Genomic DNA, 143,078 nt, shown 5'->3' with positions numbered 1-143,078 from the left:
TCTAAAAGGGAGAATCGCTTACAGAAGTCTGTAAAACAACACTAAATAAACTACCTCACTGAAACAAACCTTGGCTTCGGTTTTCTTCCCTTTGCCAAATTAGTGATATATTTATTTAGATCAAGAATGATAAAAAGCACCTTTCTAAGAGCTCTGCTGCCCTTATGGTTTATATAAACAGTTTGTGTTCTTACATTCCCATGTCCGTACTCATTTTGACACTGACTCTGTAATCAATATGAGCGACACCAAGGGACTGTTTGTAGAAGACAGTTTTGAGTATCTGAGAATCTAAATAGCCAACTTGTTTATGCAGCATAGATAGCAGAGAAGGAAAATATCTCTTGAGAGGGGATAGAGTGATTTGGGGGGGGGGGGGATGCAGCTGATGTAGTATTCTTAAACATAGATAAGCATTTTTGACTTTGGAATAGCTACCTTAATTCTGATTGTGACCTCATTAGTCACTGGTGTTTTTGTGTTTATTACACTGGATAGTTTGAATGCATGGCCTAGGTTACTTCAGTTTGCTGAAATATTTCCACAGGATTTAGCATGCAAAGCCAACAGACTCCTGCTGGTTTCCTTCAACCTTCCCTTGGTCGAGAGAAAGTTCAGATTCCCCAGACATGACCGACCTCTCAGGAGGGGCTTCTGAAACTCCTTCAGTTGCTTAGTCTGCTCTCTTTCTGCAGACTATACCACTGATCCATGCTTCATTTAACCCCTTAAAGTCAGATAGCAATCACATCTGTGTGCCTGTAGTATGTATGATGCCACTGACATCCTCGCATGCTGCATCAGATGGGCACGGTGACCTCCTACCAAATCCAGTCAATGCTCATCACACTGCTAATGCATTGCACAGACCTAGAATCCATCCCTCCTGACAGCAGAGGGTATTAACTGTGATTTCCAGCAGGCTGACACTGGCCTCCATACAGATTGCTGTAATCCAATGTGATTATTGTTGTCGTGAGAAATTCTGCACTACAGAAGTTGAATGTACGTGGAACAGGTCTTTTCTTTCACTTAGCTCTGGTTTCCTGCCACCATAAAAATATGCAGATCCATCATTATTCAAAATTAACCCATCAGAATCAGGAGCTTTTGCAAGCAAGATTGATCACATACACCTAGCACTGGTGCTGGAACTTGTGCTGGCGTGAGTTTTGGTACATATTTTGAGCAGGATCAGAGCCATTGATCATAATGATCCATTTTTAGCTTCATTATACAGATAGAAAACTGCTGGAAAGCTTGATTTCCAGCATGCCTCATAAAACCAGCTGACTTTGTGAGCTGCTGTTTGATATCCAGCTGCCCTCTACCTCAGTCAAACAGAGTTAATTTCATTTTCAGGTAGTCACTCTTAGCTCTGACATCCACATCCCAGGGATTCTGATCATACAGTTCCCCTCTTCTGAACGTCAAAAATAATTATTTCCTCTTGTCTCAGTTTTCTCAAAGCACTGTTGGCTCTATATTGTTGCCAGGCTTGTTATGCTGTAACAGAAGTGTCAACTGATGCTAATATGTTACGGTTAGATTGATACTTTCAGGCACAAGTGGGTGTCTGGGACTCGTTTTCCAGCCTGGTAAACAGCCTGCAAGTTACAGCACGTAATTGACTTATTTTGTTCAAAACCTCTTTCGTAGACAGGCCACCTTTTGTGCAATTCCACAAAAGAAATTTGGGCCAAACCAAATTCTTGAATCTCTATGCCATTTTTATAATTGCATTCTTCCAGAAAAATATCACCTATGCTAATTGTTACCAATGCTTAACCCCTCCCATAAAAAAAAATCTTTAATCACTTTGAATTTTTTAAGATAAAAATACTTTTTTTCTAAAAGAAAGGGTATTTTTTTTTTCTATTGCAAATCTTGAAAATTAAAAATTGCACTTTTTAGCCTGGATTATGAAGTCCCTTATGCAGATAATGGATGCTGTGATTAAGAACATGACAAAGTTGGTACAATCATAATTAACCTGTAGAGAAGAGAAAACACTGACCTCCAGTGCAACGCATTTCAAAGCCTCCTCCTTCAAAATAAAAGCCAGCTAATGCATTTCAAAACATACTTCACTTAAATAAAAGATAAATGCTGTTTTGAATTATAGAATTGGTAGCAAAACTGCTGCAATGTGATGCAGAGACGTCAGGAAACATCAGTGCTTATCTCCCAGCAGCATGGAAGAAGCATGCTCTAAAATAAGACCGAAGCACACAGAACAGGAGCACTGATCTGCCTCTGATGTCAGCCCTGAGCATCACCTGATTCAGGCTGTGTGTTAAGCATCACAGTTGATTTTCTTCTGATATTCTTCTGGCCTCCTGCACGACTGCTTTTTTAATGTCAAGTGGATGGGGGAAAGTTCTGAGTTATTGTGCAAATGAAGTATTAAACCTAAGAGTTATGTTTTATATCACGAAGCCAGAGGATTCAAAATTATGTCCCACGATGATCCGCTCAGAGATTCCTCGTAGCTGGTGGAAAGCTTGGTGAATAGTCACGCAACAACTCATATTTCTTATTTTTAGTTATTAAATCCCATAGCTTCCACAATGTTAATTTTCCATGTAAGCAATAGCTACAGTTGCCAGAGGGATTTTATATAATTGCAGATGGTAGGAGACAGAGTCAGTAATTGCAGAAATGCAAAGGGAGATGTCCAGGAGATGATCTTCTATTAAGATGTGGCTGTTGCTATGGAATACTTTACTAACTGCTCCTCTGTGTGAGAGCTCTATGATGCATCACTTCACATAACAGGTTATTTTTAAAACGAACCAATTCTCATTTCTTTGCCTCCAAAAGCAAAATCAGATCACGTCTCTGAGGAACATTAATTGAAAAAGCTCCTGTGCTGGACAAGAGACATTATCTAGAATATGGTTCATGGAGGATTTGAGAGGCTGCTATAACACCATTCAGGCAGCACTGCAGTCAAGGACTTGCAAAGTCATCTCATGAGATTAACCCTACTCATTAAATTAAGATCTGCAGTTGTGAAGATCATTGTCATAGCAAACAAAAGATCACTAGAGGCTGACACACTCAATTCAAGCAACTTCATAAATTTGTTTACATCAGAGCAACCGTTGCAACTTGTGTTTATTTTGAAATAAGTTACTGAAACACAACAGAAAGTACAGCAACAACAACAATGCAGCGAGGTCCTAGGATGCAGCAAGTGAGGATTTTAACATGCACGGACTTCAGCAAGAGAGGATTTGCTCAAATGCAACAGCTGTGAGCACAGAAATAAAGGAAAGAAGCTTCTTATCTTCAGAAGGCCTCAGGTAAGTAGGGATCTCCACCAAGATCCCCTCACTGCCACTGCCAACCCTTAAATAGGTCTGGGAAGGGGTGAATCCTGGCTCCAGCCCTTCAGGTCACTCATCTGCATTGCATGCACCTGAGTCCCCTGGGCTGGCCCTGCCTTCCCACCAGGTGCTCCATCACTGCTTCAGACCCTGACTTAGCATTTCTGCTTCACTTCTCTGTGCAGATAAAGGAGCATAAAGCAACAAATGGTAGTATTTGATACCAGTTTGCAATTGAGACTGAGCTGAGAATTGTCCCTGTGTGTTTGTGGCAAAAGTGGCTGAAAGACCCAAGGAAGTGCTGGGGGAGCAACAGCCACTCCACTGCTTTGCTGGGCTGGGTGCTCCATCCCTGTCTGTGGAATGTAATCGGGATGGGCTAAGAAAACAGGCATGGGCTGTCATAAATGCTGGCTCAAAAACGTCTGCCAAGTCGCTTTGTAACAGTCCACCTTCAGCTCTTTGTGGAGCAGAAGAGCTATACATGAGGACAGTAGAAAAAACACCATTCAGGAATATCCATGAATATGAAGTTCAATTGTCTGTGTAATGACTGGAACACATGGAAGTTTTCCCATGGCTAGATGGAAAAAAAAACTTAAGGAATAAAGAAAGCAACATCTCCCTCTGTGGGAATCACCTGTACTGCACCCCAGCCTCTGGCTCCCAAACCTTCACAGAGCTGACCACACATCTCCAGCTGCTTCTGCTGCTTGCAGATGGGTGTAATGCTGACACTGAGCAGATGCTGAGGGGATGAACCATAACCAATTATTCCTAACTGAAGTCTTGGTTTCCTGACAACTATTCAGAACTTGTGCATTTAAAGAGTTTACACATGTTAAGGAGAAACCCAATGATTATTGCTGAGTTTTGCTCTTTTTTTCCTTTTTTTTCCCCATGTGCTTTGCAATATGATTGTGCTCCCACGTCCTGCTTTTGATGGGGTAGCCAGCATGCAACTAAGTGTGCATCCCTAAGACCATATTTCTACATGATTCCTGGAAGAAGGAACTCATTATACAAAGGCAGAAAACTCAAGCACAGGTCTAGAGATGTTTAGAGAGGTCTAGAGATGTTAGAGGCAGGTTTCTTTGTCATTTTCACATTGTCACAGAACTCAAGAAGAAGCAGATATCTGTAATGCACAAATAGAAAAGATTTATTTTTCTTTCTTTCTTCTTTATTTCTTCTTTCCTTCCTTGCAGAAAAATATCCTCTGTTGCTGTCTTTACATAAAGCCCTACAGATGATTTTGGGTTATGCTATTCCCTTCTACTCCTTCCTTGCTAATTCATCTGATTACATTTTTGTCATAAAAAGTGGCTTATGGAAAGCATTGGGCTGAATATCCGTGAGAGATCTGCCAGGATACTGGTTTGGTGGTGCCTTGAGGGTCATGGAGAGGCTCCTGGATGAACCAGGCAAGCAGGGTTAGTCTCGTGTGCTGGTTGATCTGTCCCTCATCTCAAACCTTGAAAATCAAAGCATTCTCCAGGTGATAGTTGTGGTGAATACTTTCCAAACACATCATACAATAGAAATACAGTCACATTTATGGTTTATTGGAAAATTAATGAATGTGAAATACAAATACGAGAGAAAATGAAAATCTGAATACTTCTATGCATACTTTGAAAAGGAAATAATATTTGGTGACTTACAGAGCACTGATTGTTGTGGACAAGCCCCATGCCTTGGGAATATGCTTCCCAAATTAGTTTTTGATTTCTCTATGAACTGAATTCTCAGAGGTTTCCATCTCATTAATATGATAACATTTTTCTAAGGCCTGGCCAGTTTTTAGAAAGGAAGAGATGTGCAGTTTGATGCTAAATTGCCCTTATCACAGGTGGAAATATTTAGTAGTGCACAATACTTGAACACACCTCACATTCTTATGCTTCTTATGCCCCTCATATTCATCTGCTTTATATGTTTTTTTTCCACTGAAGTTGCTTTTTAGGTACTAAGATAAAAAAAAAAACCAAAATCCAAACTTTCTTTCAGAGCATGGTTTTATAAAAACATAGGCGTGCAGGGACTTTCAATGAAATTAATGTCCTCTGTCTGCACCAACCTCGCTGCCTGCATTATCACCCATATGCATCACGCTCTGCATGTGTATGTACAGTTCAGTGCACTGTTATGTAATTATTTGACAGTTGTGGAAGCTGGATTTGGCAAATGAAGCACCATCTGGTTACACAACCACTACCTCAAGCCTGCTTCATAAAACATAATCTCTCTCTCTCTCTCTTATTTGTTTATTTTTTTGGACTGGTGCAGACATTTTTTACTCCTCCATAGTCCAATATGCATTCCAGTATTTCTATACTGTTCTGGCCAACATTTTCAAAGGTGATCAGTGATCTTGCAAACCAGAGCTATGTCTATTAAATAGAGGTTTCAAAATCAGTAATCCCCTTGGAATGTCTCACCTAGTCTTTTTCTTAGTTGGATGTATCACCAGATTAATCTTAAGCCCGTAACCACTGAAAAGGGATGAAGCTTAAGCAGCCTTGGTGAGAGGACATGATGCCATTAAGGAGCTCAGCCAGCAGGTGGAGTTTAAATTGCGTTTAAGCAGCAGAATTCGGTCTCGGGTTTAGGCTTAGTCGGAGATGTGCTGCTGGAAGTGCCTCTTACCGACAGCTCTGGCAGAGCTTTGGGTCGTTAAAGCTTCCATGAGCTGTCAGGCCATTTAGCTGTGTGCCACATCACTGGTGCAGTGTTGGCACATATTAACTCACTCACACTGACTTTGAAGTGTGGAGGAGTACTGAATAATTGCTACTATATGTAAATTAATTTTAAAGTCATCTGTCAATTTTAAACATACCTGAATCAACAAGAAGGGAAAAGGGACACTCAGCTGACCTGAATTCCCAATTTAGCTCTTTTATTTTTTGCCTTGGTTCCTAAAAGGGAAAAAAATCGGACAAGATTTGATGACAACATTTCACTGCAAGCTGCAGTAAGAGATGAGAGGGTCAAGAAGTAGCTGACAAAAATCATAATGTTCCTTTGGTAGCAATGGGAGGCAGATGAGAGAGGGGTTTATTACATCTGTCGCTAAGCTGTATTATGAATCCAGAGCTGAACAGCAGCCAAAGCAAGAGAAGCCAGAGCTGGCCGGCCCTTGGAGCAGCATGTCTGGGGCTGGCATCTGCCTGGGAATGGAGCCAGGCTCCAGGGCTTATACCTCCAGCCCCGAGATGAACTGTGTGGTCTGGCACCGCTTTATCTTACACAGAGATCTCTGGATAAGGTTAAAGGCAAGACCTGATTTATGAGTGTTTCTGTGATAAGCTGCTCTGTTCTGGACACAGCCTCTGCTCTTATACCAAAGACAGCACGGGAAGCATGCAAGGCTGCAAAGAAAAACAATCACAGGCTGTGCTTTGGCTAGTGAAGATATAAGCACTGCTGGCACCCAGAGAAATCCTCATGCTGCACTTTACAGCAAAAAAAATTATAAATAAATAAGTAACTGCATTGTGTTGTAGGGATTTGAGGGGTGAAATTTTGTAGCTTTCCAACACGAATGGCTTGCAGAGCCTCACAGAGAGGGAGACTACAAAATCCAGGCTACTACTGGACACAAGAATGAGCAGGAGCATGCAAAAAGTAAAGAGAAAGCCAACAAGCCAGTCAGCTCAGGGCCTGCCAGGTTACCCTGACTTCCTCTGAGCTATGTGGTAAAGAAAGGAAATTGGCAGCCATTAAAAGCAGATGATGACACAACCCTATTGCTGCTGAGACAATGCGAATTACAGGCAGAGCAATGATGAAAAATGTGCAGGCTGATATTTCAGTTTGTAGAGGCTACAGAAAAGCTACTGCTTTAATCTAAACTAGATCCATTCTTGAACTGGTGGCACTGAACCACTGACAAAGGGCTCAGAGATTAAATACAAAGCAAAACCAAAAGCGTGTTCAGAGATATTGACACAGGCTGCTGAAAAACTACTGAAAAATGCCCAGGCTTTGGAGGAATTGAAATATCTTCCAGGTCCTGGCATCTGCATCTGAGCTCATATGCTGAAATCAGCAAGGCACCTGCTCAGCAGAGTGCCTGGGAAGACAGAAGGAAATAGTGGAAGCTGTAAAACTGAAGAGTGAATTGCTGTTAATGTCTCAGCACCCATCAGAGGCACAGCAGCCAATGAGCAGATGGACAAATGGTGCTATGTCCAAGTAACAATAAACAGAGCTCCAGAAAGAATTTACTACCAAGTACCCTCACTTCAGTGAATGTATTCCACCTGGCAAAAAGGAAAAAATTCTCCATACTGAGAACCAGGAATTGAAAGTTGGCAAACGCTGCTGGGCAAGGCAAGCAAAAGCTGGGCAGCGTCTCAGGAGCAGCCCACCCTGGCATCCCAGGCAGCACATCCCATTTTCTCTTACATCAACCTTTTGATTATCACCTCAGAACTCAGCTGTGCGATAACAGTCTGCCCTGGAGGTTGGCTTTGCTGATGGAAGGACTTGCTCCATGCCCGATGTTCCGGCTTCACGCTATCCTGCAGCTCACTGTCAGGCAGTGCTGAGTCAGCAGCTCACACCATGGTGACTCCTTAAGGAAAGCTGCAAAAAGAAAAAAAACCCAAACATCTGGCGTTTCACACTTGAAAGGATACGCTCTGAAATGCCTTCCCGGTCTCTCTATGCAATGCTATAAACCTTCCTAAACTAGATGAAGGATACTCAGCCAAGATCAGGCTGTTTCTTTAATTTAGCCCTTTCTCGTGTTATTTTCTTTAGACTCCAAGCAAAATCTAGCAGGCAATCAGTGGAGAATGAGACCCTGAAGACAGATTGGATCCCAACAGTAAAGCAAGACTTTGATTCCCACATATCAACTGCAATATTTCCAACACGCTGATTTCTATTTCAGACACCAAAAGAAGTGAATGGGCATTGAATAAAGAGCAGAGAGAAAGAATTCCAAGTTGCTGTATAAGATAAAAGGAGGGAGGATGAGGAAGCATAGGATTTTACCTTCTGAGATGTGTTTGTATCTTAGTCCACCAATCCCCCGATGAACTCCAGATTCACTCGGGTTTGCTGCTCATTCAGCGTGACCTTGGCCTTCTCAGACACTGGGGAGGTGGAAACAATTTCCTATGAGAGCATTGCAACTCTGGCTCTGCTGCAATGTCTCTGTGCAGGGGCTGAACTAAATTTGGGCATTTCACATTTCCCATGGATGAGCAGTGCTTGGATAGTCATCATTAGGGCTGAAGCACCATAATCCCCCTGTGTGCTTTGGCACCCAGAAACACTGAGAAGAGGCCAGTGGCATTTTAGGGATGTGCCAGAACAATGGCAAATGGCACGCAGGCGGGGGAGAGCCAGGCTTCACTTCATTATTCAGTAAATTACAACAGATGGTTTTAAAATTACATCATCTGCTGTAACCTCTTGTTTTCAGCCATCACCTCAGCCTGAAGACAAAGCAGACAGTGGATGTTTTATTATTACCACATCTTTGCCCATTTTTACCAGTCTGAGGGCACAAGGAAGGAGAAATACAAAATGAGGAGAGAACACTACAGAAAATTGTCCCCTTAAGTTTCTAGAAAACTGGTGTTTCTTTCATTCAATACCTTGCTCCAGTGCTTTATCCTGTACTGCATAGCTGTATGTGTGCAGAAGACCTATGACAGGCTACTGCTTTATTTAGGCTGTTCCCCACCATGTATGTTCATGAAATAGCTGCCTCCTGCTGCAGTGAGAGCTGGTTGTGGCAGTGGCTGCTGTGTGCATGCGTGCTGCTCCTCTGCAGATGGCTGCTCTGGAGTTGCTGAGATACAAACACAGTGTTGATTTGCAGTGCTCCCTTCTTTAAATTCAGGAAATAGATCAACAGGCTGTGAAAAGCAGCTCTTTAATGGGCAAGTGCAACCCCTAATTTTTGCTATCTGGCTGGATTAGCTACTGAGGTTATAATAATGAGGTTGTGATCAGTTAGCAATGTATAAGAATTGCCATTGACTGTTTATAAGAGAGGATTATAGAGTGAGAAGTAAATGGATTTAACACTGCAGCTGGAATGAGCAGATATGAGCTATTGAGGCTGCAGGAGAATCAATCAGAAGAAAATTTGCTGATTTGATCTAATAAAGACCTCTGTCAGGCATACATTGTGAAGATGAGTGTTTTCTCGTTAGGCAGCCCTTGCAGTGTATTTCATAAGGTAGTTTTGCTTTCCTTTATGGTGTTATTCATCAGTGCTCTGGACTGTGTAAAACACGAGTACAGCACTCTCCCATTATCCAGACAGCATTAGCTGAATTGCATCTGTTCCTCTGGAAGGTACACAAGAGACCTGGATCTGTATTAAAGCACTGAAAAGTACGACCCCAGCAACAATATTTTGTTTATCAGAAATACAAACACTTATAAAGCCAGATTTAATCTAATTAAATGATTAAAAAAAACCCCCACAACAACATAGGAATGCACAGAGAGTATAGCAGCATGTGGCAAAGACAGCTTCTTTACAGAGAGGTGATGGAGTGTAATTGTATCCAGGATTTAGTCTGTACTTTCAAGAAGGAATAAATCCTGAGTGTGGCTGCAGCACAGCCAGGGAAAAGGGAAAGGTGATAAGTAGTTTGGTAATCACTAAATTTGGTAATAAGTAGTTGGAGGGTCAGAGAAATTGGGTGTAATTAGTTCAACATTTCATTGTCAGTGTAACGGTACAGGAGGGGGACAGCGGTGTGACATCAGGTCGTGTCCCATGCACAGCTGGACTGACAGGAGGTCCCTGGTTTGCTAGGAAGATAAAAGTTGCCAACAACATAAAAGAGTTCCGTTCTGCTCAGTGATCTTTCTATTTTTCCTCATGAGCACCAAATACACAGAGACCACTCTGCAGGGGGTATTGCCTTTCATCCATTTCATAGTTTGTCTACGTGAATATTGTCAGGAATATGAGCTGGTGCTGTCTACATGCAGCTGTGAGTACCAGAGGTGGGATTTTCATTCCTGGAAGTATCAACCTTTCCTCCTGAGTCAACTCAATTCCAGCCTGCACATCTCACGTTGTCATCAGAGAGGTTTAGGTATGAGATGGAGATGGAGTGCCTTTGGCGTTCCAGAAATTCTCTTCATGGCTTTAGGCAGCTCATAGCAGGAAAAAGCGTGCGCAGCAAAGATTCTATACAGGTGTCAGGCAAATACAGGGACAAACTGACTTCTTAAAGAAGATTCAGTCTAAGTCTTCACTTTGTGAGCTTCCCAGCAGGGCTGTCATTCTGAATGAACATTTAAAGCAAGTATTTCGCTGATGCCAGGAGGGATACCAACCTGCATTTTCCTAAGGAGTGAGTCATAACTTTCGTAAATGTGTGAGGACATGTTGCAGCTCCACCTTTCAGGAAGAAATTCTTTCAATACACAGCCTTCTTCTGTTGTGGTTTGCGTGTTTGCTATGGATTTGGACTTATGAAGACTAAAGTAAACCAAAATAAATCTGGAGTACACGGACATCGTTTTTCCTTTGCTTTGTCTCATTCCTTCCTAGAGACATTTATCGTGTTCTGTGGAAAATTAAGATACAGCTCATGTTGCTTTAACTAAAAAAAAAAACGAAAGGCCTTTTTGTGCATGTCTGTACTGCTGTGCTGAGCGCTCAGACCCAGCAGGCTGCTGCCTGTGATGACATTGCAGCATTAGCAGGAGAGTTACTTTATCATATATTTCTTCAGATCAAATTTGATCTCCCAAAGAGATTATTACAAACCTTAAACCCAAAACATGCTGTGGTTGAAGAGAAAGAACAGAAACAACTGAAAAACAAAACTGAACAATGGCAGGATTCCCTATAATTTATAAGTGAACGCTCCAGAATCCAGACAACTGACCAAGTGTGCTGTCCAAGAGGTGAATCTCTGCAGTTCAACTCCAAATTTGGATCCCATCAGAATCTAAAGCTGCTGTGCAAATGGCAATGAAGACAGCTCACTTTGTTTGGTGTAGTCTCGCATTCAGGCCAACAGCAAATACAACAATGAGAAATAAAGGACAACTTCCAAACTGTCTTTGGTTAATCTAAGCTGGCTTCAAAAATTCAAGCAAGCAACTACACTAGTAGAAAATATATGGCACCAAGCTGTCAACTGGGGTAAACTGGCACAGCTGTACTGAAATAATGCAGTGGCACTGTTTGATACCAGAGGATGATGTGCTCACGGTGTTTTACTCCAGTGACACCTTGAAGATTTGAAGCCAGCCACATTGCGGAGGTGCTCATGGCTTAACACGGAATAGATGGCATCTCTGCCTACCTTCATTGCCTGCGTGTGACCTATCAGTGCCTCAGGTTTGGTCTCGGGTTGGTTGGCTTTATGATTCCATTGCTGTGTGTGGGGCACTGGCAGTGCTGTCCATCACCAATAGGCTTCGGTTCAGTGAAAAGAAAATTGCAGCTGTGATTTTTTATTATTGCTTTTCCACAACCTCTTTTCCTATGATTCATATTGCCTTAAGAGATTAGTTTTCTTTACCATTTAACCTCTCTCAATATTGCTGCCTGAACCAAATTTATGTCTCGGATAAAGCTCTGTCCTCCTTTTATTGAATCCAGGTACTTTTCATAATGAAACTAAGGTCACGTGATCTTTGATTGTGGTACTTTGAATTCTTTATTGAAAATGTATATTATATATTTTTATGACATTAATTAAATGTCTCAAAATACACGACAACATAAAAAATAATTAACATCCCTATTTGGCTCATTATCTCTTTGGATTTGATTTGTGTTCGAAGAGCTGGAAACTCATCTGACCCATATAGGTTTGGATGTTTAGGAGCACTGCCTCATGGCAAAGCTTGGGACTGAACAGAGGGGGGTTGTATCATGAGTATGGTACTGTATTTTTTTTTATTTGCTTGCAAGCTCCCTGGATTGCATTCTTATCTGTACAGGATGCTATTCCACCTTCATCACCACAGAGTATCTGAGTGCCTTCCAGCTAAGCATTCTGTGATCCAGCTAACATCTGCCACATTCATTCTCTCTTTCATCCTTACCCAAGCCTGTGCATGTTTTGTTGTTGGTTTTAGATCTACATGCTGCCATGTGTCAGTGTTACAGAAAGTCATATGTGCATCAAACACTCTTCTAAATAACCTGCATATTGATCCTGCAGTACCCCTCTGGTTTATGGCCTGAGATTCGGAAAGCTGAAATAGGGGGTTGAAGTTATTGCAATTTCACAAGACAGAAATAATTATAAAAACCATCAGGATTTCATTATCTTTATGTATATTTTTATATTATTCCAGAACCTCGGAGATCTTTACCATGAATTAGACCATTTGTACTAGAAGCTGTACAGATTGTACTTTCAGATCATTTACAATGTAATTATAAGACAACGGATCTTGTCTTTTGATACATCAAACCATCTTATCACAGAAAAAAGGACGCAATTTCCTATTAAATCTCACAGAGAAGTTCAGAATGCCTGAAGAATTACCTTTCTCTTTAGTCCTAGAAAGAATTTCCAAGTAGGTATTACCAACATTGTTGTTATTATTAATCATAATAACAATATGCTGCACAAACACAGCTAGCTATGCCCAAAAGGTGTTTTAAACTTCCTTCTGGTGAGCAGCAGGCGAGTCAGGTGCTGTTCAGATTCCAGCTCAAGCTCTGCTTAGGGCTTCCTGAGAGGAACCGTCTGACGAGGCATTGCAGAGGAATATGGAAATGCTTGAAAGTCAAGATCAGTGTTAGAGGACGATTGACATTTATTGACTTCCTGCACCATCTAGTGGGGATTAAAATTAATTGCTCTTATTTTATGAGGATTCTAAGCCATTCAGGACGCCCACGCTTTCCTCTTTGGGGTGCTGGGTAAGGTGCTGTAGGACCAAGTTCTCGGTGTCCTTTGCACAGCAGGACCAGGCTTCCTTAGAACTATCAGTGCCACCTGAGACTGCATATAACCGCTATCAGAGCGCGTTGCAAAAAGCAGCTCTTAGCAGTCAGCCCACCTGATCTAAGGCCAAGAGGGCCATGGGGAGGGCAGGCTTTGTGGAGTGCTGCAAGTGAACCACAGTGAAGAACTTGACTGGTGGGCCATTGAGAAAGCCTCAGGGAGCACTAATTGTGGGCAGTGGAGCTGTGGGCATGCACAGGACCTTGGAGCCAGCCATGTCTCTGTGCTGCAGGAAGCAGAGAGGGCCATAACGACCTACAGAAGATATTTGATAGCAGTTCAGTCAGGCTTTTGTTGAATTTGGGGTGTTAGGATGAATTTCTAGAGGTCTGAATGTGATTCCCCTCTCTCTCACATGCCCTGGCTTGGGTTACATCTCTGAGGCTCTTCTCTGTTCCTAGGCTTTAGGAGTAATGTTCCTCATTAAGCATTAATTTTATTCAGGCTGCTTAGAGGAGGAGCCAAGATCTGAGCCTGCAGGTGGAAGAAAAATCACTGATGTGATTGTGATGTATCTTAATGTAAGGCATTTCCTTGAACATAATTTGCTTAATTATCAGTGAATGGGATGCCATTAGGTGATTACACTCCTAATTTTCTACTCAGGAAACAGCAGCTGCCTTTTTTTTTTCTGTTGCTGAGCAACAGCTATGCTTTGAAATTTGGTTAAGTGCTAAGTGAAAAACATTTTTAAACAGATATGATATCACTACAGAGGCAACCCTAATTGCTGTAAACAACCAGAAGGTTGAAAAATCCCACGTATGGAATACAATTTATGAGTAAAAGAGTTATCCAGGCTAATTGAAAGGGAAGAATGTGCAGAAATGTTTGAAGAAGGAGAAAGATCTCTCCCGAGGAAGAGCTCTAATTGTTTTCAAATGACTGTGTTTGCTACTCCTGCTGCAGCCCTTGTTTGGTTAACACATTAACCTCCCCTTCTTAAAGCTGTGCAGTGAACATAGTCAACCATACATGCATACACTAGCAAGCAATAACAAAAGGCACACTCTGTCTGAGAAATCTGCATGCCACAGGCTGGAAAATATTCTCCACTGCCGATTTTCTCCCATTCAAGATCAGTGCTTATCTTGACCTGCCATTTTGGCAGATTTGGTTTCAAGTAACAGGAACCAAGTGGATTTTAAATACTTCCCTTTGAGATTTGGTAGCTCTGCTTTGGGTTCTCTTGAACAAGGTCCCTAGAAATAAGAAGACCACAGTGGAATTGGACCCTACAGAGGCATCAGCATGAGACCTTCCTCCCTTTCCTTCAAATGATCCCAGCAGTACATATTAGATGTATGGTGATATTGACTTTTTTGGCTTTGGTCATTTTTGTAGCATAACAAATCAGAAAATATAAAGACCAGGTTGTATTGTGTTCTTTAATTTCTCCTTTTAAGCACAGGATTCCAGTTTTCCAACATGTATTTCCCTCTGGCAAGAACATCACTTGTTTGTTGCCATAACATCTTATTCTGTTTCCTACACTGCAGTGGCAGAATTTCCTATGCCTTTGCCTCAGGCTTTTTTTTCCCTTAATAAGCAGATTCCTGCTTCACTACTTTGTCTCAGTGCTTGGAAAGGTCTCCATTGCATTGCACTGATTTTGATGTGAGAGAGCCAACCAGCGTGTGGAGGTTGTTACTGTACCTCTCCTCACCCACAAGGCAAAGAGCCTTCCACCTTGGCAGTGTGTAGCTGTATTTCTCAATATTCAGAGTGCCAAGACTGCAATGCACGTTGTTGAAATGTCTGCCTCATTGGACCTGCCAATGATACTCAGCACAGGGGTCTTGCTTTACTTGGAACTGACAGCTGTCTGCTAACACACTTCTTAACACTGTTGTTCCATGCCCCAGCGAGGACAGCATGCTTCCTGGTTTTAAGCCTTCAAGTGCATTAGGAAGCTGCCTAGCAAAACTTCTCAACATAAAGAATCTACTTTTCACGAGTATTTCTGTACATCCGTATTTATATTAACTGAGAAGAAAAAAGGAATGTCAGCAGGTTTTTGGTGAATATTCTATTGCATTCACTTCTTCTCCTTTGTAGCTTTTTTTTTCTTTTTCCTTTTCAGTATTCCTTTTGTCAAACATCCTTTAATTGTGTCTCTTGTTTTGACGGGCCTGGCAGAATTGCAAACAGAGATGACAGCAGATTTTGTGCTGAGCACGTGAAAATAGAAGCTCCACGAATATCCCCCTTAAAAACCTGGCTGTAGGGACGCGCTTTAGGAAGTTTCTTGGCATTTTCGTTGCCCACTGATTTCCAAAATAATGGTCAGCCTTAGTATATCTGTCCCACCAACACCTACGATCCTTGCCTTCTTTGGCTCATGTTTTCATTCTGATCACAAATACAGCAAAAGCCAATCTGAAATTTGGATGGGTGCTAATAACTAATGGACCCCAACAAATCGTCTGAAATACAAAGGTGGGTCAGATGAATGGTTCGTATAAAAGAAACTCCCAGTGAACCATCAGGTGGGAATTAAAATTTAATTTAGAATGTACTATCACTGCTGCAGTGGTGGTGGTGGTGATTTACTTGATTGACTGCTGGTTTCTTTCACCTTTGCAAGCCTTAGGTTTTTACTATCTGAGGAAATTAAGGCTGAATTGCAGCAGGAAATTCCTTGTACCCAGGTGTTTCTGGTTATCCGATTAATAACTCGGCTAGTGGGGAGGCAAGGATTAGGATGGGATGGTTTGGAATCTAAATGATTCTCATTGCTCTGTACCACACATTGACATTCTGGCAGCTGCTTTGTTTGTTCTCAGTGAAAGATGGGAAAATCCTACTGAGCTAAGTAACAGGTCCAGCAAGCAGCGGTAATTCCATTGTTCTTTTTCCATGGGTCGGGTGAAAATCTAGTTTTATGGAGTTGTCCTGATTTAATGGACTGAATTAGAAAATAAAACACTGTTGAGTTCTGTTGGGTTGTGATTGGAGTTGCGTTAATAATCCAGCTGCATCTCCTACTGCTGCCACTCTCCAGCCTCGTGCTGACTTTTCCTCCTGGATGCACGCACTGAATGGCTGTGAGATGGGTCAGGCCTTGGTCAGCTGGAAGGCCCCCCAGAAACTGAGCTGCTCTTTTGTGAATGTACACAGCCAAAATCAGTGCTAATTCAGTGAGTAAGGACCCTGAGCTGGGGTTAGGTGGTGATGATACCTGTGATGCTAAGTGACGTTATTTCAGGTTAGAAACACAGGAGTAACTCTGTTCATTAGGGTCACATTCAGTAGATGGTTTGAGAGTGACTGAGACAAAAACAAATGCTCTGGTAATGGCAAACAAGGGCCTCAGGACCAGGGAAGTTTAGGGACAAGACACAGGGCTCTGTGTGCCCTTGTGGATGGCCTGGTAAGTGGGGTTTGCCTGTGCTCTGTGTGACCCATTCCTGGGTCCATTAATGTTACCCAAACACAGGCTTTTCCTTCTGACCAAGGCTCCATTGCCCTCAGTGGTGAGACCATGGTCCAGAAACAATTCCACAGGAGAGACAGGAAAATACCTCTCAGATGCTCCACACACTTAACAAAACATGAATTAAGCCCTTTTCTCACTTCAACTTTACATGAAGAATAAAGAGATTGAAAGAAAAAGAAAAGCCATTTTCTTTGCCCAAAGCTGTATTTCATTTACTATGAGTAAATCTAAACAGTTGGACCTACAAGACTGCTGGATGTGCAGGCTGGCAGCTTGGCTTGTAAAAGAAACAGAGAGCAAGCAAGCTGAAGAATTGTTTCCCCAAACCTTCAAAGCTCTAATTTCTACAGACCTCTGAGCTTGGTTGCATTGTCAGACCTAAGTGGATGAAAACAGGATCATTTCCCTTAAGCAGTCATTAAGGAAAATGACTTCAGATTATTATGGGTTTCAGGTACTGTTGCAGCTGCCTGATGGAGTGATAACCAGTCACATCTTCCTGCACTGTGCAAGCAGACACAGCCTGAGGTTTGTAAAACACCACCAGCCCTATAGCTCCCCAAAGGTATCAGCTCTCCTCCCTAGTGCTGCAGACTGCAAATGAAATAGCCCCAGAATGGAGTAGAAAAATGTCGTGTAAACCTCCCTGGGTGCCAAATGGAAATGTAATTTGCAGGCATGTGTCAGCAGAGAAAGTCCTTTCCTACAGGAGAAGAAATCCAAGCAGCCACATGGAAATACTTTAATTCAGCATTAGGCATCAGAGGAGATGGCTGTTGCAGAGCATAGCAGTCAAGCAATTTGGTTCTGAACTTTAAATTCATGTAACACCAAGAAATTCTAGGGGATGTGGAATCTGTAATGCTGCACTGGAGAGTCAGGAAGGGAACCGGGGCAAAGCTTTTGCTGAGCTGATTGATCCATTCATTAGGGCCACTGCAGACATTCAATCCGAGAGCAGGTTCAGGAAACCCGCTCACTCTACTCTTTATCTATGTCATGAGACATACACCAAGCCTGGGGGCTGTCACTCTCTCTGCCTGTTTCTGAGCTGCAGGATGCAGCTGATACCCATACCTGTGCCAATCCCGCGCTTTGGCGCTTCCTCCCTCTCTCCCTCCCTCCCTCCCATGTCTCTCTTAGAATCCAAATAGCTTCAGGGTAGGTGAATTTTTCCACTCTGTTCCAGGTCTAATTTCTCTTTCAAACTAGTACCGTATATCTTTCCCCACCTCCCACTTGTCACTTTATGGCTTGCTGGATCTGTTTCCTTTAATGCTTGAAAATATACAGTTAAAATCACCTTAAAATTACTAATATGCCTTTTTATTTGAAAGGCTTATTTCCCTGAAAGGCTTTCCCAGCCTTATATGAGGGCATGCTCTCTAATATTAAATATTTTTTTTAAAAAATGGGTGCACATCTGTTTGATATTTAACTCGAAACAAATGGTGAGAGTGGAGAACATGAGCAAAATTACGCTTTAGATAGCTATAAAAGGTCATTTTTACTTTAAACTACAAAGGATGAATAGGGGCATATGACACACATAATAAAGGCGGAGATAGGTTTAAAATGCCCTCCGGCTGTGCTGAGGTCAGCTGCTAGCTTACAAGAAAGGACATATTTTGCCCTTCTTGTTTTCTGCCACCCAAAAGTCCATAGGAGCAAGCTGGGTTCAGTGTGTGAAGAAGGTCATTCAGTCTCTGCTTTAAAACATGTATTTTCCTCCATCTTTTTCCACCTGGATATTGAACACTTCAACCTGATAACTGAATATCTGACCCTGAACCATCCAGTTCTCAGCTGGAAATTGGAGCGTTTCACTTGTCTTGCTGAAGGAACCATTGCCTGTGCCACGCCATACACTGAGAAATTCCTAACTTTCAGTCATTCCTTTGATTTGCCACAAGTATGTGTGTTGCCTTCTGGCTAGGACAGAAGGGATTGATGGAGACTGAAAGAAAGCACAGTGCTTTGGGGGTGCTTCTCCAGCCCCCAAGTGGTGCCATCAAACGGCTCCTGGCTGTGGGTTCAGCCTGTGCTGGGTTCTTTGGACAGGGCTTGGCTGGGAGCCATCAAGCTTCCCTGAGCTCTCCCCATGAAGTTGCTGAGGGAAATGAAGCGGGAAATGGGCCATTTCTCATTTAGGGCTGGCGCAGTCCCAAACCAATGGGAGCAGAGGAGATTTCCAATAAAACCCTCTTGAAAGGTGAAGGAGCAGAGAGACAAGATGCTGGCTGCAAACTGCCTTCAGCCATCTGCTCCAGAAGCTCTGTGAGCTGGAGCAGGGCATGGCTGGCACCCTGTCAATACATGCAGGGGGGGGGAAATGTAGGCTGGAATTTGGTCATCAGGTGGCTGTTGTATCTGCCAGAACATCTTTTCTACTATTAGAGAACAAGATTAAGAACGTGGAACAAGATGGTCAAAACCTTACATGGGAGCTCCATCCTTCCAAATATGCAGCCAGGGATATTTGGAGCCTTGTACTCGTTTCTGTGCTGAAGGGGCAAATTTTGAGTCTTCCTTTGTAAAATAATGCTTCTTTTGAGCTGGGTCCCCCAAATGCACCCACAGGTCATTTATCCTGGTGGGAGTTACTCAGGTCCTGTCAGGGGACCAACCTGCAAATAATGAGGTATTCCTACCTCTTAGACGTGAGATATGTGTGCACATTCAAAACATTTGGAGCAGAAACTCAATGTATTTTCAGAGCATTACTGAGCTTTGTACTCCAATCTGCAATCGCTAGGAAGCAAATTGTCCGTAGCTATATCTCATAACATGTAGGGTATTGATGGGAACCAGGTATCCTCCTTCAAAGGAACAGGAACATCAAGAATTGTATCTGTTCCTCATGTTCTAGAAAGCATTTCACAATTTTAATGATTATTCAAAGGGGAGGGAAAAAAAGAGCTGGACAATAAATTCAGGATCTAGCTCAGTTACAGAGAGTTACAAACACATCCTCTGGCTGAAATGTGCCTTAGGAAAGGCTGATGCGCCATGCTTTGTCATACCAGGCACACGAGCTGCCAGCTGCCAGCACCAGGGCACTCTGGCAAGGAGCCGATCCAGCTGCCTTGGTTACAGTGCCATTGTAAGCTTTATTTCTTATGCTCAGCGTGTACTGAGAGCGATCCCTTTGTTCCATATGGCTTCCATATAGTGACACTGCATCCTGTGTAGGAGAGGTCAAGGAGTGGATTATCAGCAAGTGTTTCAAGTCAAGAATGAAGGGAGCTGGCAGGGCAGATCTGCACAAAGCCTGCTCTGTGCTCCTCATTGGTTCAGTGACCTCAGGGTTTTGGTGCCTGTGCATCCCCCCCTTCTTCCTTCATGTGCCGAGCACAGCACGGGTGAACGTGTTAGCACAGCATTTCCCTGGCAGGTTTTTAGAGGCAGAAAGAGAACAAAAGCAATGCTGAAAGCCTGGCTGAAACGTGTAGTTGTGAGCAAGCAGTCTCATAAGCCAGGAAAGAAGCAGCATAAGGAAAGATTGCCTCCCATCCCCATCCCCATCCGCATCTCTATCTCCCATCATCTCCATCTCGTTCCCTCCACATATCTTTCTGCTCAGCCCTCTTGGGTCTGGGCACAGAGTCACGATTGCTGAATGTTCCCATGAACCTATTAACCTTGCTCTAATTAATGGTGAGAGAAGGAAAGGTTTGTGGTCCTCCAGGATGTTTTTCATCATCCTGCTCTCTGAGCACTCCTCATCCATGGGGTGGCGTTAGGAGAAATCTCTGCTTTGTAAGAAGAGCTTGATTTACCTAAGTCTCACAGAATCACTACTGTTGGAAGAGACCTCTCAGATCCCCAGGAAGCCCAACCTACCCCCACCATGCCCACTGACCATGTCCCCAGGTGCCACATCTCCGCTGTTCAGGTACATCTCTAGAGACAGCAACACCACCACCTTCCTGGGCAGCCTGTGCCAGTGCCTAACTGATCTTTTGGAGAAGAAATTTTTCCTAATACCCAATCTGCACCTTCACTGGCTCAACTTAAGGCTGTTATCTCTTGCAATGACTTTAAAGGAGTAGATCTTACTGCTGTGGTCCTGAAAACATGGCAGCACGTCCTGGTCCTACTCTGATTCTTCTCCTCACTGCAAATAGCTGTAAGTAGATTTGGATCAATTTCTCTCAGATTCATAACTGTTTAAAAATATATTTTATTGCAAGTTTCTCTTGTGTAAGGGAGGGGAAATGGCACAATCCCCACTGCCAACGGAGGGGTACCCTGAGCCTCAGCCCACTCTGCTCCCCCTGCCTGTCCCACTGCTGCCATCAGTGCCTCTTCTGACTCCTACAACAGCACTGATTTCTTTCCCAACCTCCAAAACGTTTCTTTTGTCTCTCAGAGCACTACGCCAGACATCAGTAGGTATGCAAAATTAATAACTACATTTTAATAACACATGACCTGCAGGACCTGAGCAATTACAAACCTCATAGGGTTATTACCAACCGAGTAAAAATTATATTCCAGTTAAACATTCCTCATATAATATCCCCACTGCAGTCAGCATTTCAAGAAAAACAGTGTTACAACTGCTGTTTCTCTGGTACCTAATGAGTTAGCTTTGGCTGCAGATCAGGAGCTTTTGACGGGTGTAGTTTACATTGACCACTCCAAGGCTTTCGATATTTTGGACCCGACCTTGTTGTTTAATGACAGAAAATCAAACCAGGGCTGGAGGAGCACGGTCAGCTGGCTGCAGTGCTGCTGAAGAAAGGGCTCTGAATTCCTATCCTCGATTCTTCACTGTGTGAGGGCACTGGGGTTGTGGAGGGAAAGGAGCAGGGCTGGAGCAAGGCTGTGTCCTCTGGCAGTGGTGGGGGACATCACTCCTGATTTAGCAGCTGCTGAAGGGCTTCAAGCTGAGGATGGTCTGGAGAACAAGAACCAGAAATGTGTGATTGCTGCCATAAAAAGAGAGGATAAGCAGAAGGATTTCTGTTTGGGAAGGAGGTGATTGAATGAGAATAGGGATCAGTGAAACTGTGTGGATAGAGGAATTAATAGGGATGATTAGTCCTTGCTGAAAGACAAAAGGAGGGAGCAGGCAGTGAAATTCAGGATGGTTGCTTTTAGACAAGCAGAGTATAATCAAATCCTCATCCTGCAGCTCAAGGTTCCAACCTCAGGCTGGGAGCCCTGCAGGCAGGTTGCAGCAGGGCAGGGTGAGAGGAAGCAGCACTCTGCATCCATCCACTGCCTCCTTCTTGTTCTCAAACCTGTGCTCCAGCCCCTGACTGCTATTTCATCTGAGTTGTCACCCTTTATTCACCTTAGGTGCTTCTGATTTTATTTTTGTTTTACCACTAGTTCTCTGTTCATCCATGAAAACAGCTGATCACTCTCTGTAATGCTGTGTGTCAGAAGGAACAAAAGTCAGAAACAAACCCAGAATGTTCCTTCCTTATGCTCTATTTACAACGGATCATCTTCTGATTCGTTTTCACCATTGGTACATTTCCACTTTACCACTGCACCATGCAAACAGTGCTGACACTAAAAGGGATGCATCATTATGCTCCTGTAAATCCTTAGCAGGTGGCGCTTGATTTCATTGTTAAAAGAAATGCAGTTGGACTTTGACATGCTGGCTCCTTTCCTGTGGACACAGTGCATGACGAGACTGAGGTCTCACAGGATGGGAATGAGCAGAACCCACTCCTCCTGGTCCTCTGAAAGGAAAATCTGGGATCCCTGTGCTGCAGTGAACTGGTGCCTTACCATACTGCAAATGCACAAAAACAAACACGGGAAACACAGTGCTTGCTGGGCACAGCAGCCTGCACAAAGCATTCGATTTGCTTTGTTTGAGCACAGCCTCCAGACATTTGATTTAGATTTCCTGTGTCTTTCTTTTTGCTCAGAGATTCATGGCATAGGAAGCAGGAAGAACATTAGATGAAGCACACCTTGGGTACACCTCATCTATCACGGCCCAATAAACATCGCCTGGCTCATTTCTGCTTGGCTTCTGCTTTACCAAAGCACATCTTCCAGAGCAACATCCTGCCTTGGTCTGAAGCCCTCAAGAGATAGAAAATTCAATTCTACCCTTTGTGATGTGTTAATCAGCCTCATCGCTCAGAGCTTGTGCTTTGTTTCTGGCTCAATTTGCTGACATGCAAACAGCTCTTATTGCTCATTAGTGCATTGGAGCTAATGGGGTTGTGTTCTGGGCTGGGGGCACAGCCTTCCCTTGGTTCATCCCCATTGCCATCAAACTGCTCCCAGTGTTTTGCATCTCAAGTGTGTGATTCTCTTCCATGTGACCCTGGGATACACACAGGCTTGCAAAGGATGATCACAATCTGGTGGCTTCTCCAGCAGTGCTTTGTTCAGACATTTTGCTCAGACAAACCACTTGCTTCTTAGTCACATCATAATCAAATCTTTCACATTTCTTCCTGCCTTGTGTCACTGTATTAAAGATCTGGAGCATTTCTTTATTATTATTTACATTTGTTTATTGCTTAGCCTAAAATAGCCACTTGGATGCTGACAATACTCTCGTTTGTTGATTCCCAAAGAATGTGATGCTTATTTGCCATCTAAACCTGAGATTATGCAACATCAGAATAAAATGGGAGCAATTTATTTTCCAGATCAGATTTTCTCTCAGCAGGATTAAAACTGCCACAGCAGTAAAGAGTTTACAAACTCACTAAAGAACTGTAATAACTTCCCTTCTCACTGTCGGGTCAAGGAAAGGTAATACATGTTTCCAATCAGCTTTGAATTGAACTCAAATTGTAGGTTTTATTTCACTTTAATCCATATGTGAGTTCAAGTTAAAGGTAAGAGAAATCACAGGGCTGCAAACATGGAGCAGAGTTAATTAAATTCTGCAGCTCCTTCTTGAAGAGCCCTGGCTCTGCTTATGTAAAGAGGTTTCAGGGTACTTCTGAACCATGAGATGGCCCTGATGGCACCAAGGACATCAGCGGATGCACTTAAATAGCCAAGTGAAGCACATTGAGAGAAATCTTGCAATGCTGGGAAATAGCTCTTTTGTGCTGAGCTATCCACAAAAAGCTCCAAAAAAAAAAAAAAAGAAAGAAAAATACCTGAAGCTAACCTGATGGCACAGCACAGCCTCGTCTTAGACCCAAACATGATATTCATTTGAGACAGCAAACACTGCTTTGAGAAATGATTAATTCTTCTTAGATCTCCTTTTCACTTCCTTATTTACTGTGGGAACTGGTCTTTTTCTTTTAATTTCTGTTTTCTTGTCCAGTCTTGTTTCCAATGAGCTCTGGAAAAGAGCTTCTGCTAAGCAGGAGGGACTCTTCATGTGCTAAGCACTGAGTCTGTGCTTCACTGCCTTGCAGGGCTGAGACCCGAGCTCTGGTCATTTCACAGAATAGAGTGCACTAAGCCCTTCCTTATCCTCTGGTAGACCTTGCCTGGAGGACAGTGGGCATGCACCAGGCTCCCCAGGGCAGTGGTCATGGTGCCAAGCCTAGCAGAGTTCAAAGAGTGCTTGGACAATGCTCTCAAATACAGGGTTTGAATTTTGGGTGATCCTATGTGGAGGCAGGAGTTGGACTTATGGGGTCCCTTCCAACATGGAATATTCAGTAATTCTGTGATTTCACATTTATTTTATCTTATTTTATTTTCTACAGATGAAAGATGCTCTACACATCACTGGAGTCCCAAATGGGGGACATGGTCTGTATGGGGTCTCTGAGAGTTGGCAGGTGTGTTTTGGGACCAAGGCTGCCTGCTCATGGTAGGGCAATGCACCTTGAATTCTGCATGCTGGCATCCAGGGAAACAAGTCTTTTGTTCTACATGAAGTGGCAGTGAAAGGGTTTTCTGTCTAAAAGAATGAGTTGTGTTCTGGAATGAATGACACACAATGTGAGAAGAACAGAAGAAGGAAACCTTCTTCACTAAAATGCGACGTTTTAAAACATCCAGATTTTGAAATAAAGCACACAACATCCATTTTGCCTCATGCAATAAAATGAAAGCCTCCCTTGGACATATTTATTATTCTCCAGCTTTCCACAGGGTATCGATGGCGTTGAGTCTCTCAAGCAGTGCATTTCAGATTCGGTGTGCTCTGAGATGTGCCTGGGGGCAGTGCTGGGGCTGCAATTGGGCTCCAGAGGATCACAGCCCTGGATGCTAATGCAGCTTCTCCTCCTGCAAACCCAACTACTCCACAGCAGAGCTCTGGGGAAGAGCCGAGCTCACGCCAATGAGTTCTTCAATTTGTCAGAAGCATTTTGATAGCAAATCTCATTCTCCTCAATTCTCCCGCTCTCATGCTTGCAAGAGTGCTTGAAAGTTATTTGTCCTCAAGGCCACAGATATATGAAGAGGCTTTTTCATGGCTGTGCCTCTCAGCCCTCCCCTGCTTCTCCTCCTGTCTGCTTCATTTTCCCTCTCCGCTGCTTCGTCCTTGGCTGCTCCGAGGTTCCATTCCCCGAAATTCTTCTCCCCTGGCAATCTCGGATGCTCAAGTGCTCTGTCCTCAGTGCTTAGAGGTGATTCCAAAGTGCTTCACCGCAATTCTAGTTTTTATATAAACACTTCAAAATTACTTCAGCAAACTGAGACACTTGTACATCAGCAAAACAGGTTCTGATGAGCCTGTGCTCCGTGCACCCAAGTGCCTTTGACTCAGACAGGCTACTTTTATGTAACTTTTATGCATCTTTATATTACAAGCTTTCTCCTCTCAATAATTTTTTTTGCCTGTAAATTCAAGCACTTCTTTTAGAAAAATCTTCAGAAACGGACGCAGTCCTCCGCTTTCTCTGTTTACACTCGAGTATGTTACAATAACACTCCTTTTCTCATACCGGAATTATTCTGCTGAATTTTTTATGTCATTTTGTTCCGTAGAATTTTCCACTCACCAAAGCAAAGCAGCTAACTCTTGCCAGTCCAACTTTGATTCACTTCTGTTTCACACATTTCTGTGGTTGCTCCGCTGGTTAATCTTCAGGGTTCGGGGAGAACAGGTCGACTCCGTCCCCTTCAGTCTGAATCTGTGTGTGCTCTGGCAATGAGCAGATCATTAACTTGGCAATGCAGCTGCTGAGCAATGTCTTGAAATAATTCTACTCTCCGGTCACGGTGATAGCAGCTCATTAGAGCAGAGGCTGAGCTCTCTGCACGTTGGGGGATCGCGGCCATTTCTTCCTTATGCTCCATCAGAACGAGGAAGGAAATGGTATTTTATGGCCCTGTGAATAATGCTGAAGCATTTGGGAAGACATCTCTGTCCTGCAGCCAAACAACCAGGACAGTGTTATCCAAAACATGAGCCTCAGTGCAGCTTGAGTTCAGCTAGAAATAAATTTCCTTTCTGGGAGCTGCTTTGGGGAGATAAGCGCATCATATACCTATAAGAGCTGTTTGATATTCTCTAGCAAACTGAGATTTAAATTAAAAAGTAGCAAAATTCACTCTTTTATTTCCTTCTTCCTCACAATTTCTGCAGTCTAATGTGGCTTGGAGCATAGGGAAGGATGACAGCAATCTACCGAACTCATCACTTCAGCCTCCCTGTCCATGGAAGCTGCATAAGCAGCTGATGAAAGTCCTCTTTATGAGCTGATTATAAGCATTCAACATTACCCGGGCTGCATATGTCCATATTTTTGGCACATGTTTGATTCAGGTTGGACCTGAGCTTTATAGATGAGAGCTATGTGCTGATGGCTGCAGTGCTTACTCCTGAGCTGCTGTTGGAAGATTTTCTCCCATCATTTGTTTGTGCATATGGGGGCTTATCCCCATCGCTGGCTGTGAGCAGCAGCAGGTAGTGGCTTTAGAGGAGATTTGCCTGATGGTCGTGCTGGGGTGCCTGCCAGAAAAAAAGCCTAAGAGGGAAAAAAAAGCACAAAGAAATACAGCAGATATTGTGGCAGTGCTCCCCGAGGCACCCTTAGAACAAGCAGGGACAGGCTGTGTACGTGTCCAACCAACAAGGGAAAGCTGGTGCATGTGTTTCCTCTGGGGCATCTGCGAAAGATAAATTCAGATACATTTATCAACAGCAAAATTAGATAACATTATCTGCCTCCTGAGCACATGAATTGTTTGGGACACGGCAGGGACATCTTGGACACAGCTTCCTGCTCGAGGAGGAGGGATTGTCCTTTGGCCCCACAGAGCAGGCACAGTTTTCCTTGGGACAAATTGCATCCCCATGGGGATCACATTGACATGTGTAGGGACCAGAAGAACACCCCGTGGGATCCCTCATTGCAGCCCCTCTTTCTGCAGTGTGCTCACTCTCCCTTGGCCCACCAGGCACCAGAATCATTAAGCTTGCAGGCGAGCTGCAGGCACCATCTGTTTTCCAGGGGCTGTAAGGATGAGTGGAGCAGGGAGGAGAAGGTGACTGAGGTGCAACTGAAAGCCGTGCAAGGATGTCTGGTTTTCTTTGAGGGAGAAGTGTTTCTAGGCCAACTTTTTGTCTGCAGCTCATGATTCTGTGCAATGTGGTATATTTTAACGTGTTCCTGGGAGACATGGTGAGGCCTGATGAACCTTATTTCAAAGATGACGTAAAGATGTGGTGCTGCTCCTGCAGCACTGCTCAGTCAGAATCAAGGGGACAAGCATCCAGGAGAATCCAAGCTCAAGGCTTGGTTGGGCACCAGCCTCACATTGGACTTCTGTATTCAGTGGGACTTCTTCCAGTTGCAGATCCCTTCCTTCTCTGAACCGCCACTGGCACATCGTTACAGGAAAGGAGGGGAAAAGAAACTTCAAAGAAAAAGTGTGACAATGAGCTGAACTGGAGGGGCCAGAGTGGACAGAGGGTACCTAAGGCTCAAATCTTCTCTTGTCTTTGGTCTGCAGCCCCCAGAGAAGACAGAGGAGCAGAAGCTGAGCTGTACTTTGCTGCATGATGAGATGACTGTCCTGTGGAAGGTAGACAACATACATTGTATTAATTTTCATTTCTTCATGTCTGAAATGACATGGAATACAATTTTGTAATCAAGCAAGCTCATTCTTTCCTCTCCCTGCTACACATTCGGTAAGAATTTATAGACAGTTGTAGTAGTATTCACATCCTTGCCCATTGTTCACACTGAAAGCCTCTCTCTAGAAAAAAACTCCTTCCTAGCAACCATCCCCAACACTGTAAACTAGGAGTGGAGGTGTATACACACTCATCCTTTCCTGTGCTGGCCTTAACATTCTGGGAATGTTCCCTTCTATGAATAATTACTACTTCTCTTATCCTGATCCCTTCATCATCTGGGGAGACACCTCTTGGCCCTTTGCTCTGATTCCCCCTGCAGTCTTGGGACATGAAACACAGCTGACTGTGATCAAAGATCATTGCCAATGAAGCAAACTTTGGGACAAGCAAGAAAAGGAAGACCCCTGCAAAGGGCCTCCAAGCTGTGTTCCCATCATTGTCCTTCACTTGTGCTGGGCAGAAAACGGGCAATGCTACTTCCAGAGAAAGTGGGTCAGCTCCACTGGAGTCAGCTTCTTTCAGAGTTACCTCGATGAATTTCAGAGCAGAAACTGGCCTGCAGTATGCATAAAAATTTATTAAAGCTTTGGGACAGATTGTGCTTTGCATGAGCGTGTGGTGGGGGAGGGAGCAAGAATTTCCCTCTTCCTTCCCACAGGAAAGTTCTGTAGTCTCTGGCATTAAAAAATGCAGGACTTAGTGCATTTATTTGCCCAACATTACATCACTGAATGGCTCAAAGAAGGTCAGCTTGAGAGGGCTGAATAAGGGAGAAGGCAATGTTCAACCTCCCATGCCCATCATATCTCCTGCATGCCCTGGCAGTGCTGCCATCCCAAGGAGCAGTTTGCCCCAACCAGAAGTGCAGAACCTCTGCCTCCACCCATGTGTGTATTGCATCACTCTCAAGGAAGACAGCAGATTGATGGCAAAACCACAGGTCCTTCTTTCTTAAAGGTGTTTCGGAACGTAAGGTTGTGGTGTACCAAAATGCTTGGTGCAGTAAGAAAAAGATACATAAAGACAAGAAAATGAGAGAGATGACTCCCCATCAATGGAGGTGTTCAAGAACCATGGAGATGTGGCACTTGGGGATCAGTGGGCATGGCGGGGATGGATTGGACTTGGGGATCTTAGACATCTTTTCCAACCTTAATGATTGCATGATTCTATGATCCTGTGATGAATATACCCCCTGGCAGAGCTCTGCCAGCTTGTACCAACCTCGCCAGAACTGAAAGGCCTGCATTTCTGCTGGCTCTCCTCCTTCCTTGGGATACTGCAGCTTCCCCGAGCCTGCTCCTTGCAGAGGTGATGAGTGTGGTTGACAGCGTGCAGCACCCATGGATGCTCAGGGGGTGTTGCAGTGGAGTGCACGTGGCTCTGCAGACACATCAGCAGGGTTTTCATTTCAATGCAATGGGTTTAGAAAGCCCTCAGGATAAGCTGAGGTGCAAGACTGAAAAAATATATTATCTGTCTGCAGAGGGAAGCCATCTGAACTCACCAGAGGGCCCTGTACACGCTGCCTTCTGCTGGGCCGTGCTGCCTGCTTCCAAACACTGACAGCGTTCATTTTGCTAGGAGATTTAACTTCTTCTCTACGTTGTTGATTTACTTCCTGAGGAGTAAGTAACATAACACATGCTATTCTCCTATTTCATGGTAATCCTCGCTCTTTGTTGTCAGAATACAAGCCAAAGGTGCACATTTCTCAAGGAATTGTTTGAATTACTTTCCTCATCCTGATTACTTTTCTTCACTTTTTCCTTCATCAACCATCCTTTGGGTATTAACCTCATATTTATACTCACATTAACCAGGGTCAGCATCAGAAAACGTTCTTGCGTTTGCTGCTGCTCAGCCACCTGGAGAAACAGAGAAAGGAGACAGTACCAGACACACACTAATTTCTAACATGTGTTTCCTGCCAGCACTGGCCTCAGCAGCTCAACCACATAAGTCACCGCAGGAGTAATTGCCATCTGAAGGGAGCCTTTGGATGTGCAGGAGGCTGAGAAAGCTCTGCCGTGTGGTTCGTGTCCTGCTGGATGTCAGCAGGCAGAGTGAGAAAGCAATGAGCCTTGGTTTGGGCAGCACCAATGGATGATGCTAGAAAGATTTGCAGTTCATCTTATTTTGGAATATTTACATTGAGGTTATAGGAAAATAAAAGGAAACAGCTGTAAGTTGTGACAAATGTTTGGGTTTTCTTTAATAAAAGCAACCTCTGTATACTAAGGGAAAAGCCCAGCCATGGCATAGAGCACTTCTGTGCCCAGTGAACTTGCTCTTCTCAAAGGATGAAGGCACACAGTGGCTGGCACGTAGTGGCAGTGGTTTGGAGAAGATGTTGTCAGACAATGAGAGAAATCTGCAGCTATTTCTTCAGCCTTTGTCTGCAAGCAGATAAATGGTAACACACTGCTCCCAGCAGAACAGTGCTCCTCGTGTCTGGAGAAAGTGCTGTGTGGCCACTGCTTTGCCATTTAGAAGGGAGAGAAGCCCTGAGCCTGACTTCTCCTGGGGCTCAGAACTAAAAGCTTAGAAGCTCAGAGGAGTGGAAGCGATGTATGTTTGTCCTGGCTGAGAAACATTATAGGCTGGCTGCAGAACCCCACGTGTGACAACTGCTCTCAGCAGCCCAACACCAGAAGACTGCTTGACCTTTAAAATCAATCACAAGAAGAAAAGCATGGAGAGACCCAGGCTTTATTAATTTCACTGTTCACAGTATAAATCTCTGTGTTACAATGCACAAAGAAGTTAATATTCTCGCATCTATTTTTTGGTTCTCTTTTTAGCAGGGGGAACCTTGTTTCTTTTAAAAATCTCTGCCAGGCTACTAGGGCTGCCAGGCCAGGAAAGTTCCCTGCTGTGCAGGATGTGCAGTGCCTGCCTGGAGCTGAGTGCTGCTGTGGAAACTCATTGCAAGCACCAGGAAAACCCTGTGCGGGGAAACAGCCCGGCCAGCTTTCCATTACGCCGTGTGCTACATCTTCTCCTATTTCAGGGGATATGAAGCCTTTTTTTCCAGAGGTGAAATGTTCCTGTTGGAAACACAGTGTTGGAGGGAAGCTGTTCCCCACGCAGCTCTCCCCAGCAGCAGGGATCACGAATTGCTTCTACTTCTTCCATGCTGTAATTCCTAAAGAAGTGACCCTTCTGGAAGCTCCCCTCCATTTGGATTTTGGATTTTTGCACCTCAGGGACGATGAGGGCATTTGATGGCTTTTCTTTTTCTGAATGTGAGCTCTGGCTGGTGCTGCTCAAGCAGTTTTCTGCTGGTGCTCTTCCCTCTTCTGGGAACGTGTGTTTGGATGATGGAAGGAATGAGGGATGGAGGCTAGGAGGGGACCTCAGGCCTGCCAGCTCTGCTCAGCATTTCCATTGCCTTGCTGGTCTTGCCCAGCCAAATTTATTTTCTCTGTTACAAAAATCTCGGAGCTGCAGCCACAGAAATCCTCCCTCACTCCTGTATTAAAACCCTCCTGAGGCTGCAACTGTGGGTGAGCACCAGCCACGGGGACTCCCAGGTGCGGAGTCCTCCGTAGATGAGAGGCATGGACATGTTGAAGCACATCCAGGGAAGGGGCACAAAAATGCTCCAAGGGATGGAATACCTTCCCTGCAGGACAGGCTGAGAGCTGGGGCTGTGCAGCCTGGGGAAGGGAAGGCTCTGGGGAGAGCTGAGAGCAGCCTGGCAGTGGCTAAGTGGGGATGTAAGGAAGAAGGAGACAGACTCTTTAGCAGAATCTGCTGTGATAAAATGAGGGAAAATGGTTTCAAACTAAAAGAGGGGAAATTTAGACTGGATATAAGGAAAAACATTTTCTACAGTAAGAGTGGTGAAGCACTGGAATAGAGGGAATAGAGGCGATAGATGCCAAGTCCCTGGAGACATTCAAAATCAAGCTGGATGGAGCTCTGAGAACCTGATTGGGCTGTAGATGGAGATGTAGATGTAGGTGTGGATGTAGAAAGGAATGTAGATGTAGGTGTGGACGTAGGTGTGGATGTAGATGTAGTTGCTCTATTCAGTGCAGGGGAGCTGGACCAGATGACCTTTGAAGGTAACTTCCAACTCATATGGTTCTGTGATTCTGTGGTTCTATGATCAAATCACACAGCTCTGCAGCTGCATGTTGCTGCCATGGGTTTCGGCACTGCTGGTCAGGGTTTTACAGCTCAACTTTTGAGTCACATTCAAACCTACTGCTCCTCTTTTATGTCCCAGCATCTGCCTGCAACATGGAAACATCACTTATTTTATACATATATATATATATATATATATATACATTCCTCAGTGTTTACCCAGGAGCAAGCAGTTTTCCACTGCTGGAAATCCAGCAAATGGGTTCCCACTGCAGCCATCCAACTCAGATCACAGAGGAGGTGGGAGAGGAATGAGTCTTCTAAAAATAAATGCTCGGGGGGTGGGCTGCCTCTCACTGCCAGACCAGGGGTCGCTCCATTGGCTGCAGATGCAGCATCCCATCAGGATCACTGCATCCCTCTGCGGCACCCAATTGCACACAGGGGCTTTGCTGGCTGCATTTTTGGGCTGAAAAGAAGCACAACACTGTCCATGTGCGTTTTTCTCTTCCATGTCTGAGAGATGAGGAGTGCTGAAGTGATGACACAAAACTGGCAGCTGCTCCCAAGGACCCAGGACCCTGGCGTGAGCTGTCTGTGCATCCGGGGGATTTTCCTTTCAATTTTCCTGTAACTACCTTCTATGGTCCATAAACTATATTGTTTTCATTTAATTCCGGGAACATAATGAATTTCTGTGGGCTTGTTTCCTGCTTACCATAATATCTTTGCTAGATGTGAGGCTTATTTCACAAGCTAGTTATAAATTCACTCCGACTCCCAGTTGTTTCATCTTGGGAGCAATCAATAAAAAGAAACATGGGGAAGATTTTTAGACCCTTCACATCCACTGAAATTCAGAGATGTAAATCCATCGTCTGCCTTTTTTTTTTTTCCCTGAGTGCTGAGTAACACTGGAAAAATGTGAAACCTCACACTGGTACCACGGTATGCCTATGTGATGGCCAAAGTGTGAAATTCTCTGTTTTTACCCCTGAAAGAGTGGTTGGCATATGAGAGCAATGACGAAGTGCCAACGCTGGAGGTTGTGTTGGTATCACCTGCACCAGCTGCTGGAGAACAAAACTGTAAGAATGAAGCATGAAAAGGAGAAACTGGTAGCAATGACTGGAATTGCAGAAACGAAAGCAAAGAAAGAAAGGTTTTGTGCAAATTCCTCATCTGAGTGCAACGGGGGGCGGATGGTTTTTGGTGTAACAAAGGCTTTTCCCTCTCTGCCTTGAGCTTTGCTTGGTGTGTTGTAGAAAACATCTGCATCATTGGAAAGGGGCTGATGTTCCCTACATCACCACCCTCCCTTCCATCCCCAGCCCAATTTACTTTGAATCATTCTGGCATCAAATGGGTGATATTACTTTTTCCCAAAGACTTGATGGAGGCATGGGATGAAAGCAAACCTCCCTGTACCTCATCCGGAGCTGCCCCTTCTGTGCCTCCCAGATGAAATGCTCGCACCGCAGCCAACATCTGGCTATCAGCAAATAGATTTAGAGCAGCATATCGTTTATTTTCTAGATTTATCCCCTTTATTTTTTTGCCAATAGCGAGAACCCATGGAGCTGCTGAGCTCTCTTTGAAAAGGCAGCCAACAGAACACCCGACTCTCTTCCCACTCATGCAGGCTGTTTGGGGATCACGCCGGTGTCATTCTGACACAAAGAGGACAAAAGCCAGCTCCCAGCTTACCAGGCTGGGATGCACTCAGCAGTGTCACACACAGCCTGGTGCTGCTGCTCTGCCCAAGGTGGGGAAAAACATCCTAACCCAGCCCTGTTCTCTTCTCCTGGGCATATTTCCTTTGTTTTCTTCTTCTTCTTATGCTTCTAAAGAAGCTCCCAGCCTTTTCCTAAGCACAAAGCATGTGCATGTACATGAGCACATAGGACCCACTGTTGTGCCACGAGCCAGCTGATTTCCACTTTCATTTTCTGTGCTGCTTTTCCCACTGCATCTACACAGAATTGCTAGAAAGCAAGAATTGCTTTGTGCCTGGGATAGATTACCTTTGCTTGAAGGCAGGACCCAACAAGCTTGTGCTTCTTTTTGCTGAGGATGTTTTCTCTGGCTGCTCTCTCCTCTGCTGACTTTGAGCACTTGTCCCCTCTTTGATCCTCCATGCTGAATGCAGGACCACAGAACATGCTTGTGAGGCATGAGGAAAGCACTGGCTCACAGAAGAGCAACATTAGCATTGCAATGCCTCTGCTCACACTCCCTTGAGAGTCTGTGATGGGCGCTCTTCATCCACCCCAGTGTGGAGTTAACCAAATTCACATGAATCACCATCAAAGCAAGCTACTGGGTGGGTGAAGAGAAACGTGCAGCAGGTAATTCTGCACCCAGATGCATTGCCAGCAGTGTGATACTTTGGTGACAAAACAGATACTGTCACTGAATTCAGGCATAATTTAGGACATGTAGGCTTTTCTTCTATCTCTATGCAGTAAACTAACCAGTTTTTAGTGTTTCTGTATGTTTTTCAGCCCACGTTCAATCTCTCACCCCATGTGTCATGGTGGGCAGGAGTGGGTGTTTGGGGCTCAGGCTCTGTTAAATTTCACAACACAATTCCACCAGCACCCTCAGGTGGTTCAGCAGGAACACAGAATGAAGGGGAGAGGACCTCCAGACCCAGTGATCAGCAGTGGCTGTTGACATCTTCAATCAAAGCCTCCTGCACACTGCTGGGATGGGATGAGGGATGTCCACAAGGCTGAGCCGCTCGTGTGCAAGGCTGAGCCCAGCATGGGGATTTGCACATCTCCCCAGACAGCTGGGAGCAGCCCAGCCCTGGCACTGTGGGTCTGAAATAATTGCTGAGCGCAGCATTTCGTTATTTCATTTTTTATTTTTTCAGATTTGGGAACATTTGTTGTCTCAGGAGGAAAAAATAACAAGCCGACAACACGCTCACTCCTGTTCTGTTGCGTTGAGGAAATGTCCCAGCGCGCAGCTGTCATGGAAACATGGAGCAGCGCAATGCTCCAGCAGCCACCAAATGCACAAACCAATTCCCCACAGCAAAGCCCAGTGGAACAAACAAACCCTCGAGGAATTGCATTGGGAGGAAGATCCAAACCCATCCGTTGTGCTCAGCTCTGACCGTGTCATGTCCTGCTGGATGGAAATGCGGCGTGGTTCCAGAGCTTTGTTCCTCCCAGCAGTGGGGAAGTGCCAAGAGAAAGAGCTTTGCCCGCTGTTTCGATGCTTCCATTTTCAGTTCTGCTCCAGACACTCAGAAGGGAAGATGAGAAAAATCTCTGTGGGAACAGAGTCGGGGCTGGATCAGCCGGTTGGATGCTTCATGGAAATTTGGAGCTGAGCATACTTCCTTAAGACCTTGTTTTCTGGCTGAGTTTCCTTCAGGATTTGTGTATTTCTTTTTAATTATTTTTGGCCATTGTTGGGGAAGATTCTTCGTAATCCCAGCCCGCTGCTCTGCGGAGATGCTCATGCTCCATTTTGCTCAGCGCCAGAGCTCCTGCCCAGATGGGCATTTGGAAGGAATTTGCTCATGGAGAAAGTTCCCCTTCACCTGTAATAATGAGAAGGCAGTTAATGCCCAGAACACGATGATGAACACCATCCTTTCCCATTCTGGAGTCAGATCCTTACCCTACTGATACCACCAGAAAACGCTCGTACTTTTGGTGGCTTCTTCCCAACTTTCATTTCTTATTATTCCTCACTCAATCCAGTCTTTTCTTCTCCCTCTTTATTGTCACTCAACCGCTTTTCCTTCTGACTCCTGGTGCGTTCACTCTGTGCGTTCAGCCCTTCTGCTTGCGGTGGGTCGGCGTAAATCAGTGCAGGAGCTCCCTCCCCTCAGATCTGCAAATCCGTGATGTTGCCTCGCAAGAATCTGCAGTGACTCATTGCCTCTCCCTGACCTCCTGCCAATAACACGGTTAGCTATAACCTGTTAATTAACTGGGAAGTCTAATTGCTTAAAATTCAGCCTTTTCCTGGGATTTTGCTGTTGCAGGAGAATGCCAAATAATAACCGTTCTTTTCAATATGCTCTCATTTTATTTTTCTTGGGAAACATACAAGGGTTATGTGTAAATATTTCTTTCTCCAGTGAGCACACTTTATTATCCCCTTTCCTTCAGCTTTCATTAAAAAACCGCTCCCACCCCTTCTCCACCTCCAACATATAAATAAATAACGCCCGACTCAAACAACCTCGGCCATAAAAACCTGCTTGAAAAGAATCTCAGGCAACTACCACATCTGGAATAATAGTCAACATATTTTAGAAAGAGACTTCATTTTTCTCACACAGGATACTAAATCACGATGGCTCCGTGTGCCAAAAATAACACAGTGGGATATGACTATGGGAGGACGTGAACCTATAATGAGGTTCAATAAAGTACTAATCTTATTGGGTAATGCAATCTGGTTTGCTTTTGCTTAAAAAAAGAAAAAAATGTGTGTGAGCGTGTGTGCAGGCATACATGCTGCTGTGCTTATAAGCAGCATTCTGGTATCTTCTTTCAGACTCTCTTTGCTGTTTTGCAATGCAAATAAATATTTCAAAACTCATTAGCTTGGTCCCAAATTAGCCTCGTTCTGGGAAGGATAGCAGATTCCACCTGCCCCATCTTTTCAGTGTAGGAAAATGTAACGAGACCATCAACTGCTCTGAACGAGGATGACTTTTAGCACTTACTGAGTGTCTCCAGGGATTCCTGGTGGTGCAACACAATTTCTTCGCATTTAACGTGATTTCTTCTGCTCCAGCTCCCCCCCCCCAGTTAGAAAATGAGCCCTAATTGCAGGACCAGGTATTAAAGCCATTTGTGAACTAAGAGAAATAAAGGATGAATTCCTTTCTGCAGTCACAATGTGGTGGAGAGAAAAGGGAAGAACAGGGATGAGAAATACAGGGCAAAACTAAACAAAGGGTAACTCCAAGTCACAAAAAGCTTTGTTCAGTGCCAAAATCCTGTCTTCTGGGCAAGAGCTTCTAGAGGGGAAGGCCAGCAGACTTGTTCCTGCGGATATTTTTCCCTCTGTACTGGAGAGGGTGGCTGTGTGACTGCTGAGGTCTACCAGAGCTTTCCCTGCTTCTCCTGGAAGCCCATCTCTATCAGATCCTCAGAGGGCACTGAGGCCCTGGCACTGCTGCCAGAGCTGTGCTGCCCCATCGCTAGAGGTGCCCACAGCCATGGATGGGCCCTGGGCAGCCTGAGCTGGGGGCAGCCAGCACATGCAGGGAGTGGAACTGGATGACCTTTAAGTTTCTTTCCAACCCAACCATTCTGAGATTCTGTGATTATGTGATCCCATCTGGACCCTCCGGGGTGCATGGGTTTGGCTGAGAAACATGGTGCTGATGTGGCCATGCATAAACCCAGGATGGAGGATCCCACCTTCCTCTTCCTCCCTTCAGCCCCAGATCTGCTGGAAGAGGACTTCTTCCAGACGATGTGAGGATGGTGAAATAGCTGCTCCAGGCCTGCTCCAGGAGCCACAGAATCACCGAGGTTGGAAAAGACCTCCAAGATCATCAAGTCCTACTGTCCACCTGCCACCAACATTTCCCCACTAAAACACATCCCTTAATACAACATCTGAATGTTTCTCAAACACCTCCAGGGACAGGGACTCTCCCATCTCTGTGGGCAGCTCATTCCAGCACCGATATTCAACCTCCACCTCCCCCGGTGCAACTCGAATCCATTCCTTCTAGTCCTGTCACTGCTCCCCTAGCCAGGGGAAGAAATGGGAATAAAACCCAAATCTCTGGAGCTCCATCTAATGCATTACATTTCTAACCCACAGCATTCTTCCTTCCCTTTTCTTTCCCCTTCCGGATCCTGAAGTGACATTACTCAGCACTGGGTTTGTTGTGAACCACGCAGACATGACAGCAGGCACTTGGGCTGGTGGCTTTTGTCAAACACATCTTGATGTTTCTCCAGTTATCTGGCTTGCCAGCACAGTGCCAGCCCTTCTGAGCAGCCAACTGACAGTGCTGTAAATAAATCGAGCTTCAACTGATATATTTTTTGCCATGTAATCAGTCTGGTTTCATAAAAATTCACCTTCATTGGCATTCATTCACGTATGCCTTACAAATGTGCACTCTGTATTTGAGTCGGATGTGTGGGAAATATATATATTTTCCATATGGATCCCAATATACTTTAAAAGGCTTTCCCCTGCCCCCTCTCCCCTCCTCACAGTCTCTTGAGGGTATATATCATAACAATTGAAATCTGATGAGAAAATGAAAAAATGCTCAGTGTTCATATCTTCCAAGTAGTTTTCCAGAATCCTGCTGCTGAAAGGGACATAAATCATGAGCAGCACTCAAACAGTGCTGTTACCTGAATACACAAAACAAACCATGCTGCTTTCCTCGCTACTGGAAAGAGGAAAGCACTGCTGCCATGTGAATTTCTTGTTGTTTAGCATTCAGGTTGCATTTAACTGGGGAAGAGACTACAGCCCAAAAATGGTAGCACCCCACAGCTGGCCCTGAACTGGCATGAGGAACCAGGAAGGAGCACTGCAACTTTGGGTTGCTTTTCTACCTGATCTGGTCTAAGCAGTCCTCTTGACAAAATAAAGCAAGTAAAACCAATAGAAGTACAGTTAGTAGTCTTTCATAAATATCCAGCTGTGTTGTTTGCAATGGATTTTGCTTATTATGTCTATTCTGTGCTTGAATTGAAGTGGCAGAGTGGTTGGTTCGAATGAGGAGGAAGAGGAGGAGAAAGGAGGAGGAGAGGAGAAGGTGGGGGCTGCAGCTTTCCCAGGCCGAATCGACTTCTCCTGGCTTTCTGGCTCCATCTTCTGGAAGAGACACAAAATAGAGATTTGTCAAAGCCTGGCCCTAAGATGATGACAATGCCGGCAGCTTCTTTTGACCCTGTAAAATATCTGGTATCAAAATATCTCTTTTGCAACGTAAGAAACCTCTAAGTGGCTCCTATAAAATGCCTATGCAAGAAGAAAAAGGCATGAGCACAAGGACAGTAGTTAATGAACCCAACAAAATGGTATTTTCAATCTCCTTTTTAAGATGACAGTATGGGAAAACAGGGAGATTCAACCCACAAAAGCCCTCTGAGCACTTAATGGCTTTTTAATGAGGGAAAAGAAGACCAGGAGTAGCTGAGAAAGGATTTCAGTGCCTGGCTGAGCAGGTTGCAGTGCTGGACTTGGTGCTGGGGATGCTGGAATAGGACCTGTCCACAGCCCATCTCTCCAAAGGAGCTGGTTCAGGAATCCTAGCTTTGCCCCAACACTTGTGATGTGAAGGCTGGGCTGTCCCAAATGCCCGTGTCATCAGTCCATGCTTTTTGGTGCCACTTCCCAGGCAGAACAGAGATGCAGATGGAGCAGGGATATAGGGATTACTCCTCTGCTCAGATGTGGTTTTATAGCACTAAACTTATGTTCCCATGCACCAGGATTCCTTTGGCCATGGTTGCTGCTGCTCCCATGTAACACTAAGCCCAGCCAAGCTTTGGCCCCAGGAGCAAACATTTACAATGTTCAGGTCAATCCTTTATTCTGGCATGCATTGTGCTTGCAATATCTAAGCCCTACAGATTCGTTTAGGTCTATTAATTAACTTCATATGGCCACTGTAATGCCACAAGAACATCCTTCCCCTTTCAGGGCTGCAGCGCCGTACAGACTTTGCCTGTCCTGGTGTCTTTGCATTCGAGGTACCTCGATACAGAACAAAAATCCCCTGCCTTTCTGCTCCAATTTAGCTCCAATTTAGCTCTGTGCCAGAGGGTGGTGCTCGATGCATGTCCTTGAGCTCGGTGCTGCTGCTATGAGCTGCTATAGGATGCTGCTGCTGCTGCGGGCTGCCGGGCAGAGAGGTGCATTTGGAGCAATCCAGGAGCACAAGCAGCAGCTTTGGATGCATCATTTGAGATCTATTTTGTTTCACCTATTTTCTGGAGAACTTAATTTGTCAAGTTGTTCTTCCAGCCTACATCAATCAACATTAAATTGAAGGCTGTGTCAGGTGAACAACCCAGTTAGGATGATTGTTTCGGGTTTGTAAACTCTCACATGGGTAAAAAGCTAAACCTTAAGTAGGACAGGGTATGAGGCCTGGGGAAGACCCCAGTAAACCTCAGCTGTGCTGCCCCAGCCCTTTGATTGCTCTCTTTGATTGCCAAAATCCACATCACCAGCTCAGGTGCACTCCCAGCTCCTCGCTCAGCACCACGTACTACTTCTGCAGCACAAAAACCTTGAGCAAAGCAGATGGAAACAGGAACTTTTCCAAATTTCAGCTGAGACAGATGAAGCTGGCCAGAGGGACTGACTTTTTGGGGCTAGGGCCCTTGTATTTGTCTCTCACCAGCAGCATTTCAGTGGCCCCAAGCACAACCCCATCACTCCTGAGCTGCAATGCAGATGCTGCCACATGGTCATGTTCCCTTATTATAGCCTTAGTTAGACAGATTATTAGCAATGATCCCATTTAAAATATGATACTTGTGGTGAAATGATCAATGTTCTGAGCAATGCCCTGAGCAGCAGACTTCCATTGCTGTGCCACCACTGCATTACCTACAGCTTGGTGATTGGGAAGAGCCTCATGGATGAAGTGAAGCACATGTGCTCTGCTGCTCACAGAAAAACTGCTGAATGAAATACTGAAATTCATAGGAATATCCCAAAAAATGCACAGGTTGAATTCCCGACTGGTTTAAATGGCTGTGGAAATCCAATCCTGCAGACATCTTGAGGGTTTTGCCTCCTTTTCCCCTGTCCTTGCCTCTCCATGTTTCTTTGTTTCTGAGTTTCTGCTGTGTGACTTAGGATTTTTCAGTGCTTATTTTGGCCATGTGCATTGGTAGGATGTTTCAACTTTGCCTGAAGGCCAGAGCAAGACTCTGTCCTAAGAGATAGGTTTAAATGTGAAGGACTTGGCCAAGAATTTCCCAATAGAAATAGTTATTCTCCAAAATAGGACTCTTAAGGAAAAATCCAGGAGGCCAATTTGGACATCTGTATAGCTTTTGACTGAGATAATTGTAAACCATGGGATAGTGACCTGAGCAAACAGCAAAGCAAACCGCAGATGATCTGATTAGTTTCTTTGGCTCTGCCACGGACATTTTATCTGTACGTTCAACATAGAGTGAAAGACCTTTCTTCAAAGCCCCGAGTGTCTTTGGGGAAATCTTCTGTTATTAGTACCCATGGTGATGTCAGTCAAGCCGTATTCTGGCTCCTGGCTAAGAAATCCATACCCAGGCCCAGTTCTTCTATAAAGGTGGGCATGCAACTTACTGGAGATTCGCAGCAGATGTGGCTATATTGCTGGAAAGCATTCCACTGGAAGGCACTCTGAAAGCCTCTTCTGCTCTCTGTCCTTCCACAGGGCTGGGATAACTTCAGCTTCCTATCTCTATGGCACTGCTAGGCAGGTCTGGGAGTCTTGTAGGATTGGAAGGAGAGGGTTTTTGCTGATACTAAAATGCGAGCGTATTTAAGCATTAATTCTGCTCATTGTGAATAATAAGGTGAAGCAGGGAAGAATGACTTTTGCATTTCTTTTCATTGCTTGACTGCAGCAAGCAGATTTTAGTGTCCCTTAGCTGTGACAATGCAGCCCAACCCAATGTTCCCCAGCAAAGTCTGGGCAGAGTGTGGGTGCTGGCATTGGTGGTTGGGCTCTTCAGGCTCATTGATGGATGGTAACGATTCCTGAGCAGTGCTGGAATTAAAATAAGTTTCCAAATGTATCAGTTTGCTTTCATTTAACATGGACAGCATTTGCAACATTAAAATATTTTCAGCATTCAGGGTCTGAAAATGGCTTGGGATCATTTTGCTCCATTCAGCTGCTTTGCTTTCATCTGCAAACCTGGTCTGAATGGGAGGGCAGCAGACAAGGAACAAGGTTAGTCTTTATGGATTGGAATAAACCATCTATTCCTCTTCCAGAGTGGGCAGAGCCTTCCCCAAAAGGTTTGCTCTCTCTTTTAGGGATTTATTTTGCTCTTTATCAGGACTAGTTTCATCTCTTTTTATGCAGTTTGTCTTTAGGGGCAATTTTTACCAAATATTCAAAATGGTGTGTGTAACAGGTTGCTGCAAGTGTTGTTTGAAATTATATTTGACTTCAAAACTCCTTTCTTTGTATCTAACTGGTTTCCATTACCTGTTGTGGCTGCAAATGCTGCTGGCAGCAGTTGTTTGCATGTTGATTCCCCAGTCCTAGTGGCAGGATAGGAGTAAGCCGAGTGAGTAATAAATACATGGACTCATATTTCCGGGGCTTGAGAAGTCATTTGGTTCAAATTCAGCTCCAAAACCACGCACCCATCTCCTTTGTATGAGCTCGAGTTTGGTGCAGCCCCAGGAAGATCCCATTCTGATGGGCGCCATGACAATAAGCCCGTTAATTAAACTAATTAATTTAAAGGGGCAAAGGTTCAGTGGGCGGGTGGTGCTTTTGTATTTCCAAACCAGTTAACTCAGCTCAAATTCAAACCTGACCAAGACAGATCTTCTTTGACTGGTGAAACCCAGAGGTTCAGTAGTGCTCTTTGTATGGAGCAGCCCCAGCCGAGCTCCGTGCCTGGGACGAGGCACGTCCCTGGGTTAACAGAAACTCAATGAGATATCAAATTAGTTGGCTCTCCCTTTTCATTTTGAAATCATTGGGAGAATTGTGATGCACCAGGGCACAGGGTGCCATTCTTCCTATCTCTCAGCTCCATTGTGCTGGGGGCGAACAAAGCCAAGAGGTGTAATTTAAAGGTGCTGTGACCTCCCATGAGCGGCTCTCCCCATTGTGTTGGCGGTTTTGTTTTCTCTATGTGTGTTTTTTTTTTCTTCTTCTTTTCCCTCGTCCGCTGAGATCTACTGATCATAAATATGCATGAATAAAAGAGCCAAGAGAGAGGAGGGCAGGGGGAGGGGGCTCATAACCAGCTTGGGTAAAGTCCTTTTCTGCGTTTTCCACTCTCAGCTTCCTGACGTCGAATGAAACAAGGACCACACGGCCGGATTAGCTCAGCCGGAGTTCCTATTTCCAATTGTGCAAGCAGAACCCTGGCACCATAACAATCATTATAATTATCGCTTGCAGAGGGGTCTTATCATATAACAGCTTCTTTCTGTACAGGAGGGAGGGGGACCAAGGAGGGCTGGAGGAGATAATTCCAACCGCGGGGGTTTGCGTCTTCATTCATCACTTTCCAAGCAAACTAGTGGAAAATTGAGTTCCCTGAGCAATTCACAGATTGCAGTTCACTCCTGGTACAGGGGCACACGCACACACACACACGGTCCCACCATCACACATCAAACAGGTACACATCAGGAGACAGGCAGAAAGAGAAAGAAAACACCCTGCACCCTGCTTTTCTGCTCAAAACTCAGGCAGAAACGTACGTAACCTTCCCTTTTAAGCCTAGCAACTCCAACCCGGCCGCACAGCTCCTCCTGGATTAATCTTTCTTTTTTTTTGGCTCAGTGAATTGTGGTCAAGGCCATTGTAACGTGAGTGCTGCTGGGGCGCGGATTGGCTGGAGGAGGCTCAGAGAGGCCCCTTTTCACAGGGGACTAATTGCTTTAGACCACCAGTATTTGGGAGCTACAGATGTCTTCCTTAATTTGCCTAGAGAGCACAATCGGCCCCATCTGTTGCATTTTTTTCCCCCCTCTGTCTCTCAAGTCGCCTTCTTCCCCCTGTCTGCAAAGGCCTAAATTGAAAACTCATCAAAAAGTAATACAAGAGCAGTTTGGCTGGGAAGCTGCTGCCATGGGGCTTTGCCTTTAATAAAGGCCCCCCTGCTACTTTTACACATGGGCTGGAGAGCAGAGAAAGGAGGAGGAGGAAAGCAGAAACAACTTAGAGGGGGCAAAAAAAAAAAAAAAAGCTAAAAACTAACAGCCAGATGGGATATTCGGAGGCAGGATAATTTGATGTGTCATGGATGGAGGAGGACAAGGGGCAGCCCCTTGTTTTCTGTGTGTACACACAACAAAATAACTGACTTCTGTGGAGGGGAAGGGAGAAGAGCTGGGGGCTGCTGGGGACTTGTCTTGGTGCTCTGTTTTGGGGGGTGGCCAGTGATGGCCCCCCTAGAGCACACCTCTGGAGTCAGAAGAAGGGATGAGGATGAGGAGATCCTGCAAGGCTGGCATGTTGTCTTGGTCCACAGGGTGGAACATCAGAAGATGCTGCTATGCACCTGCTGGTGCCCATAAATCAGAAGAGGTATTGGCTCTCCTTGCTGGATTAATGCACTGACTTCACAGCATCTTCCTCACCCATGAATTGTCCTCGTGCCAGCTCCAGGTGAGCAGCGCTGCTCCACATCTATCTCTGCTCTAGGAAGAGGGGATGAGCTCTGAAATATCTCCTGAAATGTGAACAGGGTTGCCTGTGGGGAAAGAAATGCCTTATCTTTGTTTGCAGTCCTCAGTCTGGATGGGAATTTGGGCAGCCTGATCTAAAGCCTGTTTTAGTGGTTGCCAACCCTACCCACCATGGCAGTGGGGTTGGAACTGAATGATCCTCAAGGTCCCTTTTGGCCCAACAGTTCTGTGATCCTATGATAGAATCCTACAATTCTATGACTTTGATTTTATCATTGCTGCTCAGCTTCAACACACACAGGGTCATAAAACCCCTCATGGCACAGTGGGATGGCATTTCTTTATGGTAAACCTAGCAGAGTGGGCACGGTGCTGGGGCTGCGTGTGAAGGCAGTGATGCAGTGGTTGTGCTCACGGTGCACTGAGTGTGCATCAGAGACATCACCCCAGAGCCAGGACGTGGCATCAGGGACATCTTCCAGCCACACCAACCCAGCAGAGCCAGAGCAAAGGGAACAGCCCTTTCCAACTCATCCATGATGCATTTAACTCCATACACTGGGGGATTGCCAAGGATGGGCGAGCTGCTCAGGTAGCACAAATGAGCGCGTTTCGTTAACCGGCTCAGCTCCGAAATCTGAGCCTGGTGCCAGCTCTGGGCCGCCGGCAGTGATGGATCGCTCCATTTCCTGGCTGTCCATCAGGCATCTCTCCCAGCGTCTCTGGAAAGGTTTTGTTCAGATGTTCGCTTATGGGGAAAAAAAAAAAAGAAAGAAAAAAGTCCATTCATCTCCAAGAGCCCTCTCAAAACAATGGGAAAGGAATCGCTACAGTGCTTCAGCTCTGCTGCTGGGAGTGGGGCAAGGACCAGCCTGGGGCTGGTGGGATTCAGAGCAGTGACTGCTGCATTCCCACAAACAATTCTACCTGCTTACTCCATCAGCAACTTCTTTTTGGCAGAGATATGCTACAATGTTTTTTAAATATTAGGGAAAGCAGCGTCAGGCCTGCACCTCTGCTGGCTCAGCTCGAAACACCAGGCAAGGGGCTTTCAGCCCACATCCCTTGGTTTGTTGGCAGGGTGGGTTCATGGGTGGGATGCTGAGGGATCAAACTGTGCCCTTGCAGAGCACGCTGCTGTTTGCTGTGCCCTCTGTGCAGGGCTGCAGGTTTTGTGCTTTCCCCCCAAACCACCCGACTGCCCTTTGCTCACGTGCTTATTACTTCTCGCTTTGCTTACTACTTTCTACTTTTCCTTGGACACTTGAAAAACCACGCACCTGTAACTCCTTCTGAAATAAAATAAATTAAAATAAACCCTCTGGCGAACTGCTCTGGCAGAAACCTTCCAACCCCCCTCCCACTCTGTGCCGGGGGCTTCCCAGGGCGGCCTCTCCTTAGGGACGAGGTGTCAATGACCCCCTTCAATAAGTCACTGGATAGCCCTCTCTGGGAGCAGGCTTCCTGCAGGTCTCACTGCTCAACAACTGGATACTCTGTTGTGACATCCGCTGTTGCCCCGGTGGGCTCCAGGTATGGACAGGGCTGTGCTGAATAAGTGCAGCGTGTGCAGGTGAGAGGAAGGAGGCACTGAGCTTTGAGTGCTCCTCTCTTCTGCGGGTGTTTTCTGTAAGGGTAAAGATCAATGCTTGAATAATTTGTGAAGCATGTGGCAAAAAGGCAGCTGTGGTTCTTGGTATTGAGGCTGCCATGAAACTGTTGCAGAGCCACTGGAAAAGCCATTGAGCTTTTGTCTAATAGCTCCTGTGATAATAATTAGCTCAGCAAAGGCAGATTTTAGAGAGGCTTTTAAGATGCTTGTTCAGTGCCTTGAAAGAGAGCAAGAAAGCAGAGGCTCCTCTCATCTGAGCATCAGTGTGAATCCCACAAAATCCCATTATTCCCCTTTGGATCAGCTGTTTGATCAGTGCAGCCTGTTCCCTCCCCAAGGCAACAACTTTCCCTCTTTGTGCACATTTCCCAGCTCACAAAGCTCACGTCCACACACTGTGCCCTAGAGTCTGACTGCCAGCAGCACCTTCTCCTCGAGCCCTTGCAGGTGGCAGCCACTTAACATCCTCTGCGAGCCAGCCAGTGTGACTGGGAACAGAAAACAGAGGTGGAGGATGGAGGTTTGCTGGAGCACCCACGTTCTGTGCGTTTTTCTGTTGTTTTTCATAATTTAAGAAAGAATTTGTTGCACTTAAGAGCCAGCTGAGGCTTTAACACCCGATGGTTGGAGGCAAAACTTAATGACATGAGGCTGAAGCTGTCATCTAGCAGAAGGCAAGGCCAACACTGTCATAAAGACCACTGGTTGGATACTATTTTGAGTGAGCCAACCACACAGCAGTGGAAGAACTGATGCTGCCATAGCTCAGATCAAGGACCTCACTGTGCTCTGGTCTTGCTGGAGACCTTCACCACGTCCCATTTCCAGACTGAGTGACTCCTAGAGCAGCTCATGGACAGCTCAAACTTGAGCTCACCAGATTGAATGGGGAGCCCTAAGCATGAGAAACCAACTTGCTGTTGGGAGCATCCCAGCTGGGATGTGCCTACAGACAGGGACAGATGTGGAGGGAGCTGTTGCTATTTTCACATCCCCAGGGGACACCAGGGGACCCATCAAAGGAACGTTCCATACGTATGCAACCATTCAAAACTCCATCAGTACCGCCAGGTGCTATGGGATACGTTTGCAATCCAGCAATGTCTGATGTCAGTAAAAACATGGGGCAAGGAGGCCATCAGTGACAACTGCAATGGGAGACACAATGGGTGGTGACCTCAAGCCACAGTGCTATGGTTCCTATGGATCTACACAGCCCTGGACAAACCACAGCCCTGCCCGGGCTGAGCTGAAATGCAAACAAACCCCATTTATCTCTGGATGGGACTAGAAGTGATGTCACACTGAAAGCAACTTTTGCTAATAAAACATACTAACAAGCCGCTTTGGAGTCCAATAAACTTTGTCTGCTTTACTTTATTTTTTTAGTGGCAAATAATAAGGAGTCCAATAAAGTGTTGGTTTTTTTTTTTAATGTTCATTTTTAAGTGGCTGGAGCAGAGATCAGGAGTTCAGCCTCTCTCCTTGTTCTGTTTGTGGTATATTTATCTTCATGGAGAGAATGGGAGCAGGGGGATTTATTTTTCTGAATGAATGTCTCTAAGCCCCCCGTACCTCCAGGGCTTGTAGTAGGGCTGGATCCAATGACAGCAGAGTCAACATTATAAGCCCTTAGAGAGGGCTGAGTGCCTTGTAGATGGTCTCAAGTGGATGCGCTTTCAGCTCGCCTCTCCCCAGCTTACATTAGTGCTGAAGGGACTTTGTCTGTCCCCAATGCCCTCGGGTGACCCGCGACCCCTGCGACTTCGCTCAGCCGAGATCTGACGCCCGCACCAACCCCGGCCGAGGAAATGGAGAGGAGCATTGTGCCGAGGAGAAAGAGCAACGCAAACACGGGGTGTTCTCAAAGGAAACAAAACCCAACCTGCTGGAAAAGTGCCCCCCCCCCCCCCCCCAAAAAAAAAAAAAAGCTGAAGGGTGGCTGGGAGCAAAGCACAGGCACACACGTGTTGCCCCCAAAAAGGGCCCAGGGCTGCTGTGTGGGCTCTGCTGCTTTGGGGTTGGTGAATCAGGCTGGGACGGTGGGAAGAGGGCTTCCCCACGGGGGCTGCTTTTCTCTATGTGGAAAGCAAATAGGCTTGCATTACTTTTGGAGACTGCGTCATGAATGCTGAGGCAGAGATACAGCATGGAGGTGGCGTGATGCCTCTGTGTGACCCAAACTGACAGAATGGTGCCGAACGCTTCTGTATTTTGGTCAGAAAGTGTTGAAATTCTGTTCGGCATTTGAATGTCAAAAAGGGGCTGGAGTGAGATGCCAAGCCCTGACCTGACTTACTGCAGGGCTACCATCACCAGTGAGCCATCTGGGCTGGCACTGTTCCTCGAGGTGGTTACTGCCATGGGGATGGCACTGTTGGTACTGTCTGCTGGTACTGTCACAAGAGCACAGCCCTGCAGGTAGGATGAGCAGCAGTCTGGTAAGCACTCAGGGCCTTACCGCTGTTGTCATGCAGTGCGTGGCTCTGAACTATGGGCTCCAAAGAGCAGGGATGGCTGCTGGCTCACACAGCCATCTCCCTGCTGGGGAAGTCGGGGCTTATTTTAGGATATTGAGTGTCACCATCCTGCTAGACCTTGGAACTCAAAGCCATGCCCAGCTGCTGCTGGTACCCTAACAGAGATAGCAACAGCTTCATGCAGCCCCCAGCCATTGTGCTGAGAGCTGCAGTGTGAGATTTGCTGTAAATCACAGGCTGGGAGCAATGGCACTGTGTTCTCACCTGTGCTTTTGAAACCTGGGTTTCCCCCATCTGTGTCCTTCATCCCTGCTTGGCTTCAGGAATCGCTGCTCAAATCCAGGCTCAGATCCCAGCACATCTAGGAGGGCACGTGATATTCCCTTCTTTAAAGAAGTACTGAAGTGGGGTGGATGCAACCACGGCAACAGGCAGGATGGGGAGGAGGTGACAGATTATCTCTACCTTCACCTTCTGGGGAGGACATGGCCTGGTGGTGGGGAGCATTGCTGCTTCCTGGCCACCCAGAGCAGCCAAGCCTGTCCTGCACATGGGAGCATTTTCCAGATGCCAGTGTGTATTTAAAAGTTAAAAAGATGAGTGGAAAAGCACATGTCATGGGTGCCTGAGCTAGCAGAAGAATTTCTCTGGCACTGGGGAGTGTATTGTCTCTGGAGCAGCAGAATGGATTTGCATCCTTAAATCCTGCTGTGCATTTTGTGGGAGTTATCTGATCAGACTTTTATCATACTGAGAGAACTGGGAGTCCCTTGTGAAAATACTGTGAGACTTTGAGCACCTGAAGGTACAGAACACAGAAGCTCAGTCCAAAGGGAAGAGATGCTCCTCCCCAAAGTGTGCTGGGGCCCAGGATGGGAGCCCGCATCCTGCTGGTGTGGTGGGAATGAGTGACGGTGGAGGACAAACGGGCAGAGGACAGATGGACAGAGGGCAGACGGATGGAGGAGAGCTCTCCAGCAGAAGATGACTTTTATCCTATTGTTTTTCCCTGTGATTAATCCATCTGAAGCGCTGCTCTGAGCGTAGCCAAGGGCAGAGGAAGAAAGAAGCAGTTCGAGCCTTGTGGGGCTTTATGTTCTTTTCCCCCCTTTCTAAGTGCGCTTTACAAACATCCTCTCCGCTCGCCCTCTGTGTTTGCAAAACCGTCTCCTTCTGCCCATGGCTCCTGATGAAGTCCTTGCAGAGTTCCTTGTCCACCTCCAGTCTTTTCAGCACGTATTCAAATTAACCCTTTTGTCCCATTCACACCCTCTTTCTTTGGCGGATATTGTGGCTCTGCCAGCAGCGATCCTGCCGCGGCTATTCTGATGTAATTGCATTCTGGCAATGCCTTGAGAACCTGATCAAGATCATCCGAAAGTTTAATCCTCCCAAATTACAAAATGTTTACTATCAATCACCTTTGCGCAGCTTTATTTTCCTGGGCTTTCTGCAAGGAGCGAGCGGGCCGTGTGTGCTTCCAGAGATGCCCCTTCCCGTCTCCAGCTGATCACCTGAATGGGCCCAGAGTCAAACGGTCAAGGCCATATGCGTATGAAAGCCCGGCCTGCGCTGCCCGCTATTCTCTCTAGCTCTGCATGGATTTCACACTTTCTATCCTGTTAGGGTGCCTACCATTTGCTTTAGCCTCGATTTTTGGGGGGTTTTTGTTTTGTTTCTGCGTCCTGTGTCATCTGAATTTAATCTAGTTAGCAGATTTTCTGCCTCAAATTGCATTGTTAAGGGCAATTGTTTAAACGGGGAGCAGCGGCGAGCTCCGAGCCCCCGGGCGCTGCAGGGTCCCCCCGGGGAGCGATGCCGTCCCCGGAGCCGTGCGGGTTCGGAGCGGCCCCGAGGCTCGGAGCTCGGGGCTCGGAGGTGGCTTGGCTTTCTTGAAAGCATCCAGCGCTATTTTCAGAAGCACAAACAGATGCAAATGTCTCTGCAAACATTGCACAATGAGATGCAGGGAGAGGACAGCCTTTCAAAACCTCTGAATAGCCCTTCAAAGCAAGTCTAATTAGGGTAAGTAGAGGTAATAGGCCCACTTGCGTTTTTACACTCGCATTTTCCCCCCTCGAAGCCCCCAAGGCTCCTTTTCGCCTATGGCCGGGCGGGGGGAGGCACGGACCCTCGCTCGTTTGTTTGCGCTGACAAATGCGGGGCTGGAAAGGAGGGGGAGAGGTGCGGAGTGGGGGGGAGAAAAAAAAAAAAATCAATCATCGGGAAAGTCTCCTCTGTTAGTTTTCTTCTTTTTTTGTGTGTGTGGCTTTTCCCGGCGAGATAGATAGCGGCGGAGACAGCAGCATCCCCGTTTGGGGCCGGGGTGCGGGGCCGGCCCCGGAGCAGGGGCTGCAGCTCGTGTCATGTGGAACTTCAGTAAGTGAAAAAGAAAAGCAGAAGGTATGGGCTGAATACTTGGGTAAATCAGTAATAGAGCTAAAGGGCATATGCCTGTAGGGAATATGTTGGCATAAAAGAGCTTTAAGAGGGGCCATTCATACTGACAAAGGGAGATTTGAATTGCTGCCTTCACAATAGCATGAAAGGATGGGCTCGGGGTGTTCTGAAACAAAGTGGAAATCATACTGCCCTGAACGGCTCTAATAAGCTTTTAACTATTTTACATTATGGCATTACCTCTTTTTTTTTTTTCTTCTTCTTCTTGTGAGCCGGGTGCCAGCCCCACTTAAAAGTGTGATTTATATTTTTTTCCTTCATGGTAACTTTGCGGGAAAATAGATGGGGACTGAAAGGCAGTAATTCAGCTTTTTCACAGCGAGGAGGGGGAAATGCCATCATTTTGCATGTCCCATAGAGCACTCCGTGCACAGGGACCTGTGCAAGCCTTGGCTGGGGCTGCTGCTGGCTCTCTGCACCCACCACCGATCCGACATCGCCTGCTTAATTGTTCTCATTAGCAGCAGTGCAATCAGGCAGATATCACCTTTCATTGCCACTTGGGTCGCTTCAATGTACGACTCAGGTGGGCTTTGGGTCGAACTCAAAAAACTTTTGGCAAACCCAACCGAACCCATGGGAACTGTTTGGCAAAACCAAACCGTGTTGGTTGGGTGCTGCCCGCAGAAGTTCAGGATCTCCATCGGAACTGGGGGGCTGCTGCCCCACGACAGGCTGGGAAGGAGGCAGTTGCACGGCCTGTGTGTCGGGAGGAGGCTTTGTGTGTGTGTGGGGCTCCCTCCTCACTCCCCCCAGATGGTGCGATCGCACGACTGCACTGTTAAAATAGAGCTCGTATAGACAATTAGCCAATTACTCACTCTGTCATTGCACTTTCTTCTTGTAACTGAGATGCAAACTGGACTATGTCTTCTTTGGTAGCTTCATTCATCGGCAGCATTATTTAATGACACTTTTGTCAGCTTTGGGTCTGCCCAAAGATTTCTGAACGTAGCTTTATGAACCTAGAAAAGGCGCCCTGCCGAGCAAAAGCAGACTTTGAACCTCCAGACCGTGCTGAAGACAATGAATTTGCCAAAATCAGGGAAAGAAATCCTGAGCGTGGCTACCGCAGGGCATGAGACCCAGCCCCACGTTGTCAGCAGCTATGGGCAGCATAGCCAAGTGGCCAACATGTGGATGCACGGGCAACTTTCTCTGCTTAAACAGAGAAATAACAGAACTGTTATTTGATTACAAATGCTTCTGAGTCTTTTTGATGTCAGGAAGGCTGCGTGGTTGGGGCAGATGTCCTGGAGAAGTATCTCACCCATGATTCTCCCTGATGGTGGCCAGCATGAAGCCCCTCTGCTTTGGTGGCTGTTTGTTGCCAGGACAGCTGTGCAGAGCCGGCCGGCAGGGCGCACGAGGAGAGAGGTTCGGTTTTGCTTCTGGCACTTTTCAGGGAAGAACAAAACCTCGCCTCCTGCCTAATGAAGGAAACTCCGTCCTTCTACATATGTTTCTTTTAAGAGGGCAAATGTTTTTATTATCCATAACTTTCGGCACCGAGCATCATTAGCATCTCTTATTCACTTCGAAAGTTCAGCCCTTTACAGGTGCAAAGATGTTTTCTGGTTATCATTAACACCACTAAAAAAAAAAAAGAAAAAGAGGGACAGAGTGAAAAAGAAACCCCATCTGTCTCTTCCAGGAGGGTAGAGTTTCTGCACGATGCACTGTGTGGCTCCTCAGAGCCTGGCAGTGTTCAGATGGACGAGCACACACACGTGCACACACACTCACCCCAGTCTGAGTGTGCACAGCTGCCTGTACCTTCCTTTGCCTGGTGGCTCCCAAATGCTCTGTGCATCTGCTGATGTGCCCAGGAAGGTGACAGAGGAGCCGTGCAGGTGACACCCACAGTGGGTCAGGTAGCCAAACCATGAGGGCCTCATTAGCTACCACTTGATTTATCAAGAGGGCATTATGGCTTTGGGAGCTGACATCTTTTTGGATTGCAAATAGGAGAGGAGGAAACTGTACCCTGTGAAAAGATTGATTAAATCCTAATTAACCTCTTTTCTCAGATAATGAAAGCACTTCAGTGAGCTGGATAAACACGATGCGCATCAGTTGCTCTCCTGGTGAAGCAAGGGGTAATTGAGAGAGCAATATCCATTACTGATGTTGTGACAGGAAAGGTTTTCCTTTCAGAGCAAAAGGCTTGGTGCAGGATGGATGGTACTGAAAGAGGAAGGAAAAAAAAAGGCCATATTCTTTTATCCCAGGAGTTAAATTCCTTAGGTTTGGATACCCAGACCAAAGAAATAGAGAAACAACCTGTGCTTTTGTATCTAGAGATGAGCAAGTAAAGAAATACAAAAATGTAAATTGAATTACATATGTTGGAGGGAGGGACACTCAGATGCTTGCAGCCACTGCTCTTTATTCTTCAGGCCAACTTTTATAGGTTCTGAGAAAAATAATCTATAAATGTTGCATATTTGCCATTAAATCCAGAGATGAAACTGGAAAACCACAGGGGAAGAAGACGTGTTTTTCTGGTCCGTGTTAAGATTTACAGGGACCTCCTGTGAGGCCAGGCCCCATTCTTTCACAAGGAGTTCAATCTCACCAAGAGGTTTGCTTTTCCAAAGCTAAGTGCTTCTGTAGAGGAAATCAGCTGAGAGGGCTGTTGAGCGGAGGCTGTTCAGCTTTTATTGCCATAGAGTGATTTCTACTCTTTCTGGCCATGCTTGTGAGACACAATTTATTTTTCAAGTTATTCTGAAGGTCAGCATGGGGAATTCGATGACTGTGCTTGCTGTTTTATCTTCCTCCCTTTGCTTTTGATGCTTGACTTCTTTTTGTTCGCCTTTTTTAACCAAACAAAAGTGTGCTTGGAGGACTTCTCCATCTGTTGGCCACGGGGTGTCCAGTGTCCACCTTCAAAAGTGAACAGACGCCGTCTTTGCCATCGGATTTTGTATCTGCAGCCTTTGTATTTGCAAAGTCTGTGTTTCTTCTGGTCTCTTAGATCAATGGCAACCTTCAGGTTGGAGATCCATGAAGGCCTGCTAGTTTTGGGCTGGGCTACCCACGTCAAATGGTGAGGCACAGTCCTGCTGGAGATACTTATGGGTATCCTTAAGAACATCTGCCATGCAGAGAGGCAGAACAAGTTGTTTTGTTTGCAGGAATCAGTCCGGTTAAGTCCTACAGATGGAATTTAATCCATTATTTGTGCAACAAATCATTATACTCTGTAATAGCCTTGGACTGCCATTAGGCAGCTTTAAAGCTTTAAAGGCAATGTTGTGAAATCTTTGAGTTGTTGGGTTTTTTTTTTGTTGTTAAAGAGGAGATGATTACTCTGGAATGTGCAAAATGTAATAATCCAAGAAAGAGATAGTGAAGTCCTGAGGATTCTGACAAATCCCTGTTTGGGAAATAGAGGTATCAGAACCCTCCCATGCTCTGATCTAAGTACAGCAGAGTTATGAGAACCAGAAGGGAAAGGAGGCAGTGTGAGGACAAGGGTTGGTTTTCCCCTGAAGCACAGTGGATGACTCAGGTGGAAAATTAGAGAGCAGGGGGCTGCGTAGTGCGAGACAGCAATGAGCTCAGAGTGGGGATGTTTGTGAGGCAGTGTCAGGGTGGATATCAGGAGAGATTTGGTCTCACGAGGAGTGGTGAGGCACTAGCACCGACTGCCCAGGGAAGTGGTGGAGATGAAACCACCCTGGAGATGAAAAGGGTGCATGTGGTACTTAGGTGCACTGTTACTGGGCATGGTGGGGTTGGGTTGATGCTTGGGCTTAATGATCTCAGAGGTCTTTTCCAACCTTAATAATTTTACGATTCAGTCTGTGATTTTCTTTTCCAGTTGCAGCATTAGAGAAGCCAACACTCTCTGAACTGAACAGTGACTTCCACTGGGACAGTGTTAAAAACCACATTGGTTAAACCTAAAGGTCTTCCTTCAGCAAGGTTTAACTCTACATACAATTACCCATTTCTACTATGCATGAAGCACACAAAAGCTACGTCTGAAACTGATGCACCCAGCTCTCTGAGGGGACAGATTGGAGGAAAGGACAGACTTTTACACCTGGGGAAAGGAAGAGGGGGGAATTGGTGAAGGGAACAGCTGGGCTGGCAAGATCACATCATGACATGACCTCTGTCCTACCAACCCTTGCCAAGGTCTTGCCAACAGTCATCAAGTCAGGGGTAGGAGCCAAGTGAGAACCATTCCTTATAACTGTAAATCCATGCATGTAGCACAGAAAAGACCACATCTCTGCCTCAGCCTTCCTAATATGATATATTTTTCTCTTTGTGCCACCTGTCTCATTAGATTTTCAAACAGAGAGATGGTATTAATCCATACTGCTGCAGAGATGGATAGAAGCAGAGAGGGAGACCTGAATAACAACTAGTGCTGTGCCATCAGCATCTCCACGCTGACAGAGAAGGGCATTGCCCATTGAGAAGTGCCATTTGATTTGTTAATCAAAATGAAGAAGGAATTCAGTAATGTCCTTTGCAGACTAAAATTGCAGCAAAGAATCATTGCTCGTGTCCTGCACTCCCTAAATCTGCTCAGTCCTTAGCAACTCCTTGCTACTCCGGATGATTCCTTTCAATTGCATATAGCACCAATGAAAAAGCTCCTGAAAATTAGTTCTCACCTGCTTCTGCTCTGATAATCTATACCTCCTATACAAATCAGTCTTAATGGAGCATGTGAGCCCCAGAGATCTATAATTATAGTATTAAGTTTCATGTGCTCACAGGCTGTGGTGCAGACTGTATTTTTCAGATCATATACGGAGTAAAATCAACATCTACAACAGATTGATGGATAATAATAATAATAATAATAATGAATATCTTTCTGAAGATGTTCTTGTTAAGAGCCAAACCCTGAGCATTGTTTGGGACCAACCCCAGCAGTGACAACAGTAAGCAGTGCACCACATGGCATCACAATCCCAGAGAACACCTTGTTATCTAAAACCTCTGCAGCCTTTTGGGCTCACAGCTGTTTGTTGCTTATCCTCCTCTGGTTTCTGATCACAGGTAATTCACAGAGACTCTCTTGAGATTCAAACCGATTGGAAAAATAGAAGGACAGAGGTCCCAAAGCACACGAGCACACTGGTAGGGGACAGTTCAACCACAGTGAATCTCAGCTGAGACAAAGTGGGATAATCTCAGCTGTGTTTTGGATAAGTCTGTGCTGGAAGCAGGATTCCCAGCCAGCAGGGTGCCCTATCGGTAGGGCCATCTCAGACTTTCTCCCTAATCCGAGGGGAATTAAGTGAGAGCCCCGAGGACTTGCAGAACTGCTGGCTGAGGGTCCCTAACACTTGCATACCCCGGAGGTGACGGCTTAGATCCAGCACGGAGAGGGGATTAGCAACGCCTTGCCCCACTCACCTGAAAAAAATGCACCTCCGTAGAGGCAAGATTCAAATTGGAGTGATTTCACTGACTGTGAAGGATGCAACCTGTGATTTCTGAAGTCAGCAAAGGTCTCCCCCCGGTTCCACTCAGACTGAGATCAGTGCCACTTCGTGGGCATATTTTTAAGCAGTATATGTGGGGGTCGGACTCGGTGATCTCTCGAGGTCCCTTCCAGCCCCTGCAATTCTGTCATTTCCAAACGATTTGCAGAGGATTTCATTACCCCCTAGCATTTAATTTACCTATTTATCCCCTCTCTTATTCGTGCAAAGAGGTGAAATTGGTGCAATTGTCAGCTGCCTGTTTGCCATCGGGGCAGCCTGTTCCAGCTCCCTGCCAGTTCTTTTCATCAAAACAAATACAAACCCCGTTGTTGTAAACCGGGGTGCAGTTGGGTCCTGCAGCCTCTGAATATAGGCATTCCATCTGTCCCAGCAGCAGATTTGTTCAACTATGTCTGAACCTATCACCGCTTGGGGGAAAAACTGTTCTCCGACTCATGTTAATGTATGAATCTAATTGTATCCTCACGCAGTATGCAGCTTTCATTGCCCATTAGGAACATTAACATCATAAACTGAGTCTTGCTAGATGTATGGTCTTTATACACTGCATAATGTCCACAGATCTCTGCTGGCAGCTAAGAAAACACAAAGGAATAGAGGATATTTTGAAGTTTTGTGGAGGTTTTTCTTTCTCTCTCTCTCTTTGAGATTGAAGTCCAGTGTCTTGGGACCCAGTGACTTTAGATGACCTTCCGTCTCCATAGACTGTACTAAATTTCAGCCCCTGGAGGCTACTCCATACAAAACCTCCTGGCTTTCAAGGGCAGGTGCAAGCAAAGCTTCACTGCGTCACAGATCAAGACCTGTTACTGCCAGAATTAGATTTCACAAATCTCTTTTATTTAATGGGACATCATTAAGGAACAGGACTACACTTGTTGCTGGCGTCTTTAATTAATACAAGTATTAAACCGCTATTAAAATTTCAAAACAACGGCGTTTCCTTCTCAGCATTTATCCTTACTGAAAAACGGAGCTGTGTGTGTGTGTGAATAGACAAGCACACCAAAGCTGCATTAAAGAAATACAGGGATTGCAGTCGCAGCCACTCAGAAAGGAGGAGATGCTGATACTGAGCATCTGTGAGCATTTACCCAAATCTGCACTGCTCCCCTCTTTCCAATTCCTATGGCAATTTTATTATCCCCTGTTATATTTCTGATACGATCCCTATATAAATAGGAGAGCTGATGTGAAGGGAAGGCACAGATTTTTGCTGTCTGTTGAATGGCTTTTTAGTGTTTTTCCCTTAGTTTACCTTCTGCCTTTTCCCTTGCTCAGGATAGATTTACATCCCCCAAAATTGATTTGTTTCTAGGGTTTTGCACATAATGCTCCAAAATCATCAAGTGCCCCAACAATATGAGGGGATGGTGGTATTCCAGCTTTACAGATGGGAAAGAGAGGCATGGGAAAATGAAGCCAATGAATTCCACTAGCCACAGGCTGTCTCATCTGAGATGTGTAGGACTTCTTTGCATACTCCAGCTTGCATAATTCCATATAGCCATGCATCCACCTCCTTTCCCTCTAAGCACTCTATTTACTGCTCTTTTACTTAAGATAGGTAGGAGTTTGGGAGATAAATGGGGGGCAAGGCTGAGCTGTCTCAACGCTCCCATATAACAAGGAGAAGAGGGTGGAAATGCTGCTGATCCATCGCTGTGCCAGGGCTGTGCCAAGGCTGTGCAATGTGCCTCACTCACCCTTTTGCCTCTCTCTGCTCTCCTTGAGTGAGAATAAGACTCATGCCAACCAGTTTTCCCTATGTAGAAGTCTTGGGCAAAGCTGCAAACCCCATATAAGGATGTAGAATCTATTCCTCGCCCTAAATCCCCCATCACCTTATAGCTCCCTATCTGAAAATTGGGAAGGATCGCTCTGAGTATCAGCACTGCTGGAAGCACTGCTCAGCTCCTGTCCGGGGATCCAAGTGGGTCTGTTAGCCCTTCCCTATGAGATTCAGGCAATGGTGAATGTTTTCAGGTGGCCAGGAAGGATTCTGTGTGAGCCAGTGCTGAGCACCTTGGGGTGAACCCTTCCCTTCCAACCTTTCAAACTGAAAAAACTCAAACTTAAGAAACGAAACTCCAGAGGCACTGCTGACATTCAGTAAAAAACGTTAAAAATTTTTATTTACAGGGTAAAGTACAATTATTTTTTTTTTTAAAAAAAAAGAACCCACTTTCATAAGAGGCATAATAATAGAATAAAGCTCTTTATGTACAAAAATACAATTTTCATATGAATGAACATCTTGAATAAATTAAACCGGCCCAATGGCTCAATACCCCGTGTGTGCTCCTGCTCTGAAGCAGGACCGCCTCGCCGGGGGTCAGCATCTATAATGTATGAGGCCTTCGGGTGAGGGTCCCATCGGGCGCGGTGCTGGGACCCCCGGGAGGGGCTGAGCCGCCCCGGGCGCGGGGGGGAGGGGGGGGAACTAAGGGACCGGGGGGGGGTCGGCAGAGCGCTGAGCCCCGTGCTGCGCCCCGGGCCGCATCGGCCCCCTAAGCCTTTTCATCGTATTGTCAGGGCGTTCAAACCAAATTTTCATGCTCGTTTTTCTTCGCCGGAGAGCTACAAATTGTAAAATTGACTTTTCACCTCGTCTGCGGCAGCAAATCTGTCGCTTTTCTTTGCCGGGTTTTCCAAGTCGTATGGAAAACGAGGCGGAGGGGCGAAGGGAAAGGGCACCCCGGAGAGAGGGGTTGGGGGACGGGAGGGGCTGAAAAGTGCAACGGGATACGGAGGGGGGGGGGGGAACGGAGACCCGCACGGGCTCGGCTAGCGGCAGGGAGCGCCCGGGGCGGCGGGGGGCAGCCCGCGGAAGGCTCGCAGGGCGTCCGAAGGGACGTAGCCGCAGTCCTCGGAGGTGGCCGGGCTGCTGGGACCGGAGGCGGAGGCGCAGAGAGAAGGGGCGGCCGGGGAACCGCTGGACAGCCACGAACCGGCGTCGCTGCCGGGGCTGGGGGGCGCGGGGGGCCCGCGGAAGGCGGGAGGAGGAGGGAGGCACTGCTCGGCCAAACGGAGGGTCTCGGAGAGGGCCCAGATGTAGTTGTAAGCGAAGCGCAGGGTTTCGATTTTGGTGAGTTTGGTGTCGTCGGGGAAGGTCGGCAAGACGCTGCGGAGTTCATCCAGCGCGGCGTTGAGGTGATGCATGCGGTTCCGCTCCCGATCGTTGGCTTTCACCCGACGGCTCCGTTTGAGGGTGTGAAGCAAAGCTTCGGTCCGCGCCCGCGCCCGGCCCCGTCTCCTCCGCCGCTCCCGCGGGGCTCCGGGCGGCTCCGAAACGCCGCCGCTGCTCGCCGCCTCCGCGGGCATCCTGCGGGAGAGAAGCCGGAGCCGTCAGTGGGCGGCAGGGGGAGCGGGGAGAAGGTGCTGAGAGGAGTGGGAAAGGGAGGGAAAAAAAATCTCCGCAAGTCACCCCAAGGAGATACGGAGGGAGGGTGGGAGCTCTTGGAGCGGCCGCACCGCCGCGCAGGTGCCTGCGTCCCCCGTACTCACATGGAAAGGCACTCCCGGGGCTGCGGTTAAGCAATAACGGTTTCGAAATAAATAGAGAGAGCGGAGCTCCTCGCTGTAAGGGAAGGCAAAGCGGCCGCGGCTCCGCGAGGAGAAGGGAAAAGAAAAAAAAATGGGAGAGAGAGGGGAAGAAAAAAAAAAAAAAAGGGCTCGCCGGCGAAAGGCGGGGCGGGGGGGGGAGCGGGGGGGGACACGCGACCGCTGTTGTCTTTGAAGTGCTGCGGGCAGCGATCCGCTCGTGTGAGCGGCAGCTTTGGCACACGACGGCGCGGCAGCCCGTACTTATAGCGGCGGGCGGACAATGGCCCCGTGGCCGCCCCGCGGGGCCGCGCCGAGGCGGCAGGTCGGCCCCGTGCGCCGCGCCCTCCGGAGCGTGCCCGCAATTACCGCGGGCAGCCGCGCATCTGCCGCGCACCAACCCCCCCCGCACACTCACACACACACACACACACACACGCATCTCGGGCTTTTGTCCCCCGAGGGCGGCCGGACAAAGCGGGCGGGGGCACGCGGGGGGGTGGTGGGGTCAGCCGTCCGATCTCACCGCTTCCCCCCTCGCCCCCCTCCTCGGGCTCTGGCCCTTCGCCTGTGGAGGTTGGAATCGCGGTGAGAAGGGGTTGGCAAGGAAGGGGTGAGTCGAGCTGCAGGATGAGCTCCGTGAGCTTCGATTGTTACTTTTTCCATCCACATCCCGACTGAGCGCTTCTCGGGGTTTTCCTTGCACCCTGTAGTTTCTCTACACGCCTCTATCAAAGTGAAAATATCCCGCAATTGGAAAGGTGTAACTCACGTTTAACTTCAAGAAATATTCTGAGGAATCATTCAAAGCAGTTCTTTTCCCTCTCCAAATACCTATGGGCACTTTGGCTTTTGCGTGTTTCGCTTTGAAAAGGTTTTTGCAGGTGCTTAGCGAGTTAAAAATTCTCAAGGACACTCATCTTGGAGCCTGATGGTGTTTAAGGTCCCTTCCAACCTAAGCCATTATAAAATTCAGCGTTTGTCGGTGTACAGACAACTCTGACAACTCTTTGTCTACGGATGCAAACAACCAACCGAGAAGAGCCGTGCTGCTCCCATTGAAAACAGCACATAATTGCTGCTAATCCCCACGAAGTGCCCACGGATCCCCACCTCAGACACTGCTGAGAAAGCAGCCAATGCGTTCCCCAGCTCCGACATCTGGCACAGTGCATCCCATGGATCAGCACTGCCCCATCGTCAGCACTCAGGTACTCTGATCCTTGGATGGCTTTCAGTTTCATCACCCACCAATAGTCATTTTTTAGGCTTCTGTGCCCAAACTCAGGCTTATTTAATTTGCCCATATGTAAAATGTAGCTTCCTTCCTTCTCCTGTGATTTTCTCCTTTGGTGAACAGGGAGAACTGACAGCGTAAGTCTTTATCTCAGCATTTTGACTTCACGGCCACCAACAATCTGCTCTGTGCTAAAAGGATCCCTTGCAGAAGTGAGCAATCCGCGAGTCCCTGGGTGATGAATATTAACGAGCCTCAAAACAGAAATAGTTTTCTAGTGTCTGAGCTTGGCGCTTTGTAACGTTTTATGGGTATACAGACCCGAAATGTGCAATATAACAGCAGAGAACCAGGCCTGGCTGTTCTTTGGGAGCCCTCTCCATCACCAGACCTGCAATCAGGCCGATGGTTTTAGGGCCCATGCACACCTAAATGACTCCCTGCTTAGTGCAGGGAGTACTTAGTGTAGCTCCACTTCATTGAGCCACTCATGTCCCACAGTGATGGCTTAGTGGGGTCAGCAGGCAGCAAGCTTCACTGCAAAGCAGGGGAAAGTCAAAGGGGCTCAAAACTAAAGGTTATGGAAACATATGGCCAAAAACTTCAACGTTAGCTAATGTGCACTTTGCACACAGAGATATAAACTCCAGTGCTGCCTGCAACACTTTTATTGTCTTTTGTTTAGGTGTCTTTGAGCAGTCAATAGTTTATTCATTAAAACGTTTATGATTCCCCAGAGTTTCACAGACTTTGGCACAACCCATCACTTGTCTGAGCGTTTTGCAGTGAAAGCGCATTATTCATCAGTCCTTATCCATCATTTGCAGTTTGTCATTTGTTATTCTCTTGTTTTAAAAGTTTGTGCTCCAATCAAGGAGGGGAGAGAGCACCATGTGTCTCCGTGATCAGTCACAGCCATGAATAGCCCGAGCTGCAGTGAATGTTTCACAAACAACCCATAGGCTGAAATTTGTTTGCATAATCTATTCACTGCCTACTTATGAATAACGAATGCATTCACAGAACCAGAATTGTTTCAGGAAGCCTTCGCAAACAGAAAGAAGTGCTAAATATCTCGGATAATTTATTCCCGATGAATAATTCAACCCGTTCTATCGCAGCCAGTCCACTAATTTTGCAGATAAATTATTCAGCCAATGCAGATAATGGCCCCTACACCTTATGTGCCTGCTCCTGGGGACGTCGGCTGCCAAACTTTCCCCAAGTTTTCTGAGGTTGGGGAAGGAAAAATCCCCAAATGAAGCAGGACGTTGGATTTTGCAGACCACGGTGTGTGTTCCCAGCATCTTGCTCATGGCCAGATACTGAGGGTCATTCTTTGACAAGATCTCCTCTGCCTTGACAAGAGGGCAGCTAGTCTCAGACAGGCTTGTCGATGCTGTTAGGTTCATTGTTAGAGCTCCAAGGAAGATAACCAGAAATACATCATCCGTTTGTTTTGGGACACTTTGCTCTTGAAAAGCTTGAAGAGGTATTTTTGAGTGTGGAACTCGCAGAAATAGAGCTGGATCAGAAGTGGAGTGGACCCATCCCCATACACTGCATTCCTCTGGAGATGGATGGCCTCAAGCATGAGGCCCTGGTGCTGGGTGGCATGGGCTGTGTTGGCTCTTGTTTGTGCCTGGACTCCGGAAGGATGGGGAATTTGGGAAGGTGAAGGAAAGGCTCCTGAGTGCAGCAGTACTCAGCTCTGCTCTTCAAATGCAGCATTTCCAGCATGGACATGGCTGGGCAGCCCATGCTTTGGTGCCAGCTGTGCCTGGTGAAGCTGAACAGGTCTCAGTGCCAGAAGTGAGCCTTGCATTCCAGCATGGACTGTGATGGTTAGAGTGGTGTTAGTGCTGCTCCATCCCAAGCAGAGAATTGCCTGGCTCACAGTAAAGCTGCTCCCATGGTTGGAAGATGTCTTTGACACATTAGAGGTTCTTTAAAAAAATTGTTTATTTTAACTTTATTATCATTTGTTTAGGTTTAGGAGGCCCATAGATGCAATAACTCACCAAACTAAGTGCTGTTACATCAGCACGTAAGGGCTTAAACTGATGTTGAGAGGAGCATCAAAGCAGCATATCAACCAGGAAAACACTGCTTTTGTGCTTATTTGAGAGTGCGACCGGAGCAAGAAGTCAGAGCTGCCTACAGAAGGTGCTCAATGTGAATTTGGGGGCACAACATGGCTGGTGGCTGAACCATCACCTTGGGAGCACAAATCTTAACTTGCAGGAGCCAGGAGAAGGTCGCACTGCCTCTCACCTGCAATGTCTGCACTGCAAGCCCAATGCTGGAGAGATACACCCCCAGTGTAGGAGAGATAGCCACCCAACACTGGAGAGATTTCTGCCCAGTGTTGAAGAGATACTCACCCAATAGCTGCAGAGATACTGGCTCAGTGTTGGAGATAAACCCACCCGATAGTCGGAGCTCACAGCCTGCAGGGAGGCAGTGGTTACCCCTCCAGCTCTCCCAGGTGGGATCCTGCAGCTCTTTAGGAAGGACCTGGCCCACCCCTTACCCACCCATAGCAGCCCAGGGGCTCAGGATGTGTGCTGAGAGCATGGCTGGGTGCTGGGTTCTGCTCTGGAACGGTGCACAAGGGGCTCAGTCCCTTCTGGAATCTGTGTGAAAATAATGGGGATGTTTTATTTTCAGGTTTTAAACATGTGATACGACTTTTTCTTTCTTCCTTTTTCTTTTCTTTTCTTTCTTTTTTTTTTTTTTGAAGGTGGGGGGAGTAGGTAAGCGATTGTTCCCTGCGAGCACAAATGTATTTTGTTTGTTGTAATTAAAATGTTTTAATGAGACAACCATAAAATCAACCATTAATTATTTTTTTTTCAAACACTTCTGCTTCCTTTTGAGCTAGGTCTATTTAGAAATAGTTTAGAGAGTAGCCTGCAGTTTTATTCTTTCTTCGGTATTATACACAGGAGTGGAGAAGTCATTTATAAATAATTACACAATGTTTTGGGTCTTTGGGTTTGTATAATATATCAAAGCGATTAGTACACGCATTGTTCCATTGTAAATGGTTTTTTTCCCTTCCTTTCAGTTTCACTTGCCTTGTCTTCTATCTAAACCTTTTTCGTGAAATCCTTTGTCTTCCTCATTCTTTTAGCTTGTTACAGTGCAGGGACATTCTTCTTATTCAAACACTCACAGCATGAGCAAAGAAAGCTACTTCTGTCGCATCTTAAGTTTTACCATAACTTTCTGGCATTTTCTTTTCTTCTAATTTTCCCAGACTACCGATAGGGTAATGAAGAATTATAACATACATCAATTATTGGTGCTCGCGGGGTATTATGCTCCTGAATTCAAGGGGAGATAAAGAAAAAAAAAAAAAAAGAAAGAAAGAAAGAAAGAAAAAAAGCGTCACTTTCTGTGGTTTTGAGGCACATGGGAGAGGACCATGCACGGATTATTTATAACATCGTTCCGAGCATCAATTATGTTCGACTCCTGCAGCCACTTCCTTGTCCCACTGGTTTTACTGCCAGAAGGAATCATTTTTGTGTGTGGTAGCTGCAGCGTTTAACTTGTTTCTTTTATGAGGAGCCCAAACAATGCACCTTCAGCCAAACAATCCATCTCCCCAAATAATAGCCCCAACGTCCGTCAAGTCGCTCGGCGCTGGGAAATAGACTCTCAACCTTAAAGGGAGATAGGAATAAAGCTTGGGGCTGGAGGGGCACTGTGGTGATGCCATCCCTGCTGTCCTCATGGGCACCCCAAGAGCTGGGCAGCACCCAGAACGTCCCCAAGGCTCCCACAGCCCAATCTGGGCCATGTACCGAAGCAGCCCCGCCACTGGGTCGCACTGCTGGTCGCGCTCCTCCAGCTCTTCCCAGCCTCCCCGTCTGCTGGGAGAAACGCGATTAGGATGTCACCTCCAAGAAATGAACCCTTTTCCCCCACAGTATTGTGTGAGAAGTCTTTCTTCTCTCTCTCTCTCTTTTTTTTTCTCTTCTATCCACCTTCTCCCGCCCACAGTTCCCCCTTCTGTTGATTTGTGTTTTGTCGATTGGAGCCTGAACATTTATCCGAAAAGAGAGGGATGAAATTCATTGACTGCAGTGCAAATGTGCAAAGCAGAAAGTTACGTGCAGTTTCCTTTTATAACTTTCATATCATTTCATTCTGTTCAGGAGCAGCTTTTCTTTATATCCTTTTTCCTTTTCCTTTCCCCCTTCTCTTTCCTATCCTTCCTTCCTTCCTTCCTTCCTTCCTTCCTTCCTTCCTTCCTTCCTTCCTTCCTTCCTTCCTTCCTTCCTTCCTTCCTTCCTTCCTTCCTTCCTTCCTTCCTTCCTTCCTTCCTTCCTGCCTTCCTTCCTGCCTTCCTTCCTATTTCTTTCCTCCTCTCCTCTCCTCTCCTCTCCCCTTTCCTATTACATCAAAGATACTGGTGAAGACCTCAAGCAATATAACAATTTTTATATATAACAATATAACAAGCAATAATTTGATGTACGAACACTTGAGCTCTTGGGGGTGTTTCAGGCCCCCCAGTTCTGGGCTGGGTTTGCAGGGCTGGCAGGGAGCTCTGGGACCACCAGCAGCCACGGGTCCGTGCTGCCCGCTGTGGGGCTGGGGATTTGCTGCCATTTGCATAGCAGGTGTTGGGTTCTGGGTCTTTCTTCCTTAAGGGAATTTTAATACGGGATAAATTACCCGGAATTAGGAGAAGGCAGGCGACAAGAAAAGCACTCGTGGGGTCATGGCAGGAGAAACAGAGAGAATGGCTGAAAGAAAAGGAGAAAACCCCAAAGCTGAGGATTTGGGATGGGGGGGGGGGGGGAGGGAGATGAGGCAGCTCTCATCCACTTCACCTGGAACTCAGGTTTGAATCTGGGATGTAACAGTTGCAGAGACAGTGGGACGATTGCTGGCCAGAGGATCTTCGGGTCGGAAGGTCTGGTGAGGGGCTTTAAGATGTTAATCCCTGGTATAATCCCTTCCCTGGCATTGTCTGTACAAGGGCTGCACTCGCCAAAGCATTGCCTGCTTCCTCCCAGGGCCAGGCTGGGGAGCAGCCCCATGCGTGTGCATCCACACACAGGCACGTGAGTGAACATGTGTACACTACACTCAAAGAATGCCTTATTGCTTATAAAAATAAATACAATTAATTCATCCTAGCCAAAAGCAAATGTTAAATAACCTGTAGGGCTGCTCTGCTTTCTGGAATTTGAAGAAGTGCTTTGCACTGACTTAAATGGCCTGTGGCTACCCATTTAACTGGATTGCTTTGCAGTCCATTACCTTAGCACTAGATATGCTGTGTATCTTTTTATGTCCCCATTCTTCAGGGACAAAAATACAGTTTTAACCATCCTCAGCTCTTGCTTGAATCCTCCCACTGTCAGGGTGAGGAGCTGCAGAGAGCTGGGGGGGCTCAGTGCTGCTCTCCATCACTGAAAGCTGGATTTCTTTCACTAATAACAACTCCAGGTATATATTAAAATAAAATAATAATAAAAAAATCCCAGAACAAAACAAACAAAAAAACCCCCTTCATGTTTAATTACAACAGTGAGGAGTTAGAAAGATGGTGTAGGAATATGGTCAAGGGAAAGGAAATGTCTCAGGTGAGTTTTTCTTCCAGGGGCTGCATGCACTTGCACAGCCCTTGGCTAATGAGGGGAGACGAGCTTGGCTGATGTATTTCCGTTGAGCCTCTGCTGCAGGGATGCTGTGTTTTTTCACAATGAAAGTGTGTATTAAATTGCAATAAATTCTATGCTCACAGAAAATTGCAAAATAAGTACAATTACTAATTGTTAAGTGAATGTACTTCTGGAGACTGTAGACTTCCCTCGGTTTTAACCCTCTTGGATGTAAGCCCGCAGGACTGATTCTTCTTTCAGAGCAGATTTAATGCACTGCTGGACTTGATCTTATTTCCACTTATTCTGCTGGGAATTAGAGATAATTTCTTCGGAGTCAGTGCAGCCAAACTCCTCCAAAGCAGCTGTCAGAACTAGGAAAGGCTCTGAACCTCTCACCCTGCTGTGCAAACCGAGGAAGGGAGCCAGACTGCAAGATCGCAGGGAAACATAATTCACAAGATCACTTTATTTATGTACTTATTTGTTACTTGTAGTAGGGCTTTAAACATGTATGCAAACGGGTCCCATTCCAGAGAGGTGTTTTTAGTTAAAAATAAGTAAATAAGTGATGTGTGATTTTTTTAAAAAAATGCATTTAATGTTATTTATCCTTGTTAACCTGCTATCTATCTATCTATCTATCTATCTATCTACCAACCCAACCCAACCCAACCCAACCCAACCCAACCCAACCCAACCGCACGTGTTGCACACCCGGTGCTGAGAGTTCAGCTCTTAATTTATGCACACCCCCCCCCCCCCCCCCACAACCTCCCCTAGAAAAGGGGCAGAGCCCGACCTTCCCCATTTGTAAGGGCCAGAAACAGCCACACGGTGTCAGTCTCTACTCAGCAGCCGCTCCTCGAGCAGCCGTGCTCTGCGCGCCGTGGATCTGGCGAAAGCCCCGCTGTTTCAGGTAAGTGTGGAAAATCCTTTAAGTTTTTTTTCGAAATGCGAGAAGTTGAAGGTTTTATGACTGCTGATAATTTATGAGCGTTTTAAAATTTTCCCTTTGATATCTACTGTGTGGTTCAGCCAAGTTCTTGTTGTTGCTTGCAGTGAATTGTTGCATGTAATGAATTCTACAAACAATTATCCAAAAGAAAAAAAAAAAAAGATAAGGTGGAAGGCAGATGGGAAGAAAAAAAAAAGCATCATCAGCTGTACATCTTATTTATGAGTGATGAGTCACTGCAGCAAGTTGCTACAGGGCTCAAGGTCCTGTCCAGCCCCTGGGGCTGTACACCCAGCTCTTCTCTCCTGTAGACTGTAATGCTGTAATTGCCTTTAAAGCAGAGCAGTTAGCATTTGGTCAGCTCTTTGGGTCCTCGTGATACAGGCTGATGCCTCTGGTAAAACAGGACAAATGTTTTCCTATGGGAAAGCAACAGCTTTCAATTTGTGTTTCAACTCTGTGCCCCTGAGCTTGCTCTCTAGCTCTGATTGTCGGTTTGTATAAAAGTAATCAAGGCTTTAAGCAGTGAGCCTTTTTGGCAGGTGTGGTTGTGCCCAGGTGCCATTAGGACTGGGAGGAGCTTTTGGGTTGGGACTGGGGCATCACATCAGCACATGGTCCATATAAAACACTGGAGGACAGATATTGTCACTCTCATCACTACTGATGCTCATTCTGTGTTTTCCTCTCTGTACATCCTATTCTCGTTCCCCTTATTTAAGAGGCTAGAAGTTTCACAGGCATGATAAATCCAGTGAGCCTTTATCTTCAAAATTCTTGTCCCAGGTGCCTTTGATTCACAGGTGATCCTGATAATCTCCTGCTCTCCATTAACTCTGCAGAGCCTGGGCAGAAGGGAAATCAGTCTGCTATGGGCTGGTGGCATTGCTTGAGGCCAGGTGTCACCACGTGGTGCTGATTACTGTAGTGAAGAGCTTCATTTCCCTGGCAGACTTTTTCTGCTCCTGTGTAGAAAAAAGGAGAGGGAACACTCATAGGTTGAATATTGGAGAGGCAACGTTTGGCCAACTGGTTCCTGCTGGGGAGAAGGTGGTGCCTCAGTTGGAGTTACTGGGTCAAGGAGCTCCAGGTGGGATTAGTTTTCCTAATGTATTTGCAGTGGTGTTAAGTCTTCAGGACTTAAAGAGGAAGCTGAAGTAAACCCCATGAAAAAATGTAAATGGTGTCATGATGGAGGTAATGGAAATGAATGGGCAGTAAGGAGGCAAAATTCCTGGGGAACAAAGACAAAAAAACTTCTGGGATTAGAAGTGAGCTCAAAATTGCCAAAGTCTTTTTTTTATTATTATTTTTTTAAGCCTATGTAGCATTTATTTTCCCTTTTAAGCTGCTTTTTCTGGGAGTCCTTGAGTGTTCAGCTGCAGCACACAGTGCCTGGTAACCCAACAGAGCTGCAATTGGTGGCTCTGCACAGAACCCTGCTTTGCCTTGCAGGTCTCTAACCATGGAATGATGCAGGGATCAGTTGCTTCGGGATCCTTAATTACACACAACAAAGAAAGGCAATTAGAGCTGTTTTGCTTCTGTCATCCAGCAAATCTTGCAAGCCTCCAAACCCTTTTTTTGCTCCAAGATTTACAATGGGAATAAATCATAATTAATTCCTGTAATTATTAGCCTTGAGCAAATGCCAGAAGTTTTCCTTTCTCTTTTTTTTTTCTTTTCCTTTGGGAGGGGAGAAGAGGATCTGAAGCTCCTCCAGAAGGACCTTGCCAACACTTTTTGTTCAGTGGGAAGTAAAACAGAAGCCCAGATGTGATGACTGCTCAGGCCTTGGCTGCCTGTCCCCCTGTGTCACATCATGTCATCCCTCCCCCAAGGCCTCACATGCCTACTTGGAGCAGCTCCTGTTGGGCTGGGTGCCCTCTGCCCAAAGAGCTGATAATGTAAACAGGCAAAAGATGAGAGAAAAATCAAAGGGGAGATGAGTGCTTTGCAGAGGTTGGCAAAAGGATCAGAAATGCAACATGTTGCTTATGCTTCATAAGATAAATGATAGTGCATGTAGCACGTCTGGAAAGCATTCCCTCCAGGGATCTTGGCTTTCTTTTGATGTTTGGATGATGATCTGCTTATACCCAGCAAGAGAGAGCAAGTCATCTTCTTGAGGCATTCAGGATGATAGTGTGCATGTGTGATCTTTAACTTTGTGTCCCTGTTAGGAAGTCCAGCAGTCAGGACTAAGGATACGAACCAAGCATGATACCTGGAGAACATCAGCTGGGCTGGGACTGGGGCTGGCTGGGAGTCAGCAGCAGGAGGGTGAGGCTGGCATGTGGCCGTGTGGGGCAGAGACCCCTTGTGATGAAGGTTTGGGGTGCCCTCAGTGCCCTGTGAGGTGGGATGGATGTGGCTCTGCAGGCATGGTGGCAGCCATGTGTCCTCTTGGCCACTGTGCCCTGAGCGTGCACATCCTGAGTTTGCAGGCTAACAACTGTATGTAAGTGTCCTTGGAGCAGTGTTCCCCAAATCCACCACACAGCAGAACAGCTGTGTTTTCTGTGCTTTAGGGGCTTCCCGTGCTCGGGTAAGGAAATGCAAGTTTATTTTTGCAGAGCATTCCCATCAGCAGCGGTGCAATGAGCTGATTTATCCTGCATGCAGCCCTGGGGCTTTGGAGGTATCCCAGGGCTGTCTGAGAGGATTTCAGTTGCCGCTAGATGTCCTTTCAGCCCTGCTTTCCTCCAGCACGGGAACTGGAACTGTTGGCTCAGGACAGAAAGTGGTGAACCCGGGCTGCTGGTCACCCCCTCCCTCCCCCGCCCCCCGAATTCTGTCCTGATTTGTCTCGTGTCCTGCAGGCTAACAGGGGTGAGAATCCAAAAATCAACGTAGGGTTTTGTGCTGGATGTTAAACGTTTTGGTGCTTCTCGTGAATTGAGAGCTGCTGTGGCACTGCTGTCTGGGCAGGGTGCTTAGGCATGGTTGGGTGTCACTAATTGGGATGTTGGGCAAGGGGGCTACCATAGGGGAGAAATAAAATCATCAAGGTTGGAAGAGACTATTAGAGAAGAATCCAGCTGTCAGTACATCACCACTGTGTCTACTAAACTATGTTCTGGTTACAGGGATATCTGGTGCACCTTTTCTGGGCAAACTGAGCACCTTCCAGGGCCACTCAGCTCTCAGCATTCTGGGGTTGGAAGGAACTGGTGAATAACAGTGTTTGACAGAGCAGGCAAGGGCAGTGAAAGCTGCAGAGAGATCCTCAGAAATAGATACAATTCCATTTGTGTTCACACACCTCCGACAGATGGGAGCAAACAGAATGAGCAGAAATCCCAGCGTGAGTGCTTCAATGGAAATGTTACAGAGTGCTGAAACTGGAAGCCATTCTGAAATGAAGTCAGTGTGGCTGAGACTTGTGAAATAGGCTGCCCAACCCCCTGGATCCAGAACCCAAACTTAGCCACAAACATTCAGCCTCTTGCCAGAGGTGCTGAGCGAATTGCAGTCGGTGAAGTCTTTGGGTGCTGTGCACATCTGGGTCTGATGCTTCATTTTTCAAAGCTGACTTTAGAAGGAAGAGGGGGGGGGAAAGCAGGAAGTGTGACTGGTGTTTCTTTAGATTTGATGGGGAGCGTGCTCTGGAAGTGCCTGGGCTCATAGCAGAGCCTGCTGAATCATGCTGGATTGCAGAGGCTGCTCAGCATGTCAAGGCACAGTGACCCTGGACAGGGTGCTGGTTTTATCCTCGATTGCTCCTGTTTCTGCCAATGTGGGTCATGTGGGCCAAGCCTGATGTTTAATTGATTTAGGAGCTCAGGGACATGGCAGTAGTGGGACTGTGGTGTCCCACACACAACATCCAACTGCTGCTGCTTAATAAACTTTTTGTCCATTGCTGGCCTGGACTGTATATGAGCAAGTGAAAGGCAAGTGGTGAAAGGATCTGTATAATATTACTAATCCCATGCAGTGTGCTTGCTGAAGAGGTCCCCCCACACTGTGTCAGCTCACTGCAGCTGCTGGCTTCAGGCTTGTGCTTTTTTTTTTATTTATTTAAATAAAAGCTGGTAAAACTGCTCTTGAACAGGTGATACCCATGGCAGAGGGCAGGGAGAGGTGGGGATGCTGGAGAGGTCCTTATCCCTGTGCTGGGGCCTCACTTTCAGTCCCGAAGGAGAAATGTGTGGTTTCTAAACAGGGGAAGGGGAGTGGAGTTGGCTCCTCCTTGCAACCTGCTGGGAAAAGAAGCATAGACCTTGAGGTTGCTGCCAAATCTAGGTGGGGAGATGCATGCATGTACATATTGACCATTGTAGCATAGATGCCTTAGTCTGAAGAGACCCAGTGGGCATTTCCAGTGTGCACACCTGGTTTCTTTGTGTGTCTGGCTTTTCCCAGTGGCTTTGGTCTGGCAGATGAACCCAGGGCTAAGGTTTGCTTGTGCAGACCATCCTGTGAATGTGAATCACTGTGCTGCATTTTGAGCAAGCAGAGCTGTGCGTGGTGTTTCCAATGGTGCCAACCACTCCTTGTGCAACAGCAGCGATGATTTTCCAGGAAGATTCATTGCCTGGTGGCTGTTAAATCGGTGTGAAGTGTTTCTTGAAGTCTGTCGATGTGTTGAAATGGAGCCTCCTCAAGGCGGAATGGCTGCCTTCACTAAAATGGGAGCTGGGAAATGGCTGGCACAGCCCTGGGTCTGGGTTTGCCCTCAGTGTAAGAGCTCATCCTGAAGCGCTGCCTTGTGGTTGCTGTCCCTGGAGGCTTTATTCTTATTTCTCAAGCACCCTGGGGTTTTCCCCAAGCATTTTACTAGGAAGGTGCTGTTGCATCCTTGTGCAAGATAGAGATGTCAACATTCCTTTCTCTGTCTCTGCAAGGAATATTAGCACAGTAAATAAACATGTGAGCTTTATTTGCTGTCTGAACTGGAGAAACCCCTCCAGCTGAGGCCAGGCATTGCCTGGATATGACACGGTTTGCTGGGCTCAGGCAGTGTGCATAATGCTCTAGGAGCTGGGGCTGCTCAGAGCAGGGCTGGCTTTAACACATGTAGAACCTCTGTGTTCTCCTGTTCTGCCTGCTGCTTTTCTTTCCAGATCCTCAGGGTTTGAGAATATCACTGTGTTGTGCATTGAGCCCCATGAGGGGTGGGAGATGTGTTGGGTACAAGGTCTGTCCCTTTGGGTAAGGGCTGAACCTGCAAGGAGAGAACAGGAGGAGGCTCATAGCCCTTTGGTTACAGCCTTCCCCCATCTAGCTGAGGCATTTTTTAGCTGTATTGTATTCTTTTATATACACCCAGGGTGGCTGATTTATATTGATTTAACATAACTCTACCATAAGCAGGTGGCACAGCCATTCTTTGTGTAGTGGGATTTCTCAGTATTTAGGTAAACTCCAAATCCTAAAACGAAAAAGGGAATTAAGCAGCAGCAGAACAACTCTCCTAACCCTGCTGTTGTTGAGTTGCCCTGATTCTATATCAGCCTCTGATTTAATGCTTTTCCCTCAGCAAAATTGCCTACTGAAATAAGTGATTGGAAATGGTTGGTGTTCCTGAAGGAAACCTGGGAGCAATGGTCAGATTTTTTTTTAAATATATTTTTATTACTTTTTCCCATTTGTCTTAGAAAGAAATATGAAATCTGCATGCAACCTTCTAAGTATTTCAAACACTTAAATAGCATATGATAATTTAGCAGTACAGTACATTATACAGAAAGATAGTATAGGGAGACTTCCTATAGTATATTTACAAATGAAAAGGTAGTTTTGTTATTTCATTAAAAAGAGGAATGCTTTGCTTAACATTGAAGTATTACATTCAAAATAATGAATATGTTGTATTGTGACTAAAACATAGGTATTTATATGTTTGCCCTACCATATTTTTCATAAAAAGGTGCCTTTTAAAGGCTTTTTTTGCTACAAATCTAGGAAATCATACACAATAGTCTTGAAGCTGAAAATGTCTGAGTACTGAAGCCACAAACCTTGTGTGAGAGCTTCAGGTGGAGGAGGAAAAGAAATTAAACAAGTCCTTAGTAACAAAAAAAGACCTAGAAATGCTCTCTAGAGTAGGGAAATGAGATGGGAGGGTGGTGCACTTCACCTTGCAGCAAGACCCCAGGTCTGTTAAGGAAGAGGTACACGAGTGGTGCTTGCACTCCTTTGCTGATGAGCCAAGGGACCTCGCTTCTGCACCACAGCCACCACGTGTTGGTGGCACCTCACCCAGCTCCTGTTCTGTCCCAGCACTGCCTCGTTGGGGGCTGCCAACATGACCAACAGCCCCGAGGCTTCCCCACTGCCAAGGGGTGAGGGACGCAGCTGGAGAGTACCTTGCAAACATTGTCTAATGAGCTTATAAAGCTCAATTGCGATCATAGTGAAGTATGAATGAATAACAATTAAAAAAGAAAAAGGCAGGAAACAACAAAACCAAACCTCTTTAAAATGTCAAACATGAGTTGTTGTTGTTGTTTTTCCCCCAACCTCGATATGATGCAGGCAGGTGTGAAATCAGAAGTGCAACAGATGCTTGTGAAATCTGGAAGCCTTTTGCACACGGCTATAAAATGTAAAAACTGACCCTTGGTAGAAAGTGCTTTATAATAATATAGAATTTGTCTTATGCCTGTGAGAGAAATAATCTTCTGCAGAGCCCAGTCCTACGCCAGCCAAGGGAGTCCTCTCCATTCCTCGTACCGCCGCCTCCTATTCTTCATAAACCCTGCCCAGGAGGAAAGCAGAGAGCAAAATATTTAAACCATGAAGGAAACAACTCCCTTCCAAATAATTAAAACCCAGAAGCCAAAGTGTTAGCCTCTGCTTAAGTAAGTTGGAAAGCTATTGACGTGCTTGGCTGCAGTGAGTGGGACATGCAAGATGGGGAAATCCACATCCAATAGTATTCATTAACCACTGGAGAATCCCTCTCTTATATGCAAGCATGAGGTAGATCATAGTTGTACATCTGTATTAGAATGGATAGTAAGTTAACAGTATGTCATCTTTGGAATAATACCAGGCTCTGTTGGTTTTCCAGCTTACACCCTGAGGAGCAAACCTGGCAGCCTTGTTTGCTGCAAACTCCAACGTGCTCAAGCTCTTTGGGTGAAAATGTCTTACATAGAGCAGGGGCAGTGCTGTTCTGGAGAAGGAATCTGCATTTGTGCTATTTGCCTTTATATTCCCTGCCTTTCCCTTTGGTGTAACTCGGTGGGTTTGGTACAGCTGGCCCCAAGGGCACTGACCAGTTGTTTGCTTCGAGCAAGTCACTGAAATAAATTGGGCTCTTTGTATCTGAAATATCTCCTTATTGCACTTAGTTTGGGCTGTGGAGGAGCCTGAGCAGCAGGCAGGAGCTGTGCCAACAAACAAACCTAAGCAACCAACAAAGCCTGATGGTTTGCCATTGGTTATATAGATCTTTGTAAGGGGAAAGGTAGCAGTGCATCTTAGCATTCCCTGGGAATGATTCACTAGTTAAAACTGGCCAAGGCCTGTGGCATTAAGAGTTGTAGGTTTTGAAGTTTTGCAGCTAAAGTGTGTAGAGTAGAGTAGGGCAGAGTAATCCCAGCTCTGCTGACTGCTTTCCTTACAATTGCATGGAAGTAATTTGGCCTTTCATCTTGGCTTTTTAGCTGTAACGAGGAGGTGAGTGCATGTGAATGGCCAAGATCATCAGTTGACAAAGAGTTCAGCCGAAAATAATGACTATTTATAGTTATAACACCCTAATCCTAAAATAGAAGCAAGGAGCGCATGTGGCAGGAAAGAAATTGCATCATGAGCATCCGTTTCTACTTATAATTTTGGCAATGAAACACATCCCTTGTGCTGGATGCAGCACTGGCAGCGTGCGCCCATTCTCTTACCTGCCCTTCTCTTTCCATACTCGGTACCACTTCAGCAGCCTCACTGTGTTCTGGCGTTTGGGGTTCAGGCAGTGCTGCTGCTCACCTCTCACTTTCGTCCACAGAGTCACGCTGCAAAGGAAGCATGCAAGTTATGGGCACTGCAGACAGCCCCAGCCCACGGCTCTGCCTGCAGGGCACTGCCCAAATTGCTCAGGGCACTGGCCCAGGCAGTGATGGGGCAGCAGGAGGGTTTCCTGCTGTGTTTGATGGCAGCCATCTGAGTTAGAAGAATGTTGAAGCAGATCTTCAGCTGTTATCAATCAGTGCACTTCAGTGCTTGTCCACAGAGCCAGACTAAGTTGTAACAGATGAAGACATACCCGTTAGTTTTGATCAGTGGGTTTGCTCTGTCTGCCTGTTAAGTATTTCCTTTTGAGTTTAATAGCTGGCTTAATTAAGGCTCATTTGGGCAGCCTTAGGTCTTTGCAGGAGGAGACGGTTCCCTTAGGCTTAACAGTGTTGCATCCGAGGGAAAAAGATCAAACCTGGATTTTTTTTCCTTTTCCTCTTTACTCAATGATATTTTAAACGCTTGCACATGGGTGGGTGCCTGCTGAGCCCAGCAGGGCTGGGCCTCCAACCTCCCCTGACCGCAAGCACATCAGTGTGCCCGTGTCAGCAGCATTCCCTTGGTGTCCCCTCAGTGCCAGGATGAGCCGTGCTGCAAGGCAGAGCTCTGCCTGGCACTCCAGGTTTCTTCCCAGAGAGCTCAGTGATGCCCTGGAGGCTCTGCCTCAGCTGAGGTGATGTGGGAGCTCTGGCACTGCTTCCACAGAGGGTGGCTCTTTGGAGGTGTGAGCTGTTTGTGCTTCTCAGGGCTCAACACCAAGTGCTTTTTTGGTTTTGTTGTTCATTTGGTGACTGAGGAAACCCTACAGTGTTGTTGTTGTTGTTTTACTGGCTTTATTTCATTTTCTGTAAATACCATCCACAAAAAGGAAAGGGTTTCCAGTTTACCCAAGATACTATAATGGGATTAGTCAGATGCTATTAGAAACATGAATAGACGAATAGCAGAAAACCAGAAATATGTGTGTATAATGAGATTCTGGCATGGATTGGTTCAGAAGGGAGCTGAGCATCTCCTGCCACAACCAGAACGCCTCGTGGGCTTTCCCAGCACACCCTCTGCTGCAGTGGGAACCCCCCTGTGGGCAGTGAAACACTGCTCATTGCTGTCTGTTCAGCTGAGAGTCGTGCTGTGTTTCCCATTTCAGTGTTGTACACTGGGCTCAATTTCTTTCTGTTCAATGAACCTTCATTTTTGCTTCCTTTCTGTGCTCTCCCTCCACTGGGTGTAAGCTGAAGTCATAAAAAATAAGGTGTAATTCTCAGGTAGCTCTTTCCCAACACACAGAAGAACACCTGATTGCTTTCTAGAGTCTCTGGGCTGCAGAGGATGGAAGGGGAGGGGTCACTGCTTCAACCTGTGGATCACTGCTGCCATCTCAGCCAGTCCCTGGGCATCAGTACATGAGGGAGGTGGCGAAACCAAGCTCAATGAAGGCACAAAGCATGCAGGTTTTAGAAACCTTGAGGTTGGCATGAAGTTTCTCCATCCAGAAGCCATCTCCTTGGCTGTACCATCTGCACTGACCCGTGCCAGACCTTGGCTTGAGTTTCTCTTATGACAGAGCACACTGGATATTTCCAGAAAATAGCCAAGCTATGTCACAGGAGGAAAGGAGCTCCCCTGAGAAGCAGCAGTGAGTGAAGGACAACTCTGACCCTGCAGTGCAAGGAAGAGGAGGCAGACAACCTCTCAGTTGTCCATCTGAGAGGTGCACCATACAACAGAGGTTTTTCTTGGCTGAGATGCATTGCTTACATGCCAAATGTAGGTCTGTGAGACATCCCTGTGGTTCTTGGTGCTGAGGGCACAGCCCTGGGTGACAACAGTGGGGAATGCTGGGCAATGCCACCTTGGGGTGCAGGCATGCTGCCAAGGCAGGATTTAGTGGCACGTGCTTAGAAAGAGAGACTGTAGAAGCTGAGTTCCTGACTAAGGATCTGTCTGGGTGTGCTGCAGGGACAGGCTGAGCAGGATGGATGCTGCAGGTCTCTTAGACCTTCAGAGGTCTCCCTCAGGTGGCATCTCTGTATCTGAGGTTCCTTGTGCCAACACCGTCCCTGATATATTCACTTCTCCAGCTCTGGGTTAAGCACCAGGTATGTTCCCCTCTTGGAGATGCACAAAAGAGACAGCTGCTTTCAGACAAAGTGTTAAACCTCCCTCTCTTTTTCTTCCAGAATGGGGAAAGTGCCTCCTACTTGGTGTGCTGTGAATCCAGATAGGCTTTAGCCAGGGCTAGGACTCAGTTCAGCTCTCACCCTGCACCACTGCTCTGCTGAGGGGGTCTATGGCCAAAGATGCATTCCTTCCTAAACTGCATCCACACCCCTCATAATCTTCCAGACCTCATTTCTATCATGTTTCGCCTGTATAGGGTACAAGAGCTTTTGAGGAAAGCAGGAGGGGAAAGCAGCTTCATCAACTCATTTTAAACAATCACCACAGCAACAAACACTGGGCTGCAGGAATTCAGCTCTTCTGTGCCTCGGCCAGAGACTCCCAGATCCCTTGGCTCTGAATATTAATTTGAACTTGTTCAGGCTGCAGCAGGGTGGCTGGGAAGGCAGCGATGGCAGCATGTTACTGGCCCATGGGTGTCTCCAGGAGCATGGGAGAGTGATGGGACAGCTCTGTCCCAGCAGCTGCTGCAGCTCTGTGAGCTTAAATAGCATTGCTTTGCATTTGCATAGCTCTCTGCTGGGATAGCAACCCAGGCACTGGGGATTTCCCAGTTTCCTGATGAAAAAGGAGAAGTTGCATGAATGAAATCTATTCCACACGTGGTGTTCTCCCCTCTGCAGGCTGCCAAGCTTGGCTTGGCTGCTCACAGGGATGCTGGTGTCAATGTGGAGAAGCCTGTTGCAGATTTCCAATCCTGTGCCACAAAGCTCTGCCCTGGGCAGCATCTCTGCAGGGTAGGCTCAGTTCTGGAGGCATTACCACGGTCATGCAGGCAGGATGGGCAGAATGGGACTGGCAGGATGGGGCCCTGGGTATCTTATGGTGCAGAGCAGGATGCTGAGGTCCTTTCTTTAGTTGAGGAGCAAGCACCAGGGTGATCTGTAGCATTTTGGGGTGTATGGTTGCACTCAGGACCCTTTTTTCCTCTGTTGTAGGTGGCAAGCTTGTTGCAGTCTTCTCAGTTACTTTGGTCATTATCCAGCTCTGTGGGCTGGGGTTTCCTGGGGCATTGGAAGTTAGCCAAACCAGGGCAGAAAATCCCCTCAAACCACTTGTATTTAAAATGGGGAGGAAGAAAACCATTCCGTTAGAGATGCTGTCAACCCCTGTGGCTGCCTTGCTTTGCTGTGCATCGTTCCGAGGCTTCCAGCAGCATCGCTCAGGGCTGGCGGCGCAGCTCAGAGAAGAGTTCTGTGCTGGCTGATCCCATGCAGCACACGGGGCTGTGGAGGTCTGAGGACTCTGGGATGAAACTCTGTGCAGAAGCAAATCCTGCTCTTGTTCTCACTTTGCTCAAAAACACTTTGAATAGTTCTGGATTTTACAGCAAGTGGCTTGCCGTGGTATTGGCCCCTGTTTTCGCTCAAGCTTATTCTCCTTTTATTGTTACCTGTTTTGCATATAATCCCTTGAGCAGACAACAGTGTCAAAAACTGATAGCAGAGTTTTTGATCAGAACTACACAATTATTGCATCAGAGACAGCAAGTGACTTTTCCCGGGAGCTGGCATGCCAGAGAATGATAAAAGCAAAGAGCAAAGAAGGATCTCATGGTGTAAAGCAATATAATTCAGCTGACAGTGAAACGGAAAGAAAGAAATGAAGGGAAACTTACATAATCATCTCCTCCACACAAAATGGGTACCTCGGTTTTATTTCCAGCTTCCGTACATTAGAGAATCTTATCTTCGGCCCTTTCCTCGAGCACTTGCACTTCACACCTGGAAGAAAAAGCATTTGTTCACCCTCCTGTGTGCCCAACGTCCCCCCCTCCCCCGTGTGCCTGCAAGCTGCAGCCTGCTCCATCAAGCCCTGATGGGACAAGCTGCATTTCGTGTTGCTGCTGTGCTTGAAAAGAGTGATGTTTCCTTTGCCACAGGTAGCAGCTCCCCCAAGAATGTATTTTAGAGCAGTTCTGAAGCTCGGTAAATAGGAGAGCTTTGTGAAGCGCACCTGCTGGGATTGGATATAATTGTATTGAGCAGGAGGAAATAGAAATGTAGGAATTCACGTTAAACTGAAAAAGCAAATGCCCTTCTCAGCTCCTTTCTCATTTTGCTCGTGTCTCGCTCCCAGTTTGGAGCACTTTCAGTCCTTTTTCTCTCACGGATGCTGCGGTGCATTCGCAGCCAGACAAAAGCTGAGAGTTTCTTTAGCCGCCGGTTTTGTGCTCAGCAGAAAACGCACCCTGGCAAAGGCAGTGGGATTCGTGCACTTCAAACTTGGCTCTGTTTTCCCTGTGCGAATCGCCATTCGTTTTGGAGGGGGGGAGATTCGAGGTGTGCCCCCAACAGCGAGGGCGCGGGGTGCAGCTGGGGCGCTGGGTGTGCTGGCAGGATGCGACTTTGTATTATTGCTTTCACCTTTTAAAACCAAAAAATCGCAAGGCTGCTTCGCGCTGTGGAATCAATATTATTATTTGTAGTGACACGCAGGGAACTGTCCTTTTCGGAGGAAAATAACGGTGAGGGGGGGAAAAAAACGCACCCTGAGAGAGCTTTAAACGAGAATAGGCAAAAATCCTCTTACCTTCCGCACTGGCTAAGCACATCGCAATGAACAGCAGAAGCAAGGCTGCCGTCAGGAGCTTCATGGCGAGCCGGCAGGTACCCGAGCGCACGCAGCGGGGTTCGGTCTTGCTTTCCCGTCCTCGAGGTGGGAAGGAGCGGCTGCGGGCGGTGCTGCTGCCCGAGCTCTGCCGCGTTCCCCCCCGCTCGTCCCCTTTTAAATGCTCTCCCGCTGCCCGTGCTGCCGCCTCATTAACATGCGGGGCCGTGCGGCTCCCTCCGCTCCGCAGCCCCGGGGGGAGAGGCGGGCGGGCGGCGGGGAGGGACGGGGCGGGCAGGGGGGGAACGCGGCGGCCGCGGCTCCGTTGGGCTTCTGGCGGGCGGCCGCTTTGGGAATGGGGGTCTGAAGGGGCTCACCTGGCTGCGGGAGGCGCCTCCGATTTGCGGAGAGGAAGGAAATTGGGTGAAATGGATGGTGAGATTAACGCCGGGCTCCTGAAGGCGGTGTTAGGTGGGTTTGGCATGTGGGGTATTTCAGGAAATCGGTTTTAGGGTAGCTTGAGCAAATGCTCGAGGAATTTCTTGCGAAGGTAGCAACAGGCAGAAACTTTGAGGAATATAAGCGTGTTCCCTCTGCCTTGCAGAAGCTGACTCTGATTTCACTATTGCTAAAGAGCATCCTCAGCATCCCAATTCCACGCTTTTGCCTGCGGAGCTGAACGAGGTGAGGAACGGTCAGGTCCCCAGTTTCATGACTCATTCAGAGCACGGTACTACAAACCATTTTACCAACTCCGGCTCATCTCAGCACCCTGCTCCTATACCCACACACACACACACCCAAACCGACCCGAGCCATTCCTCTGGCTGGGGAAGCCCTGCCTCGCTCTCCCAGTCCCATTACACGCCCTCAGCCCCATTTCCATTTGAAGTTTCCCACCCGGCTGTTTTCCTCCCATTGGCAGCGGCCGCCCCGCCGCGTTCCGGCCGGGTGTTGGCAGGCACTGAGTACAGCCGTACCACACGCAGCCTGCACGTTGCACGCAGGCGGTTTGTCTGCCTTGTTCCAAGAGCTGGGTTTCATGCAGGACGTGCCGACACGCCGGGAACAGCCTGCTTCGGGGAGCCGGGGAACGTGGCATGGGGGCTTTGGGGGTTAAAAAGCTCATTTCTGGGTAGGGCTGTTCGGTGCGTGGAGGTGTTGGGAGTGTTTTGTTAGGCTTTTGGGTATTTGGGCTGCGTGGTTCTAAAGTAGTTCCTGAGACTGAATCCTGCTGGGGAAGGTTTGCTCTGGGTGTAGTTCAAAACTAAAGGGACAGGTTTGTGCCGTGGCCTGGTGATAAAACTGGGAGAGCTCAGTGAAAAGCTTTGAAAGACATCGGCAGCACCGTGTTCACATGAGGAAGGGAAAAACTGAAGGATAGTGGAAAAGGCAGATCCCAGAACAGTTGCTGGCTGTGTGGGGAGGATGCTGGCGGGGCACTGGGGATATACAGCTTAAATCCATCCCCAGCCCTCCTGCAGTTTGGGGTCACTGCTTGATGTGTGTGTGTGTGTGTGGGAGCAGCCCTGGGCTGTGCTTGTCCCAAGCCCAACAGAGCTGTGGGAAGGGAAAGCCATCCTCCCTCCCCTCTGCTAATAAAAATTGGGTGCAGCTTTAGCTGTTGGCAATTTGATCATCCTCCCAAATTGGGAATCTCATGTACAGGCAGCAGGAAAGGAAATTCTTGAGTTTTCCAAGAGTGAATCCTCTTGTTTTATGTGACTCTTGCTAACAAGTGCTGGAGGAGCCAAGCTTATGAGCTCTGTAATAAGCAGAGTGCTGTTTTAGTTCTAATTTAAAGTGGGGAAATGGATGTGTATGAGATGTGTGTGGGTATGGTAGCTGCATGCTGTGTGCCTGAACAGTTTGGCTGTTTGGCTGTTCGCTATGCCATGTGCTGACCTTGACAGTAATTATTTCTGATAGCTCAAAGGTGTCTCTGGCCATGGAAAGTCAGATTTTGGCAGCCGTGTCTGGCTGCTTGTGACACCTGCTCCACCTCCAAATGTCAGTCACAGAGGAAGAAGAAGGTTTGGTAAATGGTTTAAAGGGAAAGGAAAGGTACATGGGCTGAAAGAGAGAGAAATGTTTGCAAAATGGCCATGAAGCTGATGCTATTTACTGTTGTTGGGGCACAGTGCAGTGTGTAAGAATTTCATCATCATCTGGTTGAGATTAAGCATTTGGAGTGATGTGACAGTGTGACACAGTCCCTGGGTATCATATCAAGAATCTGGGGCAGGAGTCGGGCTTGAATTCTCACTCAAATTCAGAACTAAGGAGCACAGATGAACTGTATGTTGCACAGAGTTTTCTGTTGGATGGTGCAGTTAACTTGAGATTTTTGGGCTGTGTAGCCTCTTTGTGTTCAGCATCAGACGCATTGTGCGACGTGGGTGAGATGCAGAGCCAGCAGAAAACTCAGCCCCAGGCTTGAGGTGAGTGGAGATTGCCTCAGATTTGGGCAAACAGATCTGGGAGCGTGTTGCAAGCTGTTCCCCTGGTGCTGTCCTCACTCACTTGAGGATGTGGTCAGGGATGTGGTCAAGGCTGTGTTTCCACCTTTTGCTCCAGACAGCCCTTTTCTTGCCTCCATAGCAGTGCACAGTAGTTGTGTCATCCCTTATGTGTTTGTCTATCACAAGTTGAAAGTCAAAGCTTTAGATTTCATCTTTTGTCTCGGGAAACATGAAACATAATTCAGGGAAAACAGCTGCGTTCCCTTCTGTGGAGTTTCACAACGGATGAATTTTGCAAAAGAAGCCTCGTATTGTTTTTGCAGTCACTGCTTTCTTTTGATATTTTCCTTTTATTTTTATTTCCATTATGAGATTAAACTCGAGACTCTGCTCCTTCTCCAGGGAGCAGTTTTAAGACGGCTCTCTTCACAGACCTGAATTATTCACCAAGCTGGAGTTTTGTGCTGAGATCAGAACGAGTTGGTCTCTTGTTGTGTGTGGGAGCTCTTTGAAGCTCGTCATCATGAATCATTAAAAGGGCTTCAATAGCAGGGCCGAGCGGAGACCTGACGCTTGGGGTAGGTGATCTGAGAACCACCTTGAGATGCAAACAAAAGGTTTAATCCTGACTTTCATGGCGTTTTATGTTGAGAAAATAGTGAGTTGTGTTTAAGTTCCTCCTGGCTCGCTTCCTTGTCTGCTACAACTTACCATTTGTTTTTGTGTGAGAGCACAGTTTGCATTGATACAGTTCTCTCTGCAGGCATCTGAGCTGAGAATCTTTGCAAGCATTTATTTTTGCACGTGGTCACACAATGAGTTGGATTGGCAAACGAGGCAGCTGCTGTTAACCTGCTTGGTACGGCACTGAGGCTCAGTGCCCTTCTCCCTTTCCTAAATGGTTTTAATTCTTGGTGCTACACCACACTCTTGGGCCAGGATGCTGCATGGCTGTCCTTGTCCACTGCATCCTTGGAGCATTGCAGGGGCTGAGTAATAACACGTGGATTGGATGGAGAATGTTTCATAGAATCATTAAGATTGGGAAAGACTTCTGAGGCCATTAAGTCCATCCCATCCCCACTATGCCCACTAATGAGATCCCCAAGTCTCACCTCTGCACACTTTTTGAGCACCTCTAGGGACAGTGACTCCATGCTCACCTGTGCTAATGTCTGACCACTCTTTTAGAGAATAAATTTTCCTTAATATCCAACCTGAGCTTCCCCTGGTGCAATGTGAAGCCATTACTTCTCATCCTGTGCCAGTTAATGCCACTTCTCTGAAAAGACAGTGGGTCCTCTGCTAGCCCATCAGCCTAGGGCTATTTATTACCACTTATGGCAGCAAGAAGAGCAGAAGGGGATCCATCATCACCCTGGACCTGTTGTGCTGTACCTTTAGGACACATCTGCAACTCTTCAGGAACTTTTGCAAAGCATTGGGCTGTTCCCGTGCTCTTTGAGAAGATCCTTTGCATCAAAAAGATGGAGTGATTGCTTTCCTTACTGCTTGCCATTGCCCTGTAACTGTGGCAACAAAACTATCCAGGATGGAGAGTTAAAGGTATTAGATCAAATTCTTCATAATTTAAAGCCTTTGCAAGCTTAATTATCCCTGTCTGCTGCAGCTAGGTTAGGGGCTGCCCATCTCTTCATTTTCTGCTGAGCTGTGTCTTGGTAATGATGGGTATTTTTCATATGCTGAGTTTTTTCACCCCTTGGGATAGAAAGCATGTGTAATGTCTTTAAAGATAAACAAAATGAATGAGCTAACGATGCAGACTTCCAATGTTTAATGGAAGATTAGTAGGCTGCCATCCATCATAACATCGTGCGAGGATGGCACGTTGGAGAGCTGATGTGATGAACTAGAACTGGTGTTTGTTGCTGAAATTAAATGAGAAATTGGCAAGAGAATAAGGGGGGGGTGAAAGGGGGGGCTGATAAAATGCACAAATATTGCATGCAACGATGTTGTAGGGCTGCACATCAGCACTGGGAAGGGACAGGGCTTGTAAAGCTGCTATGCATCCCCCCCCATTCCCTGCCCCAAATTTAGGGCTCCACCGCCTTCACTCTCAGGGACAAAGCTGTGTCCGGCTCACGGTTATTTCCTAGGCCTTTGGCAGCCTCTCCTGGCAGTTGGCTGGCTCTAAGGCAGGCAGTTGTTGCTAAAGTGATCTGGAAACAGAATGGAGCCTTGATGCTGCAGGGGAGGGCTGTGCCTGATGGTGATGGGTCCACAGTTGGATTAGGTGATCTTACTGGTCTAAAAAGAACCAGCCTTAATGATTCTAAGATTCTATCATTCCAAAACTGTATTCGTGTAGCAAAAGCACAGTCATGCAGCAAAATGACTATTGGAGTTGCACAAAGTTGAGAAGCACTGAATTAACCAGCAATGCAGAAAGGCTCAATGTGTTAGCACTTCTTTCCTTACGTACTGAGGTGTGCCTTGGCCCATACCTGAGGTCTCCCCAGGTCTCACTGACTTGGTGGAGAAATTCCAGAGCAGCTGATCTTTATGGGAGTGGATGTGGATTTATGGATGTTCTCTGAGATTAGGGTACCTAAGAGTTAATGTGAATCTCAATCAAGAGGACATTAAGAAGTGCAGAGGGAAAACAGATTAGCTGTCCTCTTGCCTCACTCTACGAGATGAGCCAAGAGAATGTGATGAGACCAATGGAAAAATAAAAGGAAATGAGAAATCAAAGGAAATGCCACTTCAGGGTTTATTTCATATATTGAGAAATTTTCCCTTTAGAGGATCAAATATTTTTTAGCAGAGCTAGATAGATTTTTGTCATAAGTTGTGATCCTCTGCAGGGGTTTGAGAGGCAGTGGCCCATCTCAGATGGAAGCAGTGGGATGCTGCTAGATGCTGCCATGGGGTTGTGGTGTGAGATGGGGGCTGCCATCACCTCAACATCAACTGGCCAAGAGCATCTCATGGGGGCTGAGCAGCACATCTTCCTTCTTTTGGCCATTATCAAAGAGGCATTGCAGATGCTTAGCAATATCATAGGCAAAAAGACCTTCACCACTCCATACAATGTCAAAAACCTTTCACTGGAAGCTGAAAAAAATATTGTTGTGTTCTTGGACTGGCATGATTGCCCTGTCCTTTTGGTACCTGTGAACAAAGGTTCAGGTTCTTGCAGCCATCTGCCAGCTCCTGTCTGCCTGTGCACACAGTCGGGTTTTGCTCCTGCCCTGACACACAAGCCTGGTCTCAGGTCTCAACCAGCTGGCTGACAGCAGGCAGGTGCTGCCGGAGGCCAAAATGAATGATTTATCTCTGGGCTACTGTCACCGTTTCTTAAGACTGAAGTCTCTCTAATTAACTCCTTCGCCTTCATAAATTCTTTATTGACACTTGTATCTCTGGTGCTTTGCACATGTTTGCTGGTGGGGCGCTGGTTTTCCTTCCAGGTGTTGCTGGTGGGCTCTTCTTTCCACTTATGCCTTTAGTTGTGCTGTGCAGCACCCTTCCTCTTACCACACTGAAATTTCCATAGCTTTTTGGGGCATTTCAGCACTAAGAACACCTTGGTTTCAATAACAGGCTCCAAAACTGAAGCTTCTCCCAAATGCAAAGAACATTATAAAAAAGGGTTTTAAACAACAATTGCTCACCAGGCCTGCACACAGTGAGTGCCAGCAGCACAGAGGCCAGCTCTGTGCAGCGCAAGCCTTGCCAGCACTCTGCTTTCTGTATCTGTGCCTGCTGTTTCGGTATCTTGCAGTTGGAATGTTCCAATTTCTCCAATTGCATTTTGTTCCTGGTTTGGGAGGAGATCTGTGCAGCCCACCCTTCTGCTCCAGGTGGGATGGCTGCCCTGCAGATGTTGGTCCTTGCCAAGGAGAATTGGGATCATTGGCTGCGTTTTCAAAGGCTTGCAGTGCTCCTCACCAGGGGAAGGTCAGCGGAAGAGAGTCACCTGGGAGCTGCTCTCTGGAAGTGAAAATGGGATGCTGGATTGGCTTCTGAGTAGCTAAATGCACTTTCTGAGCATGAGAAGCAGCCCACACAGTCTTCAGATGTGTTTGTACCCAGAGCAATGCCTTTATAGAATCACAGAATAGCCAGGGTTAGAAGGGACCTCCATGATGAATCTCCAACCCCGCTGCCACATGCAGGGCCACCAACCTCCACATTCAATAGAGCTCCAAATGAAGCTATCAGCTATGGCTGCAAGAAGGGGAAAAGGCATGATATGTCTGCCTTCCTCAGTGGCCTGGTGCTGTGTTCATGGTCATGCTAGCTGGCTGGTGTGACCCTTCTGAGCAATGTCGTGACTGATTTGATTAATTGTATTCATTTTTCCTTGAGAACCTCTTAAACCGGTCCAGCTTAAGCTAAGCGTTCACTTCCATCCACCCCTCACCCTGTGACTATGCACAATGGCATTTCCAGCTATGCTGAAGTTCTCATAAACTTTCCTTTCATTCCTTATGGGAACTCTGGACACAGCAGCAGACAGCTGTGGATAAATAGCACCTTAATGTCACACTGCAAGACACATGAGCCTTCAGACACCTCTGGACCCACTCTGTCCATTGAGTATGACTGGCATTAGGGATTTCTATGCTAGCCCTTTCCTTCTGTGCTGGCCTCGTGTAATTCAGGTTCCTGGATTTGCAGAGATGGGAATCTGGCTGATGGGAGCAGATGGGGGGAGGGGGAAGGTGCTGTATGTGTTTTCTCAAGTGTCAGCCCGTTAGTTTGAGGGACAATTTGTGCCTCTGTTTGTACAGATCTGCCTATGGCTGGAGCATGATAAGACAGGCCGATCTTCAACATTCTTTACCTTCTGTGCTGCTAGGGAGACAATTTCCAGGGTGAGGCAGCTGAATTTTGCAAGTAGTGTATCTCCAGCAAATGTCATTGTGCTACACATTTGGTCTGAATTCACAGGTTTATGGTCATTGGGGAACACAAAGCACTAAGAAGCAGGTAAAGGCTTATGGTAGCCTTCAGCATCATGCCCTTTGTTTTGTCTTCAGCCTCCAAAAGAAAGAAGCAAATATTGTCTGCAGTGCATCAGGGCCATGGATTGGTGGCTGTGGCGTGCATGGGCTGGCAGTTGGACTAGATGGTCTTAGTGGCCTTTTCCTTAACGATTCTGTGATTTTTATGAAGGCTGCTGGCAGTTTATCACCGCTGTATTATGCATGCAGGGATTTGTAATACTGCCTGTGGCTCTGCCTGGAGGCTGCCTTTAGAAAGATGGGGGCTGCAAAGACTGAAATGTCCTAAGGGCTTATTTCTGCCATCAGTTGTGCTTTCCTGCTCTGCGGAATATTTCCTGCTTCTGTTCCCAGGCTGGTGCCCACGGTGGTCCTGTTCTTTGTCTGTCTCTGTGCTCCTGAAGCTGATGTCCTCACTCCTCCCTGTCTGCAGAACAGCAGTGCCCCCATACCCTAATGAAATAGGAGGAGGGTGAGTGGCTTTGTGGCCGTGCGAAGTTCGCAAGCTATTCAAAGAGCTAATTTTACTCTGAACCTTTCTCATACTTGGGCAAGTCAACTTTTGCTTTCCAAGGCACTGACTCATGGTACTCCAGTAATAACCTGACATAGGTGCAGGTGCCATGGCTCTTCTCCAGCCCGCACTCCTGGGTTTTTCTTCCTGGAGGGAATCAAAGGGCACAAGGACAGGGATGCAAAGGTGGCAGGATTTAGTGGCTGGAAACGCTTCTCTCAGCAGGGAGGTTGGAACTGGATGATGTCTGAGGTCCTCTCCAACCCATGCTATGATTAAAACAAATCCCAGTAAGGTGCTGCTCTCTGTCACCTGGGTAAGCGTGCTCATGCTGAGAGACACTCCAAAATAACCCAAACAGCAAGCCCAAGAAACAATCAAAGCAGGAAACTTCAAGCACAGCAGTTTTCTGCAAGCAGCAGCTGTGCTGGGAGCTGAGGTTTAAGCTGCAGTTAAAGAAGTTCATTGCAGTAGTTTTGAAATATGGAGCTATAAAACCCCAATTTTCTGCGTGCAGAGCTAAGTGTGTTCCTCTGTATTTCTTCTGATGAATGTTAAGTGGATCAATTGTGCTGAGGTCGCCTTGATATGTTTATGTATTTTTTTTCCTAGTGGAATTTAATTCAACACAAACTACCATGTTTCCTACCCCCATAGTTCCTCATTTAGGTGCAAGGAAAAGTTGAGAGCAATAAGAAAATACTGGAAGCTAAATAAATGTTCCCTAATCTCTCTTCAAGCCCAGACTGAAATGTTATTAGTACTTTTAGGCTTGTCTGGATTAGTTTCTTAAGAAGCTGAAACTGAGCAGATCTAAATAGATTATTAATTTAGTAAAACACGACCTCTCTGGGGACTGAGCCAAAGGGGAGTATCGCATTGCTTGGCTTTTCCACCATGTACATGCTTTTTTTTTGTGGGGGGATGTGACCTTCTTCTAAACTGGGGATGGTGTGAGTGAGGAGTTGTGTTGTATGGGCACCATGTGGGGCGAGGGGCAATGGGAGCCTTTGGCCTCTCCTCCTCCTTCATGTGATGCTGGCAATGTATCTGGTTTAAGACATGGGCTGGGAGCTGCCTCTACTACAACTGCCTCCACCACAGTGCTTATTTGAATCGTAGGTTATGGTGGTGCTTTCTAGCAGTGTGCTGCTGTGGCTGTGTTCTCTGCACCTGAGCCATGCCCAAAAAAAGAGCAGGTCCTCATAGTCAAGGAATTTGAATTTAATGAGTGAAGAGGAGATATAACTGAAGAGGTTTGGCTGCCCATAAATAAAAGCAGACCCACCTGAAAGCTTCTTGCTGTAGAACATGGAAGGCCAGCTCCTGCTGTTGCTCCTCAGTCCCCATCCTATAGCTCTTGTGGCTGTGAAGAGGCTGGCTTTGTGGTGTCCTTGGAGCGTGGTTTGGCTCCATCTGCCCCATGCTGGAGGGATGCAGTGGGTCCTTCCCCCCTCTCGCTGAGTGTTGATTGCAGCATCTGGTCGTAAGTGTGAGAGGAATTCCTCGTGGGCTGGAGTATTGGTGGTAGGGAAGAGATTGTGTTTTGTGAGGTTTCTGTAAGTGACACCTGCACTTCAGCAGCTGAAGTGCCCCAGGGCCATTTGCTTCTCATTACTGGAGGGTTTTTTTAACCCTTTCTTTAAGGATGGCTCCCATTGCTTGGGATTTAGTGCTGACTTTACATTGAGAAGAGCCTGCCTGCAGGGCTCAAACTGAATTGATGGCATTTCCCTCTTTTCCCCAAGGATCCCCATGGTGGGATCTGGCTGCCCCTAAGCTGGCAGTCACGCTTCTAAGCCAGCTGTGCAGGAGACCTCTGCACCTCAGCTTCCATAGGTAACTGGTAGATGTTGAGTTGGGCTTTGGACATGGCTGTCCACAAAGATTTGTCTTAGATTCTTTACAGTGCCAAAGCTCCCACTGAATATCATGAAGCAGGAGTTGTACTATACTGTAGTACAACTATACTATAAATGGGTCAATATTTCAGTGGTTTTAGGTCACTTTGTGGAAGAAAAAACCTGCTCGTATTTAGGGACAGAATATTTTCACAATTGCTATGAATCTGCCAAAGAAAATACAATTCCCTGGTATTTAAGATGTTAGGGAGGAAATCAAATGAAACTTGCTGCGATCAGAATAGCAAAGCTTGGAAATGTGAAGCAATCTGTCTCTTGCAGCAGCTATACCCACAACCAGCAGCAATAAGTCTCAGCTTGAGCAAAGTGGATTTTTCTGGGTTCTTTTTCTGTTTCCATAGTTTTCTATGGGGAAATGGGAGTTTACACATAACATTGACATTGTTAGTATTCCTCCAGCTGCTTTCTATTTAGGGGACTGCGTGTGTCGCATTTATCCTGCGCTCTTTAAATAACCAGAATTTTATTTGTGCCTCCTTGTAACCTAAGTATAACACTGTTTTGGGAGGAACACGACAGATTTGCGTAAGATAACATGGAGTGCTGTATAAAATGTGAAAGGAAGGGAAGGGGGTGATAACGAGTAGAGCTGAGCAGAGTCCTTTGGAGAGCTTTCTGAAGGAAAATGTCCTTTTGCAAAACCAATGTTTACAATGGACAAATTTCAGTGCCTTTCGGAAAAACAAAGTTGTTTTCCTCAATTTACTGGAAAGGCACTTTTCAGTTTTTGTTCCTAGGAAGGGGCTGTTTGTGCTGGTGGGAGAGAAATCCGTGCGAGGTCTGGGGCTGGTCAGTGCTGTGGGTTTCCCTGGGGGTTTTGGTCGTAGCCACTCGGATGGCTGCAGGCACAGGATGAGCCTGTTGGCCTGGGGGTGCTGTGAGAAGCCGCCATGGTTTTGTACTCAGTTTCAGCCCCTCGAGAGAGGGAACTGAATCATTTGTGGGGTGGTGCAGGGCACTGATGCAATTAATGCAACAGAAAGATTATTGTCTGGTTTGGATCTTTCGGAGTTTGTCTTTGATTTCTGAGCAAGATTCCAAGGCAGCACATCGACGTTGCTAAAGGTTTTACTCTGATTCATGACTTATTCACATTTTCCAGTAAAAAATAGTTTAATCCATTTAAATCCCTTCAAAAATTAATTGGCATGTTTAGCAGTTTCCAGTAATAAATATTCTTACATTGTTTCCTGCTGACGAGTTGCGTTTTATTTTTATTTTATTTTTATTTTTATTTTTATTTTTATTTTTATTTTTATTTTTATTTTTATTTTTATTTTTATTTTTATTTTTATTTTTATTTTTATTTTTATTTTTTATTTTTTATTTTTTATTTTTTATTTTTATTTTTTATTTTTTATTTTTTATTTTTTATTTTTTATTTTTTATTTTTTATTTTTTATTTTTTATTTTTTTTTTTATTTTTTTATTATTATTATTTTTTTATTTATTTTTTTATTTTATTTTATTTTTATTTTTTGCTTCAGGTGATCCTCCCCAGCCTCAGTTGGGGGAAATCACTCACTTTTAATTTGTTGTGTTCAGTGTTGGGCTCTGTGGACTGCAGCTCTCTGGGGTGGGTACAGCATGTGCCAAAAAAGCCCTGTTGGCACAGCAACACGATGTGATGGGTTGCTATAGAGGGGAGCTGAGCCAGGGCACAGCACAGTGCTGGAGGGCTGTGATTGGAAAGTGATGCATGTAGCAGAGTGGAGCAGCTGTATTTATGGTAATTTCCTCTCCCTGTTGTGCATGGATCCCTTTACCTTCCCAGCATCTGTAATTGCTGGGTTTGTTAGGGGAGAGAGCAGGGCAAATATCTACCCCACTGCCTGCAAAATACTGACAAGTTTTCTTTAAGGAACTGCCACAGTGCATTGCTTGGTATTTTAATTGCTGGAATACATCACGGATGAACGCGGTGCATGCTGTCCCTCAGCTTGTGGCTGCAGGGTTCTGACAGCTCGGAGGCACGCTCATAAATCCCATCATTTATGGGCACATTTCTTATGTCAAAGAGCACCACAAATCTCTTCCCAGAGAAAAATCAATCACGGAGTTGGGCAAGGCAGCTTTCAGCTCCTACTGTTCTGAGGTTTGATTACCTGAAGATATTCTGAACTTATTTATTTTGTCATCTGTACAAATGCACAGCAAATCCCGCTGAGTCTGGTGAGTTTCTCTGCCCTAGGATGATGTTACTTCAAACCTGAGTTACGTGTAGACTGAATGTTGGTGAATGTTGCTGCTTGATGTTACGTTGCTATTCAGTTATAGGGACTTTTCTAAAGTCGATTTTTGTGAACGGAGAGCTCCGGCTCTCCAGTGAAACCCTTTGCTCATTAATATTTGCACTGCATTCCCCATGAATACATGAGGTTTATCTTAATCTCAGAATTTCTTATGGAATTGTGAAAGGCTGAGAGAGCACTGGGAACCTGATGGGCTGGGCAGGTCCCGACTACTTGGAGCTGGGAGGTCCAAGGACAAAGCTGGGCATGAACCCACATCCCCTGAGCAGCCCCTTTCCCCTTCACCCTGGGCTCCAAGCACTGCACTGGAGCTCTCTTGGCTGATTTATTTTAGATCAGTTCCCGCTGGCGGTGACAACTGACTTTGGGTGATCTGTGTGCTTAATATAACCGGTAGGATCCATGGGGAATGTTATTTATCTTGAATTATGGACTGGTTAGGGACTTCTGTGCCTTGCAATGCACAACTGGTATATAGATTTGAGCAAAAATACATACATGTGTATTGTCAGCAATTCATTTCCAAGAATTTGCTTGTATTATCTTTTTCTTTGACTGAGTGCAATACAGCGGAAACTATTGACATGGCAAAAAAAATAATGAAGTACCTATTGAGGATTTTCAGGTTCTTCTGGGATCCTTAAAATAAATTAAAAGATAATTCATGGGAAGGTATCAAGTGCATTCCAGACTCCTACTCATACTGTTCAGTCAAAGCAGTCAGGCCCACGCTCTTCCAGGGCTGTGCAGGAGATGTTTTGATTTTCACACAGAGCAGGGAAACCAAGGAATAGAAAAAAAAATTGGAGTTAAATACTATGTTTATTTTGTCCTGAAAAATACAGTTTCCAATGGGATTAAATACTGAAGTGATGTACTGCAGTGGGTGCTCTGTAATTGGTACCTTCTACAAATCTAAGCTCTGCTGGTTCATCATGCAGGCAAACTCACATTCTCACCGAGCACCTGGTGCTGCTTGCTATGATTGTCCTCCACACAATTTTGCAAATGTCCCTAAGCATTTTTAAGTCCTTGTGCAGAGGGATGAGGCATCTGGCATTTGAACACCTTGATGAATAGCACAGTGTGCAGCGCACCGATGGAAACGGTCACTAGATGAGTCTCAGTGGGGAACGTAGAGGCAATCAGGATGAGAAGTTGTCTGGGGATGGCCCACCAGCACAGCCCATTGCCCATGGAGAGGTTTCTAGGACAACTGGTAGGCTTTGGGAACAGTGAAAGAATGGAGTCAAAACCTCAAGTCAGATGAGGAGAAAATGAGTAACATCTGCTGGGATGCGTGAAAGAGCCATTTGTGCTCACTGCAGCCCCAAGTGTTGCTTGAGCAGCCCCTGGAGTGTGGGCTGGAGGAGGGGTTGTTAGGATTAATTTATGTCCTTGTTACAGCTGAGGCTTTGGACACTGCCCTGTGCTTCGCCGGGCATTGGTGCCTGCATAGGGGCTTGGCTTCACCTCTGTTTTGGGGGAGAAAAGTCTCTCTTCTCTTTGGAGTCTGCTGAGAAGAGGGGGTCCAGGGATTCTGCTACTGTACCTTTGTTTATATTATCAGGTCATGAATTATGGATTTCTGCCATTCATCCACTCTCCAACCTTCTGAGCAGGGGTTGGAGCTAGGGACTCATTGGTGCATGGAGCTGCACGTCCTCAGCATCTCATCAGGGCTGCCTGCGGGCAAAATTCCTCTGCACTCTGATGGGAAGAATAAACCTCTCCACTTCCCTTTCCGGCCCCTCTGCCAATTTGTTGGGTCAGCTTGTTGTCTGTAATTAGACTATTTTTTGCTATGCAGAGAGTCGTTGGAAGCATCTGAGGCAGAGGTAGCGAAGAGCCCAGAAGGCTGGCACCTGGGGCAGCTAATCAGGCCCACTTCACAAAGCTGGGATGTGGGAAGCACACAAAAGAGTGAGCAATTTTGAAAATGAGAACGAGCAGCCCTACATTTCTAACAGCAATTATGTTTTCACAGCTGTGCTGGTTGCCTCAAATGCATAGAAATCGAGTCAGAACCAAAATCCTCTGGCTCAAAGAAAATTAACCTTCATATTTAAGCTCAATGAGAAAGTAAACTTACTTTCCCTTGAAATGAATAATATCGCCCTGAAAATACCGTTGGCAAATTAAGTTGTAATGACGTCCTTTGAATTAAAGTTTGTCAGTCAAAGCCTAACCAACAGAAACTCAGGCAAGGTGATAGATTATATTTGGAAGAAAATTTCACCCTGAGATACTGTTTTCTTGCTGAAGGTATGCTGAAGTTAATCTACTGTAATTGCATCTATTGCCAACTTCTTGCATAAATCACAGAGACAACTCCAGAGCCGTTGATGTAGTTCTTTCATTACCATCTCATTGCCACCATAGGAAGAGCAGGCCAGATCACATTTCTCAAGGACTGGATCAAGAGTTACTGAATTACCCAGTAACTGTAAATTTTGCTTTGAGGGCAGTCAGTGAATGGTTCTGTGTAGCTCCCACTCTGCCACAGCTGAGGAAGATTTGTGGGGAAGATGAATGCAAGAGCTGTTCCCTTTTCATCAGCATAAGACACAAGATCTGTAAGCAGAGAGTAGATGAGGGGCAGTTTTTATACAGCTGGGAACACTTCCCTACCCTTACAGCCTTCTGGCCAGGGGAAACCAAAAATTAGTAGAGCAGCACAGTAGGTGGATGGTTGGACTGAATGATCTTGCAGTCCTTTTCCAACCTTGGTGATTCTATGATATGAGAAGGGAGGGAGCAATTTCTTCTGAGCATGGGATTTAATTTTTAAGCATGATTTTAAGGGCTTAACTCATGGTGGCTGACCAACAATGCTCACTGTGGGGTAGGTGGGCTGGCTGATGGTGCCCCACATGTAGGGATTCCTCTGGCTTGAGCTTCTCAAAGAGCTTTTCACAGCATGACCTAAGTCCATGCCAGGCAGTGAACATCAGTGGCTTGGGAGTGTGTCCCTAAAATCTTGTCTTAATTTCATATGGTTTTAAAAAGAAAGATGCAGGGGAATTTTGGGGATGGAGCTTTCTGTAGCCTACACGTGTCACTAATAATAGAAGTAAAGTAATAGAAGTAAAGTAATAGAAGTAAAGAAAGAAATTGACCTGCATTCCTAAAGTTATTAAGCAGCAGAAGTGGGGAAAAAAACAAGTCCTCTCCTGTGCTTGACAGGTTTTTCCCTGAGTGACTATTACTTGTTACTTTGCATCCAAAATAGGAAATTATCAAGATTATGAAAAGCAAAGGAAATAGAGGAACTGAGTAGGTAGTACAGGGTGCGCTGAGGAAAGGTGAAATCCTTCAGCAAACTCTGTCTCCTTACATATGATGTGAAATATTCCAGGTTTGATCAGCTGTAGCTTATTCTAAGTTATTTATATTTCATTATTTTTCTGCATTGGAAATAGGATTAATATTTTTAGCCTGTTCCTATGTGAGATCAGATGTTCATCAGTGTTTTCCCTTCTCTTTTCAAGTTGGTTGTTACCCGTGAAGAGTATTCAGGGGAAATTCATTTATTCAAAGGTACTCTCTGGCAGAAAGAAAAGGGTTAAAAAAGAATTCCCTTCTCCATTAATTCTGTATGCATTAGAGTCTAACATCTTCATTCGTGCAGTTCTCAGCTCAAGTCAGCCTGACTGTAACTGTAGGCATGTCACCATCCAGCAACACGTGGTCGTCCCCTCCCTCCTTCAGCATGTACCCACATCCATGGCTTGGAGGTACGCTGCTGGGAACTGGAGCAGCATTGTGTTGTAGGTAGGATCCCAGAAGTGAACAGAAAAACGTTGCTGGTGCAGGGAGCCATTTGCCCATCTGTGGGGTGAGCTCTCACCCTCAGCTCTTCTTTGGCTGACGGTTGGCAAGTTGGCTGTGTTTGCCTTCCTGTGTCACTGCTTCTTGGCTGTCCTGTTTTAAACAAACAAATGTTGCAGAGGGCTTACCAACAGACTGAAGAAAAAAGGAGTGAAACCAATGAAGCACACCATTATTTTTGTCCATATTTAGTTTAGTACACGTGCACCCCAAGAGAATCTCCAACCCCTGCCAATGAGGTCCTTATGGGCTGGTCCGAAACTTGGGGAATGGCTCAGGAGAGCTCCTCATCATCCTACCCAAAGATGGGCAGCCCTTGAATTCAGCCTGAGAGACTCTAGCTGGCTGTAACTAAACCCTGGATTTGCCACTCAGCCTTCAAGTGCAGATTTTCAGCTAACTGCACATACACTTAAATTCCTTGACTTTGAGTGTTACTGCTCTGCAGTAAACACATTTTGTGCCTGAGATTCTTCTATATAAATATTTACAGCACAACTTGTGGCTACTGGTCAGATGAGAATGTTTGTTGTTCTCAGCATTTTTGGGCACAATCTACCAGAGATTTACATGTGTTTCTAATACGCGGTATTTCTACTGCTGGAAGGCCTTGGATTAAAATCAACTACAGAAACTGCTTCTAGAAGAAAATGGTTAGGCAGAGTTTGACGTGCAGAAGGGTTCTTACGGTTGTTGGTCAGAGGCTGTTTTTTAAGGAGGCTTGGAAATGGGCAAGTTGCACACAGAACATGGCTGCAATGACTTTAGGCCAGTTTGTGACTGTTCCCTCGATAGATAATAAACTGTTATTTGTATATATACATCTTCTCTCCTGCAGCTTTTGTAGGGCTCTGTGCAGAAGTCAGCTGGGTTTTGTGGCTCAGAACAGCAACTGAGGTCTGGATGCTTGGTGTGCACTAAGGGAGGTCCGAGAAGAGTTTCAAAGTGGGCAGAACAGTTGCTGTCACCTGAACTGGGGCCTGGGGCAGGAGCCAGGTTGTCAAAAAGAACCCCATATCTGAACCAGATGGATGTTTTTAAGCTTGCTTGTATTCAGGGAACAAGAATAAGCAACTTTGTGGAATTTCAGTCTGGTGTAATGAGATTGAGTGGTCACACTCGGCAAAACAGTGTCGGAAAGAGAAGGGAAGATGATGCCTTCCTTCAGGAACATGAACAAATGCTCCCCACAAAAGCAATTTACTTGAACTGCAAGCACTTGTAATTTAATAATCCATGTTTTGATGGTTTTCCTTACTCCGCTTTCACAGAGTTTTGCTTACCAAAATTGCTGGATCTTATTCTGAGTTGAACCAGACTCCTCAAACTCTGGAAGAAGGACAACGTGCTCTGTAGCAGACAGGCAGAGGGTGCTTGGGGAGGTGATGGGGTGCCACATCCCACCCCTTGCCCATTGCTGCTGTGGCCAGACCCTGTGCTAGAAGCAGATCAAGTAGGGCTTAAGCACTGGCAGCCAACTTTATGTTCAGTGATGTTTGTTTGTTTGTTTGTTTGTTTTCCTCCTTTTAGTGGGGAAGTTATAGTCCCCAACTTCTTTGTAGCATTATCCCTCTTTGGGTGTTTTGCAGAAAAGCAGTGAGGAAGTTCATGTTTTCAAACCATGCAACCTTACTTGTGGTGTTTGAAGTCCAGGGATCCTGGCAAAGCTCTGTGCTCATGTTCTTAGCATTTGGCTTCTGAGAATTTCTAGAAGGGCAAAAATATGCAGTATGTAGTGGAAAATTTTTGGGATCACTCACCAGAAAGAAGGTGAGAAGGGCTTTGGGCAAAACACAGCTTTGATCTCACTGCTGTCACAGATAAAATTCCTTCTTTACATTAAAGGAGAAGTGATCTTCTGTACTGTATTTGTCCCTCCTTCCCCACACCTACACGTGGGACAAGTTGCTTTTTAACCCCAGGGGCCATGTCTTTGAGGCAATCAGTAACTTGTATGATATTTCACTTGCTTGGCATCTCTTCATTCCTTCTTTTAGGCAGTGACAGATGCAATCCTGTCGTAGCAAAATGCAACAGGTAATAAATTAAGTTGTGCTCAGCAGCGGTCTTCCTTAGTTTCCACGACTTGTTTGGGCTTGTTATGGCTGCCCACAGCCTCTGCGCTGTGTTATCATGAGAACAAAATTCCCAGTGTGTTTTCAAAGAAGCCTCCGGAGATGAAAAACGAGCAGAGCGTTGATGAGAAATAATACATCACATGTGAACTGCCCTTTTTCCTTTGCTTGGTTTACTAATTGTCAATGGAGCAGAGAGGTGCCCTTGGCGACAGATGGAAAATCAGTCCCACTACCAAGCAGGGTCTCCAGTGAAGATCATGGCCCTCTCTGCATGCATGCACAGGAAGGGATGTGTTCCCCATCCAGAAGATCTTACAGTCTAATTTAAGCCAGGAAACAGAAGGAAGGTAGATGAGGAGGGAGGGGGAGAAGAGATATAGCCTCCAGGAAAGTCATTAAGGAACACATGCCTTCCTGACTTTGTGTCTTTTTAAAGTATATTTTATCTTTCTCTGTTGGGCTTTGAACCTCTTGGAGTTTATTTAAGCTATTGCCAACTTGCTGGCTTAGGGAGCAAATAAGCCTTTGGGATCAAAGCAGTTGGTATTGTCAGAGGTATCGAGGGTGAAATAACACGTTAGCAGAAGGAGAGCCTAGTATAAAAATGGAAATAAAATCCTACTTGGTATTTTGTTCTCTTTTACTCTTAACCTCCTTCCCAGCTTGATCCTTTTCATTTGAAAAGGCATTAATTTTCTTTGTGTGGATCCCAACGGCATAAATATTTAATGGTCCTAGATTACAGAGCTGAAATATGAGATCAGTTCCAACCTTAAAGATTCATAGAGGACCTCTTCTTCCCATTTAAATGATTCCCACATTGCAGCGAGGAATATCTCCCATCTCTGTGGGAGGAACATCTCCAGTTACGTAGCCACTTTCTTTTTTTGGCCTTGCTCAAGGCTCAGCAGACACAAACACCTCTCCCACTTCCAGACCTTCCGCCGTTTCTTTTGGTGATGTGCTGTGACAAATCAGGAGAGCTTCAGGCTCAGTGGGAGCGGGGCATGTGGGCTTGTGAGCATGAACTCTGCTTCCTACTGGTGGCAAGCAGGCTTGGAGACTGCAAAGTGTTCTGCCTGGAAAATCTGGAAACGTGGTAATTAATGGGCAAGTGTGTAAATGGGGCAGAGTCTGTGCAGATATGGTTAGGATATTTGCGTCAGAGTTTGTTATACTTGCCTTCTCTTTGGCTTCAATCTCACGGTGCAAGGGAAAAACAAAAAACTGGGGCATGTTGGCCACTGTTCTTTTTGGTCAGGAGGCTACTGTGGAAACTATATATAAATTGAGGTTCCTAATTTCAAGACTGCAAAGGGAAAAAATTGTCTTTATTTACAGTAAAAGTTTGGTGTCTCATCCTGTAGGATGTCAAACACAGTGTTCATTCTGAGGCCAGCTGAGGTTTTCCAAAGCAATTGGGAATGCTGCAGGAGAAACTCCAAAATGCAGATTGGAAGGAATAATGGGAAAAAATCAGAGAAGTTACCTCATTCAACAGAGCCAAATCGAGGTGGGCAGTGGATGGACAGGGCAGCATAGCTCAGCCATAGCCAACCACTGGAGGGCTCCAGCTGGTGGGAATCAAAGAGCATTGAAGGAGATGACTTGATTAACCACAGGAAGGTGTAGAACCCTCCAGGAATCCTCTACTTGTCTTTTAAATCCACCTCTACGCTGGGAACAAGCGCTGCAAAGGTCAAAGGAGCTTAGAATATTCATTACCAAAACTCATCATTCCGGCCCAGAAACGTTCATGGTGATTTTCTCAGATGGTTTCCCTCAGTGCTGGGTTGTTGCCAGCTGTGTTATGTGATAAGCCACAGCTAGCTGGTTTTGACAGAGGAGTCAAAAATAAAAGTGTAAAGGGCCGCCTGCTTTCCTTCAGCCAAAGTTTGGAGAAGTTACGGGCTCTGTTTGGAAATCCTTTTGCCCGAGTGACATTGAAATCTGCAGCTCACAAGTGTGATTTCACAGCATTAATATGACACTGCTATTAGCGTGTGAGAGCGTGTGTGACATTCCAGTGCATGTATTTCTAGCAAAAATGGGACAGATTTGCAGCTCCAAGTCTCTTTTTATGGCTCTTCTTCGATTTATGCAAGTTGAGGTTCTGAGGCAAACTCAATAGTCTGTTTTTCATCCCCTTTTTTAATTAATGAAATCAAAGAGCAGTCTCTAGAGAGTCAGATCTAAGATATAGGAGCTTTTTCAGTGAGCTGATCTAAGCTGTTATTGAAAAAAAACGGTTTCCAGGCATTTCAAGGGATGAGGTCTTTTCCCTCAGTTCTCATCAGTTTCAAAAAGAAAGGAGGAAAAAAGGTTTTACTTCATATAAAAATGATGTTCTTCTAGAAAATATTGAGATGAGCTATGTAGGTAATTTTGGAAGTGTATTTAATTCTTCTTGGAAATAGTGCCAAACGATTGTGAATATGCTATTTGAATGTATGCGTCTGTCTTTGAAAATCTTTTTGGAACAAGCAAAGAAATTTTTTTCCCACTGTTAACAGGAAGGCATTTCTTGGCTGCTATGTGTTGCTTTGGGTTCAATTCTGTGTGTATTTGTTATTTGGATTTCCTTAGTGTTGTAATTAATTCAGCTCACCTGACGTAGGATTAAATTGCAGTCTTCAGCACATTTGTCTTATTTCATCTCAACAGGCAGGACACTAATTACTTCTGTAGTGAAAGAGAAAGTGCACAGGGGAATAAAGATGCCTTCAGCTCCTTTGGATGCTTATTAAAAATGGACGTTGATGGATTTAAAGGAGAAACTGAAGCAGGAGAGGGGTGGGAGTGAGGTGTTCAGGAGGGCTGCTGTGGGTTCAGCTGGGCAGGTCCCCTTCTGCATGCAGACCCCAGTGTGGCCCTATTCTCAAGGCTGGGGAGAAGCACTCAGCCCCCCAGCTGCAGCTGTCACCCAGATTTGGGGGAAAATGCTGCAGCAGCACCTGCAGGCCAACCCGGAGAGCCAAAGCAGCACTCAACTGGATTATTTACACTGATGTCAATGTTGGGAAATCCTTTGGGGGGGATATGCAGCCCAGTTCCAAGTTCTGTTGGATCGATTTAGCCACATCAGTATGTTCTGCAGATAGTTGTTGGCCTTGGTGTGTAAAATACAAACAGTCTGAGCCACAGGGTTCCCTCTGGCCCTGCTGTCAGCAAAACAGACACCCTAAGTATCCCAAATGAAAGAGCCGTGCCCTCACTGCCAAGGAATGGGCTTAATAGATGTGCAAGGAAGTGGAGAGGGATTTTGTCTTTTGGTTTTGAGCCACCAGCTGACCAAATTCTAGTGTTTGACTATGAAACTGAGGTGGCCAGAGAAAGCAAGATTGGATGTGATCGCATTGTTCCAAGGTGAGAACTGACAACCCAGTATTTCCAGAGCCAGTGGTGATGAAGAGATGAGACCTCAGAGTCAGATCTAAGATATAGCAGCTTTTTTCAGTGAGCTGATCTAAGCTGTTATTGAAGAAAATGGTTTTCAGGCATTTCAAGGGATGAAGTCTTCTGGGAGATTTTGGTACCGCTTTTGGGAGAGCTGGCTTGGTTCAGTGCTACCAAAGTATGTTGAGCTGTTACTGGGGATCTTGTGCATCAGCTGTGCTTGGGTTCAGTAACCTTTCTAGATGGACACACTAGGATTAGAAGTGTGACTGTTCCTCGGTGCCACTCTGGGTTCCTCCAGTCCCCAAACTTGGGCTTGAGCAGAAGAGCTCTCATAAATTCCTATTCTGGTCATTTACTCATCCTTTTTAAGCATGGCTGCAGTGCAGATGTTGAAGAGCAGCTGTTTACTTTTTTTTTGGTCAGTCCCCTGGTAGCACACTGGGTTTTTTAAAATTATTATTATTATTTTTATCTATTATCTGCCGGCAAAATCTGTAATTTTCTTTATTTTCTGCTTTTTTTTTTTTTTCTTTTTTCCCCATAATTCACTCAAGTGCCTGAGAAAAGACATGAAATACTCCAGGAGAAAAATGCACATGTCAGCTGTGGATTCCCCCCTGTCACCTTCACAGCGAGAAGGCATCTCTGCAGCTGTGCTGGGAGCGTGGGTTCCTGGGCTGCTGCATCCCACCTCTCTTCCATTCCTCCTCTCCTACTATTGCTCATTCCTAGCAGAGGTCATCTAAAGGCAGCCCCCCAGATGGAATCTTCAACACCAGCCCTTCTCTGGGCTCATTCTGTTCTCGGAAAGTGGTACCAAAATCTCAGCGACCCGCACTGAGTGTAGCTGGAGTGAGTAAGGCGTGAGTGGGAGCTTCTCCAGCAGTTTGGGACCATGTGGGAATCATCATTTTCCAGGAAATATGTTTGGAGTGCAGCTCTCCTGCTAACGAGTCTCCCCTGATGGCCTGGGCTGCGAGCTGCTCTGCAAGGAGCTGGCAAACCCAAGGCTTTGGGGAGAACACCATGTCCCATAGATGGGGCAAGGAACCTGCTCAGCAGGGCATGTCCTAAGTTGTTATTAACCTGGTAATTTATGAGCTATGACAGCCAGGGCAGAGCATCCTGTTCTTGGCTCCACATGTTCCTTAAGCTCCTGTGGGGCAAGCTGCAGGTTTGTCCCTTCTCTTGCTCGTCTGCTTTTGGAATGTGTCTCCTGGGAATGGAGCTGGGGTAGAAAGCTGTTTTCCAAGTATCCCATATCCAGCATGGGTGTATTCTTCCCACCACCCAGATCCTGCAGAAATTGGTATCTGCTCAGCTGGTTCAGGTCTTCCTTTTGAGAAGAATTCTGCAGCGCTCAGTGCTTCCCTAAGAGATGGAGCCCACTGAGATCAGTTTCCCTTTCTCATAAGTCTCTCACCATAAGGTGGTATAGAACAGATGCTTAAATTGCCAAAATCCCAAGGTCCTCCAGCAAGTGGAAAACCCTCCTGGACATGACATGGGATTTCTTTTTTTCTTTGTTTGGATTTGAGATTCCCTACCCTCACTCTCATTGCAGGTCTGCAACTCAGTAGGAATAGTACACCCCAAAAGGATTTGGCTTGGAAGTTTTCAACTTGTTAAGAAAATGTCAAATATTTCCACTCTGGCATTCAGTCTGTTTGGCTGTTGGAGCCAGTGACTAATTGAGTTCCTTGCAGTGCTTAGAACTTCAGCAGCTGAACTAGATTACTAACTCAGTTATTGCCTTTTAAGCTCTGTAATGCGCACAGGCAGTGTTTATACTTTTCTTTTTTGATGTCAGGTCACAGACAGTGAAGTTCAGGTGGCTGCTTCTCTCCCAGCTTTGGGAATACAGCTCCTGCATGCTGGGAATGCCTTTTCTCCCCAGGTTTAGTTGTGTAACTTCAGGTTTGCATCTGCTTAGCACATAGAAGAAGAAATTTCTGCATGTTGCTGGGGCGTGCGTTCACAGTTCCTCATTTCCTCCTGCTTTCACAGGCTCCCGTACATTGACTCACCCTTTACAGTGTGCCAATAACTTCCAGTTATCCATTTTCAGGTGTTTGTAATTGCAGGCCATTTGCATATTGAGGCTCTTAAGCAATGATAGCCCTGATTTAAAAAAAAATAAAATAAAATAAAAAAGTGATTTTGAAAGGATTTTTTCATTAGGAAGAAGCTACATCAGATGATGATAAAACCTGAGGCTGACGTGAGCAACAAAATGTTGTTCAAGATCCTTGACTTTAATTTATACTACAGTGTTGAGTGTCTCACACAGTACATGGGAATGTCCTTTCTGTGCCAGGAAGATGGGGATGGGATTCAGGGGAGCAAATTACTTTGTCTAAATGGAAGGAAACAATTTTTCCTGGCTGTTACCCTTCCCAACCTTCTCTCTACCATAAATGAAGTCAGTCTGCCTTCCCTGCTGGCTTGGGGATGTTGTGGTGCTCACATCCCTGGTTGGGATGCTGTGGGTGCTGCTGAAACCACTCTGCTGTTTGTCCTAGAGAATACAGGGCATGTTTCTGGCACTGCTGCACAGAGCAGGGAGCACTGTGGGCATTCAAAGGAAGGAAAATCCTGGAAAAAATTATGGCCGTGAAGGAATCTTCTGGTACCCATTAAAAGGTAACACTTGCAACCAAAGGAAGGGGGATTTTCCCCCTTGTGGAATGAAGTAAACATTCAGAAACAATTTGTGTGTGCACTTAAATTTAAATGTAGAATTTCATTAAGCATGTTGCTCAAAGGCCCTTTTCTTCCCAGGGTCATTTGATTACAGACTTTTCTCAAGGAAGAAAATCTCTGCAAAGCACCTCTCACATGAGGTTTGCTTTGTTCAGCCCTCACTGGGCAAATAACAATACGTCAGGAGCCATTTTTTCACTCCTTGGGTTACCACTGTGGTCCTGGCAGGGGCACACATCTCATAGTTGAGTTTTGAGTCTTTCTGTGCCATGCCATGGAGAAGAAGGTGCTGCTGGATAAAGCATTGGCTGTTGTTGTGCACAAAAAATGCTCTATGCTGTTACTGGAGTCACAGAATTAACTCCTGGCCCAGCTCCAAAAGTAGAAAATCAACTCAGCTCTGTGTCATTAACTCCAAAATGGTGTCATCTGAATAAATGGAGAAGGATCTCAAATCCTTTTCCTCTCCTACGTGAATCTCTGAGTTTTAATATTCATCTACACGAGGCAATAATTTCCTATTGATTTTTCACCTGGGAAGAGAAGAGGTACAATTTTAAGAAGCGCTATCAGTTATTTGATTAAATTAATTGCCCCCTTCAGGTGCAGCAGTCCCACAACATCCTTGATTTGATGGTGGCATGAAAACGCTCTCTGCATTTCTGAGCTCCCGCGTTCCGTGGCTCCAGGTAGCAGAGCCATGGCCCTGCTGTGCAGCTCTTCTTTCTTCTCTCTTTCTTTCTCTATGAAGGATTTCTTTAAGGCAGTTGCTGATGTCAAACGTTCTGAGTGCTGGGATTATCGTAATGCGCTCAGAAGCATGATGGAGTAAGTCCTGTCCAGTCCCTAATCAGCTCATTTAACTCTTGATTGAAAAATTGCAAATAGTTTAAGGGTTTTCTAAAGCAAAAGGGATCACGTAGACTGTTTCTAAAATAGCATCTGTCTACTCAAAAAAGTAAGCTCTTTAATAGAAGTGATAGAAGTGCTGTTTATGGGGATCAGCTTGTGCCATATAACTTACCTGGAGCATTTATCAGCTGTGTATTTCAAAGAGCTTTGAGTTGGAAAAAAGAAAAAGAAAAAAGTGATAATGCTCATAAACACACCTCCATTCCCAGAGGTAGGATTCCCCAAAATCAGCCAGGTTTGGGACCTGGCTCCTTCACCATGCTCCCTGCCCTCTGTGGCCAATGACCATGTGGCGTCCCAGCCCCAACACAACCTCAGAAATCAATGCTTTTATCCACTCAGAGTGCTCAGCTCAGAGTGCTGATGGGCAAATTCAAGATGGAGAAGTGGTTTTGACCCATGTCTGATTTAAATTCAAAGTATTGGAGATTGTTTAAAACCATTCCTACATGTGTTTAAGCTGACCCATGCGAGTGCCTTAACAAAGTCAGTGATGAACCACAGCATTGTTTTCTTCTTTGTTGAGCGCTGATTTCTAGTGCAGACTGAAAATGACTTCTATTGCCTTTGACACTGAAGTCCTTTATACCAGCCACTGAAGAGGCACCGTGGTAACTGATAAACACTGCTTGATCTGTAGCTTTTTAATTTTATAATCCTATTAAACTGATACATATGTCAAATATTAATGCCTGTTGGGCAGAACGCATCCTTCTGCTCGAAGGTTTCTATTTTAATTTTTTGGTAAGCAATTGCATGGGACCACTGATGTAAGACGAACAGATGCTCTTCAGCTGTACTTTTCCATAAATGATTTTGTTCTTTATTCTTTGGTTCTCCTAGTAGGTATATGAAGTTCAAAGAAAACGTTGCCCCTTGCTAATGAGAAGATTAATTGCATTCACATATGCTGCAAACTTTGTCAATTCTGTTGGAAGTTTGATGACCTTTAAGAGGGAAAGTTTTAGAGTACCCAAAATAAATAATTCATCCTTTGCAGATTTGCCCTCTGCATCCATCTGCTTAAATCTGAAGCATGCTGATTAAAGAATCTGAGTGCAATTATCATCGCTGCGATAAAGACCTCTGTTTTTGTGTTGGACTTCAAAGCACAGTTGCTCTTTTCAAGATATCAACAGTCCATTATGTAGTCACAGGGTCCATTTTTTTACTCTGACTTATGTCCAGTTCTCCATAGTGTTCTTCAAAATCTTAGAAAATCTCTGAATTCCTCTTTTCCACATGAGCTGCTTTTCCAGCTGAATCCTGTAACTAATCCTCCTGCAAAGCCTCTGAAATCGTCATCTTCAAATGCAACCGGAAAATTCATCTCTGTTGTCACGTACAGGGAGAAAAATGTCATCTAGGCAAGCTGTGATTTACTTTGATTACTGCAATTATTGGCACTGCTGGGCTCCTTACCTCTGCGGAGGCTGCACACAGCTCGCTGCCAGCCCTTTCTTTCCCCCTTCCGTTCCCTGTGACACATCCACTTTGCTGATTTCTCACCCCACCTGTTGCAGTCTGGAGCCTGAGTCTGTGATATGTGGAAATAACATCAAACACGTGCACAGCCAGAGAGACTGCTCTTGGGTTAGAGAATGTAGGGGTGGACTTGGTCCTGTCCCAAGAAGACTGCAGACGCCTATGCTGCCCTGCAGCCATTGGCTTGGGGAGCATGGTGGAAGCCTCCTACAGTGGCTGCATGCAGATAAATAAGCCGATTATAAAATAGTGAAGCAGATGGTCTCTTTTCTTGCTACCTGTGCAAATAAGCACTGTCCAATCTCCCTGGGAGGAAGGAAGCTGCTCAGCAGACAATCACACGGCTCTTGGTTTATATAGGACACAATGAAAGATGTGCTGAATGAATATTATGGCCATTTAAACGAACCCTTCCTGGCCCCGTGTGAAATTAGTCTGAACTGGCATCATGTCACTTGTTACTAGAGAGAGAACAAATATTCACTCTGGCACAAATCCAATGTTTTTTTTTTTTTTTTGCTTGTTTTCATATAGGAATTGAAATTGGTCTTAAATGCTCTCTGGATTTAATGTTGCTTATTATAGATGAGGCAATGAAAATGAAAGCAGAAATAATAAGGGATTGCTGGGTTTTTAAAGGTGATTTATAGAGGAGAGGAAATCCTAGAGATTAGGGAGTTGTTTAAATACCAAATGTGGATATGTTCCAAAATTAGAGATTAGGAAAAAAAAAAAAAAAAAGATATGAATTGCAAAGAGGAGAACAAAGCCACAAAGGAAGGGAAGGTATATTCAAAAAGAAAAAGGTATCCAAGCAAGGTAAACAAAAGACCTCTTAAAACCTGAAACCAGACACCTGCTCTCCTGGCAGCTCCCAGCAACAAGGAGCACTCCACCCGCCAGACCCAATTCTTAACATCAGTAAATCACCATGTGGGTAAAATAACAGGATGTTGGAAAGGAAGCAATTTTGGCTAATCATCGTATCCGATGCCGCTCTCACACAACTCATTGCTTGTGGCACTGAGCAAGAGCTCAGGGTTTGTTCCAACACAGAGGGAATAACCTGCTTTTCCCTGTGTGCGTGGCATGTTTGCTCACACTCTAAGTGGCCAAATGGCTCATCCCAGATTGTGTGCTAAATAGAAAGCCAGTAGCATGTTAATGGAGTTGTGGGATTGGGGAATATGTCGCTGTGTAAATAACCCAAAGTGAAAGTCGAATGTTGAGCTGCTGGGTCATCTTGAAGTCTCTCATGGTGATGTATGCAGGGATCTCATGGTTTTTGTTAAGTTTAAGGGGAACATAATACCTGAAATCCCTGATAAGGCTTTGGTAATGTGTGGGTGTCAAGGTTATTGTTTGTGGAACTGTACACAATCAGTGCTTTTGTTCTTAACTGTTTTAAAATGCAGTCGTGGAGTCTTTTGGCTTGTGATGCTTGTATAACGTCAACCAGACTGAACTGTGCGTGTACAGATGCAAAGAAGCAATCTGAGACCGTGGTAATCTTAGGATTTCAGAAGGAAGGTGGAAGACCACTTAGTTTTGTGATATCTAACGATTTGCTGGCACTGAGTTCAAGTTCAACTGTGAAAAGTGAGATCAGATTAAACAGCAATGTACTTAAGTCATGTACTAATGTCACATAGGTGCGAATTTATGAAGGTGTCTCATGAGAATCAAAATTGAATATCTGTGGCTAAGATATCCTTCAAATGAGCGTATAAAAAATGAAGCAGATCTCAAAGGTTTGTGTTGGGCAATAATATTTCTGGACTTGATGCTGCCTTTCTCTGCCAGTCCATGTCAGGATGCATGAGTTGAACAGATCTTTTACTATTTTTACTGATGAGTCTTAAACTCACCACTCAGTTCCTGCTTTCACAAACCTGTGGTTTGATGCTTTAATTTCAGCATGACTGCCAGAGATGAGCCCAGGAAAGGTAGCAAAGGCTTTCCATCTCTTTGATCAGTGATCAAGATCCCTCATTTCTGTAAGTCATCAAAGTCGTGGTGAAGTCCATATGAAAACCAGGTCCTACTTAGTACATACTAAACAGCATTCCTTCAGTTGATGGGAAACAATAATTAGATTCCTAAGAAGCATTAAAAAATTTTCCAGTTTTGACATCTTAATAGAGTGTGATGAATAGTTTGCAGCAGTTGGCGTCATGACAATATCTTTGTCAAGATAAGGAGTTTTAGGATATTATTGCTCTTCAAAAGGGTTATTGAGTATCTCTGCTGTCTGAGGCTGCTTTATGTGGTTTGCAGAGGGGAGTGGAAGGTCTGCCTAGGTAAGTTATCAGGCTTGGCTCTTGGGGATTTACCCTGTCACCAAGACCATTACTAAAATACTTTTTATATGATTCAGCTCTACTTCTCTATTTTTTGTATAGAACTAACGTGTGACTCATACCCCACAAATAACATCACTGCAGCAGGAGAACGGCTCAGTTGTTTTGTAGATAAAGACCTATTAGCCACAGTTTGGTTGTTTTCTGTAGTAACAGTCAACAAAGTGTAACTACTTGGGGAAAAAAAAAACACCAGTCAGTTGCCATTGCTTGTTGTTCACCAATGATTTATTAAAATCAGCATCAAGAGTAAATCCTTGAAACTGAAGCTTCACATATGCACATGATTATTCCTATGCCTGTTTGCAGACTGCAACTGAAATGAGCAGTGATTCACTAGGAATGAAGTTTGGATTAATTAGATAATCCCTAGTCTGTGATGGCCACAGTGTTCTCTAGGCATTTGATGGCTTTGGAAAGATGATGACTATTGGCACAGCAGGTTTTTCCACTTTCTCTGGACACACACACTGTGTTGCAACACTGAGGAGTGTTGTAATACGGAGAAGCCCCAGGAACGTGGAGGGGACGTTTTTCATGATACAATTTCCATCTTGCCATCTTTTGGTTGTTAATGGCAATTTTCAGCATAAACAGAGATATATCTGGAGCAGGGCTTGGCGTGAGGAAAGGGAAATCAGAGAACAGGAAAAACATTTGCAGCTCAGTCGTTAGATACTCTTCCCTGTGCAGATGCTATAAGCCTCAGAGTGTCTGTCTTGCTAATAACCACGCAATTAAAATAATATATGGGTATTTAATTAAACATATCAATCAACCAGAAATGAGTTTCCCTATCAGGAGGAACTGGATTTGATTTTGTCACTTGGAAACAGAGGTTGAAGACTCGTGTGGAGTAAAAGTTTAGTTAAGAGAGGAGATTTGGATTAACACGTGAGACAGAGAGAGAAGGAAAGGTCCTTGAAGATCATCTGAGCATGACTCACAGGAGGAGAGGAACCTAAATATTTGAACAGATTTTATTGTTTTTTCTTTAAAAAAAAAAAAAGGAAACTATACAGTGCAAATGCTCACAGGTAGAGGAAGCACGTAAGGATTTCTATCATGAGGAGAGCATGTGTCTGGTTCAATCCACTTTCCTTCTCTTCGTGTTCAGCCATTTCAGATATTTGAAGTCTGGCCATAACGTGTCTACACTCGGGGTATTGGCAAATCCTAGGGATTTGGATGTTTAAGTCTCATGAATTTAGATGAAGGAGGGACAGGTGTCTCCTTTGGATGCCTGGAAAGGTCCTCTCTCTGTTGCTGGCATCCTCTCTCTGGTGCTGCCTGTGTGCAGCAGAGCCCCTGTCCTGTCGTACAGCTGAGCCATTTCTGCCCAAACTAAAAATCATACCCAGGGCTCAGGCACACAATGCAGAAAATATTCAGTGCAGAAAATATTCAGTGCAAAAACCTGATGCTTGGAAATCATAAAAACAACCAGCAAGGAGCACGGCCACAATGTCCAGAGGGTGTCTTTGGCCACTCTCTTCTCTGGTTTGCCTATAACAAACACCAACCAAACCTGTACAGACCTGTTGGTTTTCTCTCCGCTTGCTGTTGTAAATGTGATTTTATTGTTTGCTTGTTTTCCCTATAAAATCCAGCAATAAGAGACACTGCAGAAAGCAGACAACACAAGAGTATTCATCATGTTGAGGGTAGGCAGCTGACACGATGCTTGAAGGAACCTGTATGTGTTTTTCAGATTTCCCTGTGGAATTATGATGACACTTGGGATGAATTGTTGCAGGCTCACTAAGTCAGGAGTACTTTGTGTAGCAGAAAAGCCTCTGAAGCATGTTGTTCAGTCAGTGCATGTACAGCTTTCTTGTAGAACCGCTTCTTTCTTTCTGAGTTCTGAAGAAAGTGAGATTCCCTGTGTGATGTGATGGGGTCACTGTTTTCCTGGAATGAGAGAATAAAAAGGTGTGTAAAGCCCTGGCACCCAGATTGGGGATGTGAAGGTTTTCCAAAGGCACCATTGTTTTGCCTACTTAAAAAAGAAAATGTGAAACTCCGCAGCTCTGGATGGGACAGAAATCAAGTGGGAATGCACACTGGATGTGTGATTACACAGAAAGGACGAGGTCTGCTTGTTGCCACCGTGGCATTTTCCTCCTGAATTCCCAGTGAATAAGTTTGTGGCAAGATGAATTACATGGTTTCTCCAGTAAAAAATTTGCAGAATTTTTGCTGATGAGAATCACTTGGGCAGACTCTGTTTTTTGCTCCCTAGTCAGTAATTGCATTTGTGGGTGAGTGGCAGGAGAGGAGATGGGCTTGACACAGGTAAGAAACAGTAAATTTTTGTTGTAAATTAAGTTAGATAAGTAGAAAAGATAAGTGGATTATCTTAAAGAATTGCGTCAAGGCTTGGGGAAATTTGGTGAATCGGGCATCAGTGGTCCAGCAATGAATGTAGCAATGATTATTTTTCTCCCCCCTAAGTTTCATTCTGCTGAATATCTTCCTGTGCAGTGAAGGTCGGAACTGATGGCAGAAGGGCAGGGTTACACCTGGCTGAGCATTCAGCTCTTGTGTTTTTTGGGTGAACAGGAATGAAGGTAGGGCGGTGTTGGCTGCAGGATGGTGCCTCATCTCTCTGTGCAGACTGGAGAACAGATCTGCTGTCAATCCCAAATTCCTGCAGCTGGGCGATGTTGAAATCTATGTTCTGAGTTCTTGGGTATTTCTACACCCTGTCCAAAAATATACTTTTCCATGAAGAGAGCTGACAAATATCACAAGGCAAACCAAAATTTCATGAGAACCTACTGGATGGCCAGTACTGATGGAAAAGTGCTTTGTACTTTGCCAGAGATATTTTGAGGCAGAAAAAGAACAAAAATAATAATAATAATAATAAAATCCCAATTTCCAACCAAATAATTTCCTATTCACTTATAGTTCCTTAGTGCTTTCCATTGACAAATTACAGGAATCGGACACAACAAATATAATTAAACCCATATTAGTAATTTGGCAGAACTCTGTCAGATCATGCAATGGTAGATGTGCCACCTGACACATTGAGTAGCATGAAACTGGTCTGAAAGGTTTTCATTGGGCTGAGGAATGCTTTTACCTCCTCTCCTTGCAGTGCTCTTGTGTTCAGTCATCTGTGTATCCACTGAGTGAACTGCCCAAAAGAAAATCACATTTTTCCCTCGTCTGTCTGCTTGGACATGTTTTATGGATGTTTGTAATATATCACCTGAGATCAGAACAAAATTTGCTCATCAAAGAGCTACATAAAAAATTCACTTCTGAAGCTGAGAAAAATGTTTGCCATTTGTTGTAATCCATCCTGGGAGAAAGATTTTTTTTCCCCCACGGAAATTCCCCTTTAAAGCTGTCAAAACATTCTGAGGGTGTCTATGAAGGCTTTAGCCCAGGGCTACTTGCAGCACTCACATCAGGAGAAACAGACTGCTCCTCAGTTCCCTTCAGCCAGAAGAGGTCCAGTTTGAGGAGCAGAGGTTTGGCTTTGTCTCTTTTGGTCGTACTGCTCACAGTTCAACCTTCAGTTGGGAGTTTTGGCAGTGCAGCAGTACATGGGCAGGTTATGGTCAGCCTTTGGGGTTGGCTGTATGAAGGGGTTCTCAGTTCTCCTGATTATTACCATGCAATGAAGTGGGGATGTGGAGAACTTTTCCTTGCTAGAGGAGCACAATGGCTCGTCGTTGCACTAAACTCACCTCAGCACCCCCTCTGTGGCCATTTGTGCATTCCACCCCTATTCCTCTTGCTCCTTCGTATATCAGACTGGAGCAGCCAGCATTTGATCTGCAGGCATATATAGACCTTCCTTTCCTTCTCAAGGCGCACGTTATTTATCTTTGATAATTGTTTTAGATGCATCTGTGTTTGTTTTAGGCTCCAGACCAGAGCTATGTGCTCCTCAGCAGACACTGGGGCTTATCCAGAGGTCTTCCATGTGTTGTTTTCATTAGCATCCTGGTTGCATCCTGCAGAAAAAAAATAAATCCAGTGCTGGAAATACCATGTGGCCAGCAGGAGCCTACATTTGTGTTATGTAAGCCAGCAGTAGGATTCCCCTTTTCTGGGAATTCTTTGTTCTGGAAAACCAGCGCCATGGCAGGGAGATTGATTTATGTCACCAATAGAAACCAAACAGTCATCAAAACATTTCACAAACACAGAATGGCTCCAGGGGCCTTGGTGTGGAGGTGACTAATGCTGCCATCCCTGTATCCCACTGCTCTCTCCCTCTGTGAGTGGCCAAGAGGAATGAGGCGTGGATGCGATGGGATGCTGTGCATGGGCTTTGTTACCATGTTGGGTTGATACCCTACATGGGGGCCTTCCTTTGGGGCCATTGCGTGTGAACTGATCCCAAATGTCACTTGTTTTTGGGGGAGCAAAGAAGTTTAGATGGTTTTATGGAGCAAAGGAATGATGCGAAGCAACAACTACAGAGTTTAAATTAAAAATACAACAGTAATCTTCAAGCTGGGAAAGGAAACCAGTGGGGCATAGGCTTGCCTTGTCCCTGTAGTCTGGTCCCTGTGGTCCTCAGATGTGCAGTGCTGGCTGCAGCTGGCCACAGGCTCCTGGGACAGTTCCACCTTCCCTCTGGCCCACTGCAGCCTTTCTTACATTTTACATTAATCTATTTGTCTTACTGCCAGCATGAGATACATTTTCCTCATCCTGGATGTTTAGTCTTCAGAGTCTTGCTGTCTTTATCCCCATGTTAGTCCCTAGTTTCCTGACCTATATGGTAAGACAAGATTACCATGTAAGACATTTGGTGTTTTCACCTCCCACCATCCCTCTCAATCCACATACTTGGGAAAAAAACTTATTTAACAAGTCCAGCACGTCTGGACTCACATTTCAGCAAATGGCTCTGCACCATGAGAGAGCCTCATAGCGAAGTTCACATCCTGGTCCAGGCAGCTCCTTCCCAAATTGCTGCTTGTGAGCGAACGTGCTGTCTGTAGACATAAGCCTCACCTAATACGATCAAGATGTGATGTCTGCATTATGCATCTCTGAGAACACCATATGCATTTGCTCTATTTACAACGGTCGCATCTTAATTTGTAATATTAGCGAGCAGAATATTCCCCTGCTAGGTAATCAGAGGGCAGCACAGAGGAGCTGTTTACTCGCGGGTTTCCGTTCCCTTTGCTCTGTTGTGCAGCCAGGCCAACACCCGCGCTCTCCTCTCGGCAGATGAAAGGGGAGGGCAGGGCCAGATGAAAGCCCCACACAGATGTGTTGGAGCATCCCCAGCCAGCATGTGAGCTCTGCCTGCCAGGAAGGGAAGCAGCCGAAAACCAGTCACTTGTTTCAGGAATCATGAAGATGCGCTAGGGATGGAAAACATAAGAATTACCCAACAGGTAGGGACTGGGGGGGCGCTGTTTAATTGGAATTTCAGAACACGAAGAGGAGCCTTTTCTCTCTCAGCACTGATGTTTCAGCTTATTCTTCAAGACGTGCAATTCATGCAAAATTTCCCTCTTGAAACACAACAGTTAAAGATAGTACATAGCCCATCAGTTCTGCTTGCTCTGAAGATCAAGGAGGTGCCAGAACATTGCCCAGATCACTGGATGGTGGAACTGTGCAATTGTAAGTGCCATGTAATGCAAGAGGTAGATGCAAGCTCTTAGCAATTCTGAGGGGTTAAATCCAGGGATCATTAATGGAGTGGATAATGTATAATCTATTTTATTTCATAGATTCCTAGAATCATTGAGGTTGGAAAAGATCACTAAGATCATGAAGTCCAACCATCAGCTCATCCCCACTGTGCCCACTAGAGAGCGTGGCTCAGTGGGCACTCTTGTCATTTGGAAGAATGTGCAGCCTTAAAACGAGGTCCAGACCACCCAGTGACACTGGTTTGCACATCACTGTGCTGCCACTGAAGCTACAGCTCTGCACACCAATGGACAACCCAACACAGACGTTGGTAAATAATGGGTATGTGATTGGATGTTGCAAGAGATACATATTCAGCATTTCTGATTAAAAAGAAGTAGATATTTTCTTACTTGCCAGCCTTAAAAGGGTCAACTGGCTTTTGCAACGCTCTCACCAAGAAGCCTGTAGAGAGAAATCCAGCATGAGTGACAATCAATTGAGGAACATCACAACCATGTAAAAGGGAAACAGAAGAAGGGAGGTGTATCTCACCACTGTTCACTTCTAATAGGAGTGGAAGTGTGACACACTCAGGCTTTTCTTCACTTCTGAAGCAGTAAAAGGACAGTTTTAGCATTCTCTGACACTAATTAAAGATGTATTAGAAGCTGAAAGCGACATTAGATGTTGGCTCTTAGAAATGCTTTCTGCCACAAACATAATTGTAATAAAAACTGAAGCACTGAAATAAGTGTTAGGACATTAAAAATCATAGATTTCTGTGTTTCCACTTTTCTTCTGCAGTAGATTAAAAGCATGACAAATTTCACCCGAAGACACAACCATTAAGAAATCATTTGGTAAATGACATTTTTTCGAACCCAGCTTCTCCAGCCTGGGGAGAGCTTGGAAAAGGTCACAGCTATGTGTCCTATGAGCAGTATCTCTTCAAGCCTGAGGGGTAAATCTAAGGATCCGAGGCATTGTGTTGCTGGCCTGGGGAGGACATGGCTGTTGGAATCTTTCCCACGAGGCTTTGTGCCATGTTAAATGTGCCACATCACCACGTGTGTATGTGTCTGAGCTCAAGGAGGCACCTGAGTTAGTGTTTAAATCTCATTTCAAACAGGTGTGAGATCTGTCCTAAGATGCTCTCCTGAAAGAGTGCCAGCAGTGGTGGCATGCATTGCAGCACTGATTTGGATAGAGAGGAGTGCAGTGCGTGCTCCAGGACGTCTGATATCACCAACATGTCTGTCAGTGCCTGCACCTTGGGGGCAGGCAGACCCTGCCCAGCACGTCAGGAGGAGGCAGCAGGTTGTGTGTGCTGCCCTCCAGCATGCAGCCTGTGGGTCACAGCATCAGCCTTGGCAAGCTCCCCTTCAGCAAGAGAAACTGGGGTATGCCAGGCAGACACAACAAAATGTTCAAGCATTTGGCAAGCTGCGTGCAGAGAACAGCAGAGAAACATCTTTAGGTAACCAGTTTTATAAACACCCATCATCCCTACGTCTGCAGAAAGGCCCTCCTGTCTCAGTCCTCTGTGTCATATGGTCTGTGCACTGCCTGCACTTTGTGCCTTCAAACGGTTCCTCTCTTACAATAAAGCAGTGATGCTCCTCTGCTTCTTACAGGTGCTGAACTGAAGATCCAAGGGAGAATTATCTCATACAAGATCAAGCAGGATGCCTACTGCAGGGTAAGAATTCAGCCAGCCAGCCCTAAAGCTCTGCTCCCTGTGCCTTTCTCATAGCTGGCTTTTTGTTGTTGTTGCCAGATGTTAAAATATTGCCATGCTCTGCCCTATTCAGAGCTGGTATTCCTTGGTTAGAGTCCTAAAGACACGTGGGGTTCTCTGTGTTAAGGGATTTTTTTAATAGACAAATAATTAAGAGAAATTATTATATGCCTAGCCTCCAGGAAAATTATATGCCTGTAAGGAGCAAGAATGGCCATTTCAAAGAAACGTTTGCGTAACTTTGTATCATCCATAAAACCACACATTCTCAGTGAGAGGAGGGTGGAGTTGTAGTCCCCTTGAGAGGGACAAGTGTGGCCTTCCCATGGCATGCAAACATGGTTCCTTGTTTCCCAAAAGCCATCTGTTTCTCCATTTATGGCAAAATGCGAGCTGGAAGCAATGATGCAATGGGCTGCTCTCCTCCCCACAGACTGTGCCTTGTTCTGCCTCGTACCAGGGGAGGGCCACCTCTGCTCAGATGAGGCTGGGAGCCGGTGGAGAGGCACTGGGTGCCAGCTCTGGTCATTGGGCAAAGCAGCAAGGTGGAAAGATCTTCCTGGAAGCTGGAAGTTTGAGCTCAGCCATCACCCATTAAAGCCTCCTCTCCATCAGAAGGACGCCAGTGTCAGCCAGATGAGATGCTGCCTCCTCGTTGCCTAGCAAGTCCTCTTCCCTGTTGCCTGCACAGAAGAAAATAAGCAAAAGCAGAAAACTCCTGCCCCTCCCAAGGGAAGTTTTACATCAACTGCAGAAAATGGGCATCACCTTTCAGGTCCAAAGATGCTTTTGATGAAGTAAGGTGGAATCAAATGCCTGTGCAAAAGAAGAGCTCTATGGTGTTGGAGAGAAAGTACCTATCCACACTACAGAAAGGATTTAAGTTCAGCCCAGGTCTTCTTTCAGGTCTCTAACAGTGCTGATTTCCACATAGGGAGAACAAATAATACTTTGCTCATGTAAGAGGAGCCATGGCTGCGTCTCTTTTTGGGTGACTTTGCCTCAGATTAGCCAGAGGGAGAGAGCTGAAGCTCATAATGGAAATAGCTCTCATTAAGAACAAGTGCTCCAGGGACATAGAACTGTTATTAGCTCTCTGTCAATGTTCAGAGCAGGAGAAATGTCTCTTTAAGAACCACACATTCCCTCAGAAGACACATTTGCTGGGCCTCTCCCTATTCTGTCTTCTCACCAACTGCTTAACTTGCTTTGAAATGGTGAAGGAATGAGCAGTTCGAGGTGCTTTAAAGATATGCATGTGGAGGTAGCATACACAGAAGGTGTCAAAGGCTGAAATGCGGCTCCTTTTGCATGGAGCCTGCACAGGTGATGCTCTGACCAAGGAAGGGAACAGCAACTGGAGGATGGAGGGACTGTGAAATATCCCAGCAGTGGGCAGGTACTCTCTTGACACCTCAGATGATTTGTTTTGTAAAGGAAGTGAGTGTCTTCCTCAGACCAGCTGCTGCTGTGATGGCAGAGCCTTGTTTGTGCAGCAGGGCCGCAGGATCCCCTGAGCTGGAGCTCAGATTTTGGCAGAGCTCACTCAGAGCCAGATTCCACTCGCAGCAATGGGAGCCAGGTGTGATGGAAAGAAAATGTTTTAACAGAATAGACCCCGTGCCACTGGGTTGGGGCACGTGTGGAATCTCAGCGAGGGTCTTTCTGTAACAACAGTAGGCAGGGAGAACCCACTCATTTGTTCATCACTGCATTGATTTGTTTGCTGGCTGAAGATAAATCAAAAGGAGACCTGAGCCCCACCTGGGGCTTTGGGTGCAGCTGAACACATTCCCCAGCGCTGATTTACAGCTGACCTTCAGCATTTACTATTTGTCAGCTCAAGGACTGTGACATCAGGCTGCCAAATTTATGTTTAATTAATGATGAATCCTCCCCATTTCTGGCCAGCTGAGAGGACATGACTGTGCCCCAGGGACCAGGGTGCAGTGTCTCCTCGCCGAATCTCTTAGAGCGGGATCTGGAAGACAAGGTTGAATTCTTTTGTGGCCTCCCATCCCACAGCCAGCTGTGTCTGCAGAAGGTCTTCTCTTTGCGCTGACCCCATATCCTCATCTCCTCTCAGCAGCAGGGCTTGGACATCTAGGAAATCCATCTTTGTTAAATTTCCAGGGTGACCAGCAGACAGCAAGGCAGACCTCTGGTTCCTGATGATGGAAAACAGAAGAAATGTGGAAATATGCTGTGGCAAGCCACAAAGTCTTTAAGATCCCTTCAAACACTATTACAAAAAGTAATAGAGAAGAAATGCAGGTCCCTGAGCCTGCCGTGATGGGAGAACTGGGAATGAGAGGAGGCGACCTATGGCACGTCCCATCGATCCCCACACCAGGAGCACAGTGCAAAGGGGATGTAAACCCCAACCTCCTTCCTGCCCTGGTAATTCACCTTTTTTTTTCCCTTCCTTTTTTTCTTAAATGCTTTTCTGGGGGCCCACACCCTTTCATCTGTTTATTTTTAACATCTAGCATTTTCTGAACTTAAATGTCAGCTCAGCTGTAGTCCCAGATCTCAGTTCATTCTGGTTCCATAACCATGCTTTAATGCTTAAAGCACATATTTTGAATTAGTTAAATTAGATTTTGCTCTGTTGTCATTGACTGTCAGTTGTGATGTTTTTGACTTTGCAGGTTCAAGAAGCAGCACAGTAAGCTGATGTCAGAAGCATGCATTAGATTTTTAATAGAAAAAAAGTGTTGCTAGGAAGATGAGGCTTATAAATGACTTGAGACATGCGTCTATAATTACTACATGCATTTTTTTTTCCTGTATACATATGTAGGGATTTTTAGGAAGCTGGTTGCTATGGTAACTTCTTTACTGCATGGTCCATATGTTACTTAAGATATTCTTTTTTCCTTAATGGAAAATTACACCCATGGACACGGATGGCATTTGTAAATCTTCTAGAAAAGCAACAATTTCCCTTTTCTTCCTAAATGTCATCAGCTGTGCAATGGGTGCCTTTGAAGTTTAATTCTCCTCCTTGTCAGCTCACCAAGCACGAGACGTGTGCTGCATCCAAACCTTCCTTCCTCTGCCTCAGAGTCTTTGCCTTGCTGGAGCCCACCTCTCCTTGCTGCCCTCAGCACCGGCCTAAACATCCTGGCCACTGACTTATGAGCTTCTCTTCACTTCCCCACTACTCCACAATGTTCAAATTAGAACAGAGAATAAGCTTAGCTCCAGGTGCATGCACAGCTGGGAACACTGTGTTCTCTTGGCTGCTGCTCCATGCTCTCAGGTTGGAAGGGGCAGAAAATCAGAGCCATCCATAGGCACATCAGTGCTTTTTGATGTGCTTTGTTGGCTTTGAACATTCAAAGAGGTATTTAAGGTAATGGCATTTCTCTACTCATCTACAGGGGCTGGAGGAAAGGAAAAGCAAACAAACAAGCCAACCCAGCTCTTGCACTATGGCAAACATTTGTTTTGTCTGGTTCAGTCCATTTTTGACAAGTCCATTTAAACCAAGGGACTGGAAATTCACAGTGGAAAGCTCGAGCATTGCAGCTGAGGAGCATTTCCCTGAGCTGAGACCTGTGTTCTAGTGTTCCTTCAGCACACCCACACTCATACTGTACCTCATCTTGCTCCATTGGCTAAGAATACATGCACGTCTGTAAAATACGGGTCTCATTGAGGCTGGATTGGGGTGGATTTAACTCTGTGTGTCTGAAACTCACCAAAAACTCAGATCAGTTAAAACGTATTCTTAACCTTATTTTTTCCAGCAGTTCTTGTTAATGACTGCAGCTTGGAAGCTACTGCCTTTGTAATATCTGAAGAGACTGTGAATGTTGGCTTTTCAGAAACCTTTCTTGAGGTCTTCCCCAGCTGCGCTTTCTGTTTTACATTTGAAAGGTTTGACACCTTAGCAGTATAAAGTTATAGGCTTTATCCCTAAAACTTCCCAAATGCAGTTGCCATTATTAACACAGTTGCGACAGCTATAGTTTGTTTATATTGCTTCACCTGGGGCACATAAACTTAAAGGACTGAAAATACCTCCATGCAATAAAAGAATTTTATATAATTGCAACCTCTTGCTGTAAGGGACAGCTGGTCTTTGAAAGTTGGGAACTCATTTACGTCATTGAAGTAAAATGTAAGCCTGGGCTTTAAATGGCTGTAATTTATGTTTCTGAAGCTCAAAACAAAAACATGGATGTCCAAAGGGCAAATACCTTCCAAACACATTAATACTTCTATTTCAGCTGAGGACTGTGTGAGTCTACAGCTCCTTGACAGGAGGCTGTCGGTGGCTGTCCAGAATTGCTGCAGTTTCTTTTGACGCTTATTCTCTTGTTATCTCTTGTTTGCTTGGATTTCTATGGGTGGTTTCCTAATTCAGCAGTTATAAATGTTTCCTAATCTGCAGCCCCTGCACAGTCAGTAGGGGTGAGTCCCAAAGGTGTCACTCATCGTCACAGGGGACTGGGGTTACTCATGCCCACCAGGTCAGTGTGGCTGTGGGTCTGCAAGTCATATGTCTCTCATCACTGAAAAGAGTCAATTCCTTGTAGCTGGATGAAAACCAGTGTCTTGAGAGCAGAATAACCAGAAATCACCCTGCAGTTCTTGTGCTGAGCATTTTTTTGGTCCCTGTCTCTGAGCTTTTTGTCTGGACACCATTTATATACTTTGGGTTAAGGGCCTAGTTCCAAACAGCTGTTGCTTGTTTAGCTTTTTTTGCTAATTTTTTTTTATTATTATTTTTTAATTTATAAGACTGAAAATCCCTCTGGAATGGGCTGACACCAAAAATGTTTGTTCTAGTCCTTGGATGAAGGCACCCACCCATGGTTCAAACTTTTATGATTTACAAATTCACCAACACTTATTATGGCATTGCAAAACAACAGCAACAAAAAGAAACCCAACCGCAACTCCTGCAGAGCAAATTCCAGGCTCGGAGCATTGCTTAAAGCTTGCCAGCCCATCATCACAGGGGAGCCTGAGTTGATTCTGAAGGTGTATTTGCAGATCTTAGTTCTAGCTTGACCATGGCCTGACTTGGCTCCTTCCAACAGCGCACGGTTTTGTCATTTGCTTTAAATACAGATTCAGATGTATCTGTGATTTAAGAAAAACTGATCTCTTTTTCGTAACACTCAGGAGTGTGGCGTTGTTGCCCTGCGCAGCTCACTGGAGTAGAGCAAATGGCAAATTTTCACAGTGCTGGATCAGGGAAGTGTGAATATTGAAATTGGGTTTCTGGATCAAGGGAACTGTGCAGAGTGAATTCAAATTTCCCTTGAGCCTTGCGTGGGTGAACTCCATTTCTTTCCCTTTAAGCCACCTCTTTGGGCAAACTCAGTCGCAGGAGAACTGTGCTTAAGTTTGGTCGAAGCTGATGGTGGCTGTTGATGTCCCTCATGACGGCGAGTGGGAAGATATGGGTGCACACGTGGCGATCTCGTAGCAGTTTGCATGCTGACCCTTGCTTAAGGATTAACTTTCCTTTGGAATCGTACTGGAAGTATTAAGCAGGGAATTTGGGAAAAACACAGAAGCGGCTTTAGCAAATGTGCTCTGAGCCCTGCTCCTGGGTGAGCAGGGGAGCCTGAAAGCCAGCCCAGTCCTTCCCTTCCCGCACAGCTCTGGGAGGTGCTGTCAGGGCCTGGGAATGTGCTCCTGCACATTACATCCTCCCCTATGGGGGCACAAGGGATACGGGGGTCCTTGCAGCAGGACAAGCACCAGAGGTCATTTACACCTAAATCTGGAGGAGCTGAGCTGCTTGCAGACGCTGCTGCAGTAAGTAGTGAATAGGAGTTGAGCATCTGTGTTAGAAATCCAAGCCTGAGATGATCCCAGAGGCACCAAGGACAGTTGTGGACCTGTTTTCCAGCTCCACCATTGAGTTTGCCAGAGGAAAAAAGAGTCAAAGCTTCCAGCAAACGCAATGCTACAGAGCTGCTGCAACTGTGAACGATTCCATTCTTCCCGGATGTTCAGAACTGAAGGCCAAGTGGAGAATATATTCCTTAAAACAAATGGAATGGCTAACCAGACCAGCATGAACAGAAGGTCCAACTGATGGTTCATGGCCCACCATGAGTATGTACAAGTGGAGGAGTGCTGGAACACGAAGAGCATTTTCCTTTATTCCTCCCTTTTCAAAGCCACAAGATGGACAGAAGTATAGTTTCTAATTTTCTCATGTTTCTAAGGACGCTGTGTTGGGGAGGTTTGCAGGCAGGGAGGAGCTTGTCCCTTCCTGGGGATTAAGTGATGGAAGGGATGCTGTGCTCAGACACTGCTCTCAGTGCAGTCCTGCCCTGTGTCACAGAATCTTCTGTACCTGCTCTGAAACAGCTGCAGATGCTGAGAATTTAAAGGCGAGTTCTTATGATCTATGGTGGCTGAAATGTCTATAAACACCTTGAGTCTCTCCAGAGATCTCTGTGCTTGCCAAACTCTGCAGCTTACTAGCATGTCTCATTATATGCTGTGCTTTCTGTAAAGTCCCTCTCCTGGAGCCCGTGATTATGTGAGCCCTGCAGAGAAGTCGGTTTAAAGACCTCAGTGCATCCTCAGTGCTAACATAGAAAAAGTAGATGAAGAAATCCTAATTTAATTACAAAGTTGAAAGCCTTTAATAGCATTTAAGATAGTCTCAAGATTTGGAGCCTACCTGTGGCTTTTCCTCCAGCACTGGCAGTTGTCAATATCGAAATATTATCACAAAATATATACATAATATTTAAACATATTAGTAACCCAAGGCTATAGATTGCTCAGCTGAAATCTGCCAAACATCAATCACCAGATTCAATGTCTTATGGTGAAATGAATCTGATCAGAAAGCAAAACTAAACAAAATCAGTAAAACTAACAGCATGACTCACTGTATCTTCGCTCGCTGAAGTAAGATGCCTGCAGGACTCTCATGTTGCTTTCAAGCAGAAATGTATATGTTGCAGAGCTGATTTGGGTGTGCATATCCTTTAAAATGGGTCTGGGATATTAGATGTCCTCTGTGAGTGTATGTGTTAAGAGCATGGACAGGATTTTTGATCTAGAAGAGCTATAAAGACATCCAAGAGGCAATGTTTTCTTGTGCATTGATTTAAACAGAAATAGAAGTTTCATTTCCTTTTTGAGGGATGTTTTGGATTTACACAACTGCGTGGTATAGTCTGTCACAGGACATGGGCTTTCACAGTTAGCAAGAGGATGGAGAGGAGCAGAGAGGACCCTCTCAACCAGCAGCACACCAGTCAGAGCCACCATCTGACTGCCATGAGTCTCCTGCAGGCTTTTTTCCCCCTAGGCTGAGGAAGGTTGTTCCAACCCACAGGTACCATATCCAGGTATGACTATGTCAGCATTGTCCTTAGGATCAGGAATCTGGAAGCAAATACCCCAATCATCTCCTCTTGCAGTGTGCTCCCCTTGGCTCGTGGTGCTGCAGCTCGTGAACTGGATGGCTTTTTGGCTTTTGGAGGATGCTGCACAGATGATGTGCTCCCGCTCGCTCAAGTGCTTGGTCACTAATGGTCAGCTGGTACTGGGACTGATCCCCTCTGAAAACACACAATGTGGACACCTGCTGCTCAGATCTGTCTGCTAAAGTTAATGGAGATGTGTGTGCTCTGCTCACAAAAGCACTCAGCCAGCTACAGAAAGCCCCCAGCTCATGGCATGTAGTTTTCTTTTCTGAAGAAGCGTGATTCCTGTCAATACCAAACAAGAAGAGACACTGTTTAAAATCTGTGTGGCTTTCCACTGTTTTTCTTCCCATCCCCTCTCTCTTCCCTACAGGTGTATTCTTTGTGCAGTAACTTTTCTCCTGGGAAAGAACACGACTTTATTGCAGACTGGAATGCTGACCCACTTGTCTTCTGCTGCGAGCATCCATCAAACCTGGCCTCTGTGTCCCCTGGAGCCTTAATTTTCCTCTTGACAGCAAAGACAAATGACCACCACAGGGCTGTTTGCTCATGTCTTAAAGATGACCTGTTTTTTAAACACACATGGAGTTTTCTCTCTGCTGTCACCTTCCAGCATGAAAGGTTTGTTTTAAGAAAGCCTTACAGTGCCAATCCCCCGTGCACCTTCCCTCTCTTCTGTCTGCTTTAAGCTCCTTACAGGTCTTATGTGATGTCAGCCATAATACTTTTCCTCCTTTTGGGTCTGCCTTGAAGATACAGTGATGTGTTGTTTGTGGTGGAACAACAATAACAAAGTAAAAATAATTGGTTTTCTTGTTCTTACAGCAGTGGAAAAGTGAATCCCATTTCATCTACCAGAGCAAAAGATGTTTGAAGGTAGAACCAGAGTGTGCTTTCCTCTTGGGGATGAAGGTGAGATCCTGACACCTCCGTGAGTGCTTAGATGGCTAATCTGCATCTCATTAATTACTTTCAGGTTTTTAATACATTTTAATTTCTGCAAGTATTTCTGGAATGAAAAGTATATGTCCCAAAGGCAGCTTCTCTTCCAGTAATGCCACGTGTGAGCAGAGTGAAGCAGTGGTCACCTATCTGCAGGCTCCCACCTGCTCAGAGGCACCATATTCTCTGCAGATCGATGTCTTAAAGCCATTTCTCTCCATCCCCATTGAAAAATCTGACCTGAGTGCCACTGCAGAGCTGAGAAGGCAGGCAGAAAACACAAGGAAATAACTGGTTTTGTTATTAAAATCTGCAATATGGAGCATGGGACAAAGCAATTTCAATTCCCCAATTCTCTAATTCCAGAGAGCTTTTCTTTATAACCGAACTACAGCTTTTTAATATAGACTTTGGCAAAAACGTGCTTCCTTTTATTTTCCTCCTTGTGGAAACTTAAGAAACCACTCTGTAACATTGCACACAGAGTAGCCTGCTCCTATGCTGGGAAACACCAACGGCTCTCATTTGCCAGTCCTGGCTATGATTGAAGCCCCATAAAAATGAAGAGGTTCTCCTGCCAGATTCATCCTGGTGTTGAAAGACAGAAGAAAGCTGTTGCCACTTTCCAGTTTCCCTTGGCACGAGGATTTTCTGATGAGCCAGGACATCCCAGGGAGGAAGGTCGGTGCTGGCTCACCTGCATGCTGGCTGTGCTCAGCACATCCCTCCTGGCACTGCATTCCCAAGCACTGCCGAGCAGCCACGGAGTTGCACAAAGTCTCTTTGGGCTCTGGAATGAGCTCCTTGTTTACATGAAAACCATACAAGCCAGGCACACCACAATGCAAACCTTTCTTGGCTATTGAATGCCATAATTACATAGTGTGTAGCCATGAGTAATTGTGCATATGGAAAAGAGCTCTCGAATCCACTGCTGTGTGCTGCTGGTGTATATGGCTGATTTATACACATAGCATAATTTAAACAACCCACGGGCCATAATGTGCCCCCAAACGTTTAGCTGAGGGTCCCCAAATTTGTTTTGCACGTTTATCCTTCCATTTGTTCCGAACTTACATGTTCTTTGACTTTACCATGTGCCTTCCAGCATTATTTCATGGAAATTCCAATTTCCTGCCCTGAAAGAAAGCCTGATGATAATGAGGAGCTTGAAGCTTTTCAAACAAAAAGGCAGTTTGAGTCAGTTCTGCATTTTGCTTTTAATCAAAACTAGTCGTATGCATTTGCATCAACAACGAGCTCAGCCCACAATGCTCCATATGGGCTTGGCTGCTGGCATTCAGGGGCAACTGAAAAAGCTCCCCATTTCTCAAAGGTTTAAGGATGACCTTGCAGAAGTGTCGTTTGTCAAGTGTCAGATTTTCCAGAATGGCTGGATAATATCCCTGGAAACATTCTGAGGAATCAAAGAGCCAAATTCTGCCATGGCCAGAGCAGCACATCAACACTCACCTGCAAGGAGAGGGGGGGAAATGGAGAACAGGAAGATTTTAATGGACCCTGAAAGATTTTTTTATGATGCTTTATCTAGATTTTCATCTTCCGCTTTAGCTGTGCTTTATTTTTTAGCCATACTGTATTGACTCTGTTTCAACTGAGCCTCCAATACATAAGAAAACAAGCCACGGCCCATTAATCCGGACACCTATTTGCAATTCTGGGGTGTCTACAACATGTGGAAACAGCCTTAAAACTTTTACTGCTCCCCAGTTCTGAGCTGATCTCACAGAACCCCCTTCGCGCTAATTCCAAGGAGGTCACCCCCAGGAGGGGGTGTCCATGTATGGGCAGTTTTAGCACCGGGTCTCTATTTTTGAGCAAATTAATAGCACCCAGAAGGGCTGCAGCACACAGACTGTGCAGGTCTGTTCTACAGAGCGTGAACAATTAGGAGAAAAGGGGACGGCAAATCACACGAAATCCCTGGATGTGCTGCCGCGAGGGGTTGTACAAGTTTTGCTTGGGAAGGATTTATTTCCACTCATTTTGGTCCTGTGGCTGTGAGAGGCTTGCAAAACCTTTCACCTTCTTTCCCTAGAGTCGTATATATTTTATGAGAAATTTAAGAATTACCTCTTATTAAAATGTGGATAGTGTAATTACCAATAAAAAGCAGATGTTGTGGCATGACTAATGCTTAAAAATGTGTATGTAGCAAGCATGACATAGGAGCACATCCAGGCTTTTCAGTAAGATAATAAAAGTTGTCTTTGTTGGATCAAACTGGCCAAGTCACAGAGGTCTGAAGTTGGAGGGAAGTTGTTATGGAAAACACTGGAAGGCTCCAAAAAAGGACAGCTTTCCTCCCACTGACCTCTGGAGCAAAGCTGGACTCCAGAAGGTACAAATGCAAGGAGAAATGACCCTCTTCACCTTGCTCACATCAGGAGGTGTCTGAAAGGTGTCCTTCTCCGAGCACCGTGACTTGCTATGCTGAGAGCATCCTTCCCCTAAAAGCTGTAATGAGTGTAATTAGTGAACTCCCCGACACCTCAGGCACCTCCCAGGGGGTCCATAACCCACCTGCAGCAGTCAAGATCATTCCCTTGGACCCATCCCAAGGATTCTGGCAAGGGGAATCTGGAACAATCTGCTTGAGCTGACTTTTGAAAGAGGAATGCTCAGACATCACGCAAATTGGGTTGTACAGTGAGCTCCTCCAGCAGTCCCTGCTTCACAGACTTCGGCTGTGCTCACAGATTCGTCTCCCTTTCTTCCTGGCTGCTTTGGAAAGAAGCATTCCCAGCTCGGAAAGAGGGTCTGTTTTTCAGAGTGAGGGCATCTGTTTTGGAGCACAGGGAGGATCTGTGCCTTGTATAGGGGTGGGTGCAAGGGGAGCAGGAGGTGGGGGGCACCCAGGGGTACAGGGTGGCTGGAACATCCCTTCAGGCAGCTCTGTTGCTCTCCTCTGCCTTCTGCCATCACATCCCACATCCTTCTTTGTCTCAAAGCCCGTGCCTTGCCCACATGCTGGAAAATCAGAATAGAATCATCGAATCACAGCATCATTAAGGTTGGAAAAGACCTCTAAGGCCCCAGGTCCAAACCCAATCCATCCCACCGTGCCTAATGACCGTGTCCCAGGTGCCACATCTCCCCAGCTCTGAACACCTCCAGGGATGAGGACCCCCCCCACCTCCCCAAGCAGTCTGTGCCAGTGAGATTTCTGAGAATAATTTTTGCTTAATACCCAGCCTGAACCTCCACTGACAAAACTTAAAGCTATTCTCTCTCATCCTCTTGCTGTTACCTGGGAGAAGAGGCCTAAATTTGAGCATGCTGAAGACAACAAAGATTCTCCATCTTTACCTTAAGACCCTGCCCTGTTCAGTTGTTCTCCCTGAATTTCCTCTACAGAAAGATGCTACCTTTCAACTAAAGACAAAGAAATCCTTAGCCTGCTCTGGGCACGGCAGCAGTGCTGGCTCCTGGAGGAAGCTGCCAGGCTGAGGGCTGAGCACATCCCATGGGCACGCACTGCAAAGGATGCACCTGAGGGGATGGGAGCTCAGGGGCTGCTCCTTTCCCCTTTGATGGTTTTTTCTGTTTGCTCGTACCAGCGTTAGCTCTGTCATTTTGGGAAATGGAACTAAGGCACATGCGTAAGCAGCCCCTGACAGCAATTAGTTCTGGCAGTATTTTTGTGGTAATGAATTTCAATGAAGCCAGGGTTTTCGGTGCCTGAACACTTCATTAGCTGCTGCTATATCATCCTGATGCAGTTGAGAAATCACATTATAATAAAACGCATTTTACTTCAGGCAGCAACGAGGATAATAAATGGGATGAATAATAATTCAGGCTATTCACAATCATCCCTGTGCTTTAGAGTTCTGGAATTTTTGGTAAATAGATTGAATGCTGTATGAGGATGAATCTTATTCTGAATTTCTCAGTGACTCAGTTATTTATGGGCTTTTTTAATGTATTCTTAGAGTATGTGCTCCACTTTGTCACACTTGCCAGTTAAACACTGAAATACACGCACGCTGTTATGGCAATAAGGAAAGTTATCTGTCATTTAGCAGAAAGTAATTGCCACCTGAATGAAGGAAAGGAGATGATAACTATTTCGATGCGAGGTGTCAGGAAGTCTTTGTGTGCTTCTATATATTTACAGGATATAGTAAGTACTTTTATGAAAGTATGGAAATATGTGGCTTTTGAAAACGCCTTGAAAGGCACAACTGAGGCATTCCCTTCTTCCTTGTGCATGTATCAGCCAAAGAGAGCAGCATTATTCTGTCACAGAAAAAGGAAATTAATACTGATCTCTGCCTTTGGAGCGATTAGTATGTAAATGGGGAAAAAATGCCTGAATCTGATGCTATTTCTGTTGAAACTTATCCTTCCATGTGAGTCACGTTGGCTGCCCTGTGGCTCTGTGGGGCTGCAGAGGGCGGTGGAGGAGTGGCCCTGAGGTGCTGGTTGGGCTCACTGAAGGGATGGAGAGGACAGTTTTCATAGCCAGAGAGAACTGAAAACAAAAGCAGTTCATTTTCTGAAGTCTCTATTCAGCACGTTCCCTGGATGAAGATCATACATGTATTGCCATAATACAAATTTCCTCCCGGATCAGATGGGTGATTTCTGTGCTCTGTGCTGGTGAAGTCACCCTGACTCATCATTCTTGGAACCTGGAAAAAAAATGCTTGTTTCATTTTCAAGAGAACGTGGAGAAAGCTCAGGAGCACAGTGAGCTCTCATCAGCCCCATCCACCCCTACCCAGCTAAGGACTGATGGCTTTCACCAAGAGATGTAATCCTTGTGCCAAGCAATGAAATGCCCATGCTGTCATAATTGCTGGTGGTTTAAAATGTGTGGGAACTTTCAAGTAGAGTTTTTCCTCATTTTTCCCTCTTAGATGAGGGCTGCTCATTTAAGAATTTGAGCAGCAAGCAGTGTAAATGTTAAAGGTTTCTGGAGTAAATGATGGCTTCTAAGCATGTGCTGACTGGGTAAAACTGGGGATTCTGTAGGATACCTCCTATCTCTTCTTTCTAGTTTTGGGTGATAACCACTTGACAAAACCAAAGCCATGGAAAAAAAGACCAACAATGGACAGAACCAACCTGCTTCTAAAAGATGGGTTTTATGACAAATGCAGTGAAATCTTAAATCCAAAATGATCATTTCTAGGGGGTTATCTCAGTCATTTATTTTCTCTCTGACAGGGATAAAAGCAACCAGGAGTGGGACAACAGTCCCACTTACTTTGTGATGCTGCCATGGAACCCCATCACCAAGGGAACAAAAGGGATGTGGGATGATGCTCTCCCCACAGGCTTTCTCTTCTTCAGTGCTTCTTGGACACCTGGTAACCATAAAAATACCCTCTGTCTCTCCCCTGGGAACCCTTGGGTTGCACTTGTGTTACCTAAATGTGTAGATTAAGGCCCCTTTGAATGAGGTATTTGTAAGCTATATTTAAAATACTAAAAAATCGTAGAGACTCTATATGGCTATAACATTACTATATTTTTCAAGGAGATGAGGTCTCGTAATTATGATAACTTGATAAATGGACTTTTCAATTAATAAAATGGGAGTTGATTTGAAACATCAGGCCCAAACTCAATCAAAGCCTTGAATTGCATGTGCCTATTGGTTTGAGTGGAAAATTCAAAAAGAAAATATCAGGAGGAAAAGAGGGTTGAACCAACTTTTTTTAAGACTCTACTGAAATTTCAGTATTCTTCCATTTCCAGAGCATTCAGGAGCACCACTGATCTGCCAAGATTTTCAGGAGACCAATAATCAGTCTAAATCAGCCGTGGGAATGCCATGGCTTTGGTTTGGAATCTGTCAAGGAAGGCCATGCAGTCGGGAAGTTTAACCTCAAATCAGGTAGGAGTGCTGTCTCTGGTTTTGTGCTGTGCCAAACAGGAGTAAAAAATCAGACAGGAAGGGCTGGAGATCGGGTTTTTATTTCTGAAGTCTACTTATTGTGACCCTTCATCAGGACAAAGAAAACATGAAAGAGCCTGTGTCAGTCACTAAAGACTGCTTGAGAATAAAGAAGCTAACTTGTATTTGGATTTTAAGGAGAACTCTTCCTGGGAAACTGCTTCATGGCTCAGAAACAAAGAGCTGTACTTTTTTTGTATCATAACTAGTTTTTGAAACTTATAAGCTTTTAACAAAATACAAATATTTGCAGTGCAAGTAGGCTCTGTTTCAAATGTTTTCCATTTTCCATCATAAATGGCTTTGATGGGAAATTTCTAACCACCTCCGTTTATCTGAAGCAGATTGTGGCAGAGGTGGAAGGAGGTACCAGTCTTTATGGGCCCTTCTTTCCCTCCTTGCCTTGTAGATCAACGCAGAAACAGAAGCAAGCTTTGGTGACAGCAAGGCTTATTCAGAGAAGAAGGAGAATGTGAATTATTCAGCCATCTCCACAGGATATTTTCCATATTACAGATCAAATGAGGAGCACTTTGTCCAGCCTCTCTTATATGGCTTAAATGCAGAGGGAGAGAAGCCTGAAAGCAACTGGAAAGATGAAGCAGAAGGTGAATGTGCAGAGCTTGGTGGAGATGCTGAGAAGGTAAATTGCAAGGGAAATCCCCCCCCATGGCTATGGATATCTTTGGGCAGCATTCCCACCGAACAGCTGGCATTCATCCTTCCTTGAAGGGCACATAACTAATGATCATTCCAATGTGTCAACCCCACTCTTCCATGTATCCACGCCTCAACTCCTGTATGTGTTTATTACAGACCACCCACCCAGCTCTGGGGGCAGAGAGGACGCTGTGTTCTTCCATGGCCAATGTAGAGCCAACATCCCAGCAGCTCCTGGGAGGCAGCACCTTAGGAAGCTGCCTGCCAACCTTCTCCCTCTCCACCTCACTGCCAAGCCTGGACTGGCGCTTTTCTTCCACTGGATACGTCCCTTACTACAGAACAGAAGCAGAGCTCTGCATTGGCCCATCAACGTGTGACAAGTTTCTCACCAGGACAGAAATTTTGGAGAACAAAGAGGGAAGATGGGGAGAAGAAAAAAACACTTGGAATTTTGGTGCTGGCTGCTTGGTGTCCTGAGAAAAAAGCAGCAAGTTTGTCAGCAAAAGGCAGAAACTGGTTTAACATTGACATGAATTAGAAATTCTTGAAAGCCATAGCCACGTGAACATCTGTATGAATATGGAATATACTTCTCCCTTTGAATAAAACAGTAAGTGAGAAGCTGGACTCTGTAATGACAGCAGAAAGCAGCAGGGAAATGTCTGATGGGGAAAATTTGCTCTAGAAAACATGATGAAGGAGAAGGGTAAAGATCAGAACTGTGTTTTTCTATGGCTGTTCCCTGAAGAGAACTTGCTCCCTCCCAGCCAAGAGTAGAGGAACTCCCAGGACCTCTTGGTCAGAGTGAATCCCCCCAGTAACACAGAATTGGCACAGAATTCCCTGATTCTCCTGCAGAACCCACGTTCTGCCATGCTGGTTGGGACATGGATACACATTTTGTGCAGCTGCATTCAAGACCCAGTGAGAGAGGTGACCACACAGATAAGGGGAGAAAATTCCCGTGTTTACAAAGATGAAAGATAGTAAATCCATTCACAAAGTCAGCAAATAATCTGCAAATTGAAAATGTCCTTTTTGCCTTTTATCCATACCTGCTGTTCCCCCAGTATAGACTGTGCAGGGCCAACGGTGACCTCTTGTTCATGGGAATGTGTGACAGCTGTGAAACGACAGTGCCAATGCAGAAGGGATGTGCAGCCATGGGAAACGGCCAGCGGGAAGAAATAAGAATTATTTGAATCTAAGCTGCTTGGAGGAATTAAGCAGAGACATAATTTCCAGTAGGAATTGGGAAATACATTTCCTCTCCCCTCCACTACAATCCTTCCATTGTATTAATGGCATCTGTTAGACAACAGTCGTACACAAGAGAAAAAAAGCATTTTTATTTAAAATCTTTGTCAGTAAAATTTTTTGAGCGCATTTCCATTATGTCTGTCTTCATTTCACTTGCACAGTCAGTAATGAAAATGTTCCTGATTACTTTAATATGTGCAACTATAGGCTTCCATAGTGTTGACTGTGGAAGACCTGACAACAGCATCCAGGAGCAACTTGACGTTGGTGAAGCTTCGCTGATTTACACCAGATGAGGATCTGTCCAGAAAAGCACAGCTCAGTGTTTTCTTTGCAATTGAGAAACGTTGCAACACGCTCCCCTTACTGCCAACTATGTCACCTCTTTCAGACACCACACAAGTTGATGAAACACGTCTTTTCCCATTCCTGCTACGTGTGCAGACAACTTCTCTTCAAAATAGACCCACTCCAACTATTTAGTGCGTCTGTGAGTGCTTCTGTCATGATCACAGGTCAGTGGCAGTAGTCTCAAATGGATCTTTTTGGTTGAGTTGGTGCCAGCTCATCCCAGTGTCCACAAGCAGCTGGCTGGGTTGGAAATGGGAACACAGGTAGGGCAGCCAGTGTGGCTTCCCCATCCACAGCCCTTTGCCTGGTCTCATCCTGCCACTGGTCCTCTTCAGCCATCACCTTCCCAATTACTAAGAACTCTGGCTGAACCGAGTGAGGCTGTATGGAAGAGGTTTTAAACACAAAGGTTTATGCATTGGGTGCATTGAAACGAGGTCATGCCAAATATCTGGGGTTGTCTGAATTCAACAGAGCAGAGAAGGGAAGGAATTCTGCCTTGAAATTGGGTGTGATTTATTCTGAGAATATTAAATTCAGTGTTCCTATACATTCAGCGTGTTAAAATAGCTCACACTATGTAATACCAAATCCACAAATCTCTCTTATTTCCACTATGTAGAAAATAGCTGCTTTCTATTGGCTGTACGTGGTAATTTATGAGAATGGCCAACATCTGAAATCAAGGATTTGGAAGATGAGAATATTACAAGCTTTACCCTTCTGGATCAGAAGAGTCTAGTTTTAAGCAAATGCCAGCAAATATCATATCATATGATGCCATCTGGAAAGCGGAGCTGAACTCATGATTTTAATATATTTTCCATACAGCTTTGCTCCGAGTAGAAAGGATGGGAGGCAGCGTTGGATGTTCCTGTGATTCTCTCTGAGGCTTACGCCGCTTTATTACTTTTCCACATAGTTAACATCCTGTACACGGACTGCAAGTGATTTTTCTCAAAGTGATCGGAGGATTGGATTGCTGCCTTCAAGAAGACGTGGTGTACCTTTGCCCTAAGAGTGTGCTGGAAACAACAAACTATTGGGTTCAGCCCAGCATACCGACACCGTATTTCCTTTCATCTCTCGATTTGAAAAATTCATAATTATTGCTCTAAACCCGCAGCACTTCGACATTACTGCTCTTCTGGAGTCTGCAAAAACAATCCGCAGTGACTTTGATGCACGCTGTGTAGTCTTCGTTGATCCCATTTAAGCTTTTAATCTCGCGAATACACAAAGTTAATTCATGAAACAAAACAAACAAACCGCAGCAAAAGATGCGCTTTCATAACAAAAGCGTAACTGTGGGGATTTATTACAATGCAGGTTCTTCTTTCTCAATCGCTGATGTTAGATTTTCATTTGGAAAGGAGGAAATGGGACTCGGTCACAGTGTTTGTTAATCCGCCTGCCCTTAGGGAAAAGCTGACTTCAAAGTCAGTGGAAAGGTTCGCACAGACAGTGCAGGGTGTGGAATTTCTCTGGAATCAGCTAAAAGGTTCCTTCTCCAGTCAAGTACTTCAGCCCTTCATTTCTTGACCCAGAGCATCCTAAAATCTTTGACAACGCTCTCTCAGCCTCAGCCAGGTTGGGCCTGGGCTTCCAGTTACCCCACCTGGTGCAAAGCAGCAGCTGAAAAGTTCACTCACTATAAACCTGAACCCCTCCAGATGCTGTTTTAGGGAGAAAATGATCTCACCACTGTTAGGTATCGGTAGTGCCTCCTGCCCCAGTGGCTGTGGCTAGCTGAGCTCTCTTCCCTCTCCAAAACCTAATTATGTTGGTATATATGACTTCATAACTTTACTTGGAGCTCTGTTCAAGATGATGCTTTTGGCAAGGAGCACCTACCAGAGAGGAGCAGAGCCAGGCGTTAAACAAAGGAGCTTACACAGGGCCCTTCCCAGCAAAGCAATGGGCAGGGATGGAAGTGACTCATGGACATGAAACAAGCTGGCTTCCATTCAGAACCTATTTACAGGGAGCGATGAGAGGATACCTGGAAGTGGTAAAGGGACACATTCCTCCCATACAGGCACCAGGCTGCCTACTGTTGTGTCCTGGCCCACAAACACAGATCCATATCTGTCTAGATAGACGTTCTCTCTCTCAATTTTTGCGGGTACGAATGTGTGCAGAATCCAAGTGAGGTTTCTGCCCAGAGCAATCGTTACCCAGACATGAAAAGCAAAGCTGTGGTGAGATGAAGGCACTGGCTGTCCTGCCTGTAATCCTTTCCCAGATAATGACACAGGTGGGAACAGATGAGGAGAGAACAAATAAGCCCATTGACCTACGTGATCCCCATAAATCTACCTGTCCCTACCCCAGTGCTACCAATTCTCATTAACTCCCTCCAGGCTCCCAGGCTGCTCAGGGTACTTTGGCCTTTCCCAGGAATGAGTGCTGATGAGGTTTGCAGGTGGAGGGAAGGCAGAAACACCAGCACCTGATACCAGTTAGGCAGTCTTTATTTTGGCTTCTGCAGCAGCCATTAAGGTCTTACACATGGGAAAAAGAAAGCATGAGCTGTGTATTTTAGTCAGCAGTGTTTCATTGAGGCTGGTGTCCTTGGGCAAGGTTCTGCTACTGGTGTGTTTAAATGGAGACATGAATTCCCCAGGATAGCCTTAGGAGAGGATTGCCTGGTCTGTGGGGCTCCTCCAAGCTGGTGTTGGAGGAGTCATGTTGGGCAGTGCAGGGGTGGGCTGTGCTTCACAAGCACGGCAGTCTTGTGTAACTGCTATTTCATGGAGCACAGCAGCATGCAGGCAGAGCGGGGGAAGGGGAAAGGATGCAAGCATCTGGGAAGATTAACAAACCTTTTGCTACTGGACCAAGGTGCAAGTGTGTTCCTCGTGGGGTAGTACTAAGTGATACAGTGAAATGCAAGCAATGGGAATGGGAACAATGGGAACTTGAGCTGGAGCAAGGGGAGAGGGCAGCGGGCGCTGTGTCAGAGCAGAGGGAATTTGGTGGAGAGTGAAGAGATGGGGCTGGGGGAATAGACATAGATCTGGCTGAGAGGCAGCGATCAGTGTGGAGCTGCAGTCCCCTCTTTCCCACTCTGAAGCTCTGCGATGGTTGGGACATCAAAAAAGAAAAAAACACAGCCCAAACTCCAACACAATATGAACCTGAACAATAGTGCTCTGACAGCTGCAGAGCGTTTGAAGAATGTGTCAGATTGGGAAAGCTTGTGAAATCTCCCGTATCCCACAGGAGCACGAGAGCTGCAGCTTTTCCTGGTTCCTCTGACGGTCCCTGTGGCATTGGGACCATCGGTGCGTGGGATGCAGGTCTGGGGGAGAGGGGAAAATGTGGGAACGGAGCTGGCAATGCACAGAATGAGGACGTCACGCTGTTAGGCTGTGCCCCAGCTCCTCCCCATCCCATACATCCTCCTGGGGACCCGGCAGTTGGTTGCTGTGTTGGGTTTGCTCCCTAAACCATCAAGCAGCAGCGTGCTCATTGCTTCCTGAAGACCTCACTTCCTTAGAGCATCCTCACCAGTGTGCACGAGTGACAGCATCCCACCCCAAGCAGCTGCCCCATTAGCACCTGAAGCTGGGTAATAATGGCGCTTAATGAAGCTTCATCTTTCTGTCACAGTTTGCTTTCATTAATATTTACATCTGGCAGATGTACCCCCATGGGGGAGCTGGAACTGCGAAGCATTAGGCTGCTGCACGCAGCTGGTATACATGCAGCGATTGGAGGATGTTCTTCTAAGCAGCACATTATGTGCAATTTTATTTTTCAACTCAATGTAAGTGCTGCCACGTGTCAGCCTGGAGAGCAGTGCTTATTTTAAGCCCGCTCATCTGATGAAATAAATAATAGCAACACAATACCAATATTTTCAGGAAAAGAGGCCTGATGTAGAAGAATGGTTGCATGCTGCGACCACTGGCACGATCACAGGGGTCAAGCTCAGAGAGGAGTACACCACTGAGCTGCTAATTACAGCAGGGTGTAATTTAAGGCTTCTTTAGCACCAGTGATGTCAAACGTGTGCCATTTTCCAGTTGGATATATGCGTTCAGCTGCTGTCTTCTGCAGCACTTTTGAAAGAAAAAACTTAATGATCTCATTGAGTCCTTATAATTAGGCTGAAGTCTGTTTATAATTAATTCATACAGAATCATTAACCAAATGTTTAATTGGTAATTACTCTACGAAAACAAATTAATCACCATACTTCCCAAGCCATGATCCTCTGTCTATGTGATGTAACAAGGCGTTTGGCTCTGGTCTGTCACTGTCTTATTTTATTTCTGGTTATCCATTGAAGCCTTGGCTACTCAGTTTGGAGTGTTGGCACAGGAAGCCTAAGCTGCTGAACACGGAGCTGGGCAGGGCAGTGGTTCCTGCAGCAGCAACTGGAGCTCAGTTTTGGGTTGCATCCTATCCTCTTGGTGTCCCTGATGGCCATGGCTTACATTAAGCAGCCTGAGCATCCCTTGTCCATTTGGCCTCTGAGGAAATATTGCAAAGGGTGTGCCTGTATGGCCATGCAGGAATTTGGGACCTGAGCCTGACGGGACCTATCCTGCAGGAGGATCTCAATCACGATTCACTGCTGTCTGATGGATGGATAACCAAAGAGCTGAATCATTACCAGAATCACAGTCACTTGAAGCTTCTTGCTGAGTCAGATTTCAAGCACTCAGTTCCAGCTTCTGAGCGAATGAGAAGTGAATGGGATTGGCGTAGCAGACAGAAAGTGGGTAACAGCCCCTCTCTCCAGTTCTTGGCAGTGTGACAGCACTTTACTGGGCAATTTTTTACCAAAAAGGAAGCCTATACCACTAAATGACACAGTAGATACTGGGTCCTTCATGCTCTAGATATGAATCATAGCAGCTTTAGGCTTTTAACAGCATAAGTAGCTTCACTGAAGCGCTAGAAATGAGGGTTGAGCCTGTTTTCCAGCTTGGATGCTCCAGGGACCCTGTGCTGATTGCCAGATTGCTTCCTGGATGAGAGCGTGACTCGGCCATCAAACATTTTTTTACCCTTTGTATTCGGTTTTATGTACCCAAAGCTGCTCCTAATGGGGTGCAGATGTTTCTCATACTCAGTTATCACGGAAAATGGACAGGAGAAGGAACTACTGAAAACTCCAGAGAAGCTGTAGGGAAACCACAGCACTCCTGACTCACCAGCAAGCAAATGCTAATGGGCTTTTTATTTTTGCCTTTTCAGATATTGCTGCTGCTGTCCCACGGGGAAAAGAAGGGACAGAAATCAGGATGATGCTGCTTATCAAGGCACTCTGAGGTTTAATAAAACATGAAAGTCCATACAACAAAGAGAAGAGATGACAGTGGGGAGCCTGGCAGTGGGTCTGTGCAGGAGAAGAGCAGCCAGGAGCGCTACCAACACCAGTTCTGCTGGCACTGATTGCACTAAGTGCAGCTGCTGTGTTAATTGTGGCTGAAGTTAATTGTGGCAGAATCCTTTGGGCTTTCCAGTGCTGCGTGGCTGGGACAGCCCTGCTGATGGAGCTGAAGTCCCCATCAGTCTCCATAGCCAGGTACAGAACCTCCAGGTGCAGCTCCCATGTCTGGGTTGCATGGACTGGAGAGATCATGGTGCAGCAGCAGCAGTTAATGGGTAATAAAACAAGCTGACAGGTTTTTGTTTGCTTTTAAGCACACTGGTTCTGTACATCTCCTTTTTGATACGATCTGCATCTTTTCCACCATTTTTCCATGGAGCAGCAACAGCAGATGTAGTGGGATGATCCGAGGGCAGTTTGAGAAGTGGTCATCTGGTGTTTCATTCAAGTCCCTGGGAGAGTTTTTTCTCATTCTTGCTTCTCTTTTCTGCCTTTTTGCAATCCAGATGCCTTTGCTGTTGGACACTAGGGACTGTGTGCCCTATCCAAGCAGCGCTGAGGATGGAATGGGAACTTGCCTCCTCCCTGAGCAGCCCAGCCTGCCTCTGGGAGGGTCCTCACTCACTGCTACCCATTCCTGCCCCAATCCTCATGTAGCAGCCACCACAAAGCTCAGTCAGCTCTGGGCTTACTCCTTGGACCAGATGATCTCAGTGGTCTTTTCCAACCTTAACGACTCTGTGATTCTTTGATATTACTCTTCCTGATAGGAACAGGCAGAAAGCCACAGAAATGATGCTGAAATTAATATGAAAAGAAAACAAACCAAAATAAGAACAACCAAACAAAAATGCCCTGAGAAGGTAACTGTGTTTGTGTTCATATATATCAGTGCCACAGTCCAGACTGCAAGTGGCATTCACCACCTTTGGCCTTTTCCAACCAGTCTGTCAGCGACATCTGCTACCTGGCACCTGGTGTACCCAGCGAGGGGAAAATAATCACACGTGTGGCAAGGCGAGAGCTGGGAATCACAGTCCTAAAGGTGGTCTGCATCACTGCCAGATGGCAGGATGAGAGAGCCGAGAGCATCCAGGAATAAAACCGTGGCAGGATTTGTAAGGGAAGAGAACAGCTTTTTAAACCATCGCGTGGCTGCTGATGAGCAAGGCATATGCATCTGATGTTGGAATGAAATGGATTTGAAAGCTCTCACCAAAAAAATGATCTCAGTGAGTGCTGTGAAAGCACCTTCAGGGCACTGTTAGCCAGAGAGGTCACCGTGCTGGGCACCACCCATATCCCCATCCTGGTACCCTCCCTGTGAGCCTTGTGATGGCAAGTCATCCTGGTGGCATTCTCTCAAGGGAAAATCAAGAGAGTGCGCAGCCTGGTTTTGTCGTTAGTCAGTGCAAGAATGTGCCTGTAGAAGCAGATCAAGGTTTGGATTACACTGAAGGAGAGAAGCACTCGTTCCTGCCTCCTGCCGGGCCGTGCTGCTGGAAGCGCAGCGGAGGAGCTCCCCCTGCAGCCCCCGAGCCCGATTACCCAGCACCAAGGAAATACCAAACACCTTACCTTATATAAAGAAATGTCTCTTTTTGCTTCTAGTTCAGAGAATGTGGCAGCCGTGCTGTCAGTGCATCAGCAGAGAGATCCATCTCCTGCTTGAAGGGTAATATGTGATACTCCTGTGGTCCCCTGGGCTGGAGAGCTTCACCCAGCAACGAAGTCACATAAAACTAGCAGAGTTTGTCTGCTAAACAATATTTCTAAATAAGCACCCTAATATTTCTCATTTCCCCTTGGCAACATCTCTTCTGGAGAAAATTGAGTTAGCGTTCCCATTAATCAGATGCACGAGGAACAAAGTTTTACTCTGTGGGATGTGGAGGAATGTGCTTTTTTTAAACCCCTCAAAGGATACAGTTTGTCTGCGCTGGGATTTGGTACCCAAGGGATTTTAAAAGACTGTGTGGCCTGGGCTGAAAAGCCCTTTAGCTGCTGGGCTAAAAGGAGACTTTGAAGCAGAATGGCCCGACCCATTAATTTCTCATCCCTGGTGCTTTGGGGCTGTAATGGAGATGGATGTACTCCAGCATCTGAGGAGCTGATGGGGAACGAAGCAAAGACCTGGGGAGGAAAGTTGTAGTAACAACAGCTTGGAAAGCATCAAAAAAGTCTTTTTTTTTAGATTTGATCTACATCCTTTTGGTGGCACTGTCTGCCCAAATATTACCAGGTCACCAGCTGCTGCTCTGGGTAAAGTCTCTCCTGCAGACCTGCCTTCCTCAGGTAACAAAACAGCTCTCCTTGCTGGTGGGGGATGCATTGCAGTGAACAGCTGCTGCTGCTCCCTCAGTGATTGGAGGAAAGGTGTGGATCAGGCACTGATTGCAGTTGGTAATTAGCTAGCAATGCAGCAGCTATAAATAGCCACTGGGCAAAGCTGTATGCTCCTAATGCTGATCCAGTCTGAGCTTGGAGTTTTTTTTTTATGTAATTTTCTCTCTTTTTAATTTTTTTATTAAATTATCATGTAACAGCTGTAGCTCAGCTTTGCTGCAGCTCAGCAGGAGGCCTGGCCCTGTGCTGCAGCGCGTTGCTTTCCCTGGATATCCAGGCAGCAGAGGTGAGCAGCTCTCACATAGCCACACATTGAGCACCAGCTGGGATGAGAGGAGGGAGCTGCACAGAGGTGTTGGAGTCTGTGGGAGTTCTCTTCTTTCATAGGTTATGGACCCTAAATGAATAAGCAGGCATCCAGCCCAACTAGCAGCACAGCTTTATTCCATGTTTCACTGGGGGACTTTGCAGTATTCCTGACTGATAAGGTCACATAACTGTCATAAAGAGATTGGTGAGGGGTAAATTCCTGTCCAGATGAGTTCTTGGTATCAGTGGATGCACTATGAACCATGTTGGACATGTGGTGATGACTGTGTCTCTTGCTTTCTACAAAGACTCCTTCCTTTTATTTCCTATCTCTCTTCTGTTGCCTGTCTCCCCTTCCCCACCTCCCTGAGCAACTGGGGTTTGTTATGAACTGCTCAGGCTAACACTTGACTGGTTGTGTCTTAAACTTGCTGTTGGGTATGCATATGTTTAAAGAACCTCCCATAAATCAGAGTGAGACAAGGGCACAACCACCAGCATTTCTCCACAGTGATAATGCTCAGCTTTGAATCTTCCAGTTTTCTCTCAATGTTTTTTCCTCTGAGCCCTTCTATGCTGTTATCTTGCGGTTTTGTTTTCACTGACAGTGATGCTGTGAGTCCCTCCAGTGAGGACGAAGGCAAATTCTTCCTATAGTCTCTGCAGTGGATTAATAGAGCTTAAACAGGACATTGTGAGCATGGAATGAGTGGGACTGAACACGAACAAAGGCTGCTTTTCCATTAACATAAATGAGAAACCATCTCACTGTGCTTGCTTAGTCAAACTGTTGCCCACAAAGACGCGGTGTTTGCTTCTCTCACGTAAATTTCCCTGCAGCTTTCAGGCCCTCTGATTGCTGTTTGCAACTTGGAAGACCTCAGTTTAACTTTGTTTGCTGTTCTTCTTGGCATTATTGATGGCAGAGATGTTGCCTCGCAGATGGCAGTGTTCACCTCTTGAAATTAGCCTGTTCCTCTTTCCCAGATGATGCTCCACTACCCCGGCCCAGCGGGGCTTGGCAGCATAACAGAATCCCTTTCCTAGAAGAGCATAATAGAAGCAGAAGGGTGGAAGGATGCTTGGAGGGGTGAACATGGAGGAAGCTATATTTAGCTGGAGACAAAGCGCACACACAAAATTAAACTAAATTTGAGGACTAAATGATTACAACTGTTGAGAATTTCAAGGCCATTTATGTAAGCCAAACTCCAAGCAGCCATGAACTTTTCTGAAGAGTTGGGTATCCAACTTTCATCAGCAGAAAAGGCTGCTTTATTCTCATTTTCAATTGCCAGTGGGGTCTGCACAGAAGCTGTGTTGTGCACTGCTGTAGCATGTGCCAAGTGCCACATCTGTACAGGAGCAGGAGGAAGGTGATCTCATCAAGCTGGAACTCATCCTGCCTGCTAGGTCTTCATCTGGTGGCTGGCACAACATAAGGCTTGGAAGCCAAGGATGGGAATTGACCTAAATGTGTATCTCTGTAGTGCAGGTGTGTACGTGTGAAAGTAGGTTCCTGTTTGGTCACAGTCAATGCTCACCCTCGGGCAGGTACATGGATCAGGTGGGCTGCACTGCAGGGATGACTCAGATTGCAGAGGTAGCTGAGATCAGCAGCTCAGGCACTGGCAGCTGCAGAAGGGAAGTGAAAAGTTTGCATGGACAAACTCTGTCCAAAATGGCGAGAAGATCCCTCTCCCCAGCCAGCCCTGTTGTGGCTCCTGTCTTCCCAGTTCTCTTTTGTCTGTGCCCCAGTTCTCTCTGTGAGAGCACAGGTGATCCAACATGTAGGAGAGCAGCTCATGGGCGTCACCATTTCCAGGAGAGCCGGATGGTCACTTCCCCATGACCTCACGTTGCTGTACAGCCCACGTTACTGAGGTCTGTGCTGATTGAACATTGACTCCTCTCTTAACCTCTTCTCTGGCAGCACTCTGTTCTGCCTTAATAGAACTGCTGTAAGAGTGGTGCTGGTGGAATGGCCCTCTATGAAG

The 143,078-nt window shown here is 45.8% G+C and overlaps 2 protein-coding genes and 3 long non-coding RNA genes across 6 annotated transcripts in view; 3 read left to right on the top strand and 2 right to left on the bottom strand.

The window, feature by feature from the left end:
* Positions 1-58,985: 58,985 nt before the first annotated feature.
* NEUROG1 (neurogenin 1) lies at positions 58,986-59,804 on the bottom strand. The gene is made up of 2 exons (XM_052689330.1): positions 59,706-59,804; positions 58,986-59,523 (listed from the first exon to the last, which is right to left on the bottom strand). Coding segments are annotated over exons 1-2 (540 nt in total). The 5' UTR covers positions 59,708-59,804.
* Positions 59,805-67,433: 7,629 nt separating this feature from the next.
* Positions 67,434-124,483, top strand: LOC128083785 (uncharacterized). The gene is made up of 3 exons (XR_008208190.1): positions 67,434-67,525; positions 116,410-116,474; positions 116,947-124,483. It is a non-coding gene; the product is annotated as an uncharacterized LOC128083785 (long non-coding RNA).
* CXCL14 (C-X-C motif chemokine ligand 14) lies at positions 74,004-80,474 on the bottom strand. Its single transcript, XM_052689331.1, has 4 exons — positions 80,239-80,474; positions 79,325-79,430; positions 75,414-75,524; positions 74,004-74,266 (listed from the first exon to the last, which is right to left on the bottom strand). Exons 1-4 carry the CDS (start codon positions 80,300-80,302, stop codon positions 74,251-74,253), a joined length of 297 nt encoding a protein of 98 aa, XP_052545291.1. The 5' UTR covers positions 80,303-80,474; the 3' UTR covers positions 74,004-74,250.
* A 5-nt stretch (positions 124,484-124,488) lies between the features above and the next one.
* On the top strand, positions 124,489-135,095 carry LOC128083783 (uncharacterized). The gene is made up of 5 exons (XR_008208187.1): positions 124,489-124,846; positions 130,073-130,215; positions 130,607-130,745; positions 131,215-131,448; positions 131,622-135,095. It is a non-coding gene; the product is annotated as an uncharacterized LOC128083783 (long non-coding RNA).
* A 4,087-nt stretch (positions 135,096-139,182) lies between these two features.
* The window catches only part of LOC128083784 (uncharacterized), a 7,074-nt gene continuing 3,178 nt past the window's right edge, over positions 139,183-143,078 (top strand). Inside the window, exons 1-2 of one of the 2 annotated variants that reach the window (XR_008208188.1) lie at positions 139,183-141,058; positions 141,690-143,078. The exon at positions 141,690-143,078 is cut by the window's right edge and continues 394 nt beyond it. This is a non-coding gene — a long non-coding RNA (uncharacterized LOC128083784). The remainder of the gene's footprint in view (positions 141,059-141,689) is intronic. The other variant, XR_008208189.1, reaches the window with a different exon arrangement.

Source organism: Tympanuchus pallidicinctus, unplaced genomic scaffold (assembly GCF_026119805.1).
Source record: "Tympanuchus pallidicinctus isolate F22 unplaced genomic scaffold, pur_lepc_1.0 scaffold25, whole genome shotgun sequence".
Taxonomy (NCBI): domain Eukaryota; kingdom Metazoa; phylum Chordata; class Aves; order Galliformes; family Phasianidae; genus Tympanuchus; species Tympanuchus pallidicinctus.
Note: the sequence above shows the minus strand (reverse complement) of the source record. Positions and strands in the feature narration are given on the sequence as shown.

Bases quoted from the DNA above. Each gene is read 5' to 3' on its own strand.
- CXCL14 (XM_052689331.1), bottom strand. From the start codon at position 80,302: ATGAAGCTCCTGACGGCAGCCTTGCTTCTGCTGTTCATTGCGATGTGC. The intron at 79,431-80,238 runs GTAAGAGGATTT...TTTTTCTTCCAG, and splicing joins GTGCTTAGCCAGTGCGGAAG to GTGTGAAGTGCAAGTGCTCG. The intron at 75,525-79,324 runs GTAAGTTTCCCT...CTTCCTTTGCAG, and splicing joins TGTGTGGAGGAGATGATTAT to CGTGACTCTGTGGACGAAAG.